General features: G+C 39.5%; 7 protein-coding genes across 9 annotated transcripts; 2 read left to right on the top strand and 5 right to left on the bottom strand.

Annotated features, from left to right (window-relative positions):
* Nucleotides 1–41,108: 41,108 nt before the first annotated feature.
* crppa (CDP-L-ribitol pyrophosphorylase A) lies at nucleotides 41,109–101,580 on the bottom strand. Of its 2 annotated transcripts, none has more exons than XM_084725786.1 (10): nucleotides 101,219–101,580; nucleotides 97,555–97,834; nucleotides 91,960–92,109; nucleotides 83,992–84,096; nucleotides 82,994–83,039; nucleotides 79,785–79,882; nucleotides 72,061–72,138; nucleotides 71,766–71,858; nucleotides 65,260–65,391; nucleotides 41,109–41,923 (listed from the first exon to the last, which is right to left on the bottom strand). In XM_084725786.1, the coding sequence occupies exons 1-10, from the start codon at nucleotides 101,446–101,448 to the stop codon at nucleotides 41,819–41,821; spliced, it is 1,317 nt and encodes a 438-aa protein (XP_084581912.1). In that variant the 5' UTR covers nucleotides 101,449–101,580; the 3' UTR covers nucleotides 41,109–41,818. The 2 variants fall into 2 exon arrangements, with proteins under 2 accessions (XP_084581912.1, XP_084581913.1); XM_084725787.1 differs by lacking the exon at nucleotides 41,109–41,923 and adding an exon at nucleotides 48,499–48,729.
* A 1,079-nt stretch (nucleotides 101,581–102,659) lies between these two features.
* Nucleotides 102,660–106,916, bottom strand: sostdc1a (sclerostin domain containing 1a). The gene is made up of 2 exons (XM_084727585.1): nucleotides 106,689–106,916; nucleotides 102,660–103,712 (listed from the first exon to the last, which is right to left on the bottom strand). The coding sequence occupies exons 1-2, from the start codon at nucleotides 106,891–106,893 to the stop codon at nucleotides 103,267–103,269; spliced, it is 651 nt and encodes a 216-aa protein (XP_084583711.1). The 5' UTR covers nucleotides 106,894–106,916; the 3' UTR covers nucleotides 102,660–103,266.
* An 11,351-nt stretch (nucleotides 106,917–118,267) lies between these two features.
* Nucleotides 118,268–121,508, top strand: lrrc72 (leucine rich repeat containing 72). Its single transcript, XM_084727688.1, is given in 7 exon segments — nucleotides 118,268–118,282; nucleotides 118,372–118,445; nucleotides 118,600–118,669; nucleotides 118,774–118,855; nucleotides 119,896–120,009; nucleotides 120,775–120,864; nucleotides 120,954–121,508. Coding segments are annotated over 7 exon segments (585 nt in total). The 3' UTR covers nucleotides 121,094–121,508.
* Nucleotides 121,509–122,234: 726 nt separating this feature from the next.
* ankmy2a (ankyrin repeat and MYND domain containing 2a) lies at nucleotides 122,235–130,674 on the bottom strand. The gene is made up of 10 exons (XM_084727584.1): nucleotides 130,463–130,674; nucleotides 129,953–130,017; nucleotides 128,738–128,876; nucleotides 128,534–128,632; nucleotides 127,744–127,904; nucleotides 125,619–125,833; nucleotides 125,244–125,379; nucleotides 125,007–125,135; nucleotides 124,228–124,357; nucleotides 122,235–123,221 (listed from the first exon to the last, which is right to left on the bottom strand). The coding sequence occupies exons 1-10, from the start codon at nucleotides 130,527–130,529 to the stop codon at nucleotides 123,094–123,096; spliced, it is 1,269 nt and encodes a 422-aa protein (XP_084583710.1). The 5' UTR covers nucleotides 130,530–130,674; the 3' UTR covers nucleotides 122,235–123,093.
* A 1,249-nt stretch (nucleotides 130,675–131,923) lies between these two features.
* LOC146322172 (C-type mannose receptor 2-like) lies at nucleotides 131,924–134,847 on the bottom strand. The gene is made up of 5 exons (XM_084727687.1): nucleotides 134,835–134,847; nucleotides 133,209–133,583; nucleotides 132,783–133,127; nucleotides 132,152–132,240; nucleotides 131,924–132,031 (listed from the first exon to the last, which is right to left on the bottom strand). The coding sequence occupies exons 2-5, from the start codon at nucleotides 133,462–133,464 to the stop codon at nucleotides 131,924–131,926; spliced, it is 798 nt and encodes a 265-aa protein (XP_084583813.1). The 5' UTR covers nucleotides 133,465–133,583; nucleotides 134,835–134,847.
* A 669-nt stretch (nucleotides 134,848–135,516) lies between these two features.
* On the bottom strand, nucleotides 135,517–139,304 carry LOC146322171 (C-type mannose receptor 2-like). The gene is made up of 6 exons (XM_084727685.1): nucleotides 139,268–139,304; nucleotides 138,660–139,034; nucleotides 137,368–137,709; nucleotides 137,047–137,147; nucleotides 136,519–136,548; nucleotides 135,517–135,540 (listed from the first exon to the last, which is right to left on the bottom strand). The coding sequence occupies exons 1-6, from the start codon at nucleotides 139,302–139,304 to the stop codon at nucleotides 135,517–135,519; spliced, it is 909 nt and encodes a 302-aa protein (XP_084583811.1).
* Nucleotides 139,305–141,641: 2,337 nt separating this feature from the next.
* pkdc (protein kinase-like domain containing) lies at nucleotides 141,642–143,852 on the top strand. Of its 2 annotated transcripts, XM_084725784.1 has the most exons (4): nucleotides 141,662–141,687; nucleotides 141,858–141,945; nucleotides 142,529–142,911; nucleotides 143,116–143,852. In XM_084725784.1, the coding sequence occupies exons 3-4, from the start codon at nucleotides 142,541–142,543 to the stop codon at nucleotides 143,705–143,707; spliced, it is 963 nt and encodes a 320-aa protein (XP_084581910.1). In that variant the 5' UTR covers nucleotides 141,662–141,687; nucleotides 141,858–141,945; nucleotides 142,529–142,540; the 3' UTR covers nucleotides 143,708–143,852. The 2 variants fall into 2 exon arrangements, with proteins under 2 accessions (XP_084581909.1, XP_084581910.1); XM_084725783.1 differs by lacking the exon at nucleotides 141,858–141,945 and having other exon boundaries at nucleotides 141,642–141,687.
* The last annotated feature ends 327 nt before the right edge of the window (nucleotides 143,853–144,179 follow it).

The raw sequence follows: 144,179 nt of genomic DNA, 5'->3' as shown, positions 1-144,179 counted from the left end.
TGATATTTCGGTGATGTAAGAGCTCTCCTGTGACACTGATGATGTTTTTGTGTCTTTTCAGTCTGATTTCGTGCTCTAACAGAGTCATTTAGCACATCGAGTGAGCGGCGCAGCTCTTAGGTGGCCACTCTGTGTGCCTGTAATGGCCGCGGACAGCCGGGGTGAGATCATCATCTATAATGGGGGGCGGTTGGAGCTGCCTGGTGTGATGGCTCCCCTCCGCCTCCAGCTTGAAGGCATTGGAGCCTGAGTAGACGTGTGTGATGCTGTGCAGGGCCTCGCACCGAGTCAGACCACACCTCAAACGGCTCGGGGTCGCCGCACTAAAGCCTCCATTTAGATCTGGACCCGGTACAACCGCCAAAACCAAAAGCGGCACCGGCTCCAGCCGGCCACAGCGCAAAGCCCGTTTCCTCCCAGACTAAATTTGTAAACGCCTTCCTTCATTTCGCCCCCTTCACACCCCTCCTCCGCCATCTTCCAGCGGGTGGGAGCGGGTGCCAGGCGGGGAGCAACGCCAGACTTCTCGATTTGTGAACGGGGCCATTAGCGATTTTTATTTGTTCAATTGGACCGGCCGCCCACCTACCATCCAACCAAACCCACCCCGCACGCTAAACTTCCTGATCCGCAGCACTCGGGCTCGTAACGTTTGCAGGCTCAGTCCAATGGCTGTGGAAGAGCTCGGGCCATATTGCATCACTCCGGCGTCCCTCTGATGGTCCGGCTTCAACATGCTGTTCCAATAAGGCAAATCATTCAGAAGAGTGAAGTCAACCTTTTATGATTTTACGGCTTCCTTCTCTCTTTAGGTTCCTGAGAGTTTCTGGATGATTCCCAGAGCGTTTATTCCGCTCAGTTACTGTACGGGGGAGCGGCCTGTTTTCTGACTAATGTTAAGTCAATGTGTCGGGGCTGGTGAATCTCATTAACACTTAATTCAGACTCAGAAACATCAGTTTGATTTCTGCTGAGCATCACCACACAGTTATACCAAAGTGAAGGGCTGGACAACACGGCCAAAATCCTCTATCACGTTATATAATATATTTATATTAATATATATGGTAGATTTGTATCACGGTAAGAGTCCAGATCACGATACAATAATTGCTCTGTAAATAAATGGTTTAAAATAATCTGAGTATAGCTTCATCACGTTTGATTATTGATTTGATTATTTCTTTTCTTTCAAATTTCAGTCAAATAAAAACAAAAGCTTCACATGAGTTCATCCGTTTGGGTCGGCTGAGATGCCTCCTGCTCTCTATCAACAATTTCTTGCCGCTCTTTTCTTTCAGGCATACCCGTCTGAAGGTACATTACCGCCAACAACTGTCCCTGTCATGACACGTGAGAATGCCGTAAACAGTCCTGCTGCCAGACTTGTGCCACCTTGCGAGAAACTTGTGTCCTAGAAATTATGTTTAAAGGGAAATTTTGGAGGAAATGTTCAATAATGTCTCCCACATTACTTTTTCCATCAACATAATGAGGAAACATTGCTAATTAATGTATCTGGCAAGTTGCAAAAATGTTTTCTGCCAAAATATCTGACCTTGATGTATGATATCTTCTTGTAATACCTAGTGACTGCATGGTCTGAGTGGGTGGTGAGATAAATTTCACTCTTTTGCACATTTAAAGCTGCAGTAGGCAATTTGAACACGCATGCTGCAAAACCTTCTGCCTGTCACTCTGCTAAGCCCCTCCCACCAAATGATGCGCCAAACATGCGCTAACATTTTGTTGGGCTTGAAGTGGAACGTCAAGGTTACAACTAACTAGCAAACCATCGTCTGTTCTACTGTCTGACTCAGAGCTAAGAAAGACACCAAGAGACACATAGAACCTGGATGACGGTTGTTTGTACAGGGTCACTGTGATTGGCTTGTTACATGCAACTAACCCTGTTTGTTTTTTTTGATTCAATTGATTGTATTTAAAGTTTTTCTTTAAAGAACCCTTCAATTAAATATTCTTAGTGATATGCACCGGTCAAAATTAGTTATTTCAACATGGTGGACTCGATAGACGAGGACCTGCGCCCTCTGTCGATATAAAAAGCTCAAAAGTAACAAAAACACACTAATTCTTATTTTCAGGTGACACTAATGAAAACATATTTATGAATATTATAATCCATTTCTTTTTTACATGTTTTTTTTTTAATAAATCCCTGTAAACATTACACACTGGACCTTTAATAACCTGAAATGATTTTCCTTGGTTTAATAGCCTTACAGCACAGTTGTTGTTGTAGCCAGAGTAATTATTCAATCATGTCTGGTTTTTTGGAAGAAAAGATGCCACTGAAACAAAAATAAATCTTTCAGTTAATCATCAGTATTATTATTCAGACCTCTGAAGGATGAGGACATTAGACAGAAATCAGAGCCTCTTTTGGCACGTTTTGGATTTTTGACTGAGTCGCTGAATCACCAGTGATCCCTTCAGTTTATCGTCACACCATCCTGACTGTCCTTTTGATTATTCTGTATTGTGTGGCTGTATTTATTATCTTGAAACTTGAAAATGCAAATTCCTCTTTTAAAAAAAGTAACAATGACAATTTTGATCATTGATTGATTATCAGTCTTCCAAAAACAAAATGTTTGGGTTGTTTTTTGCTTTTGTTTTTCTGTGAAAATCCATAATGTGGGCAGTGGAGGGTTAACAAAAGTGCTTTCGTTGCCTAAATCACAAATAAGAATCATGATGTGAGTCGGACTCTGGTGTCAGAGAGTCCACCGTCCACCCCGACTGTCTCCCTGCGGTTCATAACTGTAGCTTCATTCACTCAAACACTCTGAACAGAATCCAGCCAGCGGTTACGTTTCTCATCACAACATTATTGAGAAAACAATTTAATATTATATGTTATATATATCGGAGCTGTGCTGTTTATGTTTAAAGGCAGTATCAGCTGTAGGGTTTCATTTACACCAACAGTTCACCTCCAGGTGTTTTCATTTATTCCTCCTGATTGAAACCTCTTCTGTAGACAGACTGTGTGGGTGTGACTGTGTTTGACTGACACCTTCCCCTCCGCTGGCTGTTCTGCACCTGTTCACAAGAAATTACACCTTTATTTTTGTTAGTAGCACACATGCCTCGCATGATTTCCAGCGTGCTTTACTCAGTTTCAGCCTAACCAGATGTTTGATCACACAGAATAACTGAAAACACCTGTGTAGGTGTGCAGAGCATTTAATATATATATTTTTTAATCAAATATCAGCCAAAGTGTCGCCTATTCCTAATTTGGGAATATTTCCACTGCTGCAGCCTACATAAATATTGGAAATACTTTATTTTTAATTATGTATAAAAATAATACTTCTTGTTTTTCATACCCAAATTTGTTTACGGTCTTTTTGTTTAGTTTTGTTAATTATTCCTTCTCTGTGCAAATTAACAACCACAACCATGACTAATTCGAACAAAAATGAAGCTAAAGTTTCCACACAGAAAATCAAGTGTCATGTGAAAATCATGAATTTATGCACGACAGCCTTGCAGTGACAGCTGATTAAATTACTACGTGTAATTTCAAATTCAACCTCTCAGAAGGCAGATAAGGACTTTAAAAACTATTTTAAACAAAGGTGAACTGCAAAATTTCAAATTTTCTCTGCAAAACAGAAAACAACTACAGCTGATTAATACATGGTGTTATTTATCATGATGGAAGCAAGTTTTGGACAACAAATAGTTTTGAGATGACGGTTTGTACTGATGCATTACTGGCTGACATACAGGTGGGTGGGGCTTATGCTTTATTTTGTTGTATTTTGGATCATTTTGTTCTGCACTTGATGTTAAATTACTCGGATCACATTTAAGTTTTTTCCTCTGTGACGTCCTTTGAGGCAGTTTGTGATGAACGACTGTGGGAATAAAATGTGCCACCACCCTGCTGATGCAGCCGCAGACTCTTCTGACTTCCTAAATGCTGAATCAGAGGCCTTTTCACCACAACAAAACCGAACCTCCAGGGAAAAGCCTTAATGGAAATCAACAAACTTGATTATCGGCACTTCAACAATGATTACGGTAAAATGAAATGAAATGTTCAACTTGCATTTTGTCAATCTGTCCATCTGAAGATAAAACTATAGCATCAGCATTAAAATTTCTATATAATTGAATTTCCCTCTCAAGATAACTCTATTAAAGCTCTGTTTTCTGTTATTATGATCCAGTTGCATATTGTCTGTTGTTCCTCTGCTCACTCTGGTCTTGTTGCCGTATAATTTTTTCTTATATAACCAGCTGTTTTCTGAGGTTGCTGCAGATTCAGTGTTTCTGCTGCTGAAACTCTCCACACTGTGACCTGAGGACCTAAAGGTGCAGCCACCACCCTGACTGAGTTCACAGGAGGTGCAGCAGGAGAACAATGACCTCTACTGGTAAGTGATGAAAAGGATATGTGTGTGTGTGTGTGTGTGTGTGTGTGTGTGTGTGTGTGTGTGTGTGTGTGTGTGTGCAGACAAGCATATAAGTGCAGCTAGTGATTCCCATGAAGGCTGCTCATATTTCTGATTACTCAATCTTTAGAACAAAGGAAGATTTTGTACATTTATTAGATGAGACAGGTGTGTAGGAGGGAGGCGAGCAGAAAAAAAAGTTGGAAAAAAGACTCCTGCACACTGTCTAACTTGCAGTATACCATTTATTTGCAACATTTTGGTACTAGACCTTCATCCTGATGAAGAGTGCGGGAGTCCTTTTTGCAACTTCAGGATTATTTAATGTTTAACATAGATGCAAACAAAAATATATTCTATGTGGAAAGTAAGTATGTACATTACTCAGTGTACTTAAGTTCTGATTTACTCACACACTTTAACTTAAGTAAAGTTTTGATTGCAGCAATTTTTTTGTTCTGAAGTATTTTACTATACATTTACTTTTCTAAAAATATAACCTTTAACCATAATTGAAGAACTTGAGTACTAACCCCACTGCTGTAGGTAGATGATGAGGACTTAATTTTAACTTGATCATTGCTTAAGTTGAAAATAAAAATGAACTTCATTATACAAGGTGCTCATTGACCAAAATTGCATGTTAAAATTTGACCAAACGGAAACCAGCACAAATGGAAAGACAGTGTCAACAGGTGAAACTGTAGAAAATCAGCCTTGATTCAGTTTTGGCAAACTAAAAGAGTTTGGAAATTATTTATGAAAGTTGATGACTAGTTGTTGACTTGTTTTGGCATTAACACCGCTGAAGGATATCAAAATGTTTCAGTTGTATTTTCATTTCAGCTATGAGCTCATTTCCATCTTGTGGTGCATATTCCTAAACAAATGCATGTAAATTCTAATCAAACTGTCACATGGAAGTCCTGGTACCAGGTAAGTATGAGCTTGATGATAAATAATCTCTGGTTTGCACAGTACTTTTAAACTCTTGCCTCTCCATCTATGTATTAATGAATTAATTCTGTTTGTTTGTTTGTTTGTTTAACACAGATAATGCATTGTATATGTATTGCACCACAAATAAAAGTTCATTTCTCTCTGTAGTTGGGCTACAAATAACAATTATTGAAATCATTGAATAATTTGTCAGTTATTTTCATGATTAATCACATAATTGCAAAGTTAATAATGTTTCCCAGAATCCAAAGTGGCATCTTCAAAGTGCTTCCTTTGTCCAACCAACACTGCAAAACCCAAATACCCTTCAGTTTCTGTCAGAAATGACAAAGAAAAACAATAAATCTTCACATTTAAGAAGTTGGAACCAGCAAAATAAAATAAAATAAACAATTAATTGATTATCAAAATATTTTGCAATTAATTTTCTTTTCATCAACTAACCAATTAATCATTGCTGCTTTAATCTGTAGTCCCTTGGCAGAGTCCACCAGGTTAATGTAGTCAAAAATATCACAGAAGGATATTTGGGAGTAAAAAAACATCAGATCAATATATCAGCCGATATTTCTATTAAGGCTATAATATACAGTATATAACATAAACAACTGCAATGATCCCTCAAAAGTGGTTAACAAACACATGAAATAATAAACTTTCTTTTTCAAAAAAAAATGACGCATCTTTCACTGGTATTATAAATAACTGTAAACCAAAAAAAGACAAATAGATCAATACTATTCGTATATCAAACTGGAATGAAATCTGCTTCAAGGAGTTTTAAAGGAAAAGATCAGCGATTTCTACATAGTTCCTGCAAACAGTTGGATTCTGCTTGAAATAAAATAAAATAAAATGAACCTGTGTTTATATTTTCACAGGCACAGTTACAGTGAGTACTGCATTAGCCAGTTAAAAAAGAAGCAGGAGGAGTTTTTTCTTTAGATGACTTTATTTTTTATGTCATATTTAGTGGTTAATACAGTGGAAACCAAGTCACTCCTCGAAAATCAACAAAATATGAAAATTCCTTCTAGTAGCTTTAAGAAAAAGGATTAAATCTACACAGAATGCTGCCTATAAAGCTCAAAAATAAAAACAGTCTGCTCTACGTAACGTATAAATCTAAACTGATACAGCTGCGATCGGCAAATATAAGGCTGATAATATTGATCACTCTAACTGAAAAAGTTTACATTTACAGACATAAATCCTTAATATTACAGTAAAAAAAGACAGTACAGCTTCAGATGACGGAGGAGCTATAAATTTCCCTCCACAACTTTTCTTATTGTTTATTTTTTCTTGTTTTATTTGCTGCTGTGATCGAGCTGAAACTCCTCCTCCCCTCAGAGTTTACATACATAGTTTTCTACTGAAGGCATGTTTGAACTTCAGAACTGTTTGCTTGACATTTATCTGCCTGCAAATAAATAGCGTGTCTCCCCAGCAGCTCTGGAGTCAAGGGTTATTGCTGCTTGGTGTCAGTCATATTTAGCTCTTGCCCAATAGGAATCCGGTGACCTCTGCATATTTTGCACTCAGCGGGGTCATCGGCTGCGCCTCCGGGGAGCCGTTCTGCTCTCCGTCTCCTCTCACGCTGGGAAGTGGAGTTCCCAAGCATTTCCCCCAACTGTGGTCCAGAACAATCCCATGTCGTCGCCCAATCAGGAGACTGGCTTTAGCCGGCCTCTCTGTGTGGACATGACGCATGGCTGGGACAATAGGAGGATACAGAGGCATGCTGTATAGGTGCAAATACCCCCCTTTGTCATGACGACAGGGTTAGATAGGTTGTTATACAGAGCAGTGTCGATTTCCTGAATTTTACGCTGTGACACCTATAGGCCAGCTGCTTTGCCTTGTTAAAAATGACGACCCATGCTGCGGAGAAGAATAAGGCGCTCTAACCCTGATATAATATATAAAATGTGTTGCCTGTAGATCAGATCCGCCGAGAGTCACGCCACAAACTGACCAGAGCCCAGGGTTTCTGTTGCCTGTGTGTCGTGACATCTGTTGAAATCATAGCCCCGTGCATTTGCAGCATAGACCCTGTTCCCCGTCCTGTTTGCAGTTGCCGTGGTGACGGGGCATTGTGCAGGAGGCAGAGCAGGGTTTGGTCCAAGCTCGCTGGGACTGAAGAGGAGGCGGCGGTTTGGACGGGATGGACGGCATTCAGTTCCAGGGCTTTCCAGAACCTCCCAGGGGCTTCATTAAAACAAAAGGAGGAGGAGGAGGAGGAGGAGGTGGGACTTCCTGTTGGAATGTTACAGGCCAGCCGTGACCCCATAGGAACTGCAACTTTTAATGTGGACAGAAGGTCCACAGTCACACTGTAGTAATATCATGAGTATCTGTCAGTATATTCTCCATCATGCATCAGTAACAGCCTGTGTTTTCTCTTCTGAGCAGCACAATCCTGCTGTCAGATTATTCTCTATTCAGGTAACTCATGACAACCTCTACAGGTGACCACGAGCAACAACAGCAACCACTGATTCAACTTATTTTGTCTTTATGCGGCACTGATCCCACTTCCCATCCAAATTTAGTGCAAATTTAACAAAACTTCAGAACTCTGCTGAAGGAAAATGTGACTTTATACATATATAAACAGTTGGTGGCCCTGATTCTCCAGGCGGGTGCCAGTAAAGCAATCCAGACGAAGAGGGCACATGAAGATGATGTGATTAAAGGTTCAGTGTGTAAGATTAAGGGGGAATATATCGGTTGAGTATGGCACAAATGGAATATAACATACATAAGTATTTTTACAACATGTTTCCCTCTCAACTCGTCGACTCAGTGAGCTTCAAACTATGATGCTGTAGGTAGCTCACTAGCGTCGGTTTTGCACGTGCAGGGGTCAACGTATGCAACGTCTGGGTAGACCTTCAAAATCAATGCACAAAATAAAAGTCCTGTGTTTGTTTCGAGCCATTCCTCCACCCCACCTCCTCCAAACTTGGCCTATTAAGTCACCTGACTTTGACGGCATATTAATTCATTAAATGAAGGGAAAGGGAAGGGGAGGGGAGGGTGAGGTGAGCAGCATTCATTTGATTTCAGTCTACAACCTCACCGCTAGATCCCACTAAATGGTGCACACTGTTTCTTAAAAAGATTTAAAAATAACTGATATTTTTGCCTGTTGACATTTTTCACCCCCAGTGCAGCAGAGTATAATTTAGATACAGCCCCTCCATTCATTTCAGTGAGGAAAGACTGAGATTGTGGTGAAGATTTTAAACCTTTTCTTTTCTATTAGAAAAAGTATGTGGCTTAAATAAAAACATGTTTGATTCACAGGTGTCTGGCGTCACACTCAGCTGCGGTGGATGTTGCTGGCTTCTCTCACCCAAAGTTGGGTTACGTGGTTTTAGTAACTGACAAAAAAGGAGGCCAGTAACCTCAAACTCATGCTGTTCTTAATTATATGTCAAACATCTGATTTCACACTTCCTGCTGGAAAAAAACAGCCCTTAAAGCAGCATAACTTGTTTTGTATTTTTGTTTGTTTGCCACTTGTTGGCAGAAGAGCAAACACCATATGGTGGCATGTTACCACTGTATAGGTGTAAAGTCAATAATCTTTGACAGCCGTAATATAGTTTTTATATTAGTTCATTGTCGGCACAGGTTACCCTGGTTACGCATCTCCAATCAGGAAGATAGCTCTTGAGAAGTGACCTGATATGTGCAGTGTGTCTGAAAGTATGCATGCAAATTCAGGTGTGGTGACAGACACCTGAGGCGTCGACGTTTTGATGTTGCACTGACATCACAGTTGCCATGAGCACATTTGTCAACAATTTCCAGTTGCAACATTGCTTGTTTATGACCTCCACTATTGAGCATGACAGCTGGATAATGAGAAGCTTGTGGGGAGACTGGAAAGCATCTTTGATATGGTTTTGTTCCAAAACAGAGAGATGGCCAGAAATATCAACACGGAAAACTAATCCATGAGTCAGTGGTGATGATAAACAATCGAATCAACTTCCTGCAGATATTTTATGACAAAAATGTTGTGTACTGGTACAAAAAAAGATGAGTTGAATTCAGGAGTGAACAAGAATAATGAATCAGTATTAGCCCTGCAATCTGCTATGATATGTTTGTATACAATCCACTGAGGTGTAAGAGTGTGTCTGATGTATCAAGGAGGTGAGGTGGATGAAATTAAAAAAGATAAATACAATTCATAAAATTAGGAAGATTACAAAATGATGCATTTTTAATCTCAGCATTTCTTTTTAGCTTTGATGAGGCATTTTCTACCCTGCCTACCCTGACTGCACATACAATACAGCTGGCTCTCCCACTGATTGAAGAAAGAAAAAACGTGTGTGAATAAGTTCAGTAACCTGGTCATTCCCTCCAGAGATTTTGCAGGCATTGATAAATGTCAATGATAATGACAAACTCATGAGAAGCTACGATTGGTCAAATTTGAGAAAAATCTGTGGTGGGATTGGTTGCATTTGCGTAAATTGTTGCGATTACAACATTGCAGCTTCCTGCAGGCATTGCCTGGTTAATAATACCAAAATTACTCCATTATATTTTCGTCTCGTACACCCCCTAGAGGCAGATGGTGCTCTTCACTTTGGGCAGCCCTGTAGTAGAGAATTATGATACTGTGAAGGAGCAAACAACACCTGGACTCTGACTGTTGCATTAGTGCAGTTCATCATGCAGTAAGAAACAATAGAGATGTTGTCTGTCTGAAGCAACAGACTCTCTCCGGAACCAGAGTGGGACAACCGCCACTTGGATCAGAGATATGTGTCCATAAAACAGATCTACATTTCCATTTGTAGGTGTTTAAGATGACACTCTCTTCCTGTGCAAAAGAGAAAGAAGAGAAAAAAAGCAGGAAGTGTTAAAGTTTCGGCTGCTGTGATCTGATAACGTTTCCGTGGATGGAGATTAATCAAAGAAATGAAATGAATCAAAGAAGAACTAAGAAAGGGATCATTGTTGGAACATTTATAATACTGAATTTTAGCTACATAAATCTTCAGCGAGGACATGATGGTTCAGAGAGGTTTCTGAAAAAAAACTAGATCTGTTAGATTTCATTATTACACACATGCAGCACAGGAGGACTCACACAAAGAGATGCTGATTTTAAATACTGTTATTAAATACACTACAGGGCTGTACACACACTGAACACACACACACACACACACACACACACACACACACACACACACACACACACACACACACACACACACGCACGCACGCACACACACACACACAAAAAAGTGCATGTCTCAGTCTGTGTTGGACTCCCCTCAGTGCAACCTGAAGCGTGCAGGATGAGTCATTCAGTTTTAAGGTAACTCTACAGGTGCACCCAGTCAGTGATCAAGGGCTGATCACACATGAAGCCAGTTGTCAGCAGATCAACTCACTAAAATATATGCATACAAATGTTTGATTGTACACTGAGAATGAGACAATAATAAGAGTCACAAAAAGCAGGTAATTAATTCTTAATTTAAACTTTTTAAGGTGAAAGATATATGTGCATTCAGTAAAGTCTGATCCACATTTCCACCACAATGATTAGGAGGAAACTGAATTAAATAAGTAAAGTCATTATGTTAGTTAAAAAATATTACATCTTTTGACAAAGGGTGCATTATTGTTGAACAAAAACGTGTGTTGTTGTGATCTTGGCTTTGTTATCAACGTTCTGAGCTGAACAAATAAACTCAGAATAAATAAACTCACTGGCTTAAATTGTATCTTGTGTTTCTGCGGAACATTTCACAGCTTTTTGCCAAGTACACAAACAACAGCTGGAGCTGTTTGTTTTTATTGTTCATCAATTAAAGAAGCTCTCTGGGCAATTTGTCCCAAAACCCTGCAATGCTGCACAAACACGAAACTTCAAATCGAACATGCAAAAACAAAGAGACAGAAACATGACCTCAGATTCAGCACGAGTGTCTTGTAAGAACAGTTTTCTTTATGGTACATGGAGTTCATGGTGATAAACTCGAAGACGATACGTGTAATAGTTTACTTAACAATATATCCTTATTAAATAAACTGAGGATAACTTAATTACAGAACACCAAATCTCAGATGACTGTTAGACTCCATTGCACACATTAGGATTTTGCTTTTTTTAAGAACAGACCTTTTCTTTTTGTTTTGTTTTGTTTTTTTTACTTGCAAAGATATTTCAAAAGGGGATTTTCAGTCTTTCCACAAAATGAGAAACTCATTTGAAATAATAAACTTAACTCCAACAGTCCTTTTTTTTCCACAGGAGACATTTAACCTGTAATGACACTGACATAATTAATGTCTCAGGTCTGTTTAAGTGTCCCAGTAGACAGTGTGCACAATACCAGGACCCTGAGAACACTGAAGCAACTAAATGGGAATTAAGTTATTTATTGTTATTTACACCTGTGACATGTGGAAATGTCTTCTGTAAGCAAGAAATACTCAAAGTATAACTCTTTGCTGAAAATAGCATCAGATAAGATGAGTGTAATGTCATAATATGGATATTGTAATAAATAAAGATTTGGTTTATCTGACCTGAAGTGGTGCCAAATGTATAGTAAGAAAGTCTCCCATCCCACAGAATTTTCAATTTTGATTTGTTTCCATCCATCCATCGTTTGTACCTGCTTATCCTGACAGGTCACCGGGGGGCTGGAGTCTATCCCAGCTGAGGCTGGGCGAGAGGCGGGGTTCACCCTGGACAAGTCGCCAGTTCATCGCAGGGCTGACACATAGAGACAGACAACCACTGACGCTCACATTAACACTTACGAGCAATTTAGCGTTATCAATTAACCCATTACGCTGCATGTCTTTGGACTGTGGGAGAAAGCCGGAGTACTGAGAGGGAACCCACATGGACAAGAGGAGAACATGCAGAGACGTCCTTCCCGAGCCACAAACTCCCCAGCGCCCCGAGCCAGCTGGGAGATTCAAACTCAGGACCTTCTTGCTTTGAGGCGACAGCACTAACCACTGCACCACCGTGCCGCCCTTCATCTTGTTCCATCTTTGCATTTTGATTTTCAATCATTTTATCATCCATAATTACTGTGGTTTTACTGCAAAAATAGCCCATTTTATTGTTTAAATAATGCTTTCACTGAGAAAGGGCTTGGCTTTAGTATTTATGTTTTAATTAATTGATTTATTATTGATCTTTGCAGGATAACTTCAGTCTCATTTTTGTTGTTTCGACCATCATTTCTATCAAGAATCACAGCTTTTCACTGAGAAAGTCAAATGGTGAAAGACTGTGAACATCCACCATTAGTGTTACCAATATTTTACACTTCTTCACATTTTCTTTTGCCTCCAAATGTGGTTAAAAAGTGGTTCCAAAAATGTAGTTTAACTGTCGGCGTGTTTACAACCTATCTGATACGTGTTTGACTCAGGGGTGCAAGACTGGTGGGAAAGTGGGCCTCAGAAAACAGGGCACTGGTGTGTGGAAAATACTAGAATCACTGTAGTATCCTTGTTCATTCTAGTAGAATAAATAGCCATTGATTCGGGGAAAGGCCCCTACAAGTTCCACAATATTATGCTATCGCCTTGTTTGACTGCCTGTGTATCTCTCCCTGCCAGACTGTGCTGTCAAAACTCTGAAAATAAGCCTCTATTTGCAATAAAACTAAAGCCATCTGAGAAAGAAGAAGCAAATCAATTTGGAAAATTGCTTAAAATGTGCATCCTCAAGAGTGTAAAAGCAGAGTGATCTTTAATTCCAACATTAGACGTATTAAAAAGTGCAGACGTTGGTGTAAATACTGTAATGATGTTCTGTGATCACACAGCTCCATTTTCCTTCTTAATGAAGTGTGTTACACAACCAGGCCATGTTTATCTTCCACCTGATTGATCCTTTATAAGGCGCTGATTACAACCGACTAATTGCACAATGCTGAGGGGGAGGAAACACACACACACACACACACACACACACAATTGTAGGAACACACACAGAGTTAAAAGACACACACCATTAAGAAAAAAAAAAAGAGGACACACAAGGGCATCTACAGTCATGCAGAAACACACAGACACACACACACAGGCGTGGGTATAAATACACAGATTGCCTGCCTCATTCTCACACCCACACAAACACTAACACACACATTCCTGGATTCCAGCTCGTGTCGGGTGTGTTTACATGCCGCCATCACTTCGTGGTCTGGCGTGAGGCATCGAAAGTGATCAGAAATCGGACCAACAGAAAGCCGGGCCAAGCCGGAGAGTAAATAAGTAATAAATCTATCCCACATCAGCGGAACGTTTCACTGTAAACACGCTCTTAAAAACCAGTGTGTTGTGGCGTCCTGTGCGGATGGGAAGATGGCTGACATTCCTGCTGCTCTCCACAAGAAAGAGAAAGAGCTGCGAGTTTACAGGGTTTTGGCCGCTTTCTCCGGAGCATCTGGTGGCTTTAATCACAACAAAGCACAATTAGTCAACGTCAGAGAGACGGAGAGGAGGCGAGGTGGAGGGCGAGAAACGTGTGAGAAAGACAGAGGGAGGAAGAGCGGCTGTTGTGCCAGAATTTGTATCATGATAAAAATGTGCCTCCCTCGGGGCCTGTACAATGAAATATAATGAGGGAAACTTGCTCAGTAAATGAAAAGTACGTTAATATCCAGAACTCTATAGAACGATAACTTCCTGTGCTTTATAATAACAATAAGATTGAATCTAAGGAGTCACTTTAATCACTTCTAAGTTTGCAAAATGTTTTTTGAATGTTTTTTTTCCCTCCACGTTGATGAAATCAGCCGAGGCTAAGGGAAGCATGTTTTAGGGGAAACACATTTTGGGCAAAACAATGAAGCTTTCCTGGTTTATTTTCCCTTTTTTTTTTTTTTTTTTTTTTTTTTATGTGATTTAAGTGCGACGGATTTGTGTGAAATTGAGATTTGGCAAAAAAGTGGATGTAACTGATAACCAGAACGAAAACTTATTTTACCCCCGGAAAAGAAAAGAAAAGAAAAGAAAATAACAAATATTTACCTAAAAGTGGCATTCATTGCTTCATTCATTGCAGCAGAAACAAGAAAAGATCAAACCTGACATTAATCACTTTATTAAGTTTTATCAGCAGAAAGTCTGTTTACATCCAGCAGACATGAACCAACATAATTATATATTCATTTTTTTTATAAGGGACCGTGTTCAATATTCACTCTCCTTTTAGCTCTGGTTTGGTCGCCACCAGCTCCTCCTGAGGGAAATATTCCACTGTGTTCCCCAGCTGGTTGTTAACTGTGTCTGTCTGCTGTTTGGTTGGTTTATCAGAACTTCAAACAACTTCCTGCTGTTGGAAAGTGGTTGAAGAAAGAAAAAAAAAGCTTCGTAAATTTCAGGGGAACTGTAGAGTCGGTGATAACTGTCTGTGGTTTTGACACTTTTAAGAAAACACTTTCTATGTAACACTAAATGCTGTTAATAAACAAAATCTATTGATGAATCTGTCTATATGTGCAGCTTTAAAATAACCACATGTTGAAGGTGACATCAAACACTCATCATCGCATCATCAGAGTAACTGCTAACTGCTGCTCATTATATTCTCTGCTGTAACTATGTTTGGCTGTAGTTTGATAACTAGCTGCCGTTAGCTCTGTTAGCAGTGCAGCTAGAGGCCCTGTTATGACTTGAGTCTGACCAGACCTGCAACAGAACCAGACTCTGCAGCTTCTCAGTGAACTTTTTGGCGTATAGCCTTCGTACACCAACGGAGCCTAGCCTAACGACAGGGGAATACTGACTCCGGAGGTGAAGAACACGGCCAACAGGTGAAGAAGAGGTGTGAAGCAGAGAGGAGCGTGCTGGATTAAGGATTTATTTTTCACCTAACCAAGATGGTTTTGATGAGTTTTATTTTGTTTCCGTCAAGTTTGAAGCGTGTTTTATGAACAAGTTCATCGAGACAAACTTGAATTCAGAAGATGTAAAGTTTCTTACAAACAACAGGTCTGAAAATATTTCCTTTCATGACATTTTTTGTTTATTTTCTCTTTTTATTTGTTAGACTAAAAAAATCTAAGAGAGCCTGTGAAAGTAGCAACCTTGCCGCTGGCGTACATCAGCTGAAACTGCAGGGAGATTGGATACCGGTTAGTACACTAACTTCAGTATCCCTGCAATAAAATACAAAAACATCTGTGACATAACATCGTAACTGTTTATTCTTTACAATCAATTCACAATGTTATAATGTGTACTAAAGAATAAAGCTCAGATTTCTTATTTGCATGAAAATTTCCCAACACGTCTTCACACCTGATCAACATAACAGACTCCATAAAAGACATGATCATTGGAGAATACCAGCAACAGGTGGACCTTTATGCGTCACTTGACTTCCTTCTTTTCTCCCATCATAATTACTATGGCCACTAGAGGACGCTGCTGAACAATAAACATAAATACGGGCTGCAATGAGTTGTTTGCACAAACGACCTATATGGTCATTTTTGGGGGAATTTGAGTGTTTTTTCCTTACAGTGTCCACATTATTTGGAAACAGTCAGTTTTTCTTCACTCAGAAATACCAAATCACTCGTTCACGTAGATGTGTTTTTCTAAATCTGACCTTGTTAAACTATGAAAATGAAGAAATCTGTTTTGTGACCACTCCAATGAGACCTGGAGCTTATTTAAAATATTTTTCTCACATTATTTTAAGGTTGTATTTAAGGTATTTTTTCTGGTTGTCTCCTCTAATTTCTCTCTTTCTTTATTTCCTCCTGTCAAACAAAGTTATTGTTGTTAAAGTTATTATTAAAAGTTATTGTTTTCAAAAGTACAAAAAGCTGACTTCATGCTGCAGTATAACAAATAGATGTTGCCTCAGTGCGTCCCCAGAGCAGACTCTGGAGGTCACACATAAGCATAGCGATCATTTTACTGGTCAACATCAGGTCCGTTTAATAGAGATGGAAAGAAGCTGGGATTTCTGGGGGAGTTTGAAACTGATCCCTCACTCCCTTGTAAAAGTTGCACACTTAACTGGACGCATGCGAGGAGGTGAAATTGATCGTGGCAGAGTGGGTGTGAAATATACGTGCAGCTCTCGGCCACCTGGAGCTGCACGTATGTGTGTGTGAGCATGTGTGTGTGTGTGGGTGTGTGTGACATCTAAGACACCATGCAGGTCCCACGCACCACTGAGAGCTGAGAGGTAAAGCGAGGAGCAATAACCCCAATAACTTCTACGGCTCAAATTAGCGGTGCTTTTTTAAAGAGGGCCTCCCACACAGCTATCACCACGTTCACCGCTGAAGACCCTAATTATCAGCTCTGAGAGCCCCGAGTTCGCTCCAGAGACTGAACCTCATATGTCATCGACGGACAGACGGCCACGCCCCCCTCTTAAGAATGGGAACACTATCATAAAAGGCCTTGATGACATAAAACAAAGCGATTGGCTTTGACATGGGAGGAGATTTGAGCTCATTTGGGGTTTTTCAAAAAAGGGAACCAGTTCTGAATTGATCCTGTGCTTTATGGCCTGCTTCCCCCTCTGCGCTAGGTCGCTGGATTTATTTCTGCGTCTGCACAGCAGGACATAAATCATCCTCGGACTCTCTTTCTTCTGCTCTTTTTCTGCCCCCCTCTTTCCTCTTTTTCTCTCCCTCTGAAGCGAGGGATGTGGCTGTCTGCAGGACAGAGTCCGGCTCTCTCCCCTCCGGAAGAATTAGGCCCGCAGACATTACCACATTGTATTTTGCGGTGCAGAGTTTTTCAAAAGGGGGAACCAGTCCTGGCTCCACCACAGTCCCACTCCTGCGGGCCCCTCGGGCCTCTTTCCCTCACTCTCTAATTAGATTAGCCGGGTCCCCAATCTGGCAACCCAGGGCTCCAATCTGGCAATCCGGCTACCTTTGCGGCAGCGCAATATCTGGTCTTAAGAGGAGGAAATGACCTAAATGTTGGTCAGTATGGTATTCTGTTACGCTCGATGGTGTGCTGACAAAATGACTTCGGTAATGAAGACGTTCGAGGCGAAGGAGAGAGAAGGGAAAGAAAAAGAGGATTTACAGCCGAGCTCTATGAAAAGTGCTGGGCCAACCGAAGGCTTGTGGTCGGGGCAGCCATTTTGGGAGGAGAGCTGGCAGCTGAGGGAGCCATCGCAGGTCGGGTCAGTTCCAAAACAGCCAATTAGGCGCTCAGGGGCTGTTGCATATCAATAAATATCACCCGAGCATGGCGCTACTTGGAGACCTACAGTTAATTTGCAATAAAAAAGCAAAAGTGGATCTTTCAGTCAGGACAAATGCTGAAGTCACTGAAATATTACCGGCCACTTTCTGCCTCTCTCCTCTGTCGACTCTGGTGCAAGTGTTTCAGCATCTTCAAGTGTCTGAGCAGAAGGCTGTAAAATATCGCAGCGGCATCGGAAAGGAAGTCGTCAAGCCAACTGATGAAGCCAAAGTCGGAGCCAGGGGTTTGAACAATTTAGGAGCCTGAGAGTCTTACAGGACACTGTATTTCTGTCAGTACAAGTGCTTAACTGACTGCCAAAGAGATGATTAAGAAATATAAAGAAAACACAAAGTGAGTCTGTGCATGAAAGAGGAGAAAAAAAGAGAAGCAGTTAAAGCTGAACAAGGACGGTCAAACGGTACAGAACTTCCCGCAGCGAAACACATGTGCAGACAAGACTAATCCAGCCGTGCACTAAATTCCACAGCCAGCCATCTAGATGGGACGTGACAGTATAAAACAGAGGAGGACGTCTGGAGATTTCACTGACAGGAAGTGAGTGCTGTGAATGATTCGGCCTCATAAATCATTTTTCTGGGGAAAGATGCCGGGAGCTTCCAGAACCCGGCGTCTTTTTCATGCACAACTGATGAGTTGATCCCTCAAAGGGTGCTGCTGTGAGCACTGGTGTGTGTGTGTGTGTGTGTGTGTGTGAATCGCAGCTCCCACGCTAGAACACAAATCAAGATGTTATGGCACGTCGCGATGACTAACTTGCTGTTGTTGTGTTTGAGGTTTTTGTTGCGGAGAAAATAGTTACAATCCTTCACCGTGGCCCGGAGGGAGCTGAGGCTCTGAGCTCAGGCCTGCTGGTGAAGGGGGAGAGTCCTGAGTCAGGGAGACATGTTCATGGGAAAGATCAGCTGGGGATTTGTCTCTACGGTGTACTTAATCCGTGTGTGTATGTGTGTGCGTGAAACAGCCGCTGAGTTAGATTCTATATTCACAGTAATTCAGATAAATTTGTTTTGGCTTTCACATTTAAATCCAGCTTTAATGCCCCCATATCTTTTCAAAAATGTCTCTCTCTGAAGAAGTAGGTCTCATGATCAGTTTCAGTTATTTACTGTTGAAACACTGATATGATCGTCAACCTTCACAGTCCAAAAAATTCCATGAGAGGTTTTGGTGACTCCCTTAAAAGCTAAAGGACAATAAATGTAATATTTCCTAAAATGACTGGGCTTCTTCTGCCTCAGAATCCTGCACGTCAACCAACAACAGTGAGCACAATAGTTTCACACAGGTCAGAGTTGCCAGGTCTGTGGTTTTCCTGTGGAACTGGGCTACTTTTGAAGTGCTGCCACGGGTAAAAAAAAAATTGTCTGCGGGTTGGGCAGACCTATTTTCTATGCAAATTACATGACTAATATGTATGAATAAATATCCATGTTTCCATGAATTGATATGTTTATATCAAACTGACTCCAGACCAGATCAGCACATGCACACACACACATATATTTACTCTAAGTATATGATTAAAATATCAAGTAACATGATGAGGTGTCTGAGTTGCAATAAGATATTGCATGTTACTACAGTTAAAGTATTTGAAGCAAAAACAGTACATTTATGTTGTCCAGTCAAGCAGGAGGAAGAGAAGAAGGAGAAATAGACAAGACATTTTACATTTAGGGTGTCCTTTTGTAGATATAATAAAATTGCAATGATAGCAATCCTGTTGGACAGTGTATCTGGTTTTGTATGGGCATATGTTGAGTTCTGGCATTGGTTTGGTCTGGTCTTTGTGGTGGTTTTACTCACTGTTGTGCTGTTTTTGTCAGACAGATCTGGCAACCCTGATACAGGTGGTCACCAAACTTACCCCTTACCCCTTGTCTAGACCACAAAACATCACATCAACATTGCATTCCTGTGACAACAGTGTTCATGCACACTTAAGCATCTGTCTACATGTCTACAGGATATGTCCTGTCTGTGCATTTCAAAGCGTCCAGCAGCAAACGTGCAGCCAAACCTTCTGCTGCAATATGCAGTGTTCCCTCTACATGTGTGAATATTCCTGATCTAGCAGACAGATGCTGGCGATCAGAGCAGAGGGATTAAAGTTGAGCAGTTAAGCAGTTGTCTAGGTACAGTAAATGTACAGTTACCCCATGAAAACACTGCAGAAAAATACCAAGAAGTTCCTGCATCTTGCCAGTTGAAGTCAAGATAAACTCTTTTTCGTTCACGTTCACATTTGAATTAATCAGGCGAAGGTGAAGACAGCTGCATGGAGTGAAATGAGTGTTTCTATTGCATGAGATATACTCAAATGATATACTCAAATGTGTGGCAACATTTCCTGGCATGTGCCTATTTTGTATTGTTTTTTGTTGTAAATTTTGTGTCACATTTACATGGTCAGTTTGTTTTTTTTTTAATTGTTTTTACAAAGTAGTTTGAACCAGAGGTGGGACCAAGTCATTGTTTGAAAGATTTGAGTCTTTGCACTCAAGTCCCAGGTCCTAAGGTTTGAGCTTCAAGTCATAAAACACTCTTTCCGCAGCCTCAACATGCTGTTCTTTGTAGAGCTTCAAATGTTGAACGAAGCTGCAAGTTGTTGTGTCTCTGTCTGGAGGCTAATTTTCAATGTTTTGCATGCTACAATTTATTTTTTGTTGGCCATTGCATATTTTTTGTACACAAACAAAATTCTGTTTGATTCACGTTTTTACCAACTGGAGCTCAGTTGCGTAATGGTTGTTCTTCGTGGTTCTCTCCTTCTCTTCAGCTTGATTGGATGCTGTCAGATTGGTTCAAACAAAGTGGATGTTGGGAATTCAGTGTAGAGCTGCTGGAAACAAACAGAGTTAACTTTACTTGATTCAGGAAATGAACTGATTCATGGATTCACACTTTTTGAATGACATCGTTTTTAATCTTTGGATTTGGGGAAAGCTATGAAGTATATACAAGTCAAAAGGCTCAAGTCCAAGTGAAATCACAAGTCACGGGTGTTCAAGTCCGAGTCGAGTTGCAAATCTTTTTTTGAAGTTGAATTTAAAGTCATCAAATTTGTTACTTGAGTCCAAGTCATGTGACTCAAGTCCACACTCTGCTTGAACTACTTTTTTAAAGTAAGTTTATTTTAATCAAACGGTGGCCTTGCTGTAGTTCAGCTTCTTCCGGAGTGAAGTAATTGTTCCTCTGCACAACATACTCATAAACGCTTTAATACTCAGGGTAGATGACTGAATCATATCATCAGAGACACGTGTAGCCCAACTGAGTGTCAAGTTTGTGAAGTTAAAACATTAAATGCTTGCAGGTTGGTGCACAGATTTAATAAATGAACTACAGTATTTTAATGAGTGAAGTTTTCAGGTGCTGGTTACCTGTTTGGACAGAGACAGGAGAGCTGTTTACTCCTTCTTCTACACCCTTGACTCTTCCTTTCAGTAAATCTACCTCTGTTTTCTTACGTGGACTCTTGGGCCTCATGAATGCTTTCTTAGTTTTCTCTTAAATTTGTTCTTAAACAGAGCAGTAAAAAATATGAAAATCTTGCATGGGATTCATGAAACGTTCACTGATAGCCAAATCTGTTGTTTCCCACCTGAGTGTGTTGAATCACGTTAAACTGGCTGCACGTGCCAGGAAGTTTGCATATGGAAACACCCCAGTAAATCCATATAAGGGCAGCAGAGTTAAGGGCCATGTGCGAACCACAAAGCAACAAACCGATGATATTTGACAGGTGACGTTAAACTCAAATAAAAGAACTGTGGTGTTAATTGGAGAAGTTTGGCGAGTGCACAGTGCGTCCGCGATGTCTGCAGCTTCCTGTGTGTGCATCTGTTTGGGAGTAATCCAGCCTTCGTCCTGGTTAAACAGTGGACTGTCAGAACCATCAGCAGACTCTCTCTGCAAAGCCAGGAGAGCGATAGTGGTGATAACCTGCAGATGAGATGGATTAGATCGTTTTGTGGCACACAGATTTTGAAGAATCTCTCTAGGTAACCTAATCATCATCAAACATTTAAAATGATTAAGTTAATAAATTGTTGCATAACATTTCTTTTCTGTGTTTTCATCAAGCAACATACTTTTTCTGCACCATCATTAATATTCACAGCACACACCATGAGTTGGCTCTACTGACTCTTGTGGTCTGGATTACTCTTAAATTCTGTTCTTACCTAAGAACAAATGGGAAATACAGAAGTACTGATGAATGCCACAAAAATTCTTGAATTGTTCGAGCGCAGAATTTAGGATCAGATCTGCTCATACAAATGATTCGTGCATGAGGCCCATCGTCCGTGCCAGACTCGTTCTCACCGACTCCAAGGTGGACGCCTGCGTGGACCATGACAAGATGCAGAAAATACACTGTGGAAATCAAATTGTTTTCTTTTGTTGTACGCATTCACCAGCTTTTGTGCCAGTGATGATAGAAACATCATCAACACTCCATAGTTCATACCTTGGCTCAATCGGACATCACATCGGTTTTGTAAGAGCAGAGCTGGCGAGGTAAAGTCTCCATGTCCGGTCCAACATTTGTGTTCTCACACGCAGCTCCTCTGGGTAACTTCAGGATTGCAGTGCATATGTGAAACAGACTTTAAAAACTCAGATGTAAATATTTTTTGAGGCATGGCTTCATGTCTACGTATTGGTCTTGTTTGCTTTTGTAGGTCATAATATTTTTACTGGGATTTACTGTAAGTAAAGCACTTTGGTTTTGTGGAGTGGAGCACTGTCACAGTTTGGTATTAGTACTTTTATTAAAGTAAAAGATCTGATGACATAATGTCCTTTAGGTCGGTTATTCCCAAAGACAGAGATTTTATTTGGGTCACCGAATAAATAAAATACTAAAGAAATTCTGCAAATGTAAGATTTATATCTGCAGTACACCTTTTATAAAGGAGAGACAAAGAGAGAAAAAACAAGAACATGAGTTAAAATGTCCTACACTGTAAAAAAGGAAAAAGTTGTGAAAACTCAAAATTTCAGGGCAACTTACTTCATTAGATTTTTGAGTTAATTTACTTTAATTTAGATAAACCTGAATCCTTTGAGTTTTGTAAAATGATTGCATAAACTCATTTAAGTTTAAAGTTTCAAGCACCCAAATATTTTCTTTGAAATGCACTTTTTTAGTTTCTAAACCTCAAAGACTCAAGTTTATCTGAAGAAGAAAAGCAAATCATATCAATTTACAGCTTGGCAAATTTATTTTTTTTATTATTTTATTTATTTCAAAACTCAAGAGTTTGATTTGTGCTCAAAACTATTACAGTAAGTTGCCTTGAAACTTTGTGCCCTCTCATCTTTTTTTAAGGTTTATTTTCTTGATGAGAGGAAATAAAAACGACGAGATGGCCTGTTAATGCAGCCTAATTGTACTTATTTCTCATTTATATAGTAAATGAATGTATGTATGCATCCAGATAATATGGGGTAATGTGGAAATGGTAGTAAAAATGGTCAGGAACACTCATTTATGCACAAATTCACTCTTTCCTATTGTGAATCAGGTCATGATGGTTTGTCATTTTTAAAAGAAAAAAAATGTGGTGCACTGAGACAGATTTTTTTTTACTTCTGACTGTCTGCTGCTGATGGAGAGCAGCTAATCAGACATGTATTAATACAGAGATGTTGTAGCTCATAACTCCTCAGTGCGTTTGCGTGGGTGTGAGCTGTAATGGATGGACGTCCTGTCTCTCTTGCTGGAGGTGGGCTTGATTGAACGGCGCCGGAGGAGTTGAGGAGTAAAAAAAAAAAGAAAAGCAAGAAGGATGGATGCAGAGAGGAGACGGAGAGCTCTGCTGATATTTCATCGTCTGAATCACGAACAGAGCTGCAACACGGCTGTCAGCGTGATGGAGGTCCTGCGAGGAGGGGGGACGAGCGCGCCGGACTAACGGCCAAATCCACAGCTGCTTCCAACTAACCGCAGCACTCAGAGTCTCTGCTCTCAGTCTCAGATCGATTCAATTAACTTTATTGGCAACAAGGAAAAGAGAAATATTTCACAATTCAAGATAAGACATCAGTGTTTTTGTATTAAATGTGATTCTCCTTCTCCTTCTGTCAGCTTCTGTCAGCAAGTCAACAATACCTGAACAGTGAAGGAGCTTCTTTATTGATTTTTTCCTCTTTCCTTCCTTCCTTTCTTTCTTAACTTCCTTCCATGTTTTTATGATCCATTTATTCCCTTCTTCTCTTTTGTTGTTTGCTCTCTGTCTTCTAACCTTCTTTCCTTCCATTTGAATCTCCCTTCCTTCCTTTGTTTCCTCCCTTCCTCCACTACCTTATTCTTCCTTCCTTCCTTCCTTCCAATTTTATGGCCTTCTTTCCTTTGATTTGTTCCTCCCTTTTTCCTGTGTTCTTTCTTTCCTTCCTTTTTTTGCTTTCTTCCCTGTTTTTATAATTCATTTCTCTCTTCATTTTTTTGTTCTCTTTCCTCTTACCTTCTTTGTTTCCTTCCATTTTCTGTCTCCTTCCCTCCTTCCTCCCCCTCTTCCTTCCTTCCTTTTTTAGAGTTCTATGCTTCCTTCCTGTTTCCTATTTTACTTCCTCTTTTCATTTGAATTCTTCCCCCATCTTTCCTTGTTTTAGTTTTTCCTCCTTTCCTTTCTACCTTCCTTCATTGCATTTTAGGCTTCCTTCCTTCCATTTCTTTCTTTTCATTCTTCATCATGTCCTTCACTCTGTTTTCATGATCCTCTTCCTTTTTTGTTTCCTTCCATTTTGCTGTTTTTTCTTCCTTCCTCTCTAAATCTTCTTTCCTTCCATCCATCTCTTCCATTGTTTTAATCCCTTCTTCATTTAATGTGAACACTTTTAACTCTCCATACTGTCCCATCATGTGTTTTAGGAGACTGTAACAGTGAAAACAGAAGAAAAGACAGAGACACACATTCACATCACAGCAGATGAGTCATTCCCTCCTGTTCTCCACCGATGATGGAGGACCCATTAACCCGCAGCACCCAGCAGCCTCCAAACACAAATAATCAGCACTGATGTGCCATCGCGTCCTCCCACTTCTATAATTGTAGAAAATTGTTGGACCTAATTTGGACCAATTCGTCCTATTACTAAACTCTCTCTTACATCTGATCCACCCCTCTGGCAGCAGTAATGTAGACACAGTTTGGATCTCATTCCTGCTGAGTGAAGGAGTCCATGAAGATTACAAAACCAGGGGGCTTCTGAGCTTCTCGTGTTAGACGCTGACTGCAAGGAAGGGCTGTAAGTAAGTTTGTTATTCTGGTGTATTTAAAGCCAAACTTTGATAAACCAACTGTTGACCCACACTGCTCAGCACTAAACAGCAGCTGGTGAACACAGACTTAAATTCATCAGATGGACACAAATAAAACTCCAGATGAATGCTGATGTTGCTCTGTAACTCCTGGATGTGTGTTTGCTATCATGTTAGCTTCAACATTTTCATACAGTGAAAATATGTCAGGGCTGTGGTTCTCTTATCTTTCTGTAAAGATCTGCTGCCCTCTAGTGGCCAAAAATCAAGTAATGCAACTTTAAGTTCAGTTTTGAGGTACTGGTACTTTGCTTGGGCATTTTTACTCTGACAGACTCAACCTCCTACTTTTCCTCCATTACATATGAAAGAGGAATCATTTTTACTTAATACTTGCTCTTTTACTTGTGCTTTAAATACAAAATTACTTACCGCTGCCTATAGACAAATCCGGCAAAGTACTGGAAGTTAACAAGCCACCATTGCTGTGGTGGCAAGAGGCGAGTGGACCAAGTAGCGAAAAGGACTCCCACCTGCTGTCTCACTTGCAATATACCATTTATTTGTGGCGTTTCGGTATTAGTTTTTGTACAACTGGAGATCAGTAATGTAGTATTAGTTCAAGGTATGTCCCTGCTGCAACCTGATTGGATGCTGTCAGACTGGTTTGAACAAAGCGGGGCATTAAGTGTCAACTTACTGAGAATGAATAGTGTTAACATCAGTGGTGGCTTTAGGCTGAAACGAAAAAGGTCACAAGTGTGCGGAAAGTGGTGATGCATTTATGGTCAAAGTCTTCCAATCCCTGATTTAGACTGGAGTAAAACAACTATACTGTGTTCTTTAAGGTACTGCGTCACGTTTTCTCCACTGGAGGTGCATCCTAGAGGGCACTTTGTTATGTTTTATCTCCCATAGGGGCATTCAAGAGGGCACTTTTGCTGTGTTTTTTTGAACATAGGGGCATTAAGGGGTGCAATCAACCCCCACTGAGTCCACCTGTGGTTAATGTTAGTTGATTCAAGAATTGAAGGGAAATTTATTACATTTCATCCTTCGGTTTGGGGGAAGGTATCAAGTATTTTCAAGTCAAAAGACTCAAGTCATGAGTCATTGGTTGAAAAGTTTAAAGTCATCAGATTTGTGACTTGAGTCCACGCCTCTGACATGTGCATTTTACTGTAAATTTTAACTCAAATAAAACAAAGAATGCAACATGTAATGGAGCATTTCTTTCATTGTGTTATTCCTTGATTCACTTCAGGGTCAAAGGGTTTGAGAACTCCCTCCGCCCCCGATGGTTTGATATTACACAATGTAGTAAATTATCCAAACTGGTTTGGATCACTGTGGCTCTTTTCTCTCTGTATCTGAGTCTTTCTGCTGCTCGTTACCTCTGTGGCGAAGACAAAACTTTATTTTAGACTACTGAACGAAACCCTGCCTCCATCTGCGGCAGGTCTTCACAACACTGCCACTCAACACCAGGTTGCTCGCCACACGGGTGTGGTTCACCACAGTGCCGCCGCGTGGCCCCCGGGGCCCGTCCACATTTTGCCGAGGCTGGCGAGGGCAGACGAAGCCTCGCGCTGACCGACTGACTCCGACCGAATCTCCGGGTCGTTTCAGGCGTAGCTGTCAGCGAGAGAGCCCACGTCCTGCTGAGTCTCATTTATTAGGCGAGCCTCAGCTGTGTGTGGACCAGTGACAGCTCAGGAGGGGAGAAATGTGGAATTCATTTGGCCCTCAGGAGCGGTCAGCTCGTGGGGGCGGAGGAAATATGTGGGAGTGGGTACGGGGGCCGCAGAAGACAGAACAATAAAAAATATAATAGAGATTTGTTTGGTGTTTGAACAGCAGCACGCAAGACTGAATGAAAAGTTGTTCCCCAACAGTGTTGATCCCTGTCATCTTTTCCTAACGCTGAGTTTATCCAGAAACATTTGTTTTCCACTCAGTGTTTTTCTGTTGCCTTCATGTGCTGTGGGAAATCCTAAAATTATACAATGAAAGCACATTAAAGATACACCCCTGGATTTTGTTATAGTGACTGAATTAACTAATCAAAACTGAAGAAATATCAGTAAATGTTAGTATTTCATACAGTTGTTTGTGATTCTGTTTAAATCATTTGTATTAATTTATATTTAAAATTTTTGCTGCTGTTGTGATTAGATGTTTGCTTTCAGTGAATATAAAAAAGATTGATGAGCCAGATTTTTTTAATGAGACACTTCATTTCAGCCGAACATTTATTATTATTGATTTATTTATTTGTCTCATAATCAGTTCAATATAAGAGAACTCACAAAGCTTCAAAAACATTAACCTGCAGGTTAATCATTAAAAAAGTGCAGCAGATTTCAGAAAGTGTGTGTTCAATCTGAAAATGGTGTGCACCGTTTCACTGCAGTTTTCCAGACTGAATGACATATTTCCTCAAAACAGAGCTAACGGTTCACGTTAATTACTCTAAAATAGCTTTTGGTAAATAACTAAAGTGCTTATTGTTTGATATCTTGAACTAACAGGGTGATCCCTGCACACGTGCAACAGCAGCAGGAAAGCAAATGAAGAGTGCTCATGTGTGCAGAATGTTACATAATTTGAGATGGAGCCACATTTTTGGTATTCATTATATTAATACTCCATACTCAAAACCCATAAAATCAACATCAATATATCAAGAAAAGAAACAGTCTGGAAATTCATGAGTGGAATATTTTTTTAAATAATGAAACAGCTGCAGAGTCCTAACTCCCAAAAGTATGATATGGTTTAAAAAAATAAGCATCACAATTTTCATTTTCACCAAAGAAAACTATTAAAATCATGATGATGTGACACTTGTGGTCTGTACCAGACAAACATGTTTTCTTACAGCACTACAATACTTCATAATTAATGCTGATTTGTTACGCAATTTTTCTTTTTAAAATAATGTGCAGCTTCTGCGAGCTTGATGTTGCACTCAGCCATACTGTGATTTGGATGATATTGTGATAAACTGTGCAGCTCTGCCCAAAACTCTCCTGGATAAAATACAGCAGTCACCTAACTAATATTTATACTGACCTGGACAAATGTTACAAAAACAATACACACAAATCAAATATAAATCAATACAAACTTTTTCTATGCTGGTTGATTTCTTGTGTTTGGTCTCAGGTCTCTCTTTAATTTGAACCCAGTGGTGGGAGAAGTATCCCTCCCCCACAATAAAAGTCTGCCTTGCAGTTCAGTGCCTAATAAACGTCTTTTTTTCAAGATCAAACTGCTCATTTTATAGCGTCCTTTTAATGTGACCAGTCCAAGTCACACCTGTGCAGCGATCATGCTGTTTAATCAGCATCATGTGTCACACCTGTCAGGTGGGTGGATTATCATGTGAAAGGTGAAATGCTCACTAACACACATTCAACAAAGCTTTTTTTTTTTTTTTTTTAATTTCTTAGTAATTAGAGTCATAACTTAATTAAAATCATCTGAATAAACAGGTTGAGAGACTCAAAGTAAAACTAGTGGAGGCTTTCTGAAGACCTTCTCACTCCTTTATACAAAAGATGCAAAATGTTTAGTCTGCCCTTCAAAAGGATTCATCTCTAAACGCCACTAATCCAGCTGAGTAAATGCTGGAGCACCAGTCTGAACTGTGAGTCATGTCTTTACCCAGGACAGAGAAACGAAAGAGACAGAAAGAAAGGACGCTGAGGGAAAACAACTTTTGACTAATTTCTTTCAGAAGGAAAATAAGCACATCTAACATAATGAGCTTGTGAAGTTGTTACTAAAATGAGATTTCACAATGTTCACACTTGACAAATAAATATAACTTCTTTAAATGTGGTATTTAACAATTCACTGGTGTATCCCTAATAACCAGATACATGTGTACAACTGTTAACTCCTTCATTTGTAAAACGGTTTCAAAATGAAAGAAAAGACCATGAGACCTGGATCAAGAGAAGAGGGGGACCTTCAGGGACTTACTTTGTGCGACAACCCTGAAAAAAACAAGTATAAAAAGACAAAAATAGACATAAACATGTCATAGTGGATGCACAAATATTGTTAAAGGAGAAATCTGTAATATATTTACTGTAATAAAACATAAAATGACTTCATATGTCATCAAAGATTAAGGAAACTAAAGCTAAATTGAAATATTTTCTGCAGCTGTGGTGTCGGCTTTTGAAATTTCTATTCTAAGCCAGAATAACTGATTTTCTTTAACTGTTTCTTGTTAATTAGAGTTCAAATTAATGCCGAATGTTCGCTGAATGAGTAAATGTGTGTTTATAAGTTGTAAGAAATCATTGCTACTCTTTTAGAAGGAATAGATGTTTTTAACGGTTATATTGATAAATATTTTAATGGAGTCTGGCAGGCAGTGAGACAGGCAGTGTGTATATTTGGAGCAGTGTGCTTTCGTTTTCAGAATAACAGGCTTAATGTTAACATTGACAGACAATTGACAGCTATAAACAGCTGATCAACTTGCAGTAGAAGACTCGTTGTAACTTGTTATCGAAATTTATGATGTTGCATGCTTCCTGCGCTTCTGCAGCCTGCAGAGCTTTCTTTAAATGAATAGGATTTCCATGCATTTAATATATTGTCTATGGCCCTAATTTGGTATTTGCAGTAGGCATTTTTGCACACGTAATTGCTTCATGTTGCTCCTTTAATTTGAACTCAATATGACCTGAAAAGTCCTTATGAAACCTAAAGTAGCTTTCCCACCAGGGAGCACTTGAAGGCAGCGTGGAACCTTATCTGGTCAGTAAAATCACTCATCTTTCACAGAACTCTGAGGTTCCTCCCTTTTTCAGAAATTTAGGTGCTTTTCTCAAATGCATCATAGAGTTGGATGTTCAGCAAGACGAGCATGTGCCATTAAATTCCCCCTCTCTTGGGTGTTCCCAGGCTGACTTTGTCTCCAAACCTCCTCCAGACCACCAAAAATCACAGCTGAACCCCCGCCCCCCCCCCTCCCACCAGAGTCAGTGTAAACTCATTTCTCCACACACTGACATCATTCCCAACATGTTTACATGCAGCTTCTCAGCACTGTGAGCAATTCTTCCATCACCCATCTGTTACTGTAGTTTCAATCTTTACATGCAGCTTAATCTGCATTACTGTGACCCGTGGCCGTATGTGAGACAGCAAACTTGAATACATCTGTTTAGATTTGGTGGTTGAACTGTTGAGAACTTGTTTTAAATCCACCATGAAATTGAAGTGACGTCCATCAGAGGGCACTGTTGTCCACAGATGTTCCTCACGCCTTCTTCACAACTGGGACAAATCATGTCTAAAACACCTACTGATGACATAGTTGTAAAAATGTGTTATTATAATCAGCCTGTTTTAACATGTTTTTAATGAAAATATTGGTCCTTTAAAGTTGTGTCCCAGATCTCTGTCAACTGTTTCAGATTTTTTTTTAATCAGGCATAAAAAAAAGTTTAGCTTCACCTGAAGGACCCCTGTCTCACTTCCTGGTTTGAAAAAAAGATAGAAATACTGCTCAGGCACTTGTAACCTTTATATTTTTGATAAATTCATTAAATAATATTATTATCAGATGTGTCTCAAGCAACATCTCACCAACAACTCTGTAGCCCTTCTACATCAAAGCTAAACAAGAATTATGGTTTAAAATTGTGTATTTTTATTCGCACTAAGAGAACTGTTAGCAACTTTAAAAAACAAAATGGCTGCTCACTACGACTGTGCTGTGAAATGAAAACACTTTTTTTTCTAATTTAATAATAGATAAATAAATATATAAATATAATTAATTCAGTGTCCCACTGAGCCACCCATTCAAAAAAAAAAAAAAAAGTCTGGACACACCCCTGTATGTGACGTCAGATCCATCAGTTGGTTGGCACCTCCTTCAAAGTTTTTTCTATAGTTGTATTCATTAAATTCACGTTCATAAGGATTTGTAAAAGGAGTTTAATTTCATTAAATGATTTTGTGCGTCTGACAGACAAAAAAAATTACATTTAATAAAAGTTAAATCACAGGGAGGTTGGCCCATTAAAAGCTCTGATCTTTCAAAATATTTTTTCCCAGCATAATTGAAAAAAACCCTGAAAATGCGGTTTTGTCCTAAATCTCAAAAATGAGTGTCGTCTGAGTTCAGGTGTTCCTTGTTTGGGTGCTTTAATCTAAAGTGACTTCCAGTGCTGCTAACATTTATTTTACATGTATGTTTTCATTGTTAGCATTGGCATAAATCCATAAAAATCCAACCCTGACAGCGTTACGTCTTCTGGTTTTTACTAAAGCAACACAAACAGACCCCGAGTCCCACTGATGTCCAACAAATCAGAGACTTTCATGCTCCAGGAGTCAGATGTTGTGGCTTTGCAAGTGACTCCATGAGGTCAAATTCCTGAACACCTTCCCTCCTGCACTCACGGCTGCGTTATTGTGCTTGGCATCCCACCTCACGGAGCTTCCTGACCCGTCCAAAGTCCTCATATTCTTAGTCTGCTCTTTTGACCCCCTGGCTGTGTTTGTTTTGTAGTCTCCAGGAAGACGTGCTTTCGCGTGGTTTCTCTCTGCGTGTGCCCCCATGTTAGAGGCGAGGCGCTGCTGGCGTGTGGACGTGCCGCTTTTATTGTGATCCAGATTTGGGAATCCTTTGGTCAGGATGGACGCGGACACTGGAACCTAAATTTAGGGTTGTCACATTCATTTCAAACCCGGGCACACTCACAGACACACACACACAAAACCTTCAGTAAATGTGCCAGTATGGAAAAACACAGGACCAGCTCAGAGTACTCAAGTGTACTTAAGTACAAATTCAATTTACTTGTACTTTACTTGAGTATTTTCATTTTCTGAAACTTTACAGTTTTACTCCATTATATCTCAGAGGTAAAAGTTGGGCTTTTTACACCACTAGATTTATTTTAACTGCTTTAGTTGTTAGTTGTTTCAGATGACTATTTTTGGTCCTGTCAAGTGAAAAAACTGTGCAGGGTTACATTTTTGTGTAACTTTTATGTAACTAAAAATGATATTAACGCTTATGTTATGCATGATTAAGGGTGCGCCAAATAAAAAAAAAATCTTCGGAGGTTTTATGTCTTTAATGTTACAGCAGGACAGCTGAAGATATGACAGGAGAGTGGGTGAGAGAGTGGGGGAATGACGTGCAGCAAAGGGCCGTAGGCGGAAGTCGAACCCACGTCCACTGCAGAGGACTCACAGAGTTGGGACATGGGAGAAAAGCTCCGACAGCTGAGCTACCGGGCCACCAGGTGTGTCTGCTTTGAGCGACAGGCGGGTACCATCACAGGTGGCTTGCCGCTTCATTCGGCCTGCCTCAGCTCCACCTACGCTCCACCACACTGCCCATTCCTGGATTGGCCGGGAGTTGGCAGAGTCAGACATTGCCAATATGGCGATGGCCAGTGCCACCGCACAGCATGCTTCCAAACAGCTCTTCATACACCTATCGGTGATGTCACGGACACTCTGTCCAACACTCTGGGCGCAAGCGAACATCCTCAGCAGCCAACACAGTGCTGTGACATACACCAGACTGAACGTGATTGTCTGGTATCATGTCGACTGAGGAGGTTTGTGAACTCAATTTAACATCCTTTATTTTTAAAGTTACATTACAGTATGTTCACACGTTGGCAGATCAGAGCCATTAACACTGAAATGCATCACATAGTACCTTCAGGAAGGTTTTAAATGCATAATGTTTGCTAGTGCTTTTGCTTGAGTGAGGGATCTGGATATATGTTCCACTCCTGAAAACTAAAGCCATAATCAGAGCTGTGGTTGGCTGGTCGGGGTGAAGACGTGCCGTCTGAGCCTGGCAGGCATACGAACAGTCAAACTGTGGCATCTGGGTTCAGTCTCCCCTCCATGCGGCACCAGCCCAGTGGCCCTATCTAAACACAACCTGGTCTGAGGTATCAGCCAAGGCCCGCGGCTCTGGTTAGCATTAAGCTAACTGGGCTGAGATGGAAACACATTACAGCAGCTACAACATCCAGGACTGAACCACCTGGCAAAACCTGCAACCACAGCATCAGGGGTTAGTCGCAGGCCGAGGAAATAAAAAAGAGGTGGATTTTTTTTTTCTAAAACCAAAATATGAAATGTGTGTTTCCAAGAAAATAGCTGCTGACCAACTTTGTCTTTGAAGGATGAATCACAGATCAGTGATTTTTGTTTTAGATATATCTTCATTAAAGACAGTAGAGAGACAACCAGAGGAGACTGATATGGGGAATGACGTGAGACACAGACTCCAGACTTGAACTACAGACGCTGTGGTTCGTGATCAGAGCCTTAACCACCTGGTTCACTGGTGAGGATTTTTAAAAATTAGCAATTTTCTATCCTTGTTCTGTTTTTTATTCCTTAGATCAAAGTACAAGGTAGATTTATTTATCATTTCACAACACAGACTTCGATAATGAGACAAGTCATAAAAATAAAAGACACTATTTTACACGGTGCTGAGGAAGAATTGAGGAGTCTCACATTCTGTAAATAAGCAATAAAACTAAACTTAATTGTTATTGCAACTCATTGTTTTGTTTGTTGGCTCTATATTCTAAATTATTTTGAGACACAATAAGTTTTGACTCAAAATAAACATACAAAATTATGCAAAAACAGAACACAGTTACAGTTACTGTTGCAGCTCTATAACAACTTTCTTGTTTGATGTAGTTTTATAGGCAGCAGGTACACTTGAAAAGTTCCTGTATAGACAAGTGTGATGTGGCCCCCCAGTGGAGAAAGAAGGTCTCACAGTCTCCTCAGACCAGAGTTATTAACCACGATCTCCACCAGGTGTCATGATACTCAAAGAAATATTTTCTATCTCATGCACGCCTCACCAAAGCCTGACATCTGATCACTAATAAAGACATGTTAATAGTATTGATAAGGCCCGCCCATCAATCAGACTTTTCTTTCTTCTAGTCTGTCAGTGAAGCGACCAACTCTCCATCAGTCTCCACTGTAAGCTGAGTTCATGGCCCTGCCTCCTCACCTGAAACATCTGAGCCCCCCACAGTTTCTTTGTCTTGCTGTAGATGCTCCTGTGTTTAAAAAAAAGGAAACACTAACTTTGTGTATCTTCCAAAGTTGCAGTATTTGCATTCAGACGGTAATAATGAGGTACAGTCATACAGATTTTGCATCAAATCAGAAGAAGTCTCTTCTTTTTACTTTTTGAAAAACTTCACTTTATTTGACTAACTCAGACTACTGACTCCTCTTATTATCTTTAAAACTGTGGAAGAGATCTTTTCATCACCAGTATGAACAGGATGAATGATTACAGCGAGCAAAACTGCTAAAATGTTTATTTGGCGCCTGACTATTGGTTTAACGCTACAGCTGGTAACTTCTATAAAAATAACTTTGTCATATTTTCTGAAACTGTCATTATATCCTGACAGTAGCACATGAGTTCCTCTGGATCCTGCTCATGCTCCTGAAGGCATTTACAAGAATCCATCGCACCTGAATGAAAACAACCAATCAGAGTCAGGAGGAGTCTCATCTCATCTCAATACGGTGGTGTTTGACAGCCAAGAAATAAAACTTAAATAAGATTCTTCCCCAGAATCGTTTACCCCTGTTTTAACAGCATGATCGAGGTTTCACTGCAAACTTCTAGAAAAAAGTAGTTCAGCTATCAGCAATAATAAAACGGAGAACCAGAATATAACCACCATGTTTAAAATTCCAGTTGCCCTGGTAGCTTGCGTGCTCAGCAGCAGCCCAGGCTCAGTTCAACTGCAACTTGCAGCCTTTTGCTACATTTCAAGGCACAAAAACCTTCAAAAAATATATTTAAAAAAAAATGAAATTCCAGTTATGCTCAGAATAAAGGGCTTAGTGTAAATATTCTTTTGTTGTTAGACATCAGAAAATGATCCTCCAACGGTCAGTTTCAACCTTAAATGGAAAGGCTGGTTGTATTCTATATTATATATATATTTATCCTTATTCAAAAAGTCCCATAGACACCACATTTCACACCACAAAAGTTCTAAAAATTCAGTTCCATATAAAGCTTCTTTTTCATGTAGGATTGGATCAAAATATTCCAGGGCTGGTTTGGTCCTTGTAGATGTTGTCCAACATGGCCCCCTAGTGGAGAAAGAAGGTCTAACCATCACGTCAGACCAGAGTTATTAACCATGATGTCAGTGATGTCTTTGAAAACACGCGCATGGATGTTTTCCCCAAAACAATAACCACATGAATTTCATGTGAGACCAAAACAGCACGACAACAACAAATGCTAAAAAGCAAAAGCAAAAGAGAATCTTAAAGTGAAAGGCTGGCAATATTCTACATTTTTCCTTATTTTTAAAAAAAGTCCCATAATCACATTTCCCACATCAACGTTTAAAAAGATTCTGCTTCAGTTCCATCCTTATTCAAAAAAAAAAAAAATCCTGTGAAAAAAACTAAACAGTGCAAGCATCTAATAAATATTGTGTGAGAATCAGTCTGATATATCTTCCAGTGTGTCGCTGAGCTCCACTGTCGTCCAAAAACTATTAAAAACACATCAGTGAGTCACACTGTTGCACTCAGTGACATGCTCCTTTGTTACCATGAACACACACTGTAGTTTATTTTCACAGGACATGCACAATCCAGCTGCTGTAAATACCCACTGGAGCACCACATGTGTATTAATCCGCCACTGAAAGTAGTCCCTAATTTAAGCATAATTTCCTCCTTTAAGATTAAAGTTTGCTAAAAGCTACAGGTGTTACACCAGCTGTTTTAGGACATGACTGAGTGATAATATATCTCTGTGACCTGAATTTAAAGCTGTAGTGTTCAGGGCAGGAAATAAGGTACTGGTGAGCAGACGAACACACTGTCTGTGGTGGTTTTCCATGGGATTTGTTTGCAATAAGAAAAATATAAAATAAAGCAGCGTTCTTTTTTTAACATGGCACATCCAGAGGTGTAGTAAAGAGAAAAAAACACACAGATGGGCACCAAATAAAAAAGGAACATCCTGAATCAATTAAAAAAAACCTCAACAAATGCACTTGATCAGTTGCTTGCAGCTATCATCATTTGTCACTGTGGGTTCAATCTCCAGAGAAATATCCCTGAAATCTAAGCGTCATGCCGTGAGGAGTCCATCACAGGAATCTGAACGTGAGGACGGAGCTTCTCCTGCCCGAGGCGGCTCTCCATCAACAGTTGGAATTCCACTGAGCTGCAGAGGACGGAGAGACGCGGGAAACTGGAGATGCCCTGGAAGCGCGAGAGGCGTGCACAAAGCGACGAGGCCTTTGTGGCCGTCTCAGGAATGTTCCGGAATCAACACTTTTAAAGACTCTTTGATGTGCAACGCTGTTTTCCCTCCTTCCTGTGACAAATACATGATGCTGAGGACGTCTGCGGTCACAAAGTGTAATGTGTCTTAAAATTTCCTGATATTTCCTGATAATGTTTTAATCCAATATTACAGAGGAATATTATTCCACTGCATCTCTCTGACAGCTGAAGGACTTGTTATTCTGCAAATTAAGATTTTACCTTCCACAGGAGATAAGCATCCCTGTTGTTGGTGCATTTTGAACATGAACTAAACTGGATTTCAACAAGAAAAAAAAGCAAGAAAAGAGGAGAAGAAGAGGAGTTCCATCACTTGATCCAGACAGACAGAAGTGTGTATTCTGGGCTGCTGTACAATAACAGCATGGTAACAATCTGGGTGAGTGAAAGCTGCCCTCTGTAGGTTTGTAATGAGACTGATTGAGGAAAATGAGAGTCAGCTGTGCAGACAGGTGATTGGTCAGGTGATCTCCAGAGGAAGGGGAAGCATGACTTTCAAAGTCCAGGGGCTTCTTTCCCAAAATCAGTGGGCGTTATCCTAAATCAATTTTATGAATGTAATTAAAGATATGTGTGTTCTGAGTTTGTCACATGACAGAAACATGAGGCTTCAAAAATTGCATTTGTTTTCTTCCTGCTTTGAAACTCTGAGGGTGTGTCTGCTGCTCAGTGTCAAACACCACTGTGACCTGAAAACAACCTGAAACATGAACGCTCTGTCCTGCACCTTTTTTTGTTTCAGTACCAGAACCAGAGGACAGTGACAGGATGGTATTTTCTTTCCTTCTGTCAAGTTGCTGGAACTGAAGCGAGCTGAAGTGAGCTGCTGATTTGGACCGACTGTTAGGAGACGGGTTTTGTTTGTGGCGTCTGTTTGTGTGGCTTATGTCTTGTTGGGGGACCACGGCTCCAGCACATCAGCGAGACATGTTTCAGGTCTGCCCGAAAAACCCTGAACACAGAAAATATGAACAACAGTTTAATGATCTAACTCTCCATCTTTTCAAAAGTTTTCAGCAACTATTTTCTAACATGCATAATGTTTTTAGAGGAAAAACTCCCTTTTTCCTTTGCACAGACTTTAAACTGCAGAGGTGGATATCGTGCCCAGAACACAAACAATTAAAGAAATTGCAGTGAAAAAAAAAAAGATTTAAATTTGAATGATCAATTCTGAAAACAACGAAATGTTGATGTAATGCTGCATTTCAGACAACGGCGGAGGTCGGACTTTCTCAGTCGAAATTTCCAGCTTCTGACCTCAATGTGTTCCAGGTGCACAACACCAAATGTAAACAAAAACATGGCTGACCCCGACAAACTGATGAGTTTTTTTGGCAAGTGTACACTCAGCTGAACCCTCAGCGGTGCAGCCTCCAAGCATAAATGACAGGGAAGTGGAAAAGTGAAGTACCAGAGGCTGTTATATATTACATTTTATAGCATTTAATAACACTGGCAGCATTTTTTGACATCATTTACATGCAGAAAAGGTTTGTACTGCGTTGTGTCACGTCAGGCAGCTGCTCCCTCATGAAGTGGGGGTTAGATGGATTTGCTCACAAGGTGGAATTTCAACTTTGAGGGCTGTTCCACTCTTTTTCACTTCGTTTTCTAGTAGGTTGGAAAGTTTAGACCTCCGACGCTGTCTGGAACGCAGAATGAGGCTAAAACAGCAATCAGAACCAGTAAATGCTTTTTATTCTACTTGTGTGGCGGCCCACTGGCTTGTTCTTTGTTTGCTTCTCCGTTGCAGGTTCATATAAATGGTAGGTGGGACCGTCCTCTTGGTCTGACTGGGAGCACCTGGGCCCAGTCCTTCCAGTTAAAAGCTGCCACCTCAGTCCCTTTAAGAAACTCTGTTGGTGTTTTTCACTGTGCTGAATCACGCCTCCTCGTCTCCTCTGTTGATCTGCCGTCATAAAGGATCGCTTAATTGCACCCGACGGAGACAGGCAGCGAGGAGAGAGGAGACTTCTGGAAGACTCAGAAAACTCAGAAGAACATGAAAGAATGAAAAACATCTTTATTACGCCATATTAATAAGCAGTTTTTTTATGGAGTATAAAAATATAAGTGCCCTCTTATTACATATTAGTGTTTCAGTCACTTTATCCAGTGCCATGATATTGTTCTGATGGCCCATTATTACAAAAATGTCCCATTGGACCAAAAACCATTTGTCTGACAACATATTATCCCAAAAAACAAATTTTTCTTTCAGTCCAATGGGACATGTTTTGTACTAATGTGGTTTTGAAATAATAGGCCATCGGAACAATGGGAAGTTCCTCTTTATCCAGTGGTAAATGCAGTGGTTATGACACAGTGCAGCAGTAGAGTGGCAGTTTAGCTATTATCAGAGATATTTGGACCTTCACGGGGGAAATCAGATTATGAGCGTCATTCAACACTGCAACTTAACCCCATTTTAAGAATAACAACAAGGATGAAACTGAGGCGTCTTTTATCATGACTTTACGAGGGGAAATACCCAATATATGATCAATATGTTTACCTTACTTTTTCATGATGAGCTGCTGAACCACATAGTAATTCCTGAGTTGCATCGTGCACGTGGCTTCATGCACCAGACCACATGATTTGGTCAATTTTCCTCAATTTCTGTGCTTCTGACATCAGTAAGCAGGCTGTTTGTTATGATGTGATATATACAATCAAGAGTCATGCTCTCAACAAACGCACTTGATCAGTTGCTTGCAGCTGTCATCATTTGTCACTGTGGGTTCAATCTTAGCTCAGAGTGATTTGTTTAGATTATTGGGAAAATATATCGATGAGTCAAAATTTCTAAAACCCAAACCATGCTTTATAGTACTATTAGATTATAATTCCTCTAAATCTTGTAAAAACAAAATGTATGGCTGTTATGAGATGAGAGTTTCTCTTATTTTGATTTATTACTAATGTCTGTATTTATTTGTTATATACTGATGTTCAATAAAGTTTCCTGTACCTTAGTCTGACGTCCTTCCTGGCTTGAACTGCTCTGTGCAGCTCATCAAGAGTCAAAAATAGACTAGACACATATTTTAAAGGTATAATCTGCAACATTTTCCTAAACCACCAATGTATAGATATTACATAATCCCTTTCAATCATCACTTATGACCTGCTGGAGGTGTGCGGTAGCATCTGTATCTGCAGAGATTGTTTCCATCTTTCTTATGGTTTTTCTGTGCCTGTGACGTTCTATCGACCCAAAACTTATGAACTGCTCGGACAAATCCTCCTGACTCTACCTTTAAGCGGAGCAGAGTGGCGAGCCGCTTCTGGAACGTGCTGCGGCGCGTTTAGTGCAATCACAAGCAATGTCTAGAATAACTGCGATGAAGTCTTTGCAGCCGGAACGCAACGCAGCCGCACCCAACCGCAATCAGCACGTTATACACAAGCAGGGGGTACTGTTACCGTGGTTACCAAATGATTAGCATAAATATATTTTTACAGGTTGCTCCCTTGACAGTTCACGATCAGCAGATGGAATTTATTTTGGGTTTAGCTTCTGAGTTCAAGCTAAAGTCATATACGTACCATCATTATTAAATTCTGTGGTTGATCTGCTTTGCTATCACACCACAAACAAACCGCACCAGAGTCCTCTTGAAAGCGGATCATCCTTCCCTCTCGGGCGGTTTCAGTGCGGTTGTTTGATCCAGAGTTTGACTGACTGACAGATTTCACGCCAGTCCAAACCAACCGAAACTAAACAGGCAAACACAGAAGAGTTTGACTGAATCAAACCAAACGGGTTCAGTGTGTAAACACTCTAAATACTGCTTGTACAAGTGCCCAGTTTTTGCTGTAATACATACTGTAATTCAAGATTCCCACAATAATAAGTTAATGCAGTGATATGACCAGTTAATACAGATCTGGTGCAAGGTTGGCAATCATCTGTTATGTGAATATGCATGCAGCATTTTAGGCCCTGTCTCTTCTTTTCAAACATCAATATATTATCAAAGTACTGTTAACACTTTTGATGAGGAAACTTGTCCAAACACCAGTTGACTGGCAGCCTTGAACTTACAAAGAGACATGCTAATGTTAGCACAAGTGCTACTCAAAGGTAACTCTACAATTCACATGATGATGATCCTCCCTGCTCGTTTGTGCTTTATTGAAAAGGACAAACAAACTGGAGGGACTGTTTGTGATAGTTGTAGTTATGAAGTGGGGTTGTATGAGGTACTAATACATAATCAGTGCAGCACCGGAGCTCAGCATTGTGCTGTTGCAGATGGGGTCAGCAGATTTGCCTGAAAAAAGAAATCAATATCTGTGCAATAGTATGCTAAATTTTGAAACTTTTTACTGCTTTACTTTGCTGCTAAACAGTCTTTTATTTGGCACTAGGTTTTCAAACGCTGAAAGAAATCTCTGCACACCTGAACTTGCAACTCTTTGAGATGCAACTCAGAGATAATTAGAGAAACTTCTGCATACTGTCTCACTTTCTGCTGAAATATTTATTAAATATCAACATTTCTGATGAAGGTTGTTTAGACCATAACGTTGGTACTACATTTTCCAAACCACAGTCTGGTTAAAAAACGTTTTTCTTCCAACCCCGTCTGCAACAGTACAATGCTAAGCTCTGGTGACGGCACTACTCTTCCCTTCGACCACCAACTACTTAAGGTGATGCAGACTTCCTTATGCAATTGTGCTTACAAAAAACCTGAACTATCCCTTTAATTTGGCCCATTTTTTTAGATTGTAAATCACTGTCCAGTCAAGTAGAGGACCAGCAATTTTCTCAATTTAAAGCCCCTACATTAGCTGCAATTTCTGAAAAATACTGCTGTACTAATTTGATGAAAAAAAAAATTAATAAAAAAATAAAACCAAAAACAAAAAATGTGGCAGCTTTTAAATGTGTTCAATCGACAAGTGTTGAATATTTCCAAGTTTTAATATCTACAGCTCTGTGTCAGTGACATGATTGCAGATATGGGGAAGTTTTTCTCTTGTTTTGTTTGTTTGGGCAGGACATGTAACTTTAGCCACTGGTGAACCCCAGAAAATACATGCCACTTCACCAACCAAACATATTTTTTACTACAGACCACTTCCCTCAAATTACAGTTGGTTACAGCAAAGACTAGCTTCATCTTTCACTGCCATAACTGAATTTTCAGCAGAAAGCCACTAAGTTTGAAAGATGTGGAGGTTTCCCTGGCAGGGACGATTCAATGAAAGCTGCATTATGGGAACTGTAGGATTCTGGGTTTCTGGAACTTGCCCCACACTTGGCACTAAACGTCAGGATATCTTGACTTCTGCAGCTTTGATTTTTAACAGTTCTTTTTTTAAAGTTGGGCTCTCGAAAGTCCTCAAACTTTATGGAAGTGCATTCATTAATCGTGGGAGTATCCCTTTAACCTAGCTGTAAATGATAACAAGATGGATTTATAGCACAAAAAAACATAACTGTCTTGTCCCTGTAGTGTTCATGAGTCACGCTGAGGGGATTTTCTGATGACACTGCTTCCCTTCATGCCTGCAGAAGCTGTCCCGCCAGGGCGGGGCTCCTCTCCCGGATCAGGGCTGACGTGATCTCAGCGACCTTCAGCACTGACCTCTCCCAGCGCTCGGTGTCCTGAGAAAGAAAAGGCAGAGGAGGAGGAGGAGAAGGAGGAGGAGAGACTTGTTACAGAACATAAAATTACAGACAGGCACGCTAACAAAATGCCACCTCGCTCATTAAGTGAGCTCAGTAGTAAGATCCTGCAATAACAATCTCAGACATCCCCACGCAGATTCACATTTGTTCATGTTTATCTTTTCTCTCAATAGTCACGACTCCGTTTGAGTCATCCAAGTGTTTGTACACCAGCGCTTCAGTTTATTGGACCGCCTGGAGCATCAGGTTAGCGTTAGCAGCCGGTTCAAACTAGCGGGAAACAAATTTAAACCATACCCATGTTGTTTCACTTGAAATAATGGCGAAAATAAGAATCAGAGCTGTCAGGAAGAAGTTACAACATCCGTCGATGATTTGACAAATGACAAAAAGGTTCCAAATTTAGTGTCAGCAGCCATTTTCTTTAAAAAATGACGACACTCATAAAAATACCCGGCATTCCGAGCTTCCCACAAAGACGCTCCTCATGAGAGAAAAATCCTGTGTCTGCTTTCCTGTTCGAGTCAGCTTTAAGGTCAAACAAACAGTACACAGTGAACAGCAATTTGAATTCACCACATTTAATTTGATTGTAAGAATCACAAAATCTGGTGGGGGATTTTCGTGACTCCTCATGTTATTTTATGGCTTGTTCAATCAGCACACGGAAGCAATTTTCCGGAGGCGGGAGAAGAAAAAAAATGCCACAGAATTGAGGCACTTTCTTTTTTCACAAATTTGTGTTAATGTCAAGTCCTCTGAAGCTTGTGAACCAATAAGGCCCACTTTGAGATTTATGGTGCATGATATTGGACAGATCTGCGCTAAACCACACGCAAGACAAAAGGAGACCCCACATTTTCTAATTCACTTTTTCTGAGACAAATTCACTCTTGTGGTTATTTTGCCTTTGTGATTCGTCTCTTCTGTATCTCTTTCTTCTTTTTTCCTCCGCAGACCGCCTGCACAATGCACTTTTAATGGTTTTCACTCCCCTGACTCCATTGCAGCGACTCCCTACTTTGATTTAGTCTCTTGATGAGGCCTAAGAATGACCTGTTTTCCATCTTTCAAAGGGGGCTGCAGTTCAAGGAGTTTTACTTTGTTTTAACCACAGGCTTGTTCCTCACACAGATTTATGCTTCATGCTCTACCTGGGCTTTTTCATAAATGGATCGCAGACTTTAATGAGGCTTTTGACAAAGCTTTTGATGTAGCAGCATGCATGAGGGAGAAAATATGAAAATGATTTTCGGTTCTTGCTTTATTTCAACTTTTAAAGATATAGTATATACCACAGAGAACACAAAAAAAGGATGTATACCACAAAGGAGGGAAAAAGGAAGGCCTGGGATAGACTTTGGTTTCACACAACTCAGCTCTGTATTCAAATACTGAAAACATTATACTTACATCTTGAGTTAAAGGATAATTCTGTTTTTTCACATCTTGGATCTTGTTTTTACAGTTTTGGACAACAGTTTGCTAAACTTTATTGTTTTGTTTTGTCATTTGGATCCACAGTTACTGTTGCTATGCCTTTAAAACTTTGAATTTTTGCACAGCACATGTGCAGTTTACAGTGACTACGGTGGCAGATTTACCATTGAAAATTAAACCTCAGGAAGAGTTGGATGTCAGAGAGAGGGAGACAAAAGCAGACTTCTAATTTCTAGCTGTCAAAAACATTTAGAATGAGGATTTTAATGCAACCAGTGACCCCCCAAACTAATGTAGATAGTTAATGATGTGCTCCTTGGCCTTTGAAGTAATACTACATTTGTCTTGTTGGTAGTAAGCTAATAAACTGGACATGCTAAAGATTACAGACAAACACCGTCCATTCCTGACACTTTGTCCTGTGACCTTGGTTTTATAGAGGTGATAAAAAGTCATCACCCTCTGAACTCTTAAAATAAATTAATCTCTCTAATTACAGCCCTAAGCACATCATTTGCAGCTTGATAGGATGGCCATGTCCAGCTAAAGTTGAGCTATGATTGCTGTTTGAGAGAAAGATTTAAAAACACTGTGGTAACACTAAAACAAGGTTAAGCATAAGAAAATCAATTGTTGGACAGGTTGAAAACAATTAAGCAATTTAGCCAAAGTATCTACTGCTTTGGAGATGAAACCAAAAGTGAGCACTCTGAAACTGTGTATTTAATCCATCATTGTGCAGCAAAACTGCGCAAACAACAACTAAGTATAGTAGGTCAAAGCTGATGCAGGAAGGCGTACAGTGGACTGAACCGATCAGTCTGACTATCTGACTGTCGGGCCCCGTCTGACCTCTTCTTCGCAATGTTTTCATGCTCTCAGATCTCAGCAACAGACCTTTTTCACAGCCATCACTTTGACTTGTCATAGCATGAAAAGCGCAGGTGTAACTAATGATATTAACGATGGCTCTGTTCCATTTGGGTGTTCCCATAAGCCGGGACTGTGAGCCAGGACATACGACAACACCAAGAATCTGGAGCCGCACCACCTACCTGGAACGCAGCCTTTATTAACAATATTAGTTCCACTTGTCCTTTTCCCGCTATGAGATGTCAAATCTTGTCAGGCATAAAAAAGGATTATTACTTTGGCGAGTGCGGTGTTATTAAACAGACAAAAACGATGGCCTAACCTACGAAAACTTGGTCCAAATTGTAATATTTTTTGAATTATCCCTTAAAACAGGATTAGATCTGACATATATTATTTCATCAGAAAAAGACCAACCATGTGACACTTTCTATTCTGAGTCTTTAACCAATTGTATCAGCCAGCTCTCTAAAGACAAATTTCCTGAGGGTGAGATAAAATAATTTAAGACTAAAGAAAGCTTTTCACAAAGCTTTTAACGTCCTAACATCCACAAAGAGGAACATGAAAATATATTACAAATATATCCCAGTCAAATGACAAAACAACAATGATTTGTGATCTGGAACATCACATTTAGCAGACCTGGCTTCCAAATGCATTCTGCATTACAACTATGTGTCAGCGGTTTAACACATTTGGAGCCGAGCGTATGATCAACAGGACAAAAATAAGCTTTCTCTCACTCTGTCCCTTTCTTGATCTTAAAGCCTTAAACTCCATCGGCCAGCTCCAAGCAGTTTGTGCGGCGACTGGATGGGGAATGTGACGAGGTGTGAGAGCGATGAGCGTGGAATCTGGCCCGACCGTGGTTAATGGGAGCGAGAGACCCGGGATCCAGAACTCCCGGAGCACTCCTCCATAATCAGAACCAGTGGAAGGGGGAGTCAGATGACATGGATTTTCCACACCGACCAACTGCAGGGGGAACTGAGGCGCTGGAGTACAGATCAGCGACTCCAGCCTCTCATTGATTAAAGCAATACGGGGGAATGAAAAGAAAAAAAAAAAAAAAAAAAGAATCTAAATATGTTAGCTTGAATGGGCTCCAGACGCATTCTGTGTTAACACTTACAATCTTTTTTTAATATGAATTTAGATTTACAATTTGCTAAACCTTTGAAGAATCAAAGGAAATGGAGTAAAAGAAAAACAGTGATGATTCTCTGTTTTTCTTCATGATGCACCCAACTCATTGTTCTTGGGATTAATCACTCGCACGAGGTGATGAGGAGATGCGTCCGGTTACATGAAAGTGAGCTCTGCAGAGGAAGGCAACTCTGAAGAGCTGAAGAGGAGTAAAAGTTACGCAGGAATTAGGATAATTCTGATTAGGTCTGCACAACTAATCCAAATACTACCAAAAATGTAATATGGCCACATGCAATATCGAAATTGCAGAAGCTCCAGTTTTTGGATGATGGGAAAAACAGCACTATAATAAAGTACTGTCCTGACTTGAGATTTGTAATCTTGTTCTCCAGATGTAAGGAAACATGTTTGATTGATGCTGACCCCAACAAATTTCACATCATCAGTGAAAATGACAATTATGATCATTCCCACAAATCAATAACCATATCACAATCACACTATCTGCGAAAATAATCACAGTAAAGCTGTTTTTAACCATATCGTGCAGCCCTAACTCTGACTCCATAATTCTGTCCCTGGTATGATCAGTTTATGTTCATGAATCATTCCAACGTTTCAGTGATTGCATGATGGAAGAGATTCCAGCTATGTTTACTGTTGCATGAACGCTTTCAAATGTTACCAAATCATTTACAACTAGCATGGAGTTGCACTAATTAAATGCAGCAAAATATTTTATTTATCTGTCAATCCTTGCACGAAGTTCATTTAGTCAATAAGTTGGGCCTCCTGACATTTTGCAAAAGCAAGTTAAGTATCCCTGGCCTGAGATATCACAAGTAATAAAAGAAGCTAGTTTAGTTTTAGTGTTTAAGTTTGGGGGGATTTCATGCTTTCAGTGAGTTCAAGAAGAATTAATTAAGACAAAATAGGAAAGGACTGGAGAAAACAGAAAGGAAATGTAATTTTCCTGATGTACCCAAGTCATTGTTCTGTGGCTTAATCACCGGTACGAGGCGATACAGAGATGGGCCAGTACATCTGTAAGCAGTCAACAGTTGCAGCTGATAGCACGGCGTTGTCCACATATCCTCTGGATTCAGGTTCATCAGTGATCACTCAGGAGCTCCGAGCGAGTGTTCTGGAGAAATCTGATTGCATCTTATCACTGTTTACACCATAAGCAATCAAAGCATTCCTCTGATTGTTATCTAAAAGAAATTACATCTTCACACGGAAAGAATTTGAGATGTTACATGTGTTTGGAGGAGCTAAAAGGCCACGGGGATGATAAATGTGATGAGCACGATCGTTGGCCGACTACCACCCAGATGCATTGATGAGGACCATGGGAAAGTCACGAGAACGCTGGGTGTCTCGGGCATATTGAAGACAGCTACAGCCATTAAACCACAGCTAATGACTCTATTACAGAGGTCTGTTTTCTTATAGGCAGAACAAGAAAACGCTTAAGTTTGTCCACGAGAAAATAAGAAAAAGCAAACTGCGAGTCGAGATCACCAAGGAGGATCAAAGTTTTAAGCCTGTCTAAGCCCCGGCACTGAATTATTTCCACTCCAGATATGCTGCCTTTGAAATATGAATCATGCTTCATAAAACGGCATTATTAAATCAAGTAGTTGCTTGCACAGTGGAACACAAATACGACTTGAGCTCTTCATTGACTCGTGGCACAGCTTTAAGTAGTCACAACTGCCGCTCAGGCTTCAAATGTGGTCGAGAAAAAAGCACGACAAAAGGGTAGAATTACTTAACAGCAACAAACTCAGAGGCTTCAGAGACATTTGCATATCTAACTGCTCTCAGGCTGAAATCTATATGGCTGGAGCGTGAGGAACTTCTGAACTGACTGATCGTTGCTGAGGGAAGAGCCGCGGCGGACAGGAGCTGGTACCTCTCCTGACCCGGGCTCTGCTGCCGTCGGCGGGGGCGGCGCTCCGTTCAGCTCGTGTCTCGTCTTTCCACTGGGGACCGTCCAGGATGAATAAAGCGGCTCGCTTAATGAGCAGCTCGCTGGCTCATTGTTACGGGCACGCAAAAACATCCATGAGAGGGGAGACGTGTGTCGGGTCACACAGGACAGAACGCACGCATACGGGAGACAGAACACATGCACAGACCGGGGAGACACTTCATAAGAATATGTGTTCATACTCACACACTCTCAGAAATAAAAGTGCTAACTAGAACCATGAAGGGTTCATCGGTTTGTCCTGTTTTTGGTTTCTGGGAGAATCTTTTATAAAGGTTCCACTTGCGACCCTTTCAGAAAGTTCTACCTAAAACCATCCATGAAGGGTTTCACACAGAACCCCCCCATGAGAGATACTACAGAGAACCCCTCTATGGTGTAATGGTTCTACTCAGAACCCTCTCTGGGGTTCCATCCTCTAAGAGTGCTAGCAAGAACTCACACAGGTTCTATGGACAACCTTTTTATATTCAAAGGATTTTATCTACAACACACTGAGGCGGTTCTACCTGGAACCTTTTTATACCCCAAGGGTTCTATCTAGAAAAAACGTTGGGGCTCTACAGCAAACCTTTTTATGTTCCAAAAGTTTTATCTAGAACAAACTCAGGGGGTTCTACAGAGAATCATTTTATATTCCAAGGGTTTTATCTAGAACATCCCAGGGGGTTCTACTGAGAAACTTTTCATATTCCAAAGGTTTTATCTAGAATTTATTCAGTGGATTCTACAGAAATCATTTTATATCCCAAGGGTTTCATCTAGAGCCCACCCAGGTGGTTCTATTGAGAACCTTTTTATATACAAGGGTTCTATCTAGAATCAATTCAGGCAGTTCTACCACATTCCCTTTTATGTTCTAAGGGTTTTATCTAGATACCACCTGGGGGATTCTTTGAAGAACCTTCTTATATTATGGTATAAAGAACTCTGAAGAGTCCTTCAAGGATTGAAACAATATTTGAAGAACTATTTCTTCTAAAAAAGGGAGGGAAATTTTTTCTTCCAAAAAGGGTTCTTTAAATGAAAAGGGTTTTTAATATAACCTTTAGTCTTACAAAGAACCCTTGAGAAGCCTTCTCTTAAAAAAAAAAAGGGGTTCTCCTGAAGCAAATGGTTCTGGGCAGAACCTCAGGCCTTTAGGAAAAACCTTTTTGAAACCCTTATTTCTGAGAGTGTACACATGGACCCTCACACTCGCACAAAGAGGTGGAATGTGATCCTGAAGGGATTTGCGTGTCTCCAGATCTTCATCATCATCACAGCCAACGTCCTCCAGCGTTGACTAAGACGGTTTTCCACCGTCTCTGCCCCGGCGTCTCTTCCAGCAGAATATGGAGATGGAGAAACTGGTTAGCGAGCGCCCGAGGCTGAATATTCCTCACTGTGGCAGCGCAGAGACAAACAGAACTGGAGGGGTGCATTTGGACAGACATGAGATAAAACCTGAAGCGAGGGTGTAACTGAGCCTTTAAGATGAAAACCACAAGTGGATTATTCTGATTGATAGGGCCATTTGAGCTAATAGGTGCTTCTCACCTGTTTATAGAGTAGAATTAATCTTCATGCGCTCCAAAGACAGACATTTCTTCTTGAGCCAAAGTCTAAGTGCAGTCGGGTGGAGGGTATTTCATTTTATTGTATTTTAAAAGTGCTTGTTTTTACGAGATTCACTTTACTATTATTAGACGTGAGGGAAACTCACTTTCCACTTCATAATGATTAACTGCCACAAATCCTCACTTAAAGGCTTTCCCAGCCAAAAGTATCATCATTTATTCACATTAGTGGACCGACTATCACCAGTAATGTATGCCATATTAAACGGGAACGCGACACATTTACATTTTGAAACCTAACACTTTTTTCCACTGACAGCAGAGCCTCTGCTACATCGATTACTGACACATCCAATCCCTTGGTGGCCCAGAGGGCATTTATATACTTTCACTTGACAGATTTCACGTTTAAAAATAGAGGCTGTTAGCAAACAATATGAACTGGTATCACGGGGAAAATACCACTGGATGTCGTCACAGATGGAGAGAGATGTGGGGATTTTAGGGATGTTCATGTGCCTCGTGCACCCAGAACCGAGACTCCATTCCGAGAGACAAGTCATATTACGAAATTAAGTGACAGCATTGTTTTAATGTACAAACAATTCAATATATAATCATTTGACTGGGCAGTAACTAAAAGCAGAATGTTTTCAATCACTCCCATGTGCACGAATGAACAAACACATGCAACAGCCTTGTTATTCCAAACTGCAACCACAAGTTTATGGAATGGAACTTCAATCATTAGCTTCTATTTTTGCTTACTGTTTAAAGGGAGGATTTTGACAAGCCGTGAGGCGACAGGTCTTTGAAACGCAAAGCAAAGGGGGGACGGGGAGGAGCTGGGGGGGAGAGGAAAGCAGCATCGGCGGACCACACAATAAGCAATCCTCAAACTCTCTCTACTCTTAAATGCCACAGTTGCAATCAACCTTTCCATCTGAGAGGAGCGCGCAGCAGCACTTCTGCCACACAAGACGAGCCTGCTTTGAAGCTTAAAGGTTTCAGGCAATTAGGACCTTTAACAGTGACAATTTGTATGCCTCTGTCATTTTCCCCGACATCCCCAGCCCCGAGGACTGCTGCTGCTGCTGCTGCTCCTGCTGCTGAGGGCTTCCACTTCTGTTCCCTTCATGAAATGCCAGGAGCGCTGGGTCCTAATTGAAAAACAGCTTATGGAAAAGCTTGGCACTCGGCCCGAGCCAAGAGAACTGGAAAGAGTTGTTAGAGTCACACCAGCTACCATAACTAAGGTGGCCAAGAGCATTTAGAGCGTTTTTATGACCTCTTTTCATCATCCTAACGTTTCACTGTCACTGTCTTTTTGCCTGTGACGTGAGGGTGCTACAGCACTAATAGTTGGAGCATCCACTTGAGGGCAGTATCATTACTTGCATTAAGGCCAGACGGCATTCTCCACTCTGGGAGTTTTAAAAGCTAAAACCACCACCTAATGTGAACTTCACTGAGCATTATTCTGACGTCTTTTTAATAGATGAAGTAACTTCTCAGAAAAACTCTCCCCAAATGACCTGCGTGTTGAATCCCAGTGATACAATAGAGCTAAAAACACCCAGAGCTTTGGTCTGAGAGAGGATAGAGTTTCAGGGTTTCTGACAGCTCGTCCCACTGTGGGTATTGTGGTCCTGCTGCCCTCACTCCCCTCTGTGTATCATTGAAGACAGCCAGTAGCTTGGGGCTAAACTGCGAAGAGAGAAGGGGGCAACAGGTCCAATTACTGGCAAGTCCAGAAGTCTGATTTGAATTTTTACAACAATACAGTCCTGTAGAGACCAATTTGATAGACGCAGAACGACTCCAAATCCTTCAGTAAATGTAGAAATACCACAGGGGGAATACACACCATTACAAGTCAAAGTAAAAGCATTTAAATCTTCTATTCCTTAACATCAAATTCCCCCCTTTTATGTTCCCTTAAGCAGCTTTAAGGTTGGAAAAAATCAAGGTTTGTTATTCCACCGTGTCTGACAGTGTCATATAGATTCTTTACCAGCTTGTTCCATTAAAGGTATACAGGAGAAATATTCCAACCCAAGACTCCACGTGTTTTTATGGCTGGAAATTTTCTAGATGTCTCGTCTCCTAAAACTTCAGTCTGACTTGTTTGGTATCTTTGGAAACGTTGGCTTCTCCACCGTAATTTGAAATAAAGATCTGTGGGATTGTAATGACTGAGCCACCAGCAGGTCAATGCGATTAAAATAAGAAGACAATCATAAATAAGTATTAGCAGCATAATATCCTCAAATTTTACAAGAAGGCCAAAAAGTATTCACTGTGGAGTGTCAAAGTTTTCCTGTTAGGAGAAAAACTTTTATTTATTTTTATTTCGTTTGGGGGGATTTCCATGGACTCAGATTGATTCAAACAAAAAGGAAGAAAAGATGAATGGAAAGGAAAAAAGAGTACCTCAGATCAGTCAGAGATTAAAAAAGTGTGTAAGTTTAATTCTGGTGCTTGGCTGAAACCTTTATTTATTTCAAGGTTTGGAGAGTCATGGACTGATCTGATATAAAGAACAGTGGATAAAAAAATACTCAAATCACTGGTTAAAGTAGAAATACAACAAGCTAAAATACTGCCAATAAAATGTCCTTTGCATTGTATTTACATTCCACAGTTCAGCCTGATACTTGATATCTTTTTAAATCTTTTGGTATCATTTTAGTTTGCAAAGACTGACCCACTGGTGTACGATTAATGGGATTAAAAAAGTAGAAATAAATAAGTACTAGAAGCAAAATATATCCTTAGATATCACAAGTAAAAGTACTAATCACAAGTGATGAAGTGTTCAGGTTTGGGGGATTTTTATTCATTCAAACGAGTTAAAGAAAGAAGAGAGGGAATAATTAAGAGAGAACATCTGAAAGAAATGGAGAAAACTGTATATAATTAAGTTTCGTACTTAGTTACTTTCTTAGTAATTATAAGAAGTACTCATTATGAAGTTTAGTTTTGTTGCTTGGTGAAAAGGTCAGAATGTAGAAAATAAGTACATAAATAAAAGATAATTCAGAATTGATTTTAAATACAATACTTCAGTAAACCTTGAGAACAGTACAAGACAAAGATGATCAACGATAAACTGAGATAAAATCAATCAAATGTGACCAACAATCCCGTCAAACTTTACTCAGACACTTGAATGTACATTAAACAGAGAAGAGAGAAAACCTCCACTTAGATCCAACCGGTTTTAATATTTACTGCTGGAATTTGGATCTAAATAACCTTCAGATTATACATCATGCTTAAACTGAAAGTTCAGCCGTAAAAATAAAATATTTGCTTGGATCCAACCTGAAAGACTGAGAGCTGAAGTTGACAAAGATGACAGTGACATAAGTATCATCTCATACTTCTTACAGATGAAATGCCTCCAGGGAATGTGTTTTATTGAATTTCGCCGTGTCGTTGCCTGAGTGTCTGCATTTTAGATACTCGTTCCCACTCTGCCTCACTTCATCTGAAAGGAGTTGTAATGTAGAAAAATGAATAAGTCTGTATCCCGCCCTACTTTTGTGCGGCTGTGAGTTCCCTCAGACTTTCCAGCCATTGAAAAAGCAAACTTTTGTATTGATAACTGCTTTTCAGACCCCATTGAGAGAACAATTGCTGCCACACAACTCTTTCACGGTACACTGGTAAAGCTCTTTCAACACAGGTTTCCAAAATATCCTGTCTAGGGGCGTCCATTGGGCAAACATGCAGTTTGTTAGTCACGTCTAATGTACAACTTCTCTTTTTGTGTACCCTCTTCAGAGAAGGCAAACCCTGCTAAGAATGGGACATCGAGGGGGTCTGTAGCTCCGCTGGATCCCCTCGGTGAGAACTTTTTCAACGAGCTCTGGTGAGAGATGACTTTGTTTGAATTCAACTCACCGAAAGACATACCTCAAAACAGTAAGCAGAACAATGAATCTTTAGTCGAGAAGGTATGAAAGCATGAAGGCGTGGGTGGGATTTATCAACAGGGACATACCAAATCCCACATGCAGTGAGAGAGGCCCAAGAACACACAGACACACACACACACACCCTGCACAGATGCCTCATTTACTTATCGCACCGTATCACTTACACCAAGCCGGGGAAGCCAAATACAGTGTATATCCCAGGCCATCTGAGGTCAGGTGCAGGTGCAGGAATATTTCATAAAACAGGACATTTATTACAACCTGGTTTTCAGCAGCACACATCCTGGCCAAGGCTTAGTGCCCTCACTTCCATCCTTAAGACAAGCACGAGATTGTAATCTCAGTAGGCCGTAAGCCAAACATACAAACATAGGTGCAACTCTGTATTTTTGTGCTGCTGTCAAAATATCTGTGTACCGCAGACTAAACATCAGGGGGATACAGCCGGCCATGTGGACTGACAGATGTAGTGTGAGAACAAGAAGGGACAGCACATGACTGTGAGATTCATTTGAGGGCATTAAATACAAGACCAGATTTAAGTTCTTGAATCCTACCTTGAAATCTGGTTATTTATAACTCCATAAACTTCCAAGTGGAGTTTTCATCAGAGCAGGAAATTTGATTTTAGCATTGGAGCACAAATCCAAAAACTTGCCAGTCGTTTTTACTTTTTTACCAGCTGAATGAACCTTTCAGCTGTTAGGGGGGACCTCCAAACAACTTGGTTGGCCATTACCTCCACTTGAGGTACCCTTTTAGTTCGTTTCAGTCTGGTTTAGTTTTCCAAAGTTTTTTGGAAAGTTAGGCCATGAACCAGCAAACAAAAGCTTGATTAATGGTGGTGCACTAAAAAGGCTTCAATGTGGCTACGGTGGCTAGATATACGCTTTAAAGCTGCACACAGTGGGCCACACTATAGCTGATTTTCACTTCCTCAAAAATGTAACTACTAAGGATATGTGCAATTAGTCAACTATACAATTATACACTGCCACCCTAGCTAGTCGGCAGCAGAAATACTAGTACTAGTACTAAACTATTTATTACAACAGCGATCAACTGTTGCCTCCAAGATGTTACACAATTGCCTGCCACTTGCCAGGGCTGCAGCTCCAGCAGACAGCAGCCCTCCTCTCCTCTAGCTGATGCCCAGATGTTGTTATCAGCAAAGTGGGACAGATGACAGCTCGTAAAACCAGGGTTGAATCTACAAGGAAATTAGTTGCCAGGATCCCAGTAACTACAAGTCCAGCCAACAGCAGTGGAGATACCGCATGCAGACCACAAGAGCTGCGTTTGCCTGCTTGTGTTTTGTCCAAGTTTCTGATGCTGGTGGAGATTTTACAACTGAAGAAAACATTAAGGAAGTTAGAAAAAGTCTCAGTTATCCTCTCCGTTTGAGTAGCACACCTCTAACAAAGTTAGATCTCCACTGCAAACCCTCTGCTCACTGCAATCACTGCTCTCTGTCGAAGTGAATCAATGAACACACACACTGATTGCACGCCAGTAGCCTCTTATTCAGTTATGAGACAAAGAAATAAAAGTTGCCTTCAAGTACATAACTGCCATTATATAAGCATGTGTGTAGCCCATCCTTGCTACATCACAAAATGAAGTGATACAGTTATTGTGGGGAATTTAATGAAAGCAGGACACGAGCCCAATCACATTGCAGGGGTTGTGTCAGCGGTTTAAATCCGGAGCTGAACTTTAAATCAAAACCCAGTAAACATAAAATCAAGGTCAGTGATTATTGTGTGGTGAGGATCGATGAGCTTCAACATGTGGCTGCTTTATGTTTTGGTGATTAATGATTATTTTCACTATTAATTAATCTGTCGACTATTTAAGCAATCATTGTTTGATCAATAAAACGTCAGAAAATGTTGAAAAATGTTGATCGGTGTTTCCTAAAGCCCAGGTTAATGTCCAAAAATGTCTCGTTTTGTTGACAACCCAGAGATATTCGGTAGTAGTAGATAGATAGTAGTAGTCTCCATAAATCATGGTCTTGAGCAGCCAGTAAGCATGATCACCTATTACTATGTATATGTTGATGCAGGTGTGGATCCAAATGTGGATTTAAAATTTGTCTATTAGCCTATAAAAAATATTTTTAATTGTTTAACCCTGGCATGCTGTTTGAGTGCTTTCTACTTTACCAAGCTGACTGGAGGAGCAGATAAATTTACCAGCCCTTGCTACACTCTTACCAGCATTTTGGGACATCTGGTGATATTTTCCCTTGTCTGAATACACTGTGTACTACTCTGCAGCTATTTTCCACCGCACCCAACCAGACAAGCATGTGTACCGAGAGGTCCCTGCAAATAAAAGCAAAAGCAGAGCAGGAAGGTGAGTGCCACAAAAACAATCTTTGATGAGGCCTGTTAAAGGAAGGTATAATCCCTGGAAGAAAACTCAAACCAGGACTACTGTGGGTGGTCAGAAACAGCTCAAAACCAAGTGGCAAAACAAACACTTGCATGTTTTGCCCTTCGTCTGAGTGATTGAATGTTTACAAACTAATTGTGAAGAGCTGGATTACATTAATCTTCCATAAGAACGTGCCGTGTGTTTGTAACACTAATTCTCTCATGGAATGTCATTTCCAAATTGTCTGGAAGAGTCTCCGTCAAGTCACATCAGCCCAAACAGCGCGCTTGCTGGTCTTTTTAATCTAAGAAATCAAAGCTGAGTAAACACCGCTTTGGTATGTCTAATTCCTTGAGCCAAACTCCAGCGGTCAAGTTTCACACATACCGACACACATCTGGAGCACTCTCGGCATGGAAGATCAAGCTTGATATCCTGCACATGTTGCGGCAGTGCAAGTCTCTCCCAAGGCTCTGACCCTAACACTCTACAAATACATCACTGTGGAGGGGAGCGATGCCCGGGCTTCTGTCTGTATGGAGATGTCAGGATTCCACAGAGGGAGCCAAGCGCTCTCATCCACATTTCCAGGGGGAACTTAGATAAAGTTTAAAGACATCATTGTCAGAACAAAGACAAGTACTTAGGCAAGCAGCGGGGGAAAACTGTGTAAAGGCGCAGGGGGTGGATACTGGACTTTTATTTTGACGTTAAGTGCAGTGAATCAAGAGGAAGCCTCGCCAGATCTGTCAGCTCTTCCAGAGAAGTTTGTTAGGGCAACCAAAAACAGATTTGAGAAATTCCACATTATTTCTTATCTGTGCTCCTTTTTGAAATTTCTTCATTAACTTGTCTGATGTTCATTCAGCTAAGCATCACTTCTAAAACAGCAACTGAAGTAATAGTTTTTTCCTCTTAACTTAAAATGTCTTCTCAGCTGTCAATCGACCTAGCTGAGCCAAAGAGTCTAATGCAAGGGATTTTAGTAATCACATCTGTCTCATAATGGAGACAGCTCTTCATTTTGAGAGGCTGGAATGATGATAGTCTCTCAGAGCCCATTAAAGGTTCCAACACTCTTTCATCACAGAAAATATAACACCACTCACTTATTCAACTGGGGACAATTGCTGGATTTGCTCAAAGAAAGGTCGGGAGTGTGCTGAGACAGCAGAGCCGGCCGCCATCCCTGATCTCCCTTGACCTTGCCAGGGTGCGAATGCATAGGTGTCACAGCAAGAGCCTCGGTTGCTTGTGTAGGGTTTCACCTGTCTGCCGTGTTGCACCTAAACAGGATAAGCTGCATATATGTCGCCTGACAGATGTTGTGTGAGAAAAAGTGCGGACAAAGACCTCTGGAGAAATCATTTTCCCTTGGCGCTTCATTTAGAAAATTCTCCAGGAGTGTGCGGTTCATTTTCAGGGGTTTAAACTAAAAGACCAGGTTTCACTTATGGAACTTTGCAGTGAAACCTGATTGTTTATGGCAGTATAAACCTTGGCTCACTTTAAGGTACTTTTTAGCCATGCTAGTTAGCTCTGTGGATGGCAATGTCACTAGGTCAGTCGGTTGGTCCACCACTTTGGTTCCAACTGAAATATATCAGCAATTATTTCCTTGACTGCTACAAAATGTTGTACAGACATTCATGGTCCCCAAAGAATGACCTATTTTGATGATCCGCTAACTTCATCAGGATAGCTAGCTGCAGATTTTTCACACAGCTGTGTAAAGTGTGTTTCTTTATGGACCCTGTTTTCCAGGTGACCGTGTTGTGGTTTAGGTAGCCAAATTTTACTACAGAAGATTTGTCTGACATCTTCTCCCAGAAAGCCATGACTTCTTCTCCTGTTTACTGCATTCACATTGTTGGTGTGTTTGAAGGGGTGGGGTGGGTGGAGAGGGGTGGCAGCCAGAAACAAAAATTTAAATCAGAAATAAGTAAAATTATTAGTTGCATTTGAAGCAAGAAGTTTGATATCCAGTCACAGTAATAATGTTCAACAAATCAGACAAGGGACAAGCAATTTAGTTATATATGCGCAGGTTGACCTAGACCTTAAAAAACTGGTCCTGAGACTGATCTCAAGTACTACAACACTAGCACCACCAGCAGGTCAAAGTTTTCAGTTGTATAGTGAAATATCTACAAGTCTACAGCAAGATTTGACACAAAAAGTGGCACATTCATGGGGTCTTTACCAAACAAACATCTGGAGAACAAGATTTATAGCGCAAGAAATCTCTGCAGCAGTACAGTACTTCATTTTAAAAAATTGCAGTTTCTTCAGTTTGGATATTGCACTTGGCCATATTGCAGTTGCAATAATATTTTGATTAATTGTTCAGCCCTAGTGTCAGATCTGTCGTGGGCTTCTGCACCAATTTCCTGCCACTGTTTGCTCTCGTGCAATGCTGTGCCTCCCCATTAAGACCGCTTGTTTATTCAGCAGAGGACAAATGTTGGATTTAGCCCGAGTAAAGTCGTGAGTGTGCCGAGACCACAGAGACGGTGATCTTCCCTGATCTCCCTTGACCCCGGTGAGGGTACAACTCCACGAGTGTCACAGCAAGAGCTTCACTGTGTCGTGTACGGTTTCACCTGTCTGCCTTTCAGACCTAGATCTGAACAGGTAGAGGAGAATAGACCTATAGAGTCCTCTCCTTTTCTTCCTCCCTCCCCTCCCTCTTCTCCTTTCTCTCCCTCTCTTTTCTTCCTGGCCGACTAATCTCTTCTCAGGTTTAGGATTCCCGGTCTGGGCCCTTTGAGGAGGAGGAAATATGGGGTTGGGTAAACATCAGGGCTCTCACTGCAGGGATTACAACACCCATATATCACTGTGACAACTCCCTTTTCAGTGGATGACAAGTCGCCAGGACCCTGTGCGAAGAGGGATCCAATGACACTTCCTATCGCCACTGCAGACACTGATAGCGTCACCGTTCTCACAACATCGTGTCAGTTTATGAGGATCCGGTGTCCACATATTCTCAGCCAACATCTTTAGATCGGTTTGAGGTTTTCACACATTGTCACACCTGATGTTTGGCTTGTGGGCATCGTCAGAGGGGTAACGAACACAAACGGAAAAAGACTCTCGAGAAGTGCTTTGATCACGTCCTCTCAGAGAGACCGCTGTTCATTGCCCGTGACTCCATTTCACTCTCTCCTCTTGATGAAGCAAAGTGGCATGCATGGCGACATGCTGCTGGATGCAGTGAGCCTCAGTGGTTGGGTGTTACTCTGAATCCTGTGAAACCATAGTCAGGCCTCGTTTGAGAAAACCCTCTTTTTTATCCAAGAAGACATCACTAAAGGTCAATGAGGTGGATCATTTTCCCAACCTCTCTGGGACGAACTCAGTTCCATGCGCTCATGCATTTTAACTGTCAGAGGTTAAAATTCAATTAACCAAATGGCCACACTTTTCCAAAGAGGTGGGTGCGTCCAATAATTCCTCAGAGAGATACATAACAAGAGGCTAGGGACAATTAAATGTTCTCCACAGTTATTCTTCTCACTGGTGTGCAGTTGACAACAAGCAGTCATGTCAGAGCAGAGAGTGAAATCATTCAGGGAGGAGCAAAGGGAAATCAGAGTTTATGGTGGATTATCTTTAACAAGGTTTTGTATAAAAAAAAAAAAAATTGAAAGATACACATAAGTATTGATGTCATAACTTGCTTAACTGTTGATGGCAGAAAATCGGAAAATGTCAAGACTTTGGCTCATAATTAAAACTTGAGTTTTCGATGTTTAGAAGAACTGCTAACAACTCAAATTACATTTAAAAACAGAGGCACAAGAATATGATATGTTTTAGGACATATGTTATTCATAAAATGTTTACAGGGTTCAAAATATTTATGATAATATTTAAGTATTGTATAGTGGGAGCATGTTTCGGTAATGATACTCCGAACTGTGCCGTTAAATCCAGAAAAGTAAACTTGTCTAAGTGCACAAATATTATTCTTAGTTTCAATAAGACACTTCCTGACACAAAGTGTCACTGACGCCAGGTTAAAAGCACATTTCTCATAATATTTGGTTCATTTTCTACATTGGCTGCCAGATCAGTTCAGGGACAGTTCAGATTATCTGAAGGGAGGCTGCACGAGGTGCTTCTGGATAGTCAGTGTAGTACCTACAGTAGATGGCGGTTACCACGCCCTCAGTTTGGAGAAGTGGAGTGGAGCAAAGACACAGAAGCTAAGCAATGTACTGCTGTGGAGAGGGTCAGCAACAAAACTTATTTTAGTCAACTTAAAAAGGACCACCTGCTTTAACTTTCACTGCTTTAACGTGCCATCAGAAAGCCTTTTTAGGAATCAACAATAAAGGTTGCCTACTTGCCTGAAGCAAGTTAGATGCAATGTCGAAAAAAAAAAAAAAAAGTGGTAAAAAACAACAACAACAACAACAAAAACCTGTTTGGATTGTCAATTAATCATTAAAGTGATTTTTTAAATACAAAAATGGCAGAAAATGCTGTTTTCAGCTTTTCAAATTTAGAGATTCTCTGCTTTTCTGTTTATTATATCAAACTGAGTATCTTTGGTTATGAACTGATAAAGACATTTAAAGAAATCACCTCAGAACACCAAAGTTGCTGGTCTGCCACTGCCTTGATCAGTTAGGTTTTTTTGCATTACTGTGTGACCATTAGTTAGGATTCATTGATTCACATGTGGCAAACTAATTTAAAACTTACAAAATAGATGAAATTGGCACGTTTCTCCTAGGAGTTAAAGTTTTGCTTTGTTTTTTTCAAACCTTTTCAAGCCAGAGAGGCAGAGCACTAATTCTCCTTTGTAGGAACTCCCTGGTGTATGCAGTTCCTCACATTCACACCCTGGAAGCCACCCAGTGCAACCACAGTCTGATCTGTTGGCCACTGAGCAGCTCCACTGCAGCAGTTTGGGGTTAAGTACCTTCCTCATGGGCACCCTAGCAGTGGTAATGGGGGAGAAAATCTGCAGTAGTAATTTGTACACACAGTTACAGTCACAGTTCAGATGTTCACAGATTATGGTTTTGGATTGTACATTGTTTTTTGTTTTTGTTTCGCCAGCTGTTGTTGCTGGTGAGAAAGACCTCAGCCATTTATCATAAAACTGATATTCACAAAACTGCAGCTAAGAAAAGTAACTCTTGGTTTAGCTTAAAATGGAGCGGCATTCAAGATTGTATCTATTCAACTGTGGTGGCTGCAGTGAGTTTGGTCCAGGTCAGAGTCAGAAAGTAAAAGTGTGAGCTCTCATTAGTTCAGTTTCAGTCAGAAAATCCTGGTGAACCATGGACCATCTCTCCTGCCCAGCTGCTGACAGTGAGGTGAGCCAAACAATCAGTCGCTGTGGAGGTCAGTATTGGAGGTTGTACCGCTGTCTGGTCCAAAGTAGTTTAGCCGACATCACTGGTGGTCAGCATTGGAGCTGAGAGCGTCTGAGCCGCCAACAGACACGAGTCATGCTGCCCCGGTCTGCACTGCTCTGTTTCCATCACACTTCTTTACTTTCATCACAGTTAGTTTTGTCTTCAGGTCATTTTGAGAGAAGTTTACAGCCTGAGACGCTGTTGCTCCTGCATCATCTCTGTGTACAGCGAGACAGCTCAAAAACAAAAAGTGCACTGATTCGACTAACAAAATGCTGGTTGGTTCTGCGTCTTCTTGACTGACGACTTGAATCATTGACTTTTAGGGGACAGACACTAAAGCTGCTTTGTGTATGAATGCAAAGAGTCACAAAACAGTCACATTCTCAAAATAGGAAGACACACAAAGTATTAATGTCATACCTTATGTTACTGTTGATGGAAAAATCTGAAAATGTTAAAATTTTGGCCAATAATTTTAACTTCTTATCTAGTTTATAAGAACTGCTGACAATTTAAATCACATTTGGACTCTTACCTGTAAACAGAGGGATGTGACTAGGATATGTATTAGGATATGTGTTATTCCACTGGTATCAGGTTTCGGTAACAGAACTCTAAACTTTTCTAACTGCACAAATATTCTTAGCTTTAATAAGACACTCCCTGACACAAAGCATCACTGATGCGAGGTTGAAAGCACATTTCTCACAATATTTACTCAGTTCAGTTTTCTACACTGGCTGTGTGATATTTAGAGGGATAGTTTGGATTATTTGATTTTATTTATGGATATTCAGTGTATTACCTACAGTAGCGGCTGGCTGATTTGGTGAAGCAGAGAGGACCACAAGCAAGGAAGCTTAGCTATGCATGACTGTGGACAGGGTCAGACTTATTTTTGCCAAGGAACACCAAAAACTCAACATCAATTTAAGTGCACGCTGTATTTAGAATATTTTCACCACTTTAACCTGCCATCAAACAGCCTTTTCAGGGCTCAACAATAAGGATTGCCCGAGGCAAGTAAAATGCAATTTGGGCTAGTAAATTTAGCAACTAACTTGTTAAATTTATTTGGCATTTTTCATTTCATTCCCAGTGGTGCTGAAGCCCACAAAGCATGAAAAGAGAGAAAAAGAAAAGAAAAAAGATCCCCACACCAAAAGAGCTCCCATATGAAAATTTATTAGCATGACGTTTCGAGCTGTACGCTCTTCCGCAGACTTTCATAGCTGAAGCCCACAAAGCCACAATCACACAAATAAAAGGAAAAAAAAACTAATCAGAATGCATTTATATTGGTAATCATTTGTTTTAATTCTCTGAAAATGTGGCTTTAAATAGTAAAGATGCATGTATGATATCAAAGTTTAGTATCTGATTAAGAATCCACAACGATCAGAGTGAAAATAAACGTTCATAACTATAAGAAAACCTGTTTTAAAAACAGCACAGTTTGCTGTTAAGATCATTTGTCAAGACTATGTGGGCGTGGCAGATCAATGTTTGATTGACAGCTCCAAACATGGGAGCCAAGCAATGTACCGCTGTATGTGTTTCAAGTTTGGATTAAAACTAATTTCTAATATTTTTTAGATGCTTACGATTATGTACATGAGACCCTCCATGACAGAGAGCTTACTGATTCAAGTTTCAAGAGGCTAAACACTGAAGCTAACGTTGTCTTATTATGAATTCAGTTACTGTTTACTGATACTAAGCGAACAGTCAAATGTCACAGGAAGGACAGCAGCACAACAAAATGTTTTCAGTCTGTTTCCCTTACAAAAATATTTTGAGTCTTTCAAATAGGAAAATTTGAGCCTCTCTGCAGGGAACAGAAAATGTAATCCAGGCTGTTTTGTCGTGGGGAAAGCACAACATCTCATCCTTCATGTGACCGAGCTGAAAATCATCCTCTGCATGTTGACAATGCTGAGTTTTATGACAAAGAATCATGAGTTGTTATATAATCGCTCATATAAACACAGTACCATCTCAAATGTTTATGGGTTTTCATGTTTTAATTAAAGCATTAAACACTGAGGGCAGAAACAAACCAGAAGAAAAAAATGCATTTTTAAGGACTGCTAAGTAAAATGAACCATCTGCACAGATTTAATGTATCTTCCACTAATCAGATTGATTACCTAAAAACGCTCACTATGTGTGCTTTATTGCCTACTGTCAGGCTTTTTTATTAAAGCCAAAGAAATAAAACAAACTTAAAATTGTGAGTGATATTTATATATTCTGTACGTCTGACAGAGGAAGTGTTGGCAGGCATCTCGACAAATATGAATAAGGCCATCTGGGAAGAATTATCCTCATTGTAACAAAAAACTAACAGTGATTTATATATTCTGTACACCGCTGTTCCACTATCTCATAACGATAAGCATTTTATCATAGTGAAACACACATTACCTCCATCCACTCCTTTACTCTTTTCTCTGTTCTCTCAGAGGAGTTGAGGCAGAATGACTAATTAACAGCATTAGTCTCCATAATTCAGGGGAAAACCATGATGTCCAACATCCGATAGCGGAATCAAACTCATATGTGGGCCAGCAGCGTATTGCATTCCTCACTATCAAGAATACATAGCATCTCGTTTTAATTAGGCGGCACTGTGACGTCAAATCACTGACCGCAGAAGCAGGGCCTTCCTCTTCAACTCATCGCTCACGTTTTCTTTTTTTTTTTTCATGAGCGCATAAACCCGACCTGCTCAAACATCCCGTTGCCTGAGGCATGCAGGCTTTAAAAAAAAAAAAAGATTTGTGAAGTGGCTCGGCTGCCAAGAAACTTCATTTATCACGCTGCAGCAGTCAGTCATGTACATAAATCATGATGGATGTCATATTTAAGGCCAACAATGCCATGAATATTCAGCATTTGTCTTAGCTTTGCCCCACACATCTGGCCCAAAAGTTGTGATTTGACTTGACGGCTTTGGTAGCATGACTCCTGACACTTCTCACTGTGCTGGATGAATAATTCCACCTTATATAATCCTATAATTACTGAGCAGTCAGTTAAGGATTTCAGGTCAGCCGCATACACCCTGATGACTCCAGTGCACACTTGGCGGCCTCGTAGTCGGTTTCCATAACAGACAGCTTAAAGGAGTAACGTGTAAGTTATGGCCGGAATTTAAATTCACAACAATCCAAAAATGGACTAACATTTTCAAAAGAATGTAAAGAAGTAACCCTTGTGGTACAGACATTTATGTAATGTTTTGCTGATATATCTTTGTGCCTCAAGAGGCGACTTTCTGATTCCCCTGTAGTTTTAGCCTGAAGATGTATGCAAGCAGCGAGGTTGCTACTTTCACAATCTCTCTTAGTAGTCTAATAAAGGGTTAGGCTTAGGGTTTAATGCCAACGAAGGGGGGTGCCTGGGTAACTCAGTTGGTAGAGCGTGCACCCCGTGTATGGAGGCTGTGAGTCCTCTGCAGCAGCCGTGGTTTTGACTCCCGCTCACGGCCCTTTGCTGTGTGTCATTCCCTCACTCGCTCTACCTATTTCCTGTCATATCTTCACCAGTCCTATCAATTAAAGGCATAAAAAGCCAAAATACATTTTAAAAAATGCCAAGAAAGGAAATATCGGCACACTTATTGTCTGTAATAAACCACATACCTTCTCAATTCAAGTTTCTCTCCTTTACTGAACTAAAACAATGTTGTTCGTAAACACAATTCAAACTTGACAGAAACAAAAGTCTCACCAGCTCGACTGGTTTGGTTGAAAGTAAATCCTTAATCTATAGCGTTAGATGTGACAATATCTCGATATCTCTCTGAATGCCGAGCTTCCTCTTGCTCCTGTCCCTGCCTGACATCTTCATCGCTCCCAGTCCTGGATGGAGCTGTTGTAAATAATCTCCGTACAGTATTCCCTGTCCTCAGTCCCTGTGTTCAATCCTGGTTTGGCCGTGTTCCACAAGAGGCTGCTGTGCCTGGTTCCACCGGTGTTCTGAACTGCAGGTCTGGTGAGGGCCTCTAGCAGCACGACTAAATGAGCTAAGGGCAGCTAGTAGGCAAGCTACAGATACAGGTACAGCAGAAACTGTGATATGCTGCTCCTTATGTGTTTGGAGTCACCTTCACCAGAAGGTAACTCACACGTTACTGCTTTAACCATTGAGGTTCAGCCTGCACATGCAGTGGTTGAGCTGCACGATGCTTTTTAGACCTCTGCGTCCTTTTCATCTTTCTGACATTCAGGTGAAACAACGCTTCACAACACACATGGCGGAAGGTGAAAAGTTGACATCCTGCCCTCTCAATCACATTGGCGGGTGCGCAATTGTTCTCGCTCGCATCATAAAAAAAAGTCACGCTTGTCTGAGAGCGCGCACACACTCACACATAAAAACGTGTGATAAAAGACAGCAACCTTGCCTGAAGCATAAAAGCATGACAAGACATTGGAACAAAACACTTATGAGACATTTCCCATTCTGTTTTGTTTGGCCTCTCTTAAACATTCACATCCACAGCACAGGAACTCTGAGCTCACTTCAGGAAGAAATAAAAGAAAAACATGAAGAAGATGGGGAAAGACGAAGAGCTTACCTTTGACTGATGAAGCTGGATGCCGTAGAGGAGAATATTTCGGAGCGTGGCTGCTGAGGCCAGGTCCATGATAGCTGCTGGCTCCTCTGCTCTCCCGCTGATGGACAGCTCATCCGAAGCGCTCAAATGCACCTATCAAAACAAAGGCCACCGCGCCCAATCAGAAAATGCTTGCCAAAAGTGAGGATCTCTTACCAGAACAGCAATTATGCCCCTTTTTGGGAGCAATTATGGCTCATTGTTCAAGCAGTCGTTTAAACATGTTGCAACTCTATAGGCCTGTTTATTTAAGGTTGTGTTCAGAAAAGACTTGAGCTCTGGCGTGCTGAGAGTAAACAGAGGTTGGTTGATACACAGTCCTGTCTGAGGATATAATGATTCCCTAATTCAGTTGTAAATCTTTGGGGCCTCTGGGGTTTATTTTCTCCAATTAGAGGAGCATAATCCAGACACATCGGTTCACATTACTGTGTCATCCTGTGACATCTAAAGCTCAGCCGATTTCCATAACCGACCCACTGACAGAAACCTAACTCGAGATTTATTCACCGCAATTATTTTGTCATATCCTTAAAGACCGTAGCAATGAGATGCAATCGTCAGGAGAATCATTTCAAATGTGTCAAGACATCTGCTCTAAACGTGCAATTATTACACTTAGACTGTAATACATCAATCAGATGCTCGCTGTCATCAGGTGAGGTTCAATTCGAAGATTCAGCACATTAGCAGCTGTTAAACCTCCAGGCCAATAAAACACTGATGCCACAACGATGTTTGTGCAGACATCATGAATAACTGAGTTCCAAAATACAAACTGACACACATGCACAAGGACAACAACATGAATTAATCAAAAACATATGCACTAACCTTCTTAAAAAGCCAAAAGGTTAAGTGAGGACGAATGTTTTATTTTAGTTAAGGTTATACATATTAATATCTTCAAATTACCCACTAAAACCACTCGTATTTACTTTTGGCCACTGGGCAGGTTTAGTGGGATGATTTAAATGGGAGATATACTCTTGTCAAAACTATGAAAAATAAAAACTACTGTACTTTGTACTGAGTAAAGTGCATTTTTGGCCATTTATAACGTTCACAAGACATTTATACTTACACTACTGCAGAAAATATTACCTAATATGACCTTTAAGCATCAGCTGTCAGTGTTTGGTTTTGTGGTCTTAGTTCCTCATAAGGAGAGAGTGGTGGCTTTTTTACAGCCTCACCAGAAATAGACAGTAGAGGAGGAAAGATAACAAACTCCCCTTCACCAGTAGCCTCAAAAGACTAAAATGAAATACACAAGACATGTTTTGTTCTTTGATTAGAGATGAGTCTTACATTATGTGCCCCCTGATTTTTACAAAGTGACTGACTTTTCTTGAAATGCACTGATTCAAGTAGCAGAAGATCATGCAGGACAACATGACAAGGGGTCCCGTGCGTAAGATTTACACTGATTTCTTGGACCCATTCAGCAGAAATTGAATATAATATTCATAAGTATGTTTTCATGAGAGAATAATCACCTGAAAATGAGAATTGCTCTGTTGCAATGCCATGTTGCACCGCCATGTTTCTATAGTAGCCTAGAATGGACAAACCAACTGGCTCTATATACAACCTTTTGATTTTCATGGCCACTGTAGATTCTTTCATACACTTGTAAATGGAAAGTGACACATGGCAACTTCAATCTTTAAGTTCACCATTAGATACCACTAAATCCTACATGTATAATTTGAAACAAGACTTTTAATTTTAATGGATAAAGAAAGTGGCAGCATCCATGATCAGCAGATGAGGTGGACTATCTGAACATCGCTGTAAGCCTTAGTTTATCTTTATGTTTGATGCAGTGTCCCTGCACATGTCAAAGTGATGTCATCACACCTCTCACAATCAGTGTTACCTTCCAAGGATGTAATTCAGGACTACTGGCACCTGTTCATTTTGAAAGCGCAATGGACAACGGAGAACTCCATCACTCAACCAAAGGTGTAAACTCATCACTCAGTCAGTCGCAGACTTCCTTGTTTTAAGTGCTTTGCTGCAGTCCAGCCAAAAATACAGCTGAACACTTAGTTTGACTGATGATGCAAAACACTGAATTAACAAATAATTGAGGACAAAAAGAGAGAAAAAAAGAGAGAAAGCATTCTCTGCCGTGATTATGTAAGAAAAATATCTACTACAGTAAAAAGTAATCACAGATTTACAACACCTAACCTGGTAATATCAACAACAAGAGGTTCATTCTTTGCTCGAGGCCATAACATTTCGCTTTCATAGACAGTTTGAAACAGTGACCTCCATCAACCAGCCTGCTTCTCTGCCCTCGAGGCCACCGTCTTTACTTCAAACTCAATAATCTCCACTGATCACTGCCATGTGATCACAACTGTGAGAAATAACAGGGTACGTGTTCAATCCAACAACAATCCCCTGCAAAAAAAAAACAAAAAGGTTAACAAAAAAACACTGGTGCTGAACTAAACCTCATCACTTACAGCCGTGAAATTCAGCGGCTGCTTCACGTTTCTCGTAGTCACAACTTCCCAGTTCACACACATTCAAACGTGACCATGAAATCCGGTTAGACAAGGAGGCAAAAGTAAACCTTGTGTGATCCGTTATAGTAATGGATTGTTTTCCTTTTTGAAAATCCACTTTACTTTGATAAAGTTAATTCTGTTTAATTTAGATACAATCTACAACATGCATTGAAGAAATTTGTGGGGCTGCAACTAAGGATTAATTATATTAGTGGTTTATTGATTATTTGAAAAAAGTACATTTAGGAAAGAAACGGATCATTTATTAGTCTAATATCTTATCATTCAAAGAAAGGCAGCAAATCACCACATTTGAGAATCCAGAATTAGCAGCTTTTTAGGATTTTTGTTTGATAAATGACTAATGACTGATTATCACAGTTCCAATTCAATCAAAATATTTGACTCATTTGTTTTAACTTTAAGTAATTTTACAGATATTAATAAAGCAGAACAGAACAAAATAGAGTAAAATAGAGAAGTTTAAAGTAAAATATAATAGAGCAGAATAGTAAAAGGTACAACAGAGTACAGTAGACTTGCGTAAAGTACAGTAGAGTAGTATAGACCGAATCACCGTGATGTTGCCATAACAACAACAGTCACTTCTGCGTAAACAACTGGCTGCTGATTTGAACTGCGGTGATATTCAAAATCGGCAAAAATGTTTATTTGTTTTATCATTTACAGCTGTAAATGTACATAATGTTTAAAGATAGTTGAGCACAGTGGTCCAGCCCGTAAGATATTTCTTCTGTGCTTATTTTTTTGTAATTTTTTGCTTTGATAAACAATGAGTGACATCTCACTGCAGGTGAGACTAACTCAGCCTTGAAGTATTTCTAAAACTGGAGCTACCCAGGCAGGACTCTCCCTGTTGTGTCCTCACATGGTTTATTTCTTATAACCAGCTGAAATGTCTATTCAACAAAAAAAAAAAATATTTTCTGAACATTTTAGCCAACACTAGCTAGCAAGTTTTGTTGGTTCATTTCTTCACATACAAGCTCTTCTGAATCTGTGCAGTCACTCACTCGCAAGGACCGTGAATGTTACTCGAAAAAGTTCACATTAACCGCTCACTCAATGGATGAACAATCTTTCTACAACTGCTATAGGGTTGGGTGTTTAGACAAATATATTGACAAGGGTGACTCCGTTGCTGGTAACTTTTCTGGAGGACATTTTTGTCATTCTAGCTAATTTAATCGTCTGCAGAGTAACAGACATTGCTGTGTGCTGGCCTGACTCAGGACGGTGCACCTGGCCTGGAGGATGACAGCCTGTTGGTCAAGTGAAAAGACTGGACAAGTCGATTTTGGTGAATTTTATTTTGTTTCTATCAAGTTTAAATGAAGTGTGTTTTAAGGGGATGCTGAGGCAGTTAAAACTCATCTTAGTTTGGTAAGAAGCCTGAATTCAGAGGGTGATCAGTGGTATTTTTATGTTTAATAAGGAAAATCAGTGTGACAATATTTCCTTTCTTTACTCTTTGTCATGGCTCACACACATCTCCCAGCCTTCGTCTTGCCACGTTTAACCATAGTCGTCTTCTTCTCTTTTTTTGACCGGCAGTGGCAGCTTATATGTGATAAAACGTCACTTTTTAGTCATTACTTCTATGATTCTGGTACACAAATCAGAGCAAGATGACATTTATCCAGTTTTGCCTGCAGCTAACGCCGTGGCGCATTCATGACATCAGCCTAAAAAGGGTCTATAAATAGCAACATGAAAAAAGAAAATGTTAAACATGTTGCTGCCAATAAACTGTACGTATGTGACGCAGGGGTTTTCTATCCAGACACTGTGAGCAAACACTGCAATCAGACCAGAACAGAACAGTATAATGAAATAAAGTTCTATAGAACAGAGTGGAGTAGAGTGCAATAGAAAACAACAGAGCAGAATAGAGTACAATAAGTACAATAAAGTAGAGTAGAATATATGGGAGAAAAATATAGTGGAACAGAAAATAAAAGAACAAAATAGAATATATTAGACTAGAATGTAAACATGTTGACAGTGGGAATTGTGGCAACTCTGACATGCTTTTGTTCTGGTGTGGCAGAGAGTCAATCCCTCTAAAACCCAGCTTCAGACTGTGTGTTTACGTGTTTAAGAGTGTGTGTGTGTTCCTGTCTTTATTGAAAACGTAGTACAACTCACAGAAATAAGAGCAGGAGCTTCAGCGGAGTAATGCTGCGTGACGTCTGCAGTGATTGAGACTTGTCGGCCTCTACAGGTTTATTTCTCTCCGATTACCTGGAATTGTTTTGGCACTTGCTCTGTGTGCTAGTTGAAGAGGTCAATTTTCCAAATTAAAAGAGGGTAAACAGGCCTTTTCTGCAAATATTTAAACGTTTCTTGGAGCAGATTTGAGCAGTTTGTTTAAGGGTTTTCTTTCTGTGAGCTCTCAGGTCAGTGTTACTCTGTTAGTGCTGGACTTTCGGGTGTTTGAATCGAACAGTAAGCGAGGCGGAGCTGCAGCGCTCTCCTGGGAGGTGTAGGGTTTCCACACAGCTACAGAGCTCATCAAGGTACCCGAGGTGGACTTCAGGTGATGCTTTTACAAGTGGGGAAAAAAAAGGAAAAGGTTTGGCTTGACCTGTGGTACATGTATCTCACAGAAACTGAATCTGTCCTGTGCCAGATGTCTGTATTCATGAGCATGTAAAGAAAAGTTCATTCAAAGTGTGGGAAATGATACTGAGGCATGTTCAACTTCCAAAACACACAGACCTACAGAAACTCTTTATACACTGACTGACTCCTGAGCAGAATTTCAGTGAGACTCAAGTTCTGAAAAAACCTGACACAGGCTCTTCAATCACTGCAAACATTTAGGAGGCATCCCAGTTTGTGTTTTTAACATTGTAGCTTTTGTCTGGCTTTTACAAATTCAAAATATTAATTTTCTCCCTGTAACTCTGCATGTTAGAGTTGCTGTGCAGTTAATACATGATAACTCCTGTAACTCCTGTTGTTTAACAGGAGTCTAACAGTAAGAAAACTGCCAACGTCAAGGATAATTTATTAACTGATAATGCTAAACATTGTCTGAAAAACTATTGTGTATATTAAGGAGGCGCTTGACGCCATTAGTCACATTCTTCAATAACCATATTGTATTATAAATGCAGCTGAAATGTGTGGCACTTTGTGCTCTGCATTGTGAACATTACACATTATCCTAAAAAACATGACAACTCACTAAATGTATCAGTTTTTCAGATCAAGCAGAATCTGCAGGTAAACAGCATCTTTTACCCACAGCTTACATTAACTCCTACACAGTGTGGCTAATGTCAGCAGTGCTAGCACCTGCTCTCCTTGCAGGTTCATGTCCACATGCCAGTCAAGTGGTTATATTCCAGTCTATTCTAATGCAACCTTATTTTCATTTTCTTGATCAAAACACTGCAAAACTGTTCTGTTTTTACCAGGTGTTATCTGTTCAACAACAACAACAACATCCAGACCATATGGGCATTAGCGAGGGGAGAGGGAGGCTGCTGTCTGACAGGGTTACAGTCCAGCTAGTTAACCAGTGTGGCACATTCTTAAACAACAGTTTAACTGACAATTATATCTGGTGCTGACTAGCGAGGGTGGCGACATTTATTTGTTTAGTTGACTAATCGCGCACATCCCTAGTTTTGAGTGAAACCAAAAACTCTTGGATGGATTATAATAATATTTAGTAAAGATAACATGTAACCCTTCTGAATTAAGTATAGTTCTTCAGGCCGAGCCATAAGCTCAGCCTAAGTGTCATCATTAATTAAAAACTGCTTGATACTACAAAACTAATACACCAATACAATTAGCTCAAAGAAAAGCTGTGCCTACCTACGGACTCAAGGACATACTAGCATGGCTACAGACTCTTTTTTGTCCTATTTGTAAAATCATGGCTGCAGAATTCATGTGTGAACTCACCCAAACGATGACCAGTGGGTAAAGAAGAGCTCTATTCGCTGCCTCCAAATCCCTCAGCAAAGCCTCCACTTCAGACAGACAAGACCGATCGACCTGGAGACCAAGGAAACCAAAAACTAGATAAGAACTTTTCGGCTAGGATGGAATTTTTCTCCATGATGAGCAGCAAGATAACAAGTATGCCACAAGCTGTTAATCTAAAATCTACACACTTCCTCAGCCAAAACAGATCATGAATATTTACACGGGCATGTTTTCATTTTGTCAGAAAAGTTGTAGCTAAATAGGAACTTACAGAAACCTGGATGAAGTTCCAGTTGTTTAATAGATACCTGGTGTTTTCTCCCATCAGATCTGGGATGACATCCAGCTCCTGTAAGACAGAGATAAAGTGATGTTAAATATTCAGTTCTGCTTGTTTCAGGATGCTGAGTGGTAACAGTTAAAGCAAGTGCTGCAGTACCAGGGTCCTCATGTAGCTGATGTTGAGTGACTGATTGACTTCAGTGCTCAAAGGTCAAGAGGCTTCTGGTTTTTGTTTCAGCCACTTCTTCAGTCATTTAGTGTGATTCTATAAACCACCTGTTTTCCTGCCCTGAATGATTTTATGATTACAGAAAGGAGATTAAAAATATATCTAAATACACTCAGGGAGTATGCAACTGAGTGGCTCATTTCCATCAACTGTAATCAGAAGCTTATTAGAACAAATGGAAGGGATTAAAAAAAGAAACCATTTCTGGGCTCCTTTATACTTCTCAACTGGCAGGAAAATTCTGTCATATGCAAAAGCCGGGGACAGCGATCAGACACAAGCCAACTTAAATTTCATTACGCTGCAAATTGAGTCAAAGTCCAACTACAGCCAAGAATCGTAAAAGCTTTTTTGCTCAGAGGACCAGGACATTTAGGTCCTGATCTTTCCATTCAGTTTTGGCCTTGGCACACCACTGACACATGAGGCAACCGGATAGCACGCCATGTCCACCATGTCCGTTTCACATTCATCTATGTTGTTGTGCCTCTAATTACAGCCTGGTCCTACAATTTCACACACGCAGGAAATAAACACAGAAATAAACATCCAGAATCTGTGTTTGGCATCGAGACACAGTTGTTCTACCCATTAAAATAACAGAAAGTAATTGTAAATGTGAAATGGATATAGGAAACATATGTCGGAGGGTTAATTGGTCTTGAAAGATAACTGCCCATGGCTTCAGGAGGAAAATCATTTCAGTCCGAAATGTAGATTTGCAGGGTTTAAAAAATTTGAGATGATCTAAACCAGGTTGGGCATGAAATCCCAGAGTAGGAATGTTTATTTAAATTTAGGCATGGGTTGGAGAGCCAAGAAGCCACAGAGACTCGACGACCAAACCACTCTGAGGACACAAGAAAAACAAAGCTTCAGAGCTCAGCACAGTAGTGAGATATCTCCTAAAAATAATTGTAAATGTGTTAAGGAAGAGACTGAATTTTAGTCATTTTAGTGAGGTTGGGTCTAATATGAGACAATGCACTGTTAAAACATTAAAATTCTCATTAAAAGTTATACATAAAGCAGTAATATTTGGGTATTTGGGCTGCTTTGGGGCAGTGGAATTAAGTTGTCACACAAGAATGACATATATTATTACTTTATAAAGTTGTTATGGCTAACATGTTCGCAAACAGTCTACACATCCAGTAATCACAGGGCAACAATAGCATTCATTTGGAGTCATGTTTCTCACCACCTGACAAATTAAAGTCCAATATGAACTCTCTTTTTGACTCCACCAACTGCGGAAGAAAATATTTGGCAGTTAGCTGCTTAAAAGGAGAGGTGGCACATTTATTATCTTAGAAATAAAAAGTTTAATTCATACTTATAGCAATAGGACTAACACTTGCTCACTTCAATACTGTCAGGAGTTTTGACAACACAGGATTACTTGATCTGGTTTGACCAGTAGCTTATGGAAGCTAATGGTTGCTAATGATTACTAGCATTAGATCGATATCACTGTGTAACTGACATTACTGGGTCAGCTGTTGACTTTCCGACTCTTCTCAAGTTGTGCTCGACTTTAACACTTAACATCACCCTTTTTTTGTCATTTGTCAGTTGTTTTGGCTGTTGTACAGCAAATGTTATACCAGCTGGTTCATTCTTTTAAACAAGATTAAAGAGTTTTCAGCCTTGCTAGCAGCTCTGTGAGGCTGTATTTCAGCATAGTGATGCTTTGAGCTGATGTTTAATATGTTCACCATCTTAGTTTAGCGTGTTCTTAGTATACCAACAGCTGCTAATTAGTACTAAAGACAAAGTAAAATTGAGGCACAGTTGACGCTGAAGGCAATGCAATTTGTTTGGTCATACAGTATTAGACAAATGAAAATTTTGACCTGCTGATGGCACTAGATGAAAAGTTACGGGATCATCCTAAGGGAGACATGAACGTGCGTACCAAACTTCATGAAAATGCATCCAATGATTGTCCAGATGCGTCAGTCAAAACCATAAATGTCAACAGAATAGCGGTGCTCCCTGAAAGGTCAGGATCACCAAAATTGGTAGGCGTCATCCTTTAACCTCAAATGTCTGAACAAAATGTCACAGCAAACCATCCAAAAGTTGTTGAGATATTTTAAACTCAACCAAAGTAGTAGACAGACCAGCATTACAAACCTACTAGAATGTCTAAAAATGTGAGATGAAAATTTTGGTATTTCTATTTAAGTTTCATGGCAACAGCAAAGAGAGATTTTAACAAGAGAGAAAAACAAATCATGGGCCAGATTCAAGCTTATGAGTAAATTCTCATGTCATCACAGCAGCAGCATGCACACTTACTGCTGTAAATATAATGACCACGTATTTATCACATTTAAAGGACACGTTTGTACTATAAAAGAGCCCTTGGCAAGTAAACTATTGTAAATTGCAAACACAAATCAGAACCCATTACTTATCAGTGGCTGACAGGCTCTTTTCCTGCCATGCTATTACTCCTTGCTCTCTGTCTAAATGACAGACCCTCTTATAGGTTGAGGTTAATCTTTAAAAGCTTCACTACGCTGATACATGAGTCCATTGACTATCTTTGATCTGGGCTGGATATGAGGCTATTATCATATATCAAGATAAAAGGATTAGCGATAAGGAATATAATAGAGGATTTGGTCCATTTTTTTAAACTGAAATACTTTCATCTCTTATGTAGGAGGCTAAACCCAGAGGAGTGGGTGTTTTATGTGAACCTTTGTTCCAAATTCACTGGAGCCAAATGTTTGAATAACTCACGGCTCATAATTATATAACAAAAAGGGGAAATTAGGATATAGACAGACTGCAAAAACTGGGGAACTCGTACATAGCAAGTTGAGGTTTTCAGTGCTATACAGATATTTAATATCTTGCACAGCAAAACAGAAAAGTTTATGTCAGTGTTAAACTTGTGACATCTTTTTTCTACATTTCCTGTGTGGAGAGAATGCACAATAACAGTAAGTTTTAAAATTTGGTCACATGTCAAGCTAAGTATCACGGTTATCACACTATTTATATTTGTACAAAAACTATCTTGGCTATCTTGAAAATGTCTGTTTGTGATCATTACAAGCAGATCTTCTGGTTCTCTTGCTATGGAAATGGCTGTACATGTAGGGTGTTATTTTCTTGGCTTTACTGCCAAAACATGCATCAACTATGACAGTCAGCATCTTTTGAACACGCAGTCAGATTGTCTGGATGCACTGTTGCAGGTGACCACCTGATGAGGAGCGGAGGGGAGTGGATAAGAGCTTAAGGCTGCTCTAAACTATTTGACTTATATTATTGTAAAGGACTTGAAGACATTTTGTATTTTGCTGAACTCCCTTTGTTAAAACTGCTTAATTGATGGGCCAAAACAACTCTTGCATGTTGTTACAATGAAACAGGTTTAAAAAGGTTAAAAAGAGAGTTCCATGTTCCAAGTTCCATGAAAAGTATTCATCAAAAAAGTACTTATCAAGAAAATATATTATTCAGTGGTATGAATATGAGACGTATTTATACGCCTTATATGCCTTGAACCCCCAACTGCACCAGTTAAGTTGCTCAGTAGTTAAAAAATAAAATGGTTCTGCAACTTTCCGGTGTGAACGTGTGCAACTTTGCAACTAAACAGGGTGTTCCTGAAAACAGACAGCGTAGCCCTCAGTGAAACTGTCCTGGATAAATAAAGGTTAAAAAAAAATACTTTCTCCAGGAATGTATTATTTTCAGGAGATTAATTGTTGTAATAATTTATATTATGTGACAATTTTTCCTTTTCTATGTAAGCCTGGATATAAACTGCATCAAATGGATCTCTCAGATAATATCCTGCTGAGAGAATCCTTAATTCACATTCTTACTGCCAGATTGTTGAGTGTCTTTCTCTAACTCATGCTGCCAAATCCTCCACCTGCACACAAACACACACAAACACAAACACATACACACACGCATGCACACACACACACACACACACACACACACACACACACACACACACACACACACACACACACACACACGCGCACACACACACACACACACACTATCCTGTCAGTTTTCAGCTTAGCTTGGGCAGCCCAAGCTTTCTTATCCCTGTATTAGATTCACATAATGGCACTGGGACAAAGGTAATTCTTCATCTTCCGCTTCTTCCACTCGCCTTTCATCTCCCCCTCCATTCTTCTTCCCTCCCTCCCAAACTCCCTGAAAAGGATGTATCTGGTTCCGAACACGCGCACCGGAAAATCACAGCCCCGACAGCCACCTGAGCGCAGACGGGAATGGCTCCAATCAGCCGATCCAAGGAGACTGATACCGACCCCAATCCGTCTCTGGGGCCCGGTCCAGCACCGGACAGCAAGATCCGCCCGTTTGACACCAACTGATGAAGGACTTGGAGCAAGTTTAAAGGGGGACGGACTGTTTGGATCACGGTGGAACATGGAAAGACATTATGTGGCGTGCCCTGACGCCCCCGTCCACTGTCAACAGCTACACTGAGGGAATATATATACATCAGGATGATCCAGGAAGAAAAACACTTCTCTATACATGAAGCCATGTGTGGGCGATTTGTCAGCCTGGGTGTCTGCTCTGGAGAAGAATAATAGGCGACGGATATGAAATATGAGCACATAAAGGAATGGACGGAATATCATAAACACCTGTACAATCTCAGGTGACCCAATAAACATTTTGTGAAGCTTATAATGCTATAAAATCAGTATTAGAGATGTTCAACTCAACATCACTTTTGAGGACTTACTTTGGTGTTGTTTTGACATTGTTATTATATGTCATTTTGTTTTCTCATTAGCAGTACATACAGGAGTGGGAAAAACAACATGAATCCCTTTCAGTCAAGTGCGTAGGTTTGATTTTAGGATAAAGTCAGAGGCTCTGTAGGTATAAAATATACTATATATACACAATCATGTCAATCTCAAGCTGATACTTATACTGATTACTTTAGATTTTTGATGGTCAATTCCAGCATGTTTCTTGGAAAATATTAACTATAAATTAAAAGTTATGCCTCCCACCACATCTTCCTCTCTGCATATGGACCCAACAAATAACCAAACAATATGTTGCCTTACAGACGAAACCCAGGGCAGAAAAATTCCCACATACATCTCTTCACTTCACTTGTGAGGCATAAAAGACCTTTTTGGTCCAATATTTTGTTTTATATGCCTATTTTTTTTTTTATTATTGTTTTTGTTCTATTTGATCCTGTTCTGTAAAAGCACTTTGTGTTTTGAAAAGTGCTGTACAAATATTATTATTTGTGTGGTACAAATGATTGTTATTGCTGTTATCACTATTTCATGTCAAAATGGCTGCTGTGAAAAAGATCTATTTTTGTGATCTGCGCACACAATGAAATTGAAAGTGTTTTAGCTCTTCTCCCTCTTGTCATCTTCACTCAGTTCTGCAGCTTGACAGTGAAAGGGGTCCATTTTAGAGAAACTCTCAAACTGTAAAAGGAGGGAGGGAGGTTGTGTAGGTGTTAAAAAAGCGAGAGGTACATCTGTCTTTTTGTCCCAAGTGAAACTTACGCCCCTTAGAAAAAGAAAAAAAAGGGAAGCCTCTCATACCACTCTTTCGGCTTAATCTCCTTCTGCGACCTTCATTTTCCAGACAAATAAACTGCCTAATATGCAACTTCCTGAGCTTCTGAGTTGTTAAGAGATGAGAGCACGACACTAAAACAGTGTAGTGTTTAGCTATGCCACAGATAAACATGAAACATGCTGACCGTAACAAGAAGTGAATTATGCTATGGTTTATACAATTTTTAAGGACATTTGATACCTTTAGACATGTTTATTTGCTGTGACTTTGGGTTGCCGTTGGAGTCCATTATACCTGCTGTTAATCAAGCTGACTAAAGCTGCTGTCCTACACTAAGGACCCGGCTACAATCATTTCAGACCCACCTTTTCTTGAAGCATGAAAAAACACTAATCTTCTGTAGAATATTTTGTTAACAAAATAAAAACATTAAGGTACAAAAAGGCAGTTATTGCAGGGGTGTCACACTGAAATAAGACTGCACAGGCATTCATAATATTATGTCTGCACCATCTCACCTGAATGAGTTCTTCCCCACAAGGTGATGCAATACAATCTCTTGAGGGCACAAATCTTTATTGTAGGGTTAATTTGTTTGTCTCAAAATCAGTTTTACAACTTGTACACTGACTGATGTTGCATTGCAACCATCATAATTTTGCATATGCTTTCTTATAGACCCTGCAGTCACATGTCCACTTGTACATTACCAGTCAAAAATCTGGACACACTTCTCAGTCAATGTTTTTTCTTTGTGTTTTTAATAAGAAAGGTTTCAGATTATACCAACTGTGTGCAAAGCCGTCATCACAGCAAAAGGTGGCTGCTTTGAAGGATCTAAAATATCAAAAAGCAAAAAACTTTTGCACACCTGTAGATCCACATGTGCAGAGAAATTAAAGGGTTCACAATAAAGTTTAATAACCACAATGTTATTAAATCTTTGATTGCCAGACAGTGTGCGAGAGTTTTTTGCTTTTTAAGAATCCAAAATATAGAACATATTTTGCCTTGTTTTCACATTTTTGCTTACTGCATAATTCCATATAATTCTATATTTCATACTATTGTTCTGATGTCTCCAGTATTAATCTACAATGTGAAAAAACATTAAATGAGCCGATCTCTTCAAACTTTTGAGTGGTACCATAGTCACAAAGCTTATTTTGTGACATCCATTCGTCTTCCTTCTTTTCAAAGAAAGCTGAAAGGTTGCTTGAGTTAGTGGTTACGTGGCTTGCTGAAGGGAAACCCGACAGTTGTTGAGGTAAAGGAGAGGATTTCACATGTGGAACTTCTACGTGGTCTGTGCTGTCTGACTGAATATCTCAGACTGTCATTCACGTGCTGTTTTGCATATGGATACCGTTTTCCATTGTCTGTTAGGAACAATTTTACAAATTAAGTGGAGGATGTTTGCAACATGGGAATTTGATGTGCCCGAAAAATAATTAAGAGTGAATGGGAGGGATATGGACTGTGGTGGAAACTGGGAGCACATCAAGTCTGACTGAGCGGAGGTGGTAGGAGGATGAGGAGGAGGAGGGAAGAACTCATCACTAAACACTCAATTAATCAGGCAAACTCCCACGGTACAGGAAATATGACTGCCATCTGCTCTCCTGCATGCATGGGAGTGAGAGGTGGAGGTCGGGGATGGAGGGAGAAAATGAGGAGGAGGAAAGTTGCAGAGAGTAGATGTCCCAGACAGGCTCCATTAAAGCTCTGACCGCAGATGGCATGTCTCACCAGCAGGCCACCCAAGTGGAGCTCACATTGAGATTGTGGGGGGATTGGAGGTACGGGAACAAGGAGATAAAGGAAAACAAAAATGGCAAACTCATGGGGATCTACAGTACTGCTGTCGTCAAAATAACCAGCGTTTTAATCAGCTGTGACTGTCGCACTCTTACCATGTCGAGAGCACCAACAGCCTTCTGAAGGGCATCAGCCAGCGTCACAGCATGCGCAGATCCACCTGTGATAACACAAGCCGACTGCGACAGAGTCTCTGAAAGAGAAGAACATGACTGGTTTAAAACTTCTGTGATAACTGCCCCATCAAGAGTGAGAGAGTGACTAAGTATGAACACAAACTGGCCTAACTTGGCATTACAAATCTTGTAGCAGCTTGTCTGGTGCAATCAGTAGAGGTCCACTGAAAAAGCTTTATGCCGAGGGTTCTCAAGGCAGCCCTCAAAAACAGTGTGGCCCCCAAAAGTGACATTAAATGCTTACATGTTTGCATTCATAGTCCATCTCTTCACCTCACTTTCACTTTCAATAACCAGTTGCAGGAATTATATTCTGTTATTAATGCTAGTACTGTTAGCTAAAGTTAAACATTTCAGTGAAAAACCTGTCAGTTTAATATGGAAATGAGATAGAAAAGCTCAGCGGGAAGCCCCGGCATAGTTAAGGAGAAAAGGCGGTTTCAGGGAAAATGGATCAACTCTTACTCTGCTGGACCTCGAGGGTAGTTTGAGTTAGTTGCCTTATCAACAAATTGGTGGATTCAAATCCTATAGTCCCCATGTGTTTTTCCCTGTGGCCCTCAATCATTCGCTCGCCTCTGCTATACACAAAAAAATACACTGAAAACATTTTTGTTGTCTCAGAAGCTTCTCATAGATAAAATACAATAAATTCCAAAACACATGAAAGCTGGATGTTGCGCAACTTCAGCCTGCTTTGAGTCTGTCCACCTACACATGTTTTGGTTGATCATTCACTTCATTGGAGAATAAATTAGAGGCCAGTGGTGGAAGATATCACAGAAACGTTTTCCCTGCATATCTCGTCTGACTCAGCTATGTGATGAACACACCAGTTGTCTCAACGGACTTAACTTGTTATGAGTTATGAAGCAGGTTGAGTCACTGGATCCCTACTGTAAATTTTCATTTCAAGGTTTTTCTTTTAATAAAATCCTCAGTGTTCCTCAACACAAAACACAGGAGTCTCCTAGATTATCTAACAATGTTATAGGTTTTATGCTATGACCAGCTGTTTTAATCATTTCATCTGTGTTTATGAGAAATAATGTCAGTGTGTTATTGTGTCCCTAAATACTAATACCCATGAGCCTCAGCCATTATTGCTGTGGATAAGAAGCTGGTCAGAAGCTGTAGGAAATTCAGAGCAATTTGTTGTTGCAATTGGGAGGAAAACACCACCACAGTTCAGGAATTCCTGTCCCTTGCACTCTTCAGTAACTTTATATTAACTCTTCATCAAATCACTATGTGTATTGTGAAAAATTGTCAGCTGTAGTCACAATCTTTCATCCAAATCTGAACTTCCCCTGCACTTTAAGATCACTGTTTTGGTTCTTACAGTCTACAACTTTACTGCTCTCATCAGTGTCTTTTCCGGTATGAATTATTAATACCACTTTATGCTCAGTGATCGGGTGTTTCTTACTGAAATGCTCCTCCTTAGTTGTAGATGTCTTCTCTCTTAGAGTTACTGTTGTACCCTGAACATTTTATCAAAGGACCAGATATTTTCAAACACACTTGATCTTGCCTTGATTTATGGATGACTCAGCCAGGAGAGTTTCATCCAACACTTGGAAGTGCTCCAACTGAGACTGATGCAACTCTGTCAGTGCAGAAAATTAGAATACTTCTCCAACATACCAACTACATTAGCAAGCTAAATAGAAAGCATGTTAGGTTAGCCAACCAAGACAGCAGGATAGGTTAGGCAGTTTTAGAGCAGGATAAAATCTGAGGTTCAAGTTAACATGTAGCTAGCTATTGCACAGTTACACTTTGGTTTGCCAGCTACTAACTGACAGACACTATCTCAACAGCCAAATGAATTAGACACACCAACAAACACGCAAACTGGGAGGAGTTGTGGTTTTCCTGATTTAAGTAAATCAGTTAAATCAAGCAAATTGAGCTGAGGATTGCATTTCTAGTTTTCTTAATAGTGGAATAATAAGCTTAAACTGCCTTTAGCAGCACATGTAACAGAATTTCAAGCTCTTATTATTGGTTGTCTCTTGATGAAAAATACCTTGAGAGTCATCGTTAACATCAACCTCAAAGTCTTTATGGACACTTGGTGATATTTTTTAATATAGCTGTTAATGTTTTGTATTGATGTCTTAACTAGAAGAGTTTCACGCCAATCCAAGCTATAAGAGTGCTCCAACTGTCACCTCGTGACTTTTACTTCTGACTAGCCTGAGTCCAGACCACTGACCAATCTGCCCACTCCGCTGAGCTGGCTCCACCCACTGCATTGAGTAGGCTCTTTCTCTTAAAAATGGAAATACAGTGTAACATGTCTGATATCAGGCTAACTTCCAGAATCAGGGGTGCCAGAAATATCTGGTTGTGTTTTGCAAGTGTATGTCAAAATTATTAAGTCATGGTCAAAAACAAAACAATTTCTAAAACATTAAATCAAGATGGCCACCATATACACTGCATAAAACTGGAGCTGCCTCACTCACAAGCCTTGTATTGAAAAATCGATTGGTAAGTGTGCACAAACAGACTCTTCTAATCAGGATACACACAACCACGGGTCTGCACACACATACGCACACAGTGACACAGTGGTGTGTATCTAAGTATGTGGAACGCAAACACACACAAACTGAAACACTCTGCAGTTTATCATCCTGACAGATGTGAGAACTTTCTTCCACGTCCTCTCTTAAAAACACACAATGAATTCATTGAGTTCAGAGACTCTGGGAATAATCACTGTGCACCTTATGTCATCATCAAACAGGTAATTGTTGGTCCAGGTGCTAGCAGGGTGAAATATAGGGCTGCGTTTATTTCCATTTCTCTGACTGTGATAGTCTCTCTTGTCCTGACTTGCTCTCCGTAGTATTCACAGACTGTTCCGACCAAGCTGAACAATGCTACAAAGAATTTCTCCCTCTGAGTACATTTTGGTTCATTCCATTCAAGACTAAGTCTATCCTGCCAACATAAAGAGACGAAAACCACTGAACCTGTCTGAGAAGACCTACTGCCTTCAGCCTTACATGTCTACACGGACACTTCACATGTGTATATACAAATGAAGACGAAGAAGAAGAGATGAAAAGCTCTGCTATACACACAGGAAATTATGCATATAGAGGGTAACTCACCTTTGATAATGGACTCTGCAGCGGCCAGATCTCGTTTGTAGGTTACCTGGAGGACAAAATAACTTCAGTTTGAAGGATCAGTTCACTCATATTAGAAGAAAAAACATTTTAATCTACAAAGGTATCTGGCCATGCAGATAGTTTTGGTTTTATGTGCCAAGATTTTGATATATCTGCCTCTGAGAAATAATACACTAACCCAACAATCCACTGAAGGTGAAAGGAATTTGATTTGGGTTCTTCAAAGCACTGAAAAACAAATTAAAAAAAACTCAAAAGCAGAGACAGTGTCCCAGTTACTCTAGATCAATATTTCTTAAGGCATCATGAGATGATTAACAGGGAATAAGAAATAAAACACAAAATTACATCTATTCTTTGGACTTTTCTATAGTCTTTGCTTTTTCTTGACAAATGCTGTACAGTTTTGCCTCTTCAAGCCTCTAAAAACTATTCATTCAATTAAAGAATCTAATATCACGATTCTAATGCCAGATATTAAACTGAGTTAGTGCCAAAAAAGTCCACGCTCTGAGGGTAGTACTCTCCAGTGTTGTTTGGAAAGACAAGTTACTCCTCAAATGTTACTGAGCACTACAAACAGAATTTGATCCACGTCCATTATATTAGGGTGGAGCCAGAAAACTCAAAACTCTAACATGAAAAACCAAATCAAACCCATCTTCAGGGCTGGATAACACTGAGGGCCACTAAATATATGTCTTATTGTAATTTGGGTGAACTAACTGAGGGGCAAACAGCTACATGAATGGAGCATTCAGCACAGAACATTTACATTTAAGCTAATTTCTACATGCTAATCCTTGATGTCACATTCAATATACTGGTGCTTCCTCTTTTGCCAGCACCCTTCACTTTTAATTTACAAGCTTTGTTTGTGCCCATATGATAAATCAGCAGCCGGCATACAGCAGCGCTAGCCAAACTGTCACCAAATCCACAATCCCCAACCCAAACCGGGCCCCTGGCGTGCTCACCTTCCACAGTGTTGGCGGTCCCTGGATGAGCTTGGCATTGGTGCCACAGTACTGCAGAGCCAGATGGAGACACTCTGTGCCAAACTCAAAGTCTGACTCACTGCACTGCAGAGAGGACACAACAGAGAGAAGACGCTGTGGACAATTGTTGAAAACAATATATTTCCGTCACAGTTGGAGGAACTGTGGTAAACTACGTTGTTCCAGTGCAATGTTGGAACTGCACCAGTGGCTACAACCAACTGGATGCCCTGTTGATCTATAATACATTATTTATTTAAGAATACTTGTCACAGTTGTCCACATGCTAATGCAAATATACACTTTCTAGACTTTTCTATCATGGGGATTGACAGTCCATCACATAAACTTCATTTAAAAATGGTGTAAGGTCAAACTGAGCTACATATGAACAAGACTGAAGGTCTACAGCCATGCTAACAGAGCTGTAAGGCTGTGATTGAGAAGCAGTGTTGTGATGAGTGCTAACATTAACATGCTATCATGCTCACAATAACAATGCCAACATGCTGATCTTCAGCAGGTATGTTTCATCATTTAGGCTGTTACTGTTTGTTACTGCTATGCTACTGGAGAAACATGGTGGTCAAACATGGCGGACTCCAATGAAAAGGACCCTCGCCCCCTTTAGATATAAACGGCTCATTCTAAGGTAACAAAAACACAATGACTCTTATTTTCAGGCGATTGTACACTAATTAAAACAAGAATGTAAAAAAAAGATCCTCCTTAACCTTTGATTGGTATGGTTTAATCAACAGCAGTAATGTGTTCCGTATAAGTAAATATTATCACAACATAAAAATCAGTGTCAAATTCTCCAAAACACTCCCTTTCATGCTTCAGACATCTTGAGATCTTGGCTTGAGGATCAGTTTTAGCAGCCTCAGGAGATGTTAACTGGCCTCTGGCCTAATGTCATTTGCAAATGTGGCCCCCCAGGCAAAGCAAGTTGAGTATCTCTGTACGCAGTGACATGGCTAACATTCCTACTTCTTTCTAGTAATTAAATATCAAATATAAAACTGAACTGTCAGAGCCAATACTAGGGGTTAAACTTCCTTTCTTCAGTAAGTGTGCAAATTTGAGATTTTGGTCTGAGGAGAAAACTTCATAGAGAGTCTGCAATGGAGAGGGTTCATCCTATGGAGACCATACATGTACTCAGCAAAGTTTTACATCAGACTTGAGACTTGTTGTGAAAACATAGTAAAGTCTCTTTAGTAAGTCAATTGGTTAGTAAGTTTCACTTTGGCAGTAGGGCAAAACTCAGGGTGGTTACTAAAAAAACTAACAATTCATCCTCCTGGGACAAACAATATTCACAAAAAAAATACTTGTTTTAAAGATAGCTTAGTATCGTTATGATACTAATCTATCTTTATTACAATAAGCTACAAGATACGTTGACATTGACCTACATTGTCATTGTTATCCAAGGGGAAATTTTGGCCAAGATGATGACAGATTAAAAGTAATTAAAATCATAAAGAATCATCCTCTGAGGATCATGAATATCCAGTCTTTGTTGAGATGCCTAGTTCTGCACAAAAGGCCTTCAACAGACCAACCAAACACCAAACATCACCATCTTAAGGTCCCATTTCTAAGTGTTCAAATCAAAAGAAATATTACGGTAAAACCTCTAGTTTTAAAATCAACACGAAGCACACTTGAAAAGTCTCACTCTACGTGGTGCAACTGCATTTAACAATAATTTTTTTCTCACATTTTTACTTTCTGTAGAGTTCAGGCTCAGTCAAACTGCAATATGACCTGCTATGTACTCTCTGATTTACCACTCGTTTGAGAAGGCTCTTATTTTGTAAAGGCATTCCTAACATAATTTGGTTCTGTGCAACACATGGTTGTCTTCTTGAGAGATGAAATTTGTCGTTAACTTTAACTTTCTGCAGATATTTCACTAAAATATCTGAAGCCTTTCGTCTGTATCGTGATCAGAGCTGGTGTTTCACCAGAAGAGACACAGGCTCATAAAATGATTTTGCTGTCACCACATTTTTCATCAGACGCTTCAGAAGACTCTGTTTTCTTTGGCTGACGGACTGTTGGCCCCGCAACACTCTTATCTATCTGTATTAAGAACTTTGATCTCATCAGTTCATAAGACATTTTCCCACATTATTCTGTAGTTGTGATGTGTTACTAAGGAATGGGCTTTACTGCCCCTTTTTCAGCAGCAGAGCTCTGACAGTGTTTGTTCCAGTGCTTTATTTTCCATGGTTTGTCAAGTAACAGCTCCAAGGCTCATTGGTAGGTGAAAACATGTGGTTCTAGTATATTTAACTGAAAGGAAGTGCTACACATGCAAATTCAATGTTTTTATTGACTGAAAAACAGCTTAAATAAATGTGTTATCTGTTACGCAAAAACATGCGTGACTGTGGCTGCAAGTGCTACAAAAGGAATGAGGGCAGGTCTGTCATAATCAGCCAAATGTCACTTTAGAGAGGAAAAAAATAAATACAAAGGTATGAAAAATCGCTTTGTGGTGAACAAATTACTTCTGATGGAATGCAACACAGGAAATACTGGCAAACCAGGATGTGTATATTAATGTTTTATTTTGTTCTTGCTTGGTAAAATATTCCATGTAAGCATTTGAAAACTTATTTCATAAGGGTTTTTTTCCAAACAAAAAAAAAATACAACTGAAAATTTCAATGAGTCCTGCTGTGTGCGGCTGGGTATCAAACCACAACACTTTATGAATACCAACCAAAATCCATCTGTAGCGGCCAGTGTTGCGGGAGGGTATTAACTGGTTGTCTGACCACCCCTTTATTGTAATTCTAATATCTACTCTCTTTTAGCTCTGTTTTGGTTGCAACCAACTCCTGAAAAAATATCTGTCTCTTTAGCTGCTAAATATTCTACTAGCTAGTTGCTAACTTTTTCTGTGGGGCAGCCTTTTTGCTGAAAAGAGCTGCTTGCCGCTGTTGGAAACAACATTGATGAGACTGGTGAGACTAAACCAGCTAAGCTGCAGGCCAAAATGTAACTGATGGAGGCTAAAATTGTCCACAGAGTTGAGGGGAGTTGAGGGGAAGTTTAGACCTCTTTTATGTTACACATAGTCATTTGATCCTTTGTTAACATGAAAATCTTGATTGCATCAACTTTAAATTAATGTAGTCCTAGTATTGGTATCAAAAACTCAGGTATTGTACTGAAGCAGCACTGAAAAACAGCAGGCAACCCTAATTGTGTGTATTTATGCAATTGTTGCATAAATCCTGAACTAATCCTAGATAGGATTAGGTGACCAGTGCACATTTTATTTTTTACTTAATCTATTTACTTTGATTAACAACTGGAAAAGCTGTAATCATGTCGATCTCATGGAAGTTTGGATTGAGGCGATGAGCTCATTTGGTTTAAAATATAGTCAGGACTACAAAGACAAGTCCACGCTACCTGAGATTATACCTGGGTAATATTTTATCACGCTATAAAAGAGAGGGGTCTTTTATTCCAGGGACCCTGGAACAGAGGAGAGAAATTACAGCAGAAATACACTCTCAGTCTTGAGGTAATTTAACCTTTAGCATTTTCTCCCTGTACAAAAGCTTTCACCGGGGAGTGGATAAAGTGTCTCCCCCTTTGTCTTTTCAGCCCCAAGTTCTTCTACTCTCAATGGATGTCAAGATACAAATGTGTAGCTCTCAGAGATTTTTCATGAGCATGTCCTACAGTCCTAACCTGACACTTCTGCTATCTTTTGAAAGGCTGAAGAGGAGGAGACTAACAGGAGGGGAGAGGGGGCCACACTGTCAGTAGACCCCCAAACTACTTCTTTCTCCACCGACCTCCTCAGTTTGTCTTAATTTCTGCAACTTGACTGCCCTTGACACTGCGGCACAAATGTGAGCTCATTTTCAGAAAAGGCCAAAAATGCCAAAGCCAGCAGTGCTCTCAAAGCGATCTGAAGATCCATACGTGCCAAGAATAAAAATAACTGCAGACAAACGGGGCTCCAACTGGAGGCATACTTCGGCTCTTAGCTCAAAGTTTGCTGCAGCATCCTTCAAAAACGTGTCTATCGGAAGAACCATCTAATGGAGTCAAGGCTGAAATAGCAAACTAAAAGTGTCTGAAAAATAAATAAGGTCAACTTCTGCAACTCACGTTTCACATTAAGTTGGCTTTGGATTAGCCTGCCAAGTCTTTGCAATAAGCCCCCGCTTTCAGAAAAGAATCAACACATTTACGACATACGTCAGCGGACAAATTCTTTCCATTTTTCAGGTACACATATTAAAACGCACTCAACTGCTGAGACTATTAATCCGAATCCACCTAAATGTGCCATGTAATTTCACTGCTCTTTCGCCGTTTTTCCAACTGAGCCTTTGTTCACTTTTGTTCCACAGACTAATCTGCTGCAGTGTGGCAGAATATATTAACGTGTCATTTCTTTCCCAGACGCAGCAGAGGCCGAGTGAAAATGATAGCACCCACGCCACAAGCTTCTCCGAGTGAAACCCTGCAGGTTCTGGCACATCAGCTGAACAATGAAGGACTGTAAAGGCCTGTTATGATGTATGAGAATCATAAAGCCCTTTGTCTTCTAAATGGTGTAATTCCTCGAGCATAAATCTCAATCTGACTGTCATTTTATAAGATTTCAGAGACTTTTTTGTCCAATTATTCGACACCAGGAGAAAGTTGTACGTGCCTGCAGGACTAGATTCTTCCAACTTTTGATATTACGAGTTGTTTTGCACTTTTGGTTTCATGTGCTCTGGACTTGGGCTGCATAATTTATCACAATATTATCAAAATCGCAGTACGGCCAAGTGCAATTTCCAAATCACACAACCCTGCAATTTTTTTGATAAAGGAAAAATGCGGGACAAAACACTGTGATAATGAAGTATTGTAGTGTCTCTGAGATGCCCTGGCCTAAAAAGCCTGATGTAATAAAACATGTTTGTTTGGTACAGACCTCAACAAATATAACATCTGTACAATTTTAAGTTTTTGTTGTTGTTTTTTTTCAGTGAAAACAAAACTTTTGATGCATAAATGATCACTCACACTAGTTGTATCGCATATTGAAAACACAATTCAGTCAAAATAATCATGATATCATGTCATGTCATGCAACCCTTCTCTGGACTAAGATTGTCAAAAGTAGCTATACTGTTTTTTCAGCATAAAAATATATGTACCAGCATTGCTTGCAGGTTGTTAATTAAAAAAAAAAAGAAATTAATTATCCTATTTAATGTGCCTCTGGCTTTTTTTCTTTTTGTCATTGTATCTACAATCATATTTTACAGTAGTATTGTATCAAAGCTTAAAATTCTTATATCATAACAACTCCTGGGTTGCTGCTTGACCTCTTCAGTTACACACAATTATCTGGTAATAACAGTTTTAGAAAACAATAGTTTTTCAAAGTATTTATAACAAAAAAAAAAGATATTTGGGGATATATATATATATAAGGGGGAATTAAGTTTCAGCTTCTTTGCTTTCTCCTTTGTCCTCCTTCTCTCTTGCTTATTTCTGTCACATTCATTTGTAAATTTCCATTTTTAAATATTCGTCGATATTTGACTTTTCAGCTATAATTCTAATTCGCTAACACAAATATATTACTTAGTAATATAGAATAATATTGGGATTACAACTTCCAAAACAGTTATAATATTACAGTTAGTAATCCAAGTAATTCTGAGTCACTGAGTTAGTTTTTGACCTCTGTAGGCTCTTATGATGAGGTGTATGTGCAGCAGATCAGGGCAGGCAGGTCACCTCAGCTGTTAGCCAAAAAAACTAAACGAAGGATGGAGGACGAGTGAGAGAGACATACTTTCACAGGTGGAAGTTCTGTCATTACTTTGACTTTGTTTGGCTGCTTCAGAGAGAATCTGCGGTGATGAAATATGATCTGACAGCCACACTCAGAGAGGTCCACTTTGTTTCCACACCAGCCAACATCTGGACAGGAATAATAAAGCTTTCTGGGTGTTAACAGTTCACTGGATCAGCAGAGAAACTCTGGAGCGCAACAAGCCTGCTACTTTTAAAGAGTAATAAGTAAAAAGAAACTTATTACATCTCCTGAGTAACTTGCCTGACACTGGTCAGAGCTAAATCAAAACATACATGACTTTTAAATGTGATGTGTTTGACTTCACTGTGTATTTAATCACACTTCAGGATAGGAAACAAGCTGCAGTGAAACTTTTAAAAACCTTTCAGTTACACTGATGAAGCGCTCTCTGCAGTTACTTTCTACTTAATGCTGGATCCATGTGGTTCAGACACGAGCTTTCTGTGTGGAGTTTATATGCTCTCCCTGTGCCTGTGTGGGTTTCCTCCAGGTGCTCTGACTTCCTCCACCATCAAAAACATGTATGTTAGGTTAATTCCCCTGTCAGTACCTCTGACCAAGATCTGGAGTTGGTCCCCGGGAACTGCACAGTAGCCACCCAACTCCCCTGATACAAAAATGAGTTAAACGCAGAGACTGAATCTGACTGTACTGTTACAATTGTGCTTTGTATGGTTGTATATGTCACAATAAAGGCAACCTTAAATACCATTTAAAATCAGTAAGGTTGGCAATTTTCATCAGTTATGATCTTGTCTGTCAGAAACAAAGTACTAGATGTCCTAGATGTTGTACTTTCTTCCTTCTAATGAAAACAAATCTGTTTTTTTTTTTTTTTTTGCCCATCCCACTTTTACAGCATCTTGGCTCCTGGTCTCAAAATGTCAAATCTGCAGCCAAAACCTGGGGTGTAATATTTGACAGTGGACTTTAATTTGAAAAACAAGGTTCAGTCATGTTTTTATCAGCTGAGGAACATCTCAAAAATAGTGTCTTTGCTCTGCTGACCCGATCTCAAGAAGTTCATACAGCACATTTCAGGGGTAAGCCAAAGAACTATCTCATACCTTCAGCTAGTACAAAAAGCAGCTGTGTAGATCAAGACGAGATCATATCAGCCCTGTCTGAGCCTCTCTTCACTGGTATTATTGAATTGCTGCTCCTCTGTGTGCCCGAGCGCAGCTTCTAATCCTCAGGCAGGGCTCAACAGTAAAGGTGACCTGGTTTAACAGTCAGGGCCTCTCAGGTCTGGAGCTCCCTGCTCCAAGATCTGAGGCTGAAGAATCAGTACATATTTCACATTTTTGCTTTTTATTAATGTTAAAACACTGTTTTATTTCCAACACGTCTTCTCTGTTTATATTATTGTTTTTTGTTTGCTGTTTTTATCTGATAATACTGTTGGGTCTTCTAGCTCATTTTGTTTTTGTATTATTTTTAACTGTCTGATTTCATGTGTCTCTGAAAAGTGCAGTACAAATAAATTTTTTATTGTCATTATCATAAATTCTGGATACATTTAAGGCCGAGTGATACTGACAAAAACAAGTATTACAATACTTCTGAAATACCTAGATATTAATATTTATCGATATCACAAGAACATTGTAGGCATGACTATCGGTGCTTTAACAAAATATTAACACAATAAGATTGTTGATAAATAAATAATAACCATCAGTAATGTGGGCATCATGACTAAATGGGTAAAAGCAGAAGTATGACATCACTTTACTGTAATGCAGAATTTAAAATCACAAAAAGACAACATTTATGCCATTTAATGATATCTATTCTAATATCATGATATTGATATAGTATTGACATATTGCCTAGCACCAATAAGTGTAACTTTGCATTTCTCACAATAATTAACAAACTCACCAAAACTCATTTGTTGCTACATCAATATTTTTTTATAACTAGGACTTGAAGACTTTAGCCGCAATTTTCTGACACGTCAAATGTCTCACCATCGAAGCAGAAAGAACATAATACAATTCATCTATAACTGTCCTTGTATTAACACATGAACGACCTGCGTGTGTGTTAGAGGTAAATTAAAGAACAGGCTCTCATACCCTCTGATAGGCTTGATAGATGACATCATATGTGAATCCCTGAGGCATCTCGCTGGCTCTGTACTTGGCTCTCTCTAGAGAATGATCCAGGTAGCCTTCTGAGGTGGTGGCTATCACCGTGGAAACAAGAGGTCGGATAGCTCCTGCTGCCTGAACGGAAAAAAAAGCAAAGTTTTTTAATTTTGTTTTGAATATAATTATAGAGTATAAAAAGAATTTTTAAGAGAGAAATTATATCCCTAAACAAGCTCTGTAAAGACTGAAAAAGTCTAAAAGCTGCTCTCAAAATGAACTTGTAAAATTGCCATTTTTCCGCTTGGTGGTGTAATGTTACAGTCAGTTCACAATTTGATTAACAATAAATACAGACTTCCTCACAATATTTTTAATAAAGCTTGACACTATGACAGTAGAAAAGTCCATATCTATTACACCTTAGGCATAGAGTGTGCAAAAAAAGTTATCAAGTTTCACTTGTAAAAGTTAGACTAATAGTTTTTGTTAAAGACCTGAGTGAAAACAGATTATATTGGTATATTTTACAAGCAGATTTGAATGTAAAAATACACAGAAGAATAAAAATGTCTAGACAGGGATATTCTCAATAGGACAAAGATCAAATGTCTGAACAAGGACCAACATTTTCCAAACACCTTAACTGGGCACAAACCCCATTTTCGAAAGCAAATGCGTTTTACATTTTACAAGTGACATTTAGAGGTGGAACACATTCAAAATCACAGCACAGACACAACTAGAGAGAACAGAGACACGAGGCAGGATGAATGGGGTTGATGTGCATAGAATCCAGATGAAAATGAATGTTGTTTGGCTAAAAGTTTTAGACTATTCAGATGTACAGAACGAGGAGGACAGGGAAACCTCGGTAGGAATATCAGAGTTCACTGTAAGTTCTGAAGGTGCTGTTTGTTGTCACAGCAAACATCTGTACCATGAGCTGAGGAACTTTTGCCCCAAAAAACTATATATACAGTAATGTTACACGGCTAATGTCCACTGTAGATGAAAATGAACAAAATGTTGACATAAGCTTTCATTGAATCAAGACTAAAAATCATGATTACAACTTTAGTTTATCACAGTATCATTCAATATTAGGGCTGTAACAAATGTCATGTTTTACATTTGAAGCTTCTATTGAGGTTTTTCAATCAAACTTTGTATGTTATTTTATCATTATCACCTGAAAAAAAACCTCCAACCAACAAAATCCTCAATTTGAATCAAGTGGTTCATTGGATTAAATGAGCTACTTCATTTAATCTGAATGCATCTTGTCAGTTTCATCAATTTAAATGTAATTTATGGTGCTGTTAGATCACTGCTGAGCGACCCTGTCAATACAGGAGCATGCCACCCTTCCTGTACAGTAAGCATGACACAATACACTATGATATGATACAACTCAATTGTCAGAATACATTGAAATTCATTTTTCCTCCCTGGACAGCTTCTCACACAGCATATGACATATATGACATTTTCCACAGATGTACAAAAAGAAAAACAAAAAACAAAAAAAACAACAGTTAAGATGAATATACACTGCACATCACATTATATCCTTTGCATCAAGATCTCAGTTAGCACTGATTTTGGTTTAGCAACAGGACAGACTGATGTTTAATAGAATTCTTTGCTTATTGGAGGGGAGAAGTTGGTATTCTCTGTTTAAAACATGTGACAAGGGTCATAAGAGATACTGTTAGCAAGTCTGAGCGCGCTCTTGTTGTGCGCTGCTTGAAAAGATTCTGCCACAGGATGGCCAATAATCTCTGCACAAATTTGGATTTGATTATTTAGTCCAGTCCAATTTGTAGTTTGATGGAGAGGCCGCTGAAATGGGCCAAGTAAACAAGTTTTTTGACCACAGTGAAAACATTGTTTTTGAAAGGCTAAATGCCAACAAACATGGATTGAAGCAGAACGTTCTGTTAGATGAAAACATGTTGAGAATTTTGGAAAACATCACTTTTATTTTTTTCACTACATTTTGATTTTTGCACTTAGCAATGCTCTGGAGTTAATGGAATTTTTTCTTGAATCACACAAGTTGGAAACAATCCCTTGCAGCCACAACAGGAATCACAACAGGATTCTACAAATATGTTGTAGCATAATATTAATATTGGTGTAGCCTAATCTTTATTTGCAGCTGTGCAGAAATACAGGGTTTAAAGGGACAGTTCACTCCAAAATCAAAAATACATATTTTTCCACTGGCCTGCAGTGATATTTATGATCCAGATCATTTTAGTGTGAGCTGCAGAGTTTTGGAGATATCAGACATATAGATGTCAGCTTTCTCTCCAATATAACTCAGCGTGTGGTGCTCAAAGCGCCAAAAAATTACATTTGAAAAATTTAAAACCAGTGTCTCGTTCCTTAAGATAATCCGCAGACCTTGTTCTGAGCAGTTTCATGTAGGAACGAGATTCTACTGCAGAAAGTAGTGTTGTAACGATACTGGAATTTATAAATTCAATAAAATACGAATGAGACACAATACACAACACAATAAGTAAGTGAGAAGAGGTGGAACTATGTGGGCACTACAGCGGTATGTGTGTCAACACGCTGTGAGAGAAAGAAAGTGAGAAAAAGAGCATTGATAGTAAAAAAATGACTATTGAATGGATTTCAAATATTTAATATTGATATTTGTCACTCAACAACAACACGAGCAGAAAGAAAGTAGTTCCTACATGAAACTACTCAAAACAAGGTCTGAAGATTATCTTGAGGAAGTGCCATTTAGTCCCTTTATATTGAAGACAGGCAGACATCTCTACAGCTGCTATCTCCTAAACTTCGAAATTCACACCAAAACAGTACAGATGTAGCACTACAGAAAAAAATATGGTGAAAGGTGGTGAAATATCCCTTTAATCAGAATGAACAGACTTGCAAAAAAAAGAACATGCAGCATTTGAATGTTAATTTGAAATTCAATTTTCAATGTTATGAATGCAGCTCAGAAGCTTTGAACCATTCAGTGCAGCCCTGTACAACATAATCAAACATGAATAAGGATCATGAGATGCTGCAGAAAGCTGGAAAAATCTAATAAGAAGATCTTGAGTATTGAATTTTTTTTTTTTCTTTGTCAGAGACTCTTGACAGCTGTTCAGTCATAACTTGACATTTCAGAGAGAGAATATTTCCCTGATCATACATAAGTACTACTAAATCCATCTTCACCAGCACATCTGGAGCATGCACTGCTTGTACCTCCTCCTTCACTGGAAACTCAAAATAATCAACATTTTTGAGATAATATTTTCATCTCACTACAGCATGATTGAAGGCAGTTTCCAGGAGTAGAGCAGTCAGCGAGCGTGTGCGGGAGAAACGTCTTGCAATCGAAAGGAAAGCAAACATGTGTTCTGCGTGTTACACATGCTGTTAAAATCAAAATTAATCTGCTGCCTCTCAGTGGAGACGGGCTTTCTGCCATGAGCATGGATACTGGCGAGATAATGAAGACCAGGCCGCCTGCTGTGAAAGTTCATCACAAAGCACACACGCTCAGAAACACGCCATAAATGTTGGCCTTATGTCGGGGAGCTCGTGCTTTTCTCTCAACCTGTGTGACCTGCACTCACAAAGTCTCCTCTCAGCTGCTCGGTCTCAGCCGTGAATCATTACAAGACCAACCTGCGAGTGTGTTCGTCACAGTTGCCCAAATGTTTTCCATCTATCACTGATGAAATAAACGCTACCACCAGGAGCGATGGATCTGTCACTCTGATAAACAGTTTGTAAAAAAAGATGGAAAGGCCTTGTGTGCAAGGAGATGTATTTTAATGTTTGGTTTATTTACGTTCACACTGCACGGTGAAAAACGAACCACAGGTCGCGCAAACAAGTCAAGTCACGTGTCGCTTCTCCCCACCAGGTGAAAGGTTTGATTCCAGCTCAGGCAACTGTATGATGGATTTGTTTATACTCACGCTATAATTGACCTTCTCTGGTTTTTAGCTAAAATCACATGAAGAGATGAAGTATGAGCTACAGTCGAGATTTAATTAGCTGCTCTACGCTGTCCAAGCATGAAGAACTACTGGCATTTTGGGGTTGTTTCCTCTATTTGTAGAGGGATCATGGTCTGCCTCTGTACTGCTGTTCTCTTGGAAATAGACACATCCTGCCTTTATGCGCTTCTGGAAAATCTGACAATCCAGAGAGGTTACACATCTTCAAGCCATATTTACAGCTGGAGCTTTGGCGATAACTTTAATTATGATTATTTCCAAGTAGCAAAATTTACTGAGCTTTGAGCGTTTCCTCATGACAGAATGACGGTTTGTCTACAAATTGAATGTCTGCAGTGAGCAAAGGCCCCATTTCCACTGACTCCACTGACAGTGTGTCTCCTGTCTGCTTTGTTTTGTTGTAAAAACATTATTTCTACATCCTCCAGGTATCCAAAAGGTTTCCGGTTCTGACACAGTCATGACTTAACAAGTGGGAAATCTGGGCTTTAAATTGTTTGTGTGTGTGTGTGTGTGTGTGTGTGTGTGTGTGTGTTTTAGGGCTGCAACTAATGACTGTTTCACTCCTGATAAATCTGACTGCAATTTTTTGTTTTGTCTCAAATGTCCAAAAATAGTGACAAATGCCCACTTGCCCAGGATTTACTAAGCTTTTCTTCTTGTACAGGGTTGCAGCAACAATTACTTTCATCTGCCAATTATTTTCCAGAGTGTTAAAATGTTTACTCTGTAAAACATCCGAATATAGTAAAAAGTAAGATTTACATCCCACTTTCATCAATGACATCTTCAAATGTCTTATTTGTCTGATCAACGGTCTAAAACCTAAAGTTTAATGTCTTAATATAGTTGATTAATCAATTAGTCGATCAACGGAAAAATCACCTTCTTATATGTGAAGATTTACTGCTTTTATTTGTCTTCTTTTCAGCTGTCATGAGGTTTCTTTGTTTCAATTCAGAACTCAGAACTCAGACGTCCACTTGCCAACAACAAATGAATGTTTGGGTGTTGGCTGGACAAAGTTAGACATCTGAGGGTGTCAACCTGGACTGGAAACTGGGATGGGTGTTTTTCACTACTTCATGATGTTTTATACAACAGACAAGTAATCATTTAAGCACGAAAATAATCAGCAGATTAACTGATAATGAAAATAATAGTTAGTTGCAGCTGTCTGAAAGACAGATTGCAGCAAATCCTCACATTTGAGCAGCTGGAACCACTGAATGTTTGGCATTTTTGCATTACTGTTGTTGGACTGGCTCAAGTTAAAAAAAAATTAGTTTACGGGACGCTGCTGGTAGTAGGAGGGACCAGGTTCAAGGCCAAATAAATGACATGGTATCAGATTGGCACAGAGACATGCATACTCACCGCCAGCGTTTTACGCTGTATTTTTAGGAATCTCTGATACTGGTGTTGTTATCAGAATAATCATTACACTTTACCAAATAAACTAATAAAAGGGAGGAAACAGTTCAAACAATGTTGAAGGGATTTCTTGTTGCAAAAGATTAAGTTACAATCCTTCCAGATACCCAGATGTTTCAGTTAAAACTGTTTTTAACATACTGACCCCTTGTTCCTTGGCAGCCATGGCTATCTTGTAAAGAAAGTCCTCCTCCACAAAAGGCCGCACAGCATCATGGATGATGACCACCTTTGGTCTGTCCGCCGCCGGCCTCTCCTCCCCCTCTTCGCCCAGAGCCAGGACTCCGTTACATATCGACCTGTGACGGGTTGAGCCGCCTGGCACCACTCGAACCTTTCTGTGCTGGAAGCGCTGGATGATGTCCGTCATCAGGTCCATGTTTTCTTTGGCAACAACAACCACAATGCTCTGGATCCATGACACCCTGCAAGAGCACACAGTCCGCTCAGAAAAGCCTGTTTGGTGAGGTGAGAAGTCAGAAACACCAGGGAACACAGACAGAACATAAGACTCACTCAGAGCATTTTATGTTTAGCAATTAGGGCTGCAATTAATTATTGATTACTTTTTGCTTGATCAAACTGGAAAATGTTGAAAACTGCTTGTTAAAAGTTTGCAGAGCCCGAGGAATTGTCATAAAATTTTTAGTACTGGCTGACCAGCGTCCAAAACCCATATGCGATTTAAACAGAGGCAAGAAACTGAAAAAAGTTGAACATTTGAGAAGATAAAAACAGCAAAGGTACAATACAAACGACAAGTTTGCTGGCTGGTTTCCCGTACTTGCAGTCTTTCTACTAAGTCTGGCTGAAATTATTTTTATTATCAATTTACTTGTCCATCATTTACTACATAAATCAATTAGTTGCTTGGTCCACAAAAAGTAAGAAAATGGTGAAAAATGTCTGTCAGTGTTTCCCGAAGTCCAAGATGACATCCTCAAATGTCTTGTTTTGTTCACAATCCAGAGATATTTAGTTTACTGACATACAGCAGTAAAGAAATCAGAAAATATTCACATTTAAGAAGCTGGAAAAAAGAGAATTTTGACCTTTATTTCTCAAAAGATTACTCAGACTGGTTATTGATTATCAAAATAAGTTACAATTAATTTAATAATTGATTAAGGACAAAAGAAACCACAAAAAAATCTTCAACTGACTGATCAATTATCAAAACAGTGATTAATTGAATAGTTGACAACTAATCCACTAATTGACTGATTGTTGCAGCTGCTAAGCTAACCATAATGTAGACATGAGAGTGCTAATAATCTACTAATCTAAGTCTCTGCAAGAAGGCCAATGGACACATTTCCCAAAATGTTAGACTATTCCTTTAATAATTACTTAAATGGTCAACAAATTACCAAAAGTGTTGTTAAATAATCGACTAAGCTGTATCCATACTTATAAGTGGCCATGCTTAGATTGTGGATCTGACCCCGATGACCTTTGACCCTCCTCTCCCGGGAGCCTGTCTGTAATCACTGGGGCCACACAGGCAGCCTTTCCCCCCTGCTCTCTAGTCCTCAGGATGTTGCTGCACTCATTTCCTCGCAACACGTAAACACTGACAGAAAGCTAAGAGCAGACACATCTGATTATAAACACCGGTTGTTATTGTATTGTTGTAATGAAGGTCAGGCAGTGATCATAACATACTGTAAACATCCACCTTCAAGTCTTCACTGTTTCGGAACCTGTAACCTGAAGACAATATTTCGTTCTGTTTTCCAGTAGTGGAAGAAAACCTCAAACACTTTAATCCTTTAAGCAATACCAAAATGTGATGAAAAGAAAACCTGTATTCAAAATGTAGGAAAAGTGAAGGTTGATTTTCATATCACCTTACAAAACCAGACACAAGCTGCTTTAAAGATACACCTTGTTGTTTACAGGAACTAGCAAGTATTAGTATAAAAAAAAATAATATTCTCATTCACCTCTTGTTGCATTTAGCCATGTAGATAATTTTGGTTTAATGATGATGAGATTTGTCTTTAGGGGTGTTGCAAGTCAGTGACAAAGACTGATTTATGGAAATATTACATTTTGTGCATCAGTAAAAAAAAAAAAATGAACTAGCTTCATTGGTCAGGTGTTTAATTTGTTGTATCAGCCAAAGACAGACATCTGGTTCTGGTCATTTTATCAATAAATAGTTTCCTAATTGATTTTTCAGATGATGTACTGTAAAAGGATTTGGGGGGGAAGTTTTTCCATACTCTTTCGAGGGTCTACGGGACACTATAAAGACTGTCCCCTGAGGCAAATTGTGATTTGTTTTACTGGACTACATAAATAAAATTTGACTTAACTTGACTTGACCACAATACATACATTGGTATTGTGATGTAAAATTATTTTATTAATTATTCCAAAGTCCTACCTCCACTGAAAGACAATGGAGGCTAAAGAAATTTTCTTTGTGTCGCATTACATTTCAAAAGCAACGTGTCTATAGAAACAAAGTTATTCTTGATAATCCACAAGTAAACTGCAGACAGTTTTCATTGGAACTAAGAGAGTCACTTCGAGCACCGTTTGCAGTTGCAGTTAAAGCATCAATATGTTTCAGAACAAGTGCTTGGCAGATCGATGAACAGCATCTGAAACGTCCTCCCCCACACATTTCTGATGTTTTGTAACTTTTCAGAACAGCGCAGAGCTCAATCAGTCAGGATTTAAACTTCTCTTATAATACCATGTAAAGCTCAGCTTCCTGCCCAAAATGTCAGGAACTGTTCATTCATGAAAACTGCATCAAAGAGTAAAAAGAACTTTACAAGTTCAGAGCTTGAAGTCCTGTTTTCAGAGATCCATAAAGGATTTTTTTTTTCTTTCTCTCAGTGACAGTCTGTCATATTAAAATGACAGACTGTCACTGAGAGAAAGAAAAAATGTCTCGCCCTATCGCAGGACAATCAATGACTTCAATGGGAGAGGGAGGTCAAAGGGAAATTTCTATCACGGAGATAGTAAACAGAATAACTGAGGACATTCTTATGGACAGCGACTTCATTATATATTCCAATACTGTGACAACACTGCTCTGCAGGTATAAACAAGGTTATCATAACACAACATTTATTTTCAGGTGATTATAATAACTAACTCAAAACATATTTTGTGCCAATAGATCCCTTAAAATTTCACACACTGGACCTTCAAGTAAAAGTACAAAATCAGTAGTATATATTTTTAAGGACTAAAAGTATTGAGTTATAATTATTGATGCATTAATGTGTACTCTACATCACTTTAATGTTGCAGCTGGTAAAGGTGGGGCTAATTTTAATTTCTTTGGATAATTTATCTGTTGGGTAGCTGCCCCAAGGATCAATAATATTTCATCTTAATATTACATCATAACTCATTTGTCGGCCTGTACAGATGTTTTGCATTATTGATCAGAAATCTGCAAAGTAATTAGTAACCAAGGGTATTAAATTAACTAAAGTGGAGCAGAATTTTAAAGTAGCAGTTCAAGTAAGTATAAGTAGCTAAAAAACATGGTACCTAAAAAGTACTTTCCACCATTAGAGTTAAGTTAGCTACGTTTCCTGAAAAATCAGTAAAAAGTAAAAGACTATTTTAAAAATACTCAAGTATGAAGTAGATAATTAAAATGTAAATACTATAAGCAGCAGCCTGCACAGACACCCGCCGACCGTTAGAGGATGTTGAAGTCCTGACTGAAGGAGACGTCTGTTTCCATCACTCTACCTGTAGCTAACTTTACCTGTACATGCTCTCAAAACAGGGAATATGACATCTTTATCCCACTCTATTTCCAGTTTTCCTACCTCTCGAAAGCCTGGATAGTGTAGCTTATGAGCGGCCGACCCAGAAACGAGCAGAACTGTTTCGGTGTCTGTAGTCCGGTTCTCTCCCCGGTTCCGCCGGCAGGAAGAACCACAGACACCGGGAAGTCCACGCTGCGTTCTGCCGGCTGATGGTCGCTCTTCCCGGCCTCGCGAGTTGGGAAAATCCCGGGATGAGCGGGCCTGTCCGGTGCACAGTTGTCGGCCTGCATGTTGATGTGGATGACCTCTGTCAATTCATTGATGGGGGTCACGACAGGTCAGTCCCAAAACTGTCCATTCACAGGTGATGGGCGGGGGGTGGGAAGATAGCGGCAACGTGGATGGAGATTTGGGAAAACTGTGCCGTCAAGTCACAACGGTTTAATGGCGCACTTCCGGTTAATGCTTTCAAAATAAAACCTGCAAAGTCCAGGTTACATTCTATCGAAGACATGTTTTACCATAAAGTATTCCAGGTGGAGGTGTCTTAGTTCTTGTATGGAAAAACTATTTTGTCACTTGACTTAAAAAGTAATGACACAAATAAAACACCTCTTTCTTACCATTTATTTTGTAAAACAAAAAAAATTAAATATAATGATAAGAGTAATGATGTATTAAGTAATACAAATTTGTTGTCAGACGTATGAATGTAGTGGTATGGTTGAATGTAAAGGTTTGGGTCCTTTAAAACTGGAGATACCAAAGTAAATTATCAGTTTCTCAGAATGTATTATACTGAAAATTGATAATATTCTATTTCTTTGCTGTTCTGACTTCCAAAAATCCATTGAAACACAGAATCAGAATTGTAGAAAATCCATTACCTTGAAAATATCAGTAGTTGTGGAACTAATTGGTCAGCTTATTCAAGTTTACTTTTATTTTAAATTAAATCTTAATTTGAACGGTAAGATTATTTCATTTCCGGTAAACTCAGGTTCATACTTGACGCATGTTTGTAAAAGTATGGGCAGCAGCTGCAGCTCTGGCATTAGACATCTATGTTGTCGCGTGATTTCAAGGTCTCTCACACTGCAGGGATAGTCTCGCGAGAACACAGTCTGAATTAGAAAACAATAAACTCAAACCAAAATTATTTTAAAATGACTTTACATATGTACTAATGCGCAATTCATATTCCTCTCTAATTTCCTACACAATTATGAATTGTTTTAATTTAAGAACCTAATGATTATTACTATGGCGAATGTAGTAATTTTGTAGAAATAATGACAGTTTTTTTGCAACTTCCATATATTTAGCAATACAAGATTATAAATTTTAGGTGATTTTCATGAATAACTTAGCCATAGTTTACATTGGGACTTTAACGTAGGCCTGGTTTAAGTTTTAATGCCCACCCCTCCTGTAGATGAAACGTCGCTCTGCACGAGTTATCATAGTGAACTATATGGTCAAAGGTCCACTGACAACAATATGTGAGATAAAAAGTGATATTTATTTCATATAAAGTTATTACAATACAGACTGATGAAGCGCTTTTCCAGATTTCACCCACATGCTGACGCCACTTAGCCAAAACTTGTCATATTATATATTGCCACAGAAAATATATTACATCATACATCATATATCTTACATAGTGAAATTTTATACACATGGCCATACTTCAAAAGGCAAGTAAGAATTTGATATATGTACAAGTATTTACACAGGATTCTTTGAGATGTTTGGTTGTTTACTGGTGTTGGTGCCTAAAGCTGACTGCAGATCTCCATCTGCATATAAAATGAATATATGAACACATGCACATGGGTACATCTGGGACAATGTGGGTTTGCTGCAGACTGCACACCCCAGTTCTGTTCACATTGTCTTTAACCACATGGATTCAAACGTCTAGAAAAGTCCTCAGCATGCCCTTTTGGAGTTCTCCATCATAGTGAGGAACCAGCTTCACCTACATCAAGTCCCAGTCACATTTAGAGAAGATAATCCACAGCTCTGGACGTCGTGTCCCAGTATCACCATGACAGAACTCCTGCAGGTTTTTGTGGTTTCAGAGTCTGCGTGCCTGGAGGTTCTCAGGGTTCCGTCTCGTGCCAGTTCTCACTCAGCCGGTTCTTCCCCAGCCTCCTCTTGCTCTTGGCCTTGTGCTTGTGCAGGAGCTGCGGCGGCGACAGAGCCGGCTCCTCGAACTTGTTGCCCGACTCGTTGTGCTGCCTCGAGTACCTCTTGCACTTGCAGGAGGTGACCACGGTGATTTTGTACGTTCTCGTGCTGCCGTCCTGGCACTGCAGCTGGATGCGCTGGGTGCGGGTCTTGTCGTTGACGCACCGCCAGTCCTGGTTGCTGTTCCGGCGACCCCAGAGCTTCCTGCCGTAGGCGCCGCCGATCCAGTTTTGAAGCATCTGAGCTGGGAGACACTCGCCGGTGCACACCAGCTCTTTGATGGGGTTGATGCTGGTGCAGTGGCCATCGGAGATATACTTCGTGGACCTCAGCTCTCTGCATCCGATTTGGCTTCGTTCTGAGGAAAGATACAATGAGAATTGTGAGAAAGAGGAAACAGTGTAGTAAAGTAGGGATGCAAGAAAATATCGATACACTTGGGTATCATGATATTATGCTTTGTGATACTGTATTGATTCTGAAAACACTTGTGATATCTTGATATATGCAAAGATTTGTGTTGTGTTTAAGTCCCAATAGTGGGATAGCAGTGTTGTTATCTATCTTCACTGTTCGGATTGCATAAAAAAGTTTTTAAAGTCAGATTTTATGCATGCTGAATTGTAATGCCAGATTCTTGCCAGCACACAATCCTGTTGGAAAGGGTTGCAGGGTTGCAGTATCTCAGGGTTGAGATACTGGACGCAATTTAACGCAGTTTAATGACGTTACAGTTTAACTTTATTGTCCAAAATGACATCAGGGCAAAAATACCAGTGAACAGTAAACTTTAACTGGTATTTTTAATAATTATGAATAACTATAAATTAAAATATATGTGTGTATTAAACTTGAATAAAGGAAAACAATAAAATATAAAATGTTACCTATAAAATAAGGAAGCTGTTTTCTCAAAAAGTTTTCATATTGGTGCATATCAGACAACATAAACGCCAATACACATATAGACTGATAAAGTGTGATAGGCCAATATCGGTCGATGATATATCTGTCTGGCTCTAGCGGCAACTATTGATTATTTTTATTATCAATCAATCTGCCAATTATTTTCTTCATTAATCATTTTGTCTATGAAATGTATATGGGTAAAAGATGAAGGTAACGTCCTCAAATGTCTTGTTTTGTCTGACCAACAGTTCAAAACCACAAAATATTAAGTTAACTGTCATGTATGAAATAGAAAAGCAGCAAATCCTCACATCTGAAAAGCTGAAACAAGAGCATGTTTGATATTTTTTCTTTAAATAAACTTTTAAACTTTTTAAAAATGGACTAAAATTGATTTAGAAAAATTATTTGACTGTCCATTTCAGCACTAACGGAGACAACAAAATTACACCTCAGACTAACTCTGTGTCATTATTTCATCATGTTGCTGAAAGGTTAATACATGATAATAGCAGATTACTGCCGAGCCCTTTACTCTGTTCATCATATTGGTTATGATGAGCTCCTTCGTAGCCTCTGGCAAGTCAAAGGAACACAAGGAAGGAGCACAATAACATACTGACCTTTCTACTTCAAAAAGTTGAGGAATTAAGGGATGTGAAAAGGAAAAACTCTTTTTTTTATCAGCATAGCAGGGATTTAACAGGAGGATTACGTCTGTGCAGCAGCTACTGTATGACTGTCAGTGTTATTCTGCTGCAGGCTACACACACTGTCCCCCTGCTCTCCCCTCCAACACTGTAACCCAAGCTCTGCTCCATTCATGCAGCTCCATACACTCTCCTCTGTCACAGTGTTTGATGAATGAACTGGGCTGAGGCTCTGTGTTTTACTCCCCCATCCTCCTCCCTTCCTCCCTTCACGGTCGGCTGCTGGGAGAGCTCCGAGCCTCAGAATCAGAGGCTCCCTGTTCACGGGAGAACACCTCCATTCAGCTGCACTGACACCCAGGCGGCCCGTCTCATCCCTGGATGGACAACAGCCAGTCAGGTGTGTGTTACACCGAGCATTGCCTCGGCTCACTGTGATGATGGGCAGGGAGACAGAGTCTCTACTGGAAGTCACGACTCCGCCAGCAGAGTCACTGTATGATCCCAGTGGGGGTTAGGGGTTAGGATTTTACTATGACATTCCCAAACTTAAGAATGCCACGGCCCAATCTGAAATCTAAAAATCTTCTGCAGCTCGCCCAAACCTTTCAATCACAACTTTACAACCAATGAAGATCTAAGATACATTCTGGTGTTAATCATGGATCACCAAAATATAATCTGTTAAATGAAGTCAGATAAATGAAGAATATCATGTAATTTAACTCCCATGGTTTTGTTTAATTAATTCTGATTACTTCTCTGATTATACTGTAGTACTTCCACGGCCCACCAGGGTGTCATGACCCACACTTTAGGAATCACTGCCTTACTTTCTGAAAATAGTAGCTGCATGATATCTTACTATGATAACATTTTATTTTTTAAGCGCTTTGATGACATAGTCATCTACAATTTCTTTGTTTGTATAAGTGTGTGTCAATGATGAGATTAAGCGCCTGATTAAAAGGTGCCTCATTTCACTCTTTTGACATGTAAATGTAAAAGACTTTGATTCTTTAAACCTGAAATTCATCAAGAGTGGCTGCATACATATGGAAGACCATTTCTGCCACTGTGATGTAAAAAAAGGTTCCTGTAAGCCATTATAAAGAGAAACTGTCAAAATTACTTACTCGTTACTTTAAGAAAGTTTATCATTATTTTGAGACACTAAACCCTTATTTTGAGATACTAAGTCATCATTTTGAGAAGGTTTCTCATTATTTAGAGATACTAACTCATTATTTTCAGGTACTGAGCCAATTTTTGAGACAATAACTCATTTTTTTGACATATTAAGTCAGTACTTTGAGAATGCTTCTCGTTATTGTGATTATTTTAATCATAATGGCAGTAATTATCTTCCATACATGCACCCTTCAATGAAGAACAATAAAGACATCAAATAAAGCAGAAGGTAAAGGTTTTTTCATCTACAGAAGCTACTGAAGGTAGACGACTGGACTACAGTGATCCATCTCTAAATCCTAGAAAGATAGTATTCAAATATTACGACTGTTTGATGTGATGGAAATGAACCCAGATTGAAAATAACGCGAGAAAATAGATGAAACATTATAAAAGTCAAAGCCTTTAGTGACAGAACAGTTCCCTGAAGTTAAATGAGGACACTGAAACTCATACAGCACTACACACACGTTATGTAGTCCTTAAGGAATTATCATGAGAATATGAGAGACCCTGAACGCATCCTCTGGGACACCTCCTCCTCCTCACAGGACGCCTCCTCGTCTCCTCGGCTCCTCACTCACCTCCTCGGTCGTGCGCCCCGCTGCCCGCTCCTCTCCCGCCGTTACGCGCTCGGTTCAGGGTCACGTTGCTCTGGATCTCCGGTACCGGAGCGCTCACGTGAGAGAAGAGCAGCTCGGTGGCGTCGTTCTTCAGGGTTTGACAGCTCCTCAGGAGGAGACACAGCACGACCAGGGAATGGCACGAGTCGTACGCGCTCAGGTGCATGGCTGCTTCAGGGGACAGAGGAGGAGATGTAGGTCCGACTGTGCGTAGACTGATGCTGGGTGAACATCATGTGAGAGTCGTGCTTTTATACAGCCGGCCCGCCTCTCTGTTTGGCAGCTACTCAGGTGCGTCTCTGTTGAGGGGCTCTGATTGGTCGGCATAAGTGTGCGCTCGCAAGATAACCCCGCCCACGGCTTTTATTTTGAAGAGCTTAAACCGTCATCCTGGATGCTGGAGGGGATGCTTTTATCCATGATGATGATGATGATGATGGGATTACATGGCTCAATTATTGGCTCATTAACACGTGGTTCATTTACGACATACTGATATATTTATAAAATACAACAGATTTTGTCACGGATAAAATCTTGTTTTATTTCACAGCTGTTTTTACAATCCACCAACCTTTATCACGATGAAGACAGCATTTCAATATGTGACATGAAGAACACATAAGAAGTAGAAGATTTCATCAAATAAACAACAACTAACATTTTCAGGAACTAGACAATGGAAACGCCATCAGACACATCACACAATAACACAACACAATAACCTTATAAATCATTAATAAACAATTATAAACAAGTTAAAACAAGTTTTCTGTCAATGTGGACACACTATTTGGCAAGATCCAGTTACTGCTTACTATTAATTAATAAGCTAATGAGTTACTAACTTTTATAAGTCTGAGCATTGAAATATACCACTTCAATATGCACTGTGTACTTGTGATATTATGATTATGATTAAAAAGAGAACAAATAAGACAAAGCCAGAGGATTTTAATTACACATTGCACCATGATACAGGTATTTGGTGATCCGTCACATCCAAACCTGGAATGTATCTTACATCTTATCATTGATACGATTAATCTCATATGTTGATCAGAGTCATGATAAAAGTTTTGGGTGGGCCTCAAAAGATTTTTCAGATTTCAGACTGGGCAGTGGCATTCTTACGTTTAGTAACAGCTGCCTTAGTGAATGAAATCTGATCATTTAATATGTTAATTTGATACCAAATGAAACATTTTGACTATTAAGATATGATGACAGTGGTTAAATATTAGTAATGTGATGAAGCTGACAGGTATAAAAGCTGCTTGTAGAGAAGACGAACGAGATCTGAGGCTCAACAGTACAGATAAATGTGATCTCACTATTTGGCAAGCGGCAGGTCACTGTTGCCCTTTTTATCTAATGTGTTATAATGCGGCAGCTTGGAAGAATAGGTTCCTCCAGCCTGTAGAGAAGGCAGGAAAGAGGCAACACTTAAAAACAAATAAAAACAAAACTAGAATTAAACTGTTGGCTGGTCGAAACAAAGTCCAGGAGTCCTCAGGTCAACTTTAGTTTTTGGTCTGTCTGTTTTTTTGGGAATGCAACAACCTCCACAGTTTAAACCAAACAGAAACACTTGCGTTTTGTGGTTACATAAAGATATTTCTTAGCCTGGGAAATTGCAGTTGAAAAACCCTCTTTGTTAAAGTAAAAACAAAGATCTGGATCTACATTGATTTATCCAGATTTGGCACTTGAACACCAGCTTCCAAAATGATCCTAAATCAGATTTTTATGCAGTTGGTGAGACCACACGGGTCTGCTCTACTTTGGTAAACTGGTTTTGAAGTAATATTTATTTTAAACTGCTGAACTTCAGCGCTGGATGCTGTTGTGATGCTGTGTGGCGATAAACAGCCTTTGCTTATATTAGTGACTCCTGCTGTGAGTTTTATGGATGTTCCTTTTTCACCATGGAAAGCAGAGTTTGGTTTGTTCGTGTTTGGTTAGAACTTAAACTTCTCATCCCTCCGCTTTCCATCGCAGCAGCCGAGTTGCTGTGACCGCATTGTTCCTGCCCGTTTTGAATCCCTGCATTAATTAAGTCAGTTTGAGGGGAAAACAAATGAGAAAATGTTCCCTCCCTCACCAACACTGCATCAAGCTGCAGCTGCACAAGCTGTAAGGTGTGAAAGTGTGATTTATTCATCATTTACACGAAGGCTGAATAATGAGATTTTGATGTAGTTCCCTCTGTGATTGATCTGAATTAGTTGAAATTATGAATAAAAATATGTACATACTTCATGGTAAATTTCATAAACATTCTGATGACATTTTCCATACATACCTCTCTGATCACATGCAAAAGAGAGCAGATATCGTGTGCTAAATGTGCTATTTTACTCTTCAAAATAAAAGTGCTGTAGTGTAGTTGGAACCTCCAGATTTCTTTTCAAATGTTTTCTGATCAGATGGAAGAGTGAGGAAAGAAGCTAAGCAGAAAAAAGAGAAATGACATGAAGGACGTAAAACTTTAGATTTGCCCCTTATGCCTCCATCCATCTGTCTCAAACAGCAGAGGGAAATAACCGCTTGAAAGTTGGACTTTGTACACTTCTATTTATTATGCAAGGACAGTTTTACTAGATTTGCGCCTTGAATCGTGTCAAAAATGTGATTTTCTGTCTTTCAGGGTTGAGGGTCAGGTTTTTTCCCTTTTGCTCACAAGTAAGTTTTCAAACTGCTTTATTCAGTCCCTCCAGGAAGTTGTGACGTTGTAATCGCAACAGTTCATGCAAATTCAACCAATCCCTTTGACTTTTGCACGACTTTGCAATTTTGTCCAAACTCCGCTATTATTCCACAAATCGCATTGTTGCACCCCACGAGTTCTACCAATAATAGCAGCCCCCTGTGTAAACAGCAGATGAACATCTCAACAAACCTAGTTTTTTTTTTACAGGTATTAAAAGACACATTTGTTAGTGTTATTGACATTTATCAACACTACATCAACACTCTACTTTTATATTTTTATAATTTTGTGCTTGTTGACTGAATTTGAGCTCCCAAAAAGTTTTTGCCTTTTTGTGGAATTACCCCCCAGGTGCACTTCTTCATCTAAAAATAAAGCAGATTTTGTTCAAGTTTTTGTAATCATGAGCCTTTGTGGTGAGGTCACAAAGAACTTTTAACGAATTATACAAAAAAAATGCAACTTCTTTTGCAATTTTCCTTTGCTAACACAATTTAATTGCACGAAAAGGCCTAAAAACTTTGCAACATGCGTCACAATTTTTTAGAAAAGCTGCTGTGAAATCAACTATTTTAGGCCGAACCAAATCCCCAAAACAGCCTGCAAAATACTGGAGGAATTTTTTATCTATTGCCAATTATCAAGTAATGCCTTTATTTAGCTTGTGAATTCTGTCTTGACCCTCCACCATTTTCTTGCAAGTGTGCAGTCGGTGTTGCTCATGTGCGACTCTCAGCAGAGATGAACTCCTTAGTTACATGTGTTTAAAACCATAATATATAACTTTTCCACATGAAAATATCCAAAAACGCAAGACACGTGTTATATATTTTCCTGGGTTGTGTAGTTACATTATCTCAATTGTTTCCAACACTGGTCAAATCTATAATTTATTCAAGGTAACGGTGCATTTAATGCCAGGCATTTTAACTTCAGAAAAATGCAGAATATGTCAGAGAGTGAGGAAGGAACTCTGCAAATTTGTCTAAACGTAAACTGAATAAACTTTTAATGCATTACCTTGTTTGTGAACATGATTTCTGCTTGAGTCATGGAGATAGATTTTCATCTGCTAGGTGGTTGTTTTCAAATGAAGAAGACAACTCCCATGATCCCTCGCTACTTCATGACATCATCAAACTTCATCTTTTGTTATTGTTTTAATGTGAGAGAGATTTCTAGCAGCGGAACTTCCATATTGTACATTTAATTCTGTGTTTTTTTTTTTACCACCTTCCTGATTGGGCAAGTGAGTTGCTAGACTTACTAGCCCGGTGTTGCATTTACTTACCCCCGGCAATCTGTCATTCCTCAACTTTTCGACGTTTCCCAGTTTTAGGTTTCCAAATTAGTTTTGTCAAACATTGACTGCCTGTCTCCATTTGTCTAAATGCAGGTGGACTGTGAAAACACCAGGGACAACAAGAGAAACAGGTCTTGGATGTCATAATTATTCTACCCCCGACAAAGCCTGATGTGTTATATGTTATTTTCAATGAGCCAAATCAGCTGAAAACCAGACGCAGAAAAACTCAGATTAGCCATCAATTACTGAGCGATTTTGCCGAATTTCCTCCGAAACGGTTTAAAGCCTGAGCTCTCTGACATCTGTTGTGCCGTCCTGTGCGTCAGACGGGTCCTAGAAAACTACTGCGAACATTATCTGACCCTGATCCGGTCCGCAGCTGCTCATTATTAACCAGGATCTTCAGTAGTGAGGGAGCATTAATCATACATGTGTGCACAGCTGATGATTTAAGACACCAGCTCGTGTTTTACCTCCTGCTTACTCTCTCGTGCTGGATGCTCTCCACGTTGTGACTTGCCTGTCTCCTGCACACGTTTGACTCAAGAATGAAAGCTGATATTGTGTGTGTGTAATTTGCTGTCTGTCTGATGCCATCCTCCCTCAGCCTACCTCTCAATCCCTGTCAGTTACACGTCTAATGATCGGAGTGCCCAGACTAACTGGAGTCTTTGTGTGTCCGCTGCACAAAACAAGGAGAGATATAATTACTTTTGTGGGGAACATTCAATCCAGGCTTGTCTTACCGATTTTGAAAAGAGGCGTCGTGCAGAGACACTAATTGTTGCTCATGAGAATGAAATCTGATACGTGGGTCGCTTGTTGGTTTTATTATCGCTCGAGCACTTTTCTAGGGCTGTGGTCCCTTTTCAGGGTGGAGAGCAGAGTGGGCCTGAGGACATGTCTTTATTCTCCTGAGTGGAAAGTTTTAATCAGTGGTGGGATTCAATTCAGTGCAATACAACTCTATTAATCCCACTAGGAGCAGCTTGTCATACATATAAACACACAATAACATAGAACTGCTGATTATTAAATGAATTGCCAACTATTTTAATAAGTGATTAATTGCCTTGAGCAATTTTTAAGAGAAAAAGTCAAATTTCTGTGATTTCAGCTTCTTAAATGTGAAAACTTCTGGTTTCTTTGGAAAACACTGACATTTTCCACCATTTTTCTGATGGAACAAACAACGAATCAATTGATATAGAAAATGATCGACAGATTGATTGATACTGAAAATAATAGCTGTATAATAGCTTTGTATTGTACCTTTTGCTGTTTTTATCCTCTCAAATGTTCAACTTCTCTTTGTTTCTTGTCTCCACAAATGAAATATCTTTTGGTTTCAGACTGCTTATCATCTTAGGCGTTGAAAAACCATTTTCTGACCTTTTACAGGCTAATAACTATCAAGTGATCAATGAAGACAACACTCGACTGATTAATAAACTATGAAAATAATCATTCATAATCATCAGCCCTAGTAACGAACAAACAAACAAGTCATGATGCCATGGTGTTGATTGTGATGATGAAGTCTAAATAATAAACTAAATAAACTTGCTAAAAAAAAAAGGTCATATAAAAACATACAATCAATGACAATGGTTTGGAGCTTTTAGCAGACAGATCGCAGAGGGAATGAAAGATTTAGAGTGGTGATTATTTTTACAGGCAAGTAAAACATGACACCCTCATGGCAACAGAGAAAATTCACCAGCAAGAAGAACCCAAGATACCAGTTGCTTTTCAGAGGATTTGTTGATTGCAAAGAGAATTTAACAGATTTTAACAATACTGTTCAGGCTGTTTCTCTCTTGTACAGTGAGCCCATGAGGGCAACACATAAAAGAAAAAGTCAGGAGACTTTCAATAAAGGATTGATTAAAAAAATAAATAAAAAAAATAAAAACAGCAAAGGATGACTCGACTGGTGGACAAAAGACATTACATCTAAAAATCAATAATCAGTGTTCAGAGTTTAGGAAAACAGTACATACATATCTACAAAATACAGCTACTCAAGTATTCAAAAAAAAGTGATTGTGGGCGTAAAAAAGGCAGATTTATAGTTTTGCAATCAGTTGCAAATGTCATACTACCAATTTTCTTTTGTTTTAGGGAGAAAAGAAAGAAATCACTGAAGAAACAGGAAGGAAGGAAATAAAGAAAACATGCAGGGAAGAGGAGAAGGAAGGAACAAATGGAGGAAATAAAGAACAAAGCAGTAAGAAAAAGGGGAAGATTAATGGAAGAAATTAATGGAATGAAGAAAACACAAAACAGGGATCGTGGGGAACCAGGAAATAAAGATCAATTAGTGATGCATTATGGCCAAAACTATGTGGACACACCTGTCAACTTACATTTGTGTAGTTTTGTTCTGTGGCTGTTTTTCATGGTCGTAATGAAGGAAAATCTTAATGCTGCAGCGTACAATCTTGTTTTCGACAATAGTTCTCTTTCAACTTTGTGTCATGATGACTCAGTAAAGGGATAGTTCAGGTTTTTTGAAGCAGGGTTTTAATTTGTTTGTGTCATCGTGTGACTTTGGTGAATCGGAACTAACTCTTTAAAACTCTAAAGCTCTAGATGCTTTCAGAGTTTAGAGTTTAACGCTGACAGCATCCAGCTTTCCCCATACTGGAGAAATATCACAATCGCATCTCAAGAACAGGGCTTTAAAAAATGCAAACGGCATGTCAGCACTTTAGGAGACTTGGATTAAACCAGATGCACAGTATGAATCTGTAAAACTCCAGCAATGTTTTGCGGATTAACAAAATAAAACTGAGCCTCAGCTGGCATGAAGGTGAGTAGACAATGACTGAATTTTCATTTTTGGGTGAACTATCCCTTTAAGGATACTAAACTTTTATAATTCAATATGATCCTTTTTGTTATAATTTTTTAAATCTTAATACCAATGCTGATCATTTTTTAAATGTGTGTGTGATTTTTCAATATAAAGGTCATTTTTAGAAAAAAAAAAGACATAACAGCAAATTTATTACAAATATAAGTACAAGTACAGGTACATCTCAGCTTCTTTATATGTTATGTTTTTAAAATTTTGAGGCACTTCCTTGTTTTCCTTGTTTTTATCTACAGGTGAAAGATGCATCACACCACGTTACTTCTCCTCTCTTGCATTTACAAGTCTGATGCTGAAGCGTGTGACTGTCCCCTCGTGTCTCAGAGGTTTCCACAGTCATGTAAATATGTCAGACTTGTTTAAACATTATATGAAACGACTGAAAACATTTGGAAATTATGCATCCGCCCGTTTTATCATCAATAGTTTTTTAGAGGAATCGATACAAAATGAGTAGCTTCTGACTTTCAGTGTATTAAAACTTGAAACTTAAAACTAAAAAATTGATACCCTTCCAGACGTGCTAATGATTGCAGGTTACATTACAGCACTTTTACTGCACGTTAGTTCCTATTTGGTTTTTGAAATTCAAAAACACACCACACTACAAACTTTTTAAATGCAAAGCAACATAGCTGTATGGTTACAGGCCTGCTCTGCCTGTTATACTATGACGGAACAATCACTGTTCAATCGAGGTGTTTATTGAACAATTATAAACATCTGAAGTTGGCTAATGAGCAGCTACAGCCATCGGAAAAATATGGAGTAATAAAAACAGTCAAGCCTTAGAGTTTCACATCCTGACTGTGGTTTTAAATGTCCTCAGCGGGTGAACCCAGTCTGTCATTAAACTTCACACTTTGTGTTATTGTTTCCTCTCTCTTTTGTTCTTCCTCAAACAGGAGCACCAGAGGCTCATTCACTCCACTTCCGAGGGAAAATAATGGACAACATGGCCGGATCTTCTCACAACACTATTTACACTTGGACGCCCCTCCGAGCTTCTTATGGGAGCGGGTTAGATGAATGCTGCGCGGTGAATATGATAGGCCCCGGCTTTTGTGTTCTCGCTATGTAAAGAAACAGAAAGCTGAGAGCTGACTCCCGCTGCGTGTACACGGGGCTGCAGTAAAACTCAGCAGCAAGGAACTCGGTTGCCCCTAACCCTCATGGGAAATGAAAGGTGGCGGGGTTAATAGCATATTGACAAGCGGCATGGCAGGAGTGTGTGCATGATCAGGAAGCGCCCACATGCAGTAATGGGGGGTGTGGCGAGGGCGACCGGAGGGGAACAAAAGGAATGCACAACACCTGGAAGAAAGCCAAGAAAGAAAGGTCATCGTGGCAGCAGAGTTTGGCAAAGATCCCAAACTGAAAACATACAAAGGACGGATGACTGTGTGTCATTCGTTTCTGCTATTCCCTGAGATCAATAGGTGATAATCAATGCTACTTTTCAGCAGTGGAAAGTAATAAAGTACATTTACTCCATTACAGCACTGCAGTACAATTTCAGGTACTTGTGCTTTACCTGAGTGATTCAACACTTAAATCACGTGATGACACCTGAATTTTATCCTTTCATTGATGAAGCACACTCACGAAAAAGTTCCAAAAAAGCCAGTCAGTAGGTTGAGGTTATTTCGGAACGCATGCTAATTGCATGACCAGTACCGTGCTCAAATAAAGGTAGTGTATTTGCATTTTTTTATATTTGCATACTCCTGCAGAGGTAGAGGTTTGAAGATGGAGGAAAACTCTAAAATTCCTCTGCAAATCATCATGTTTTCAAATTTCCTGAAGCCGATATTTCAGTCTTTTAAGTTGCAGCAGTAATTATTTCTGTGTGTGTGTGTTTAGTTGCTCTGTTTCTGAGAGTTACATGAGAAGACTGACCCCTCTCTCAGTGCACCTGGTAAGGAGGTATAGATGAGTCTGATGTTCACAAATAAGCAAAGCTTTGCTCAGCAGGGGTGTAAAAAACCCACTGCCACATTGTCATGATAACTAAATAGATAGAAATAAAGAGACTTGTTAGAAACATTGACTGTAAATAAAGATGGATGTCATGGCTCCTCTTTCTCCCACTGTTATAAAACTGAAGACAAAATACTCTGGATACAAGTGCTGCCATCTTGTGCTTCTGGGTGGAAAAAACTGAAGGGACTAAGGTCAGAGCTGCACTTTTTGAGGCAGAGCTCAGCTGTCAACCATGGCAAGAAACACCCTTTTTTACATTAAAACCAAACTGATCAGAGAAGGGGAACACTTGAACAAACATCAGTGTGATAAGAACTTAAATGACAGAAAAAAAATATTTGGGACGTATATATTTTTAGTTTTAGTTTTAGTTTGGCCCATGCCTCAACAATTAATATTTGGGAGGCAGGATTTATGACCTGTACTGCAGCCAGCCACCAGGAGGCAGTCTAGGTGTTCTGGCTTCACTTTTGGGGAGCTCTCATGTTGTCCAACTCCAATGTTGTACATATCAGTGACTGGAAAACAGTAAAAATAGTCTAATCTGGTTAGACGTGACAGTTGGCTCCTCCAATCACCTGCCAAGTCTTTTTTGAAAGTGCCCGCACTTTTCCAAACAGTTTCTATGGATGGCTTCCCAGATGGTCCTGTGTAACAAACCATCTGGAGTGTCAGGTTAAATGCAGGCAGCACTCAAACTGTTTTTTTCCCTCACATCACACTTTGATGGACGTCTGTGGGCTCAGGTTAGCTAACATGACATATGCTCCAGTGAGAAATGGCAGCTAGCAGCAGTAACACTAACAAAGACTATATGAAGTTTGCTCTACAGGTAGTGAGACGTGACCTGCGTGTCCCAAACCATCAACCAGAACCACAGATTAAAAGCACAAAAGCCTCCCCTCACAAAAGTATCACTAGCATAAAAAAAGAAAAGTTATATCCAATTCCTGCTAACTGCTGCACAAAATAAGAGCACAGACACACTCATTCTGGATATTTTCTTACGTGAGCATGTATGTAAATTTTGCTCCTCTCTCAGAATACTCCAGAAACTTGATTTGACCTATGTCAGATGTGTTATGTTAGTGCAAAAACTTATATTGGAGACGACTGCAGTGTAAACAGGCCAAACATCACTTACATGAAAGTCATGTCAATACAGGAAAAATATTATTAATCAGCCACACAGGATCACGAAAACAGACTTTGCATGCTTGATTTTTCCGCACTGAAAATAACTATGTAATGCATTTTCCATCCAAAGAGCCAGGAGACAATTAGCCTAGCTTAGCATAAATACTGGAGACAGGGCAAACAGTCTAGTCTGGCTCTGTATAAAATTAAGAAGTATGCCTACGAGCACTTCTAAAGCTTAATTAACACACGCTTGTTTGTAATCTGCGTACAAACATACATGTTAAAAAATGTGCTGTTTTAGAGGGAACTATGTGCTACATCCACAGTTGCTACACAGATGTGCTTGGTGTGTGGATAAACTGTGGTTCGTCAGGAAAGTCTTAGAGCACATAACTCCCTCTAAAACCACAAACTGTTATTTCTACGTATCTGTTTGTGTACAGATTTGACAATCAAGACATGTGCAGTATTTTGTTTATTGGTGAAGCGGCTTGTTTGAAGAACGTCAGCTAGCTGTTTCATGCTGGTCCCAAACTAAGCCAGGCTATACCTGCCTGTTCTAGCTCCTTGTGGTATCTTTTGACCTTTTTGACGGCAGCCATATTGACAAAGATATGGAATAGTAGGATAAACACAGGTGGTACCAATGATGCTAATTAAGGTCCTATTCCATTTAGTGTAGCAGTGTAGCACTGTAGTGTTTGAGCTGAATGGAACAGAACCTAATTTGTATCACTGGCGACACCTGTGTTTACACTACTGTTTGTCAAAATTATGTAATTTAATTAAGGTATTTTTATTTTTATGGAATTGAAGTAATTAGTCAGCCTAACAAGTAATTACACTGAAATAAAACAAAGCTGTTGTCCATTCAGTGGGTTTTTTCTCATGCAAACAGCTGAAAATTATTATAGTTTCCTCATTAAAACTAAACTTTGTATTTCATGTTTGTCATTGAACTTATTTTCTTTTGTTTAAATATAATATAAACTGGCAGCAGGACATCAAACATTCGGTGCACTCCAACACATACGTTAGAGAGCAAATATACGTGTAAATATACTAAAGTACTTTCCACCACTGTGACAAAGACAGGGAGAACTGTTTTGTTATGTATGGAGGGATTTATTTCGAAGAATCACCAGCTGGTTTTAATGATATTCTACATGTCCCTGTCTCTGGTTGAAAGTGTGCATCAGTTAAATCAGCTGTTTGACTTGAATGCAAAGATAAATTATTTTAAGCATCAGTATGTATGTGGATCAACCTGAAAACTGAACTTTAATTTTGGTGAAATGTTGCCCTCTGCTGGAGATTTGCCTCCACTGCAAATGAATGATGCAGGTATTTAATCAATTATCTTTACCACATTTAACAGAAAAATACAGTAAATCAATTCATGAAAGACAAACAAACATAAAACTAACATGATTTATTTTAAAATAAAAAATAAGAATTATCTTTTGTTTGTTGTGATTTCAGAGTTTCCTGGCAACAGGTGAATCCAAAGGTGGCAGACAATGGAGGTGGCCAAGGTAGACAGCTTTACCTCAAACACTGCAAAGGCACATGAATGTTACTTTTTTTTTGCATTTTATTTTCTTTTTTTTCACCCCAAATACAGGACATAAAGGAGTCTCTTCAGAAGTGTGGAATAAGGAGGGATGCTGATGTTTCCCAACTCAACCTTGCAGCAAAGTAAGACAAACTTACTTTTGGTTTTTAAAACAAATGTATCTGTAGCTCTCACTGCAGCTTCTGGGAAAACTGAGATTCAGACTGTGCCATAATTTCACAAATAAGAGCACATTTAGGCAGATATTACAATAATTAGCTGTTTTTTGCTGAACAGGAAGCTCACCAGCGTTCCTGACTTATCCAGATTTCACTTTCTGAGGGAGCTGTGGCTGAATAACAACAAGGTAAAAGGCTGAGTGCTTCAGCAACAGGATGATTTTTGTTTTTTTTATTTATTTTAAAATCAAAGCAGATGGAGATTAATTTGTTTTTACTCTGAATCTTTCAGATCAGAGAGCTCAGCTGTCGTTCCCTCAACTGCTGCCTGACTGAACTTTACCTCCACAATAACAACATTAAGTCCATTTCTGGTAAATCCTCTGTTCTCCTCTGAACACGAAGATGATGTGAACATGTAATAGGCGACACGAGGTGAAATGAAATGAGGCCTCTGGCTGGTTTGAATGCCTGGACAGATGGAAAACACCAGCTGGGCAAATAAATGTCACGCTCCTCTAAACCTGATCACAACATGCCCTTGAATATAAGCATACAAGTAGATAAAAATGTGTGTTTTTTACTGATCTGTGGGAATAAGAGCTGAGCTAAAACCTGATTTGTAGTGATTTGTGTCAGATGGGAACCTCCAAACATCAGACATCAATGTGAAATGCTTCAGCTTTGGAACAGACTTGTGTAGATGTCAGATTAGAGATTCACTAAAAAGTTATTTTATCAGGATGTTTTGCTGGTTATCTCTGGGCTGATGGGATTAAATCCTCATTTCATTTGAATGATTTACTTTTCAGAGCCGGTTAGTTTGTCATATTCAGGACATTAGGAGTAAAATATTTCTCACATATAGAGAAAAATCTAATTTATTGTTATATGGTATAAACAAAAATTACAAACTTACTGTCTCACAAAGGTGTGTGAGGTTTTTGTTTTGTTGTCCTGCCTGTGAGAACTTCAGGGATGTACTTTTTAATTTTTTAATACAATTTTGATTATGCATTCCATTTCTTTTGGCAGAAATTGTGAGAAACTTGAGTTGTGTTTTAGAAAGGGAACCCTTTCTACAACATATTTTATTTGTCAAGCTTCTAAGAAGGCAAAATATTTATTAGTAGTTTTAGTATTATTTAGTATTATTAAGCATTTAGGCTGCGCTGTGAAATGGACTGTAATTTTTTTTTTAAAGGAAATTGTTTGAACACTGTTTTTGGTGTAAACCCATGAGGGTCGGTCACTGTTCTTTTAGGAGGACTGGTACATTTTGTGGATGTATAAATGTAAAGAAGTCCAGTGTTGAAGACAAATGTGTCTTAGAAAAAGCAGCCTTAAAAAAAATGAAGGGCAATAGGAAGATCCACGTCCCCTGTGGACTGATCCCTCTTGGTGTCTCACACAGGGGCTCTGAATCATCTGACCTGCCTCCGACTCCTTTTTCTCCACAACAACCAGATCAGAGGGCTGGAGGAGACGATGCACGAGCTGAGGAGGATGCAGCAGCTCAAAACTGCAAGTGAGAGATGAAACTCAGGGCGCACCTCCCATCAGTGCCGGGGACACAACTGTAAAACTGTGGTTTACCAAACCTCTACTGTAGCTACTTCATAGGTCAACTACATCTTAACTGCTCTCAAAAAGATTTAGCTGATCGAACTAAAACTACTGCATCATGGGAAAAGATCACACAAAGATTACTTTGATTTAATACTGAAACTGTGACACCCCTACCAACGATACTAATTAAGGTCTCATTCCATTTAGTGTAGCAGAGCCTTTCCAGTGAGCCAACATGCACAATAGCTGCATCCTGACTCTGTTTGACCTGAAACAAATGTAACCTTGATCACACACTGGTAACATGTGCTTACCCTACTATTTCATTTCAAAATGGCTGCTGAGAAAAAGGTGTATTGCAGACATCTCGTTGCAGGTCACAGGTGATTTAAATGACAACTGTGGCAAATGAGCTGTGGCACTGTGCCATACTGCATGGCTTAAAATGTCTGAGAATACTATTAATATGTAGGGTTTTTCTACTACCTAAAAATACAAGACCCAGAGTAGTTGTACTTAAACTAGTAATTGGAATATATGTATGTAACTACACCCCAGTACCGACTGTCATATCCATTATAAAGAGCGCCATCTTGGGCCTCAGTCAGTTTGTGTTTAATCTTAAAACGACTAACAACTCCACTGATATCTCCAAGATTACACATTAGATTAAGAATATGTCTGTAATTTGTTGGTTTGTTCTAAAGTGAGATCTTGTTCGCAGCTTTTTTCCTCAATCCCATCTCCCATGAAGCCGGGTATCGCCACCATGTGATCCACTGCCTGCCGTCCGTCCAGGTTTTAGATGGAAAAGGTGAGATCAGAGGGACCTGCAAAGCCTCAAGCCTGTCACATATCCTCACAGAACTCATGTGTGGATTTACTTCTCTGTCGTGTTGTCAGAGGTGAAGCCGGCGGAGAGGAAGAGGTCCTTCCAGATGCACTGCCAGGAGCGTCATCGTGTCCTCCAGTCTGTGGCCTTCTGCAGACGAGCAACACGGCCCACAAGCTGAGAGGATGTTTGCTGTTACCTTGGCAAATAGTCCAGCCATTACACGGTGCAAAGATGTGTTTGCCGTGATCTGCTCAAACACATTTCAGTACACTTTATTGTCCTGCCTACTTGAGGTAATCCATATAAAGGGATGTACCAATGATTTTACACATCAAAGTCTGTTTACAGGTCTTGGGGAAGCACTACTGCATATATGAAAAGTTGTATAAAGCCTTCTGTGGTTCCAGAAGGAGCTGCGTAAAATCTGATTAACGCTGGCGGGAGCTTAAGGCTACAACTTTGAAAACATATCTGGGAGTGTGGAGTCTGTTTGGGTCTATGTGGTGAGGCACAGATACAGTGTGAGGTGAGAGGGACAGGTGCATGACGCCAGCGAAATAAAAACAGGAAGTTAGTTATCGGTGTTTAGCCCGCTTATCAGCCTGGTCAGAAACTGGAGCTGCAGCGACGCCTGACAGTCACACTGCTGCTCAGAGTCAAATCTGAACACAGACATGATAGATGTACCTTTTCTTCGTGATTTACACTTCCCAGTGATGAGGGTTTCTGCATTTTCCTTAACCAATAGTTGAAATGATTAATTATTAATAATTAATAACATTCGCATTTTGCTTCCCCCCCCCCCATATTCATGTTTTTCTTTTTTCTCTAAAATACTTAATCTTAAGTTTCCTTATTAAACAAATGCCTCCATCAGACAAAACAATGTCAAATGAGGCGCAGTTACTGCCATTTCTACACTATCAATTAATTACTGATCATTACATTTGTTAAATTCTTAACGGCCCTACCAGTGATATTATTATATCTGGCATTCATCATCCATAAATCAGTTTAGAAATAACAGAAAAACTAAAGACTTTGCATTACACATTACAGGCAGGACTCTAACTCATGATTATTACATAATTGTCCTGATTAATCAATTAATTGTTTTACCCAAAGACCTTCAGTTTAGTGTCAGAGAGAAGTATAGAAACCAGAAAATATTCACACTTGTGAAGCTGAAAGTAGAGATTTTGGACATTTTTTCTTACAAAAAATGATCAATTGATTATCGACAACAAATCAATTAATCCACTAAATGTTGCAGCTCTAATTACAGGCTTCAGGCTTCAAAATAAAGATTTAAATATGTAGAAAAATGAAGAGAACAACAATCAATATGATGAATGGGCACTTTGATGAAGTTGGTCTTTATTTAACGTCATCGAGCTGAAGTTGTTTGACATGTTTGAAATGATCAGTGTTCAGGATCAAACAGAGCCACGTTGGACCCGTCATTCGACTTCAACGTCTCTGTTCATTCAGGCTGCACAATAAATTAAAGAATATCAGAACCTGCCCTGGACTCCTGGACTTCTTGTGCTGTGACAACAACTCTTGATCAACAAATGCTGCATTTTTGGGAGAAAAAAACCCTGAAAATCCTGAGCATCAAACATCTTTCACAATACACTCAAAATAAATGTTTATGTTGTTTATATTTAAAAATATACATTTTTGGTCAATATTGTGCAGCCATGCTATCCACTCACGATCTGCCACAAGGTTCGGTACAAAACAAACGTCCCAATAACAAATCAGGTGTATACTGCACACAAACACCAGCTCTGATTGGCTACACAGTCACTTCCCTCCTGCACAGGTTGCTACAGTCTCTTAAGGCAGAATTACGTTCCATCATTGATGTGAACCATTATCTTAAGTATATTACCCACAATTCCTCCCAGTGACCTCTACCACAAACACATCAGCCTATGCAATTTTCACATTCACATAATATAACAATATCATCTGAAAAATTAACATATAAAAAAACAGACAAAAAGATGACGGCTGTGGCACAAACCTTCCTCGTAGTGTCTCCCTGCCCGTGTGACAGTCTCATGTCAGTAATAAATATGCGTCTCGTCTCCAGCTGGACCAGTCCATGTCTGGCTTTCAGTCTGGCTGCCAGTTCTTGCTCTCTGTCTGTGGTGTATGGATGTTTTCTGGAGGAGCCGTTCGCTGATTGTTAGATGTTCCTTAGTTGTCAGCGGCGGGGATGGGAGCGGGGCTCGAGGTTTCTGCTGCGGAGTCTGAGGGGGCGGCCTCGCTGTCCACGGAGAGATCCTGCAGGGAGTCTGAGGCCTCCTGCACGGCTTTACTCTCCTCTGAAACACACAGACAACACGATGAGGTCTGAGCAGGCTTTTATTCTGAAAACAACAGAATCAAAACACTGAGGTCGAGGCTAAACATCAACATACTTTTTCATGTTCTGCCATGTTGGTTTAATGAACTTTACCTCCTCCTGACAGAGGAGTGCAATCTGGATGAGAAGCTTTTATTTATTTAAAATTAAGGATTTAGCATCTTTCCAATAGATTTTCAAGGCTCACCGTTTTCAGAAATCCCCCCAATGATTAAAAAAGAAAAATGTCCTGTGCATCGTAAAGTTGTTAATGTTTCTTGCCGCAAAAAGACACTGAAATAATAAAAAGACGTCCTGACTTACAAATCTTGTTCTCCAGATGTAAGAAAACTTGTTTGTTTGTAACAGACTCCAATAAATGTCACATCATCATGATTTTATTAGTTTGTTTTTCCAGTCAAAATAAAAACTGTGATGCAAAAATGATAATTCCCACTAATAGTGAATCATATTGGAATAATCGTCAAAATTGATCCCTTAAAGCCGAGTTAGGTATTTACTTTTGCATCATTTGGGCAAAAGTTCCATGAATAACCTTTAAAAATAATGGACTTAGAGCGGCCTGAGAGAAAACTAGACTTCATTGGCTCCGTTTTCACGCTTTAGAAAGTCTGGCCCTTTGATGGGACACTTTGGCCAATCACAGAGTCAAAGTCCCCGGTCCGATGCGTAGGGTTGGTGGCATTGATTGGCTGGTATTTGAAGACCAGGTAAGGAGACTCAAGAACCACCTACAATCTCCAGAATCACTTACTGCATCTTTAAAAAGGATAATGTCATCAATTACTGGGACTAAAGTGAAAGCGCTGTTTAAAAAGACCTCTTTGTAGACGCTGTGTGTCTTTCTGTGCTTTTTATTCTTTGAATGGTAATCTGTGTGTAGGCTGAGTGTTTACACTGTGGTATTGTTTTCTCCAGAGTCATATTTAGTCTCTGAGACAGAAGAAGAAGAAGAGTAGAAGTACCTTTGCTCTGCTGCATCCTCAGTTTGGCTGATTCTGCCTCCTGTTTCTCTCTCTGCACTTGGAGGATCTTGCAAACTTTCTTGTGGGTGAACCAGTGCATCTTTTGGCAGGCTTGGTCACAGTAGATCACCTAGTTCCACATAAATTAATGAATAAAGTTAACCTTGTTTGTTGTAACTGAACAAAAGCCACAAAAAATGGTGAGAAGAAATACCAGCATCAAGACTTTTACATTCAATTCAATTAAATTGAGGGAAATTGCATTGTTTTATGTGGATGGAAGCAGATGGCTGATTTCCATCCACATGGAAAACCTTAGTGAACATAATACCAATTCAAATATAAACATATGTATTCAAAAATGTTTAATAGCTTGTGGCTTGGATGTTGAGATGCTGACCAACACAAAGTCCCCAGTTTTAATCCAGCCAGGGGCCTTTGTTGCATCTCTCCCTCATTTCTTGTCATCTCCCCACTCTTGCTATCGAATAAAGACCATAAAAAGGCTCATTAATGTTTTTAAATCCTTCTCGTTCTGGGAGATTTGTTTTATAAGGTTTACTGCTGAGAAGTTGCAGTTTAAAAAGACAATTAACTTTTGGCGCATGTAGAAAATGGGGATTAAAGCAGGAAGGATTTATGAGCCTGTAAAGTCGTCCAGAAGTCAAGGTGTACAATACATTAAATTAACTCTACGACTGAAATCAGACATGATGCTGTGAAGTTTAAGCCCTGAGAAATGACCTAAACTGACATGTCGTTGCTGTCTTGACACTCACCATTTTACAGATGGAGCATCTCTTCTCGGCTCCCTTCTCTCCACAGGAGGTACAAAACTCTGCGTCCATGAAGCCGACCTGACCTGTGATGGCCTGAGTCAGCACTGACAGAGCCGTGGGGTCGTTACCCTGCGATGACGGAAAGGAAAAAAAGGACAAGAAAACTTATTAGGCATCACACAATAAAACACAAATGTCTCATCTCTAAATTGGTTTTTTCCAGACATCCAGACTCACAATCTCCACAGGAGCGATACTCCGCACCAGCTGCTGCAGCAGAGTAGCGTCACAGTAAGGAAACTTGCGGATACACTCTCTGATGAACTTCTCTTGGTACACCGGGAAGCCATCGCTGTCCCGACCCTTCAGCAAACTGCAGGAGAGGGATCAAGGAGATCAAACAAAACTTTTATAATGCGAATCACTTTACAACTGTTATCATGATAGAAGAAATGTGGTTTCAAAGATTAAATTTTAACTCTGGGATTTAATGTGAAGTTCAACAGATATTAAATCTAAGAAGAAAAAATTAAAAATTCTGCAAAGAGTGTCTTTTCACCACAATTAATGAAGCATAAAGACCTCAGTTGATAATCCCCCCCATGGTCTCACCTCTTGATGAGGCCGTCCAGCTTGTCCTCACGGTCTTTGAGGAAGGAGGCACACTTTCCCAGCACGCAGCTGATGTAGTGCATCTTCATGGCCAGCACCTCGTTCATGTCCTGCTGCTTGATGCACTTCTCACAGATGAGCTCCATCACTCTGCGACATTTGTCTAAAGCCTCCACCTCCGCCAGCAGAGGGTTCTCCTTCACCAGCATCACCATCTAGAAAACACAAGAGAGACTTAACAAGTTCTGGGACAAAAATTAAACAATCTTTCAAAATAAAACACCCCCAGTGAGTTGTCTTTTTCCCTGTCATAAAGTAATTTTTATTTTCCATCATCCAGTTCTGTTGTTTACTGTAACTAACAATTATTTTTATTTATTCTTTCACCTGCCTCTTAATGAAGAGTGATATTTTGAATTAATTAGCAAAACAAATATACTCAGGGATTTCCTATCTTAACATCTTTCTATCTATTTCCTATTTTAGAAACATTTCATTCTTCTACTCCTGGATGATCTTTGATTTTCCTGCTATTTAAAGATGAAACCACTGATTCAACACCACACTCCTATAATGCTGTTAGACTCACGCTGGGACGAAGATCAAAACTGAACCAGAACCAGAGTCATCATCTTTTTTTTATTCCACACATTCTTCTTCATTCTCAAAACCTGTCACCTTCATTACTCACAATGCAACTCGACTCCCAACAACACACAATAGTTTAAAACTTTTAGTCCGACACTGACTGTGCAGCTCACTCTGCTGACACAAAACACTTTTTTTCCATATGTGCAGTAATACTTATCAAGATCTGTCAAAACACTTTGTTGTGCATAATTGGTGGAGTCTCCCTTTAATTCACTGACGTTACCCATTGGTCATTTGATCTGTTAAGGGGTTCTCAACAGAATTTTAAGAAATTCATGAGATCTAAAGTGACTTGTATACTCTGACAGATTTTTCCCCCTAATGATTCACCCCTTCTTTGCTGCACAATTAAGATCACAGGGGTAACTGCTTCACGCCACTATTTATAAAATGTGACCAGTCAGGTTTCAGTGTGAACTGCTGATGATCCTGACAATACCTGCAAGCCCAAAAGAACTTCACAAGACTTAACACGCAGCTCCCTGAAGTACAAAAGTAAATATGGAGGCTACTGAAGTCGGCGTTTGCTGTTCCATTTATAAGTTAAAGAGGAGAGGGTGTCTGGAAATTCATGAGCGGATGATGACGAGGACGAGGACGAGGACGAGGAGAAAGACAAGACAAGTTTTTAATTACAGCTTTTTGTGGAGCAACGGCTGCTACTTCTGTTTGAAGGTGTGTGTGGATGTCGAGCCAGGACTGTGAGGTGAACGTCTTCACAGAGACCGATTTCATCCAAAATGTCAGGATGTCAAGGAAAACTTTTAACTACTGTAGTATCTGGCTGAGAAACAACACTACATTTCTCAGTGCCTCTCCATAAGAGTCTTGTGACATAAAAGTTGCATGAATCCAGATATGACTGTTCACACTGGGGCCACATTGCAAAAACTCTGATCTGTTTCTGGTTTAGGACAACATATGAAATTGGCATCAAAAAACAGAGTCAAATATTAGCAAAAAAAATCTGATTTGGGTCACTTTTGCCTGCAATGTGAATGTAGCCAGGGAGACAAGACATGATGAAAATGCCAACTAAGTAAAATAAAAATCAGTCAAAACTTTTTAGCAACATTAGACAAACTTACTGTACAAAGCATTTAATAATGGAACCTCACTTTGTGCGCTTGTGCGTGGTGCAAGACCCAAGAGGCCTCACAGCATGCTGTTTTCCAATCTAACTAATGACAGCAGCAGCTGATTAGTTCTCTGATTACTTATCTCCTGTTTACATGGAGGATTATAATCAGTGAAATTGGCAGCTGGTGTGTTTGGATGAAGCCACTCATATTGATGATGAATATTCCTCTCCTGTAAATATTTCCCAGAAATGTATAAGGACACTTAAGAAGGTGGGGGAGGGGCTGCAGGATGGAGAGCTCTGAGATTAATTTAGTCTGCAGCATCTGAACACATATTCACAAAACAATCACTATCAATTCCTATATTACTGTTTCTTTCAACGGTGTCTTACCTTGACGGGGTTCAGGTTGGTGCTCATGATGACCTTGTGGAGGGGACCGGCCAGTTTCGGGGGCAGCTTGGGTTCCTTCTCCAAACCCTGGGGCCTGGTGTAGTAATCCAGTCTGGCTCGGGAGAAGAAGTTGTTGATCACGGTGACGCAGTCGTGTTGCCCTGAGGAGGGAAAAGAGACAAATTTATGACTGAGAACTGACAACCCTTGGCCTTTTCACAAACTTCAGACCAGTTTAAGTTTTTTTAGCATATTAACATCAAATAAAATTTAATCTTTAAGTGAAAGTTTGGTTTTGTCCTAATAATGTCTCTTCAAAATATACTCATTATGAATGAGTAAACTGTGACCAAAAAAGGAGATTAAGATACCAGTTATTAGTAATTTCCTCTTAATTCTAGGTTAAATGTAGAGACTGAACCTCACTGTAAGTTGTGCTATGTATAGTACCAGTCAAAAATTTGGACACTTCTTCTCATTCTATGTTTTTTCCTTATTTTTATTACTTTTGTACATTGTAGATTGTACTGGAGACATAAATATTAAATACTGAATTGTGTAATTAGCAAAAAATGTCTCATCAGTGATAAGAAAAAGCAAAAACAAAACACTGACAGAGATAAAAAAAAAAGTAGATGAGAAAAATGCTGAATATCCAATCCCATAATCGGTTGGCCCCTAAATGAAAGCATCTATTTGTAAATGTTCCTGACAAAGAAGTGTGTGATGATATAACACTTAAGGACACTGGACTGTTGTGTGAATGAGTGCACGTCACATCCAGACGTACCAACAAAAGCGGCCATCTGTGCGGCGGTCCTTCCCACAGAGTTGACGACGTCTGTTTCTGCCCCCGCATCCAACATCATCCACGTGATATCAGTCTTACCTACAGAGACAGAGGAAGAGGAGTCAGACAGAGATGAGACTTTTAATCAGATTGCTGTGATGATCCAACTTTTAACATTTTCAGTATTTCACATTAACAGCACACCTGACAGGCCAGCAAACATCAGCGCTGTGTATCCGTGCTCATGTTCATTGCAATTCACGTCTGCTCCGTGTTGCAGCAGCAGCTTGCACATGTCTGCTTTTCCTTTGTAAGCAGCGTGCATGAGAGGGGTCATCCCATACTGTGGAGGAGACAAGAAAGACATCGCATGATTTAGAGAGACAGTTTCACTTTTACATGACCTTACATAACAGAACATCAGTTTCAAACACCTGATTTTGACAGGCTGACAAGAAAGAGTGGCAGACAGAAGGAAGGACATGAAGGACCTTCTCCAAAGCCCTTCAGTCTGCTGACCTCATGTCCAACACACATGTCAGTGAATAAAAGAAGAGCTTTGCTAAAAGATCTCAGTAGGTTTTCTCATTTAAAAAAATAACAAACTGTAGTGTTGACAAGCACCTGTACATACTTAGTACAAGCCTCAAATTTCACTATTAAATCAATAATCGACTGAACTGAGCCTTCAGTTTCAAATCAGAGGCAGGATTGGTGATTCTACAAGTATTGTCTTTTTCTCTCCACACCAGCATGTCCAAAGAAAAAATGGTGACATGGCGTAACTTAACGGCTGTTATATGGACAGAATCAAATACATGTCCAGTCTGATGAATTCAGAAAATTACATCACTCTACTGTAATGTAGCTTTTAAAACCTGGAAAAGATAACATTTATGTCATGTCATGGTATGGCAATATACAAAATATAATCTACTCTCATATCACAGTATCGATATAATATCTTTATGCTGCTCAGCGCTAGGATGAACCAGGAGACTTGGTGCTCCTGGCTGCCATCTAGGAGTACAGCCCCACCTCATAAAAGATATTAAAAATCTATCTTGCAGCAGACAAAATACTTTTGATATTGATACTGATGATCAAAATCGCAGCAGTGAGTTTTATAATTTCAGGCTAAAACTTGTACCTCAATGTACAACTCAAAACGATTTTAAAATGGGGTTTGTCTTTGATATAAAATTAAATCAACTTTATAAGACTATTGGTGTTTTTTAAACCTCACCAGCACTTTTTTTTTCTTTTACAGTAATATGCTTTTGTTACCTGTACAAATAAAGTAAAATTTAACCAAACAAGCAAACTGGCATTAGTGCAAAGCATCTTGACATGTTATATTGGATTAATTAAGGTCATCATCACCAAGTGTGTCAACCTGCTTTGAGAAGATGCTGTTACCTCATCCAAACAGTTGACTCGAACATCCTTACAGCCCAGCAGCCTGGAAGCCTCTTGAACATTTCCTAAGAGCAAGAAATTCAAAATCAGTGTAGTATATATTCAAAGACAAGCTTTCCTAACTGAGTAAACCTACTTCTTCTCTATGACATGTTGTCATGAATTGATTTCTTATATTGTAATTAATACAGAATACATAAAAAAAAAATCATGTGATCCTGTGAGTTGAGTTCACTGATGTGGGTATGTCTGACAAAGCTATCAGAAATAAACTGCTAATTTTCTGAACACATTATTAGCTTTCAGCTAACACTAGCTATTACCAACTCTAGCATGCAAACTCATATTTAAGTGAATTGTTATGACTTAACGAGGTAGTCACCGAGCAGCAACAGAGTTAGGCTGGCATTTTATTTTAATGTTTGTAACTGATCAAGTATATAGCTAATAACAAAAGCTAACCCCCTGTGTGGGGTTCTACGGGGATTAGCATTAGCCGAAGAGGCTTACCTGCTGTAATAACCTCAAACAACTCCTTTTCGCTTGAAGACAAATCTCCCTTCTTCGGAGCAGACATGTTGGTGATTAAACGTTTAAATTCAGACTATAACGACACAAACAAAACGGTAGGTTCTTGATAAAATCTTTGCTTTCCGTGGTTTTGACAGTCTGCTGATGCTGTAGCATGAAGGCTAGCTCAGGTCGAGCTGTCATCTGGGATGTACCACTGCGTACTCTTAGAAGGGGCGTCGTTGGTTACAGTTAAAATAAAAAAAAGATATATACCGGCAGCTCGACTATTTTTCCTAGTAATTGAATTAGGTTGTGTTCATAAATGTATGTCGGGCTTAACTCAATAAAATTCATTATTTACAGCTGAGACACAAGAATTTGTACAATCACAGTGAGAATCATCCCCCATTCTTTCACTGAAGTAATCTGTTCCACGGAAGTCTAGAAAGTTCAACTCAACATTCAGAACCACATGTGGAAAGAATCGCTGTCCTTATTGACAGAGTTCAGACTGGCGCATTTATGTCCACATTGATAAATGGCGTCTTTTTGTTGGGGGGGTTGTCACAATAAAAAGATGAAATAATCAAATTTTCAATAACGCTTTAATAAACAATGAATGACAATGATAAAATCCTACTAAACAGTGGTGGAAAGTAAATGAGTAGAATTACTCCACTTTACTTTTTACTGCACTATATTTATTTGACGACTAGAGTTACTTATTTCAGATTGAGATTTTTGATGAAAAAGCAGCTTGTTGGGGCCCTCTGAGTTGTTAGCAGCTCCACCAAAGAGACATTTCCCATCTAAACTTCCTAAAAACATAAATTTACCACTTTTGCGGAAAACATTAGAAAAAACTAAATAATAAATACTGTATCAGAACTTGTTTCTTTCCTCTGCCATTACAGTCCCCATCTTCTGACCTTTAAGAGGGACTCTGACACTAAAATAAATAAAATATAATGCATATTAAGTGCTTGAAAACGCAGTGAACAGCTACAGTACAGTAACATGCAGTTTACAAATTACATCAGTACTGAATGTCATATATGATATTAAATCAATTACATAATCCATTCATCTGCAGAATTACTTTTACTTTACCATTTGATACTTATGTTGAACTTGTCAATAATACTTCTGTACTTAAGTAGGAATTTTCATGGTAAAAGTAGGACTTTTACAATAGAATATTTTTACATCACTTTATTGTACATTTACTTGATTATAAGATCTGAAGTGAACCTTATGTACTGTTATGCTGTCATGTAGGATTGGAGAGTTTATTGAGGCTTGTTTTAATAGAAAAAAGCCACATAGCACTGCTGGTAAAACAAAAACAATGAGCTACCTTAAGGCTTCGAGCTGCACAACTGGACTTAGCTAAACACACATCTGTACATTTTAGTTTGAGTTTGGAGTTAAAAATGTTTCTCTGATTCTTCTCTCTCTTTAGCCATGCCGTATTTGTTCCTTGATAAAAACTCTTCCATCAGGATGCTTTTTCCATCGTAGTTTGAAAACATCTGTCACACTTTTCTTGCTCAGTTTCTGCTCGATCTGAAGAAAAGAAGAGAAAATTAACAAATTAAAGCAAAGTTTATACATTTTACACTTTTTTGGGCCAGTCAGGAGCTGCAGAAATAAAATTAGAAGACATTTCCTTTGTGTCAGACTCACTTGCTTCAATATGTTGTCGTGTACTGCAGGATCATTTAGATCCAGGTCCTGTGAGCTGATCTTCACTTTAATGACCCTCACGATGGGACCTGATATAAAGAGACACACAAATACACACATTTCATTATATCATCATGACAACCGGTGATAAAGCTGTTGTATGAGAGAGATATATTGCTTTTAATTGACCATTTGCTAAACCGTATCTGTTTTATTTGCATTATCAATTTGAGCATGAAATAATGTAAGTGGTAATGAGAAAATTTAGAAAAAAATCTGATTTTTTACGATTGTAGGTAGGTTCCATCTAACAACTTTTATGCACTTTTTAATTGTACATAAAAAACCTCAAAACGTTTTTTATGCTTAATTGAGGTGGGTAAAGTTAGTTTATCGATAAAACTGGAAAAATCTTCTATAGTTGTCATTGTTGTATTATGAATTTAAAGCAGTGAATCTGTGAATTTATCAATGTACTGTAAACTGCATGTGCACAATACAGGAATGGAAAAGTGGCTTAGCAAATGGTCATTTGGCTACTGATTTAGCAGACATTGAACATTCAGCACTTTGCAATCACAAGGAATTTAGATTATTGACTGAAAGAATATAAGTTGAAAACTCCTCTCACAGTTACAGAGGAATGGATGTGCTTCTCCACATGGCAGATCTTGCCATCGACCAGATTCACTTTTCAACAAAGCGACACATGTTTTCTTAGCAACACTAGTCCAAACGCCTTTGTTTGCTTTCCAGTATCTAAACGAAGAGTAAGTCTTGTCTGACCACACCCAGGGGTCTTTGAAGAGGCCAATATACACCTTCAGGTCACCGGCTACCTCCTTAATTATCTGGCTTTCTGCCTCATTCCTCACACTGGCCAGGTCTGTGTGATTAGTCCTGCAGTAGTCCCGAGCAGCAATCCAAGTCATCTTTTCGGTTGTGAGAACGTACTGTTCACGACCGTGATTTTTTCCTAAAAAGAAAATAAATCAATAAATGAATAAATCGAAGTTGTAGGGTTTCACAGTGAAACGGTGTGCAAAGACTGACTCACCATCAAAACAAACTGAGTATTTTTTGTATGAACAGTAAACTGAATACAGTTTACCGTCTTTGAAAGACCCACATTGGTATGCATTTGTATTTTCCAAAATAAAGTAGTTTCTTTCTCCTTCTTTGTACAAATCTTTGTCCGCCAGAGACCAGTGCCACCTCAGAGTGTTCCGTTTCTGAAGCCCGATCCACACGGCATCATCGTATCTGCCCGCCACAGTTTCAAGACCTGTTTCCATCTCTCCCATGTCATCCATGGTGGCCAGGTCAAAGCATTTCTCTCTGCAGTAGCTCTGTGCCTCGTACCAGGTTTTTGATGCATTGACTAAGAAGTATTGATGCTGGGGGACACAGGAGGACAGAGAACACAGCAGCCCTGTGGGAGAAAACGGGAACGAACAACTGAGATCATCACATTTGTCAAGCACAGGGTGAAAAAATCTTAATTCAAACCTCCATGTGATCCAATTTGTAAATGACAGTAATTCACGCGCTCCTATAGGACAAACAAACACACATCAGAAAATCCAGCTGCCAGCTTCACAAACTTCAGTAACACACACATTATACCATCTATCATCACTCTGTTATTTTATGTTGAGCAGAGTTTAGGTGAATTGCTTTAATTAACTTTTCTATTTTTGTTACAAGTGACTTTTTTGTTTAAGTTCAGCACTTTGATATATGTTATGTCATCTGTTTATGACGTCTCAGACACATTTCTTCGGGTAAGAGTACAATAAAACAACAAATGTTTTTGCTGGAAAGAAAAAAATCATGTGAGAAAATATAATTTCTTAAGGAGGAAAAACCACAATTCACATTTTAGCAAGAGTCATCCAACCCTAGGTAGGAGCTAGATGCATGTACCTAGCAATTATAAAATAAATGCAACGGAAATCAGGTGCAGCTACTGAGAAAAATATGTAATTAAATTACAGTTACCAATCAAATTAATCAAAATGTTGGTGATGTCGAGTTACATCGGAATATATTCTATTTGGTAAAAAGCTTACATGCAGAATCAGTGTGCATTTTGTAAGCAATTTGTGATGTTTCCCACGTCTTCTGTGTTTTTCCTGATGTTATAGCAAGTAGCTAGCAATGGCTAGCAGGGAATATTCTGTTACTTTGCATAAATTACAGATTTGTTTGATCATTGATGGAAACATTTAGGATGTTGTAAGTACAAAACTCAACAAAATACAGCATTTTTAGACATTTTAACACAGAAATGTTACATATTATAACTTTACTGTTACTGCAATCAGTCACATAAAATTCTAATTACGTTACTTTGGTGAAGTAATTAAAGCATAGTATTAATATAGTTAAATTACCCATTACATTTCAGGGTAAGAAGTCTGTAAATTATTCAATTTCAAAAGTCACCTTCCCAACACCTGCAACTTTTCAGTGATAAAATGCTGTACAGACAATAAAAGGAAGGTAGTTGAAAAGAAAATAAATGGAAATGTCTTTTTCAAACAGATTTTACAATGTAAGAGGACATCAGTGAATTTGTCAGTCCATCTGATGAGAAACCAATAAAGGTTTGAATTAGCTGGTATTGGAAAAAAATTGGAAATAAATTTTTTTGAACTTGAACACAGGAAATAACACTGACCTGAGAGAACAAGGAGTAGAAGTATGTTTCTTCCCATAGCTGTTGGAAAAAATGTGATTTATTTCTTCAACTTGCAACAGTGCTTCTTAAAATCAGCTGTCTGTGGTTCTGAAGATCATGCTTAATATACTTAAAGTTAACTTTGCATAGGCAAATGTCCATAAACTGTGCAGAACGGGAAAAAAAATCTTTCTCTCCAAATTTATTCTTTCTTATACCTGGCTCTAATACTTAAAGTCAAACTTTATTCTTGACATTTTGGCTTTATTCTCAAAATGTAAAATAAAAAAAAAATCTTCCTCCTACCTTTTTCCTCTTTATGTGGTTCCTTCTTAACACATTGGTGTCTCATCTTTCCTCAGATATTTCAGATTTTCAGGGAATACTAGCATTTTACTTTTGTTTCATATATTATGCACATATCAAGGAAATGTAGAACAGACTTAATGTTCAATCATTTGCTCTAACTCTCAGCACTCTTCATATCCTCTGACCTTATTCAAATCTTTCAGGAAGATATTTGTTTATTCCTTTGGCTGAATCTAAATGCATCCACAGGAAGTTAAGTAAATTTATCAAGTCTGCAAGGAGAGAGACAGAGAGACTTCTCCAGACCTGACTTATGTCACCCATTGTTCATAGCTTATTAATGATAAAAATCAAAGCAAAATTGCCAATTTGCTCACGCGCACGCAGGCAACATGTCCTGGAAGATGAACACCCAAAACATCAGGAGTGAAGCATCAACAGGGGAGAGAGATGTCCCAGGACAGAGAGGACAAAGAGGGAGAGACAGGAAGACAGAGGGATAGGCACAGTGTGTAGGTTTTAGTAGCATCTGGCAGTGAGCTTACCTCACCCTCCCCTTCCAGCAGGGTGGGAGAAGCTACAGTGGCCACTCCTGAAAAACATGAAAAGCTGAATCTAGATCCACCATTCTAGCTAGAAACACAGTGGTGGAACCACACACATTGAACTTCTTATTTCTTCCCACACCTGAGGTTGTGCTTCAGTGACCGCTGAGTTTGCAGATCTTTTTGCCTCTTGGGACCTGCCTGCTGCTCGTGGAGACCCCTGGACTAACCAAGCCTGAGAGACCTCCTTCATCTTCTTTTTAAAATCACACTGTGCACCACAGTCATGACTCAAGTCTTTATTAAGTAATCACAATTATAGAATTAAAAGTCGAAGAAAGTTGCATTTAACTCCATCAGTCAATGGTGTAAATAACAATATAAATACCAAACCTTGACAACAAGCAACAATCACTGATGAAGTTAATTTGTGGTGTTGTGTCTCCTGCTTATATGAAGTCATGTTTGAACACAATATGAGAGCAGCGAGAGTCAAGTGAAACAGTAAAGTTGCAGGTTGGAGATAAACAATGAGCTGACTCTCACTTTAAAGGAAACGGTAATAAAAAAAAGTATGATGCACTGTAGAAAAAACTAAAATATGGTGAATAAGTAATCAATATATCTGCAACATAATAATAATAATGTGCGTAAGTGACATTATTCATTGTTAAACCAGACTATGGTGTCCTTGTGTGGTTAAATGTTTTATGTGTGACTTCCAGTCCAGTTCCAGTTAAACTGCCTCTCTGATTCTTCTCTCTTCAGTGAGGGTCTTTGATAAAAACTCTTCCATCAGGATGTTTTATCCATTGTAATTTGACACTCACCACATGTGCATTACTCAGCTCCTGGCTGATCTGAACAACAGAGAAGGAAAAAATAAATTAGCAAAGATCGGGTGTGTTTTTAATTGCAAAGAATCAACAACTCTGCTGCAAAATTAGCAGTGCGTCCTTATTCCATGCTACTGTCTTTGCATCAACAAACTTAAATGATTTTATACCTGCAGGAAATATTGGGTGAAATATTACTGTAAGTTTCAACAGAGTCCTCTCACCTGTCCATGCTTGAGCCCTGACTAAGCTAAACTACCAGAAACTGCGACATTCTTGTCTTGTAAAATTCTGCTTTAAATCAACAAACTTTATATGTCTATTTCATGGCACAATTCAAATGGGAACAAAAAAATTTTTGTCTATCACCATCTTCTGGACTGGAGCCAAATTTTCACATAGTGCAGGAAAAACTAAGTAATGAGATTTGTGATCTGGCCGACAGAGACGCATGCAGTGTAAAGAAAAGTGTCTTGAATCTCGTGTGGGCAGTTGAAATGACAAATGCCTCCTTTGACTCACTTGATTCAACACGTCATTTTGCACCACAGGTTCATTTCCATCAAGCGCTGAGTCTGATGAGCTGATCGTCACTTTAATGAACTTCACCTCTTTAATAGGACCTGATGTAACGAGACACGCACACACATTTCATTATATTCATCATTACTGTACAAAACAGAGTAGGATCTACACCGAACCATTCATCTTCATCTCTTTACCAAATTTTAAAGGTATGAATTAGTTCGGTGTTACCTACTGATCTCAACAAGTAATTCAGATGATTAACAGGAATCTAATCAAAACAGATGAAAAATCTGAATGAAAAAAAAGATTGCTCACATTTACAGAGGAATGGATATCCCAAATTACATGACAGATCTCCCCATCTAAAAGAGTTTTCTGTCACCATAGCGACACATGACTCAGCTGTGGCCGTGTTAACAGGTTCGTCTGCTTTCCAGTATCTGAACGAGGAGTAAGTCTGGTCTGCCCACTCCCAGGGGTCTCTGAAGAAGCCAATCCACACCCGACGGAAATTGGCTAAATCGTAAATTATCTGGCTTTCTGCCTCATTCCTCACACTGGCCAGGTCTGTGTGACTTGCTCTGCAGTAGTCCCGAGCAACAGTCCAAAACATCTTTGTGGCTGTGAGAACATACTGGTCACGGCCATGTTTTTTTCCTAAAAAGAAAATAAATTAATAAAATGATCAGAGTTGTAGGGTTTTGTAGCGTAGCTGCAGTATGAAACGAATGACTCTCACAATCATAACAACATCAAAATATCACGTGTGGACACTTCATTGAATTTCCCCTCCTGGTTTTCCCTAAATAAAAAACAACTAAATCCAAGTTGCCGATGATTTGTGAAGAAAATTGTCTTCTATTTGTCTGACTTTTATTTAGCAGGATACATCAAACTGGCACATACAGGTTATTCGCCAAAACTTCAGGCCACGCCCCCTTTTGGGGGACGGAAAACAGTATCACCAGCTCAGACAAGTTCACTGGGATGGTCAAATACAGCAGGTAGATCTACATGATAGTTGACAGAAATACACTCAGTAACGTGGGAAACAGAAGCGCAGGGACTCAATTAGTGCAGTGGACTTTGAGGTGGGTCACCAGCCGGATCAGCGGGACCGCGATCGCAGAAGACAGCTGGGATAAGAGCTAAGCTAACCCAGCTCAGACCTGAGGCAGCGAGCCAGAGAGAGATGCATCATCGTCGACCAACTTTGATTCTGCATCAGCCCACATCCTCCTCCTCAAACCCCCACAGAACAAATGCAGATGCAGTGGCATCTAAGTTTGTCTCGGGGTAAATTTACTGCAGCTAGTAAGCTAGTTTTAGTTAGCCAGACATGCTAATGTTTGCAGCTTACTGACTGCAAAAAGACACCACTGTTCAGATGAAAGTCTGGTTCTAGTTACAGTCGCTAACATATGATTGGATGATTGCTGTTTGTGCAATACAGTGATCAGTTTCCTGTTTTCTCAGTTTATCAAATAATAGCCCAGAATGCTGTGTACATTGTGTGTGTGTGTGTGTGTGTGTATATATATGCAATATACAACCTTACTTGCATACATCTGAACGTGTAACACCAGATTACCAAAAATGATACTCGCCATCAAAGCAAATCGCATGTAGCAGGACTACACAGGACTCAGCGATCAATGTCCTGTTGTTGTAAGCTCCGCAGTTGTGAGATGCTGCTACACTCTGAAGAAAGTAGCTTCTTTCTCCTTCCTTGTAGAAATCATCGTCCGCCAGAGACCAGTGCCACTTCAGAGTCTTCCCTTTCTGAAGCCCGATCCACACAGCGCCAGCAGAATATCTGCCCCCAGCAGCTGTGAGACTTGTTTCCATCTTTCCCATGTCGTCTATAGTGGCCAGGTCACAGCCTTTCGCTCTGCAGTATGTGTGCGCCCAAGACCAGGAGCCTCGTATATTGAAGAACACGTACTGATACTGAGAGACACAGGAGGGCAGAGAACACAGCACTGTGGGCAAAAAGTCATGGAGAATGAGTGACATCCATTTAACAAGTATATCTACATTTTTATGCTCCGTTTCAGTGATAAAAATACTATCAAGGCAAAAAATAAAAAATAAAATAAAGTTAAATAAATAAGTAAAACTTTATCAAAGCCCAGAAATGTGACATTACTGTATCCTTGCAATATAATTGGAATGCTAACATGAATTTATACTCAGACAAAATATACGTTCTGACCTGAAAGAAGTAGAATGAGATGTTTGATCCCTTCCATAGCTGCTGTAAAATTCATAGACACTCATTTCTTTGAAGTGCTTCAATACCAAAAAACCAAGAACACAAAATCAAAAGACCATGATATATTTAGTGTGAAGTTCAAAAATGATATTTGATTTTTTTTACATAATAAATCTGATGTTTACAGTATTTGAAATTTTCCTTTTAACTTAAAATGTTTCTGTTTTCCTTCTTTAGTAAAATACAATAAAAGTAGCAGCCATGATGTAAGCATGTCTGCACAATTTCCATGAATTTTCTATGGTAATGGATGCTTTTGCACAGCTGCAGAACAAAAACAATGCAGCAGTCACTAGAAGTCCTTTTATAAAATAAAATACAAATAATAAAACAAAATAATTTGTAATATTGTGGTAGATATTATCGCAGTCTGTTACGGTATTGAGACATTTTTCTAAATTTGATATGTTGTTATATCTCTACCTGTGAGATTATTTTATTTCCCTGCAGGTCTGTGTATACAGACGTTTGTTAATATATTGAAAATCAGTAAATAGATGAGAAAAGAAAATATCTAAAGGTTGTATGTGACTGCAGAGAAGATGTAGCAGAGACTTACCTACTGTTTAGTGAGTCTTGATTTGTCTGCAGTGTGTCGTGTTGTGCTAAACACTGGGGTGTGATAGAACTGATATATTACTCATATCACATTCAATATGTAAATCAAACTAAAACCCCTGGATTACAGTAATAGTATATTCAAACTATGCAAAAGGCTTAAGTCTAAAGTCTAACCCTTAATATATTAATGACTTATTCAAAATCCTAAACTTTGCATGTCAGGTTGTGTAACATGACTTATTATCAAGCAATGCAATGCAAATTACATGATCTATGTAAAACTGGGATTACTCAAATTATCATAATAAACAGATGTTACAGCTGTTATCTCTTATCTCTGCTGGGATGAACACTGGAAGTAAAGAGTTAATCAGTCTTCTGTTTTTTCAATCATTTCAAAATAATGAGTTAATAGCTCAAAATAATGGAAAACTTTCTCAAAAAATTGAGTTATTATGTCATATTATTGAGCTAGTGTCTCAAAATAACGAGTAGAAGTACAATGAGTTATTTTCACATTATTTTGAGATACTAACTCATTGTTTTTGAGGATGTTTCTTGTTTTAATAACATAAAGGATGTTCCTTTTTTTAATAAAAAAAGAAATCACATTTGTGGAAATGGGTTTTCATAGAATAGGGATGCTCATGTTTGCTTGGATTGTTTTCTGCTGGACGATGGATGGATCCTAGAAGTAAAGAGTTGATCAAAGATCTCTGCCTCGAATTTGAGGTAAAAATAGTCTGCTTTCTGGAAGACTTCAAGAGGACATTTTACTGCACTGTCATAAGAGTGCTGTAAGATTTTCATTAACTTATTGGCAACAATTAGCTGGTAAGTAGCTGTAAATACATTTCATAGTATGATTACTGTTAATCTAATCATAATACCACAGTTCTGCAACTATTATTATGATAATAATCAGCTCACTGTCTTGTTTATCACAACACTAATTCAACTACTGTATTAATTTTAATACCATAAATTAATAACTGTAGACTTTTATAAATATATATATATATATATATGTATATATCGTATATGTACCTTGTATCCTTGTATGACCAGAAATTAATATATGTATGTCATGTACCATGCCTTTCAAATCAATAAAACTTGAATTATAAAAAAAAATAACTGTAGACTAATTATATACTGTAAAATGAAGACACTTTTTAATCATCAATTTATTGAACTTTTAAATACTTAAATATATTAAAAAAAACATTTGAAAAAAGTATTTTAGTTTGCCTGTTTTATGTTAATCAAATTAATGCCAAATGTTCTCTGAATAAGTTTTTGTCTGTTTATGAGCCATAAGAAATCATTAATAATTTTGTAGCAGATGTAGACGCTTACAACAGTTAAACTGAACAAAATGTGAACAGAGTCTGGCAGAAGGAGGCAGTAAGTCAGTTAGCTCAGACTCCACGGTGTGTGTTTTCAGGATAAAAGGCTGAACTTTACATGAACCAGCTCACCTCACAAATGTGCTGATGCACTCCGGTCCAGCAGGGGGCAGTACTGTCCACCGTATATTTTCTGTATTTCATGCCTGTAGCTTTAAACACGACGCAGAGGGCTGGTAGAGAGCACTTCCGGTTGTCTGCTCATTCAGACGCGTTTCACATGAAGCTGAGAGTGAAATAAAAACACATGGATTCTGTACCGTGTTTGATTCATGTGAGACTTTGGCTTCAACTTTACATCTTCACATGTCACAGAAGCATCATGTGAATGTGTGAGAGAGAAAGTTTTTGTATCTGAACACACAACCTTGATCATTTGTAAAGACTGAGGTAAGTGAGCCATTATTTATAACAAGATTGATCTGTACCAGATGTGTATGAAAGAACACATTGATTTTGCTGCTCTCAGTACTCAAATGTTCAGATCCTCATCTCAAGTCCTAAAAGTATGAAAACCACACCGTGAAAGTACTCCAATACAAATAAAAGGCTTATTTCAGCTGTAGAATCTACTGGTACTACTTTAAAAATGACCAGAACTACTTTCTTTGATCTAGAAAGTAAGTAGTTCCTACTGCTGACAACAAGGTGTGTGGATTATCTTGAGTAATCTGTCTGGTTTTTGGAAAGAAACAACTAAAACATATTAGGCCAAACAATTCAACCCTAATTGGTACTGATCCAAAAATCCAAAAGTAACAGAATGTGATTAACTTCAGTATTGTGACAGTTGGATTACTGACTACATTTTTAACATTATTAATAATTCCTAAAGCGACATTCCTAACTCTGCATATCTTTAAAAAGTCAACTTTTCATGAGGAAAACAGCTTTGTTTTCAGATTTGTGATTATGCATTTCCCAGCTAATCCAAGCATGTTTTAAAATAATTTATTTAGTGGGAGAATTTTCTTCAGTTTATTGCAAACATACATGGTCAGCTTGCCAGCTGGACAAAAATGGTATGATGGTATTTGTAATTTGTAAAGTAATAAGTAACTAAAGCTGTCAGACAAATGGAATTAAGTGGAAATTTACCTCTGAAGTGCAGTGGAGTAAAAGTAGAAAGTTGGATTTGTTGTTACATAGAGTACTTGAGTAATTATACTTACATTCCTGGCTGCTCCCACATTAAAATATTTTATAACCGTGTTTCCTCTTTATGGTTCAGTTCTGACTGGAAATGAAACAGGAGTACCAGGACCTCGTCCTGCAGGCATGCGGAGCGTCATCTCTGCGCGTCGGTGCAAAGATCCAGACCCTGTGGAGCGGCTACGGGGAGATCGTCAGGCTCCACCTGGAGGGCTGCGACCGGCCCTCTGTGGTCGTCAAACACGTCAAGTTCCCAGAGGAGGCGGAGCACCCCGGCGGCTGGAACACAGACCGCTCCCACAGACGCAAAGTGAGGTCCTACCAGGTGGAGACACACTGGTACCAGAACTACTCCGCTGATCGGGGCTGCCGGATCCCCACCTGCCTGGCAGCCTGTTCCCATGGAGACGAGATGCTGATCGTGCTGGAGGATCTGGATGCGGTCGGTTATGATCAGAGAAGGTTTGTATGAAACACTGGGTGGTCTGTGGCTCCGCAAAGAACGCAATTTAACTTTTTTTGAGTGCTGAAAAAAGAAATTCAGAAAAGATTTGTGTCTGAAAAATCCAAATTCGGTGAACAACACGGCCGTAGCAAAGATTTTAGAAATACTAACAGGTCATGGGTATAACTAAGTATTTGTACTTAGTTTGTTTTTCTTTGTAGGACCAGTGTGAAGGACAGAGAGATAAAGGCTTGTCTCAGCTGGCTCGCCCACTTCCATGCCCTCTTCCTGGATGTGGCGCCGGACGGCCTGTGGCCCGTTGGTACCTACTGGCACCTGGAGACCCGGCCTGACGAGCTGGAGGCCATGGACGACGCTGAGCTCAAAGCAGCGGCTGGAGAAATCGACAGGATACTCAACGAGTGTCGCTTCAAAACCATCGTTCATGGAGACGCCAAGTTGGCAAACTTCTGCTTCTCCCAGAGCGGACAGGATGTGGCCGCTGTGGACTTCCAGTATGTCGGTGGGGGCTGCGGGATGAAAGATGTTGTGTATTTTTTAGGAAGCTGCATGGAGGAGAGGCAGTGTGAGAAGAGGGTACCGGGGCTGTTGGACTTCTATTTCACAGAATTAAAGCTATCTGTGAAAAAAGACGTGGACTTCGCTGCCTTGGAGAAAGAGTGGAGGGAGATGTTTGCGTTCGCCTGGACGGATTTTCACCGTTTTCTGCTGGGATGGATGCCTGGACACTGGAAGATCAACCGGTACAGTAAACAGCTGACCAAGGAGGTCCTGAACAAAGTGAAACTGTAACAGAACCAAAAACTTTTCAGACAAACAGAGAAGTGAGATGTGGCTGGAAGGTGACCAGTCATAAACTGAATCAGTCAGAAGCACACCTGTGTGCAGTGAAACATGCTGATCAAACACTTTCTGGATCAATAAAAATCTATGAAAATGAAAATGTTCTCTGTTCTTTTCTTTTTGATACTGCAGCTCTTTGGACTGAGGAAACTTTATCACATCTTAGAAACGTCATAGATGTTTCTGTATTTGTGTCATTTTGCACATTTTAGTTGATGAATCACATTATGTCATTATCCTCACTGATGCATAATAAATAAATAATGCTAAATAAATAAATATATAAATGCATATAAATAGCAACCTTTTCCTCAAGTCATTAAACTTTTAAATACTTACATTAAAGACGATTTTAAAGTGTTAGTTTGGCTGTTTCACATTAATCAGAGTTCAAATTCCTCCTTAACCCTCCTTATTTATA

Source organism: Lutjanus erythropterus, chromosome 9, assembly GCF_056507025.1.
Source record: "Lutjanus erythropterus isolate fLutEry1 chromosome 9, fLutEry1.hap2, whole genome shotgun sequence".
Taxonomy (NCBI): Eukaryota; Metazoa; Chordata; class Actinopteri; order Lutjaniformes; family Lutjanidae; genus Lutjanus; species Lutjanus erythropterus.
The sequence above is the reverse complement of the archived record's forward strand: the minus strand, read 5'-3'. Positions and strand labels throughout refer to the sequence as shown.

Bases quoted from the DNA above. Each gene is read 5' to 3' on its own strand.
- crppa (XM_084725786.1), bottom strand. From the start codon at position 101,448: ATGCAGGCCGACAACTGTGCACCGGACAGGCCCGCTCATCCCGGGATT. The intron at 92,110-97,554 runs GTCAGTATGTTA...TTTTCCGTTCAG, and splicing joins TGGCTGCCAAGGAACAAGGG to GCAGCAGGAGCTATCCGACC. The intron at 84,097-91,959 runs GTATGAGAGCCT...TCCTCTCTGCAG, and splicing joins TCTATCAAGCCTATCAGAGG to TGCAGTGAGTCAGACTTTGA.
- sostdc1a (XM_084727585.1), bottom strand. From the start codon at position 106,893: ATGCACCTGAGCGCGTACGACTCGTGCCATTCCCTGGTCGTGCTGTGT. The intron at 103,713-106,688 runs GTGAGTGAGGAG...ATCTTTCCTCAG, and splicing joins CGGGGCGCACGACCGAGGAG to AACGAAGCCAAATCGGATGC.
- ankmy2a (XM_084727584.1), bottom strand. From the start codon at position 130,529: ATGTCTGCTCCGAAGAAGGGAGATTTGTCTTCAAGCGAAAAGGAGTTG. The intron at 128,633-128,737 runs GTGTGCTGTTAA...CTGTCTCTGTAG, and splicing joins GATGTTTGCTGGCCTGTCAG to GTAAGACTGATATCACGTGG. The intron at 127,905-128,533 runs GTACGTCTGGAT...TTCCCTCCTCAG, and splicing joins ACAGATGGCCGCTTTTGTTG to GGCAACACGACTGCGTCACC.
- LOC146322172 (XM_084727687.1), bottom strand. From the start codon at position 133,464: ATGGATGACATGGGAGAGATGGAAACAGGTCTTGAAACTGTGGCGGGC. The intron at 133,128-133,208 runs GTGAGTCAGTCT...TTTTCTTTTTAG, and splicing joins ATACTCAGTTTGTTTTGATG to GAAAAAATCACGGTCGTGAA. The intron at 132,032-132,151 runs GTGAGTCTGACA...TCTTTTCTTCAG, and splicing joins ACGACAACATATTGAAGCAA to ATCGAGCAGAAACTGAGCAA.
- LOC146322171 (XM_084727685.1), bottom strand. From the start codon at position 139,304: ATGGAAGGGATCAAACATCTCATTCTACTTCTTTCAG. The intron at 139,035-139,267 runs GTCAGAACGTAT...TTTTGCCCACAG, and splicing joins TCTCATTCTACTTCTTTCAG to TGCTGTGTTCTCTGCCCTCC. The intron at 136,549-137,046 runs GTGAGTCAAAGG...TCTGTTGTTCAG, and splicing joins AAAATGACGTGTTGAATCAA to ATCAGCCAGGAGCTGAGTAA.
- pkdc (XM_084725783.1), top strand. From the start codon at position 142,541: ATGAAACAGGAGTACCAGGACCTCGTCCTGCAGGCATGCGGAGCGTCA. The intron at 142,912-143,115 runs GTTTGTATGAAA...TTTTCTTTGTAG, and splicing joins GTCGGTTATGATCAGAGAAG to GACCAGTGTGAAGGACAGAG.